This window comes from Drosophila tropicalis, unplaced genomic scaffold, assembly GCF_018151085.1.
Source record: "Drosophila tropicalis isolate 14030-0801.00 unplaced genomic scaffold, ASM1815108v1 contig_593, whole genome shotgun sequence".
NCBI classification, from domain to species: domain Eukaryota; kingdom Metazoa; phylum Arthropoda; class Insecta; order Diptera; family Drosophilidae; genus Drosophila; species Drosophila tropicalis.
Genome location: NW_027173070.1, coordinates 1,494,660 through 1,616,555, shown reverse-complemented (window position 1 = coordinate 1,616,555; position 121,896 = coordinate 1,494,660). Strand labels below are relative to the sequence as shown.

The 121,896-nt window shown below is 38.8% G+C and overlaps 19 protein-coding genes and 2 long non-coding RNA genes across 24 annotated transcripts; 11 read left to right on the top strand and 10 right to left on the bottom strand.

The window, feature by feature from the left end:
* The first annotated feature begins 6,504 nt into the window (after positions 1 to 6,504).
* LOC137577942 (uncharacterized) lies at positions 6,505 to 7,181 on the top strand. The gene is made up of 3 exons (XM_068291539.1): positions 6,505 to 6,548; positions 6,816 to 7,009; positions 7,072 to 7,181. Exons 2-3 carry the CDS (start codon positions 6,820 to 6,822, stop codon positions 7,179 to 7,181), a joined length of 300 nt encoding a protein of 99 aa, XP_068147640.1. The 5' UTR covers positions 6,505 to 6,548; positions 6,816 to 6,819.
* Positions 7,182 to 8,872: 1,691 nt separating this feature from the next.
* On the top strand, positions 8,873 to 9,485 carry LOC137577368 (uncharacterized). The gene has a single exon (XM_068290805.1). It carries the CDS (start codon positions 9,216 to 9,218, stop codon positions 9,375 to 9,377), a length of 162 nt encoding a protein of 53 aa, XP_068146906.1. The 5' UTR covers positions 8,873 to 9,215; the 3' UTR covers positions 9,378 to 9,485.
* A 1,890-nt stretch (positions 9,486 to 11,375) lies between these two features.
* LOC137577861 (RNA-binding protein with serine-rich domain 1-B-like) lies at positions 11,376 to 11,765 on the top strand. The gene has a single exon (XM_068291423.1). The coding sequence runs from the start codon at positions 11,376 to 11,378 to the stop codon at positions 11,763 to 11,765; it is 390 nt and encodes a 129-aa protein (XP_068147524.1).
* Positions 11,766 to 12,837: 1,072 nt separating this feature from the next.
* On the top strand, positions 12,838 to 15,019 carry LOC137577859 (protein new-glue 1-like). Its single transcript, XM_068291421.1, has 2 exons — positions 12,838 to 13,043; positions 14,815 to 15,019. The coding sequence occupies exons 1-2, from the start codon at positions 12,838 to 12,840 to the stop codon at positions 15,017 to 15,019; spliced, it is 411 nt and encodes a 136-aa protein (XP_068147522.1).
* Positions 15,020 to 16,014: 995 nt separating this feature from the next.
* On the bottom strand, positions 16,015 to 66,646 carry GEFmeso (Guanine nucleotide exchange factor in mesoderm). Of its 2 annotated transcripts, XR_011032607.1 has the most exons (9): positions 65,709 to 66,646; positions 22,186 to 23,833; positions 21,931 to 22,125; positions 20,859 to 21,024; positions 20,624 to 20,777; positions 20,418 to 20,563; positions 20,133 to 20,346; positions 18,831 to 19,135; positions 18,214 to 18,327 (listed from the first exon to the last, which is right to left on the bottom strand). XR_011032607.1 is itself a non-coding variant. In XM_068292158.1 (8 exons), exons 1-8 carry the CDS (start codon positions 65,758 to 65,760, stop codon positions 16,250 to 16,252), a joined length of 4,653 nt encoding a protein of 1,550 aa, XP_068148259.1. In that variant the 5' UTR covers positions 65,761 to 66,643; the 3' UTR covers positions 16,015 to 16,249. The 2 variants fall into 2 exon arrangements, 1 of the variants encoding a protein (XP_068148259.1); XM_068292158.1 differs by lacking the exon at positions 18,831 to 19,135 and having other exon boundaries at positions 16,015 to 18,327; positions 65,709 to 66,643.
* LOC137578386 (kelch-like protein 40b) lies at positions 55,396 to 56,942 on the top strand. The gene is made up of 3 exons (XM_068292161.1): positions 55,396 to 55,492; positions 55,553 to 56,306; positions 56,368 to 56,942. Exons 1-3 carry the CDS (start codon positions 55,416 to 55,418, stop codon positions 56,857 to 56,859), a joined length of 1,323 nt encoding a protein of 440 aa, XP_068148262.1. The 5' UTR covers positions 55,396 to 55,415; the 3' UTR covers positions 56,860 to 56,942.
* A 2,554-nt stretch (positions 66,647 to 69,200) lies between the features above and the next one.
* Positions 69,201 to 69,933, bottom strand: LOC137578393 (uncharacterized). The gene is made up of 3 exons (XR_011032610.1): positions 69,725 to 69,933; positions 69,540 to 69,675; positions 69,201 to 69,481 (listed from the first exon to the last, which is right to left on the bottom strand). It is a non-coding gene; the product is annotated as an uncharacterized lncRNA (long non-coding RNA).
* A 236-nt stretch (positions 69,934 to 70,169) lies between these two features.
* On the top strand, positions 70,170 to 71,048 carry geminin (geminin DNA replication inhibitor). Its single transcript, XM_068292167.1, has one exon. The coding sequence runs from the start codon at positions 70,328 to 70,330 to the stop codon at positions 70,904 to 70,906; it is 579 nt and encodes a 192-aa protein (XP_068148268.1). The 5' UTR covers positions 70,170 to 70,327; the 3' UTR covers positions 70,907 to 71,048.
* Opbp (Optix-binding protein) lies at positions 70,196 to 72,722 on the bottom strand. The gene is made up of 4 exons (XM_068292160.1): positions 72,202 to 72,722; positions 71,747 to 72,145; positions 71,187 to 71,685; positions 70,196 to 71,118 (listed from the first exon to the last, which is right to left on the bottom strand). The coding sequence occupies exons 1-4, from the start codon at positions 72,663 to 72,665 to the stop codon at positions 71,065 to 71,067; spliced, it is 1,416 nt and encodes a 471-aa protein (XP_068148261.1). The 5' UTR covers positions 72,666 to 72,722; the 3' UTR covers positions 70,196 to 71,064.
* A 93-nt stretch (positions 72,723 to 72,815) lies between these two features.
* On the bottom strand, positions 72,816 to 78,345 carry Debcl (Death executioner Bcl-2). The gene is made up of 3 exons (XM_068292166.1): positions 77,397 to 78,345; positions 73,583 to 73,723; positions 72,816 to 73,516 (listed from the first exon to the last, which is right to left on the bottom strand). Exons 1-3 carry the CDS (start codon positions 77,754 to 77,756, stop codon positions 73,058 to 73,060), a joined length of 960 nt encoding a protein of 319 aa, XP_068148267.1. The 5' UTR covers positions 77,757 to 78,345; the 3' UTR covers positions 72,816 to 73,057.
* Positions 78,346 to 78,411: 66 nt separating this feature from the next.
* Positions 78,412 to 83,021, bottom strand: LOC137578392 (uncharacterized). Of its 2 annotated transcripts, none has more exons than XR_011032609.1 (3): positions 82,758 to 83,021; positions 80,171 to 80,363; positions 78,412 to 80,054 (listed from the first exon to the last, which is right to left on the bottom strand). It is a non-coding gene; the product is annotated as an uncharacterized lncRNA (long non-coding RNA). The 2 variants fall into 2 exon arrangements; XR_011032608.1 differs by having other exon boundaries at positions 80,118 to 80,363; positions 82,758 to 83,020.
* Fmo-2 (Flavin-containing monooxygenase 2) lies at positions 80,337 to 82,764 on the top strand. Its single transcript, XM_068292162.1, has 6 exons — positions 80,337 to 80,447; positions 80,513 to 80,675; positions 80,743 to 80,932; positions 81,094 to 81,265; positions 81,883 to 82,421; positions 82,479 to 82,764. The coding sequence occupies exons 1-6, from the start codon at positions 80,399 to 80,401 to the stop codon at positions 82,647 to 82,649; spliced, it is 1,284 nt and encodes a 427-aa protein (XP_068148263.1). The 5' UTR covers positions 80,337 to 80,398; the 3' UTR covers positions 82,650 to 82,764.
* Positions 83,022 to 83,239: 218 nt separating the features above from the next.
* Positions 83,240 to 88,957, top strand: Bap170 (Brahma associated protein 170kD). 2 transcript variants are annotated; one of them, XM_068292157.1, is made up of 4 exons: positions 83,240 to 83,594; positions 83,661 to 84,691; positions 84,753 to 87,565; positions 87,661 to 88,957. In XM_068292157.1, exons 1-4 carry the CDS (start codon positions 83,341 to 83,343, stop codon positions 88,573 to 88,575), a joined length of 5,013 nt encoding a protein of 1,670 aa, XP_068148258.1. In that variant the 5' UTR covers positions 83,240 to 83,340; the 3' UTR covers positions 88,576 to 88,957. The 2 variants fall into 2 exon arrangements, with proteins under 2 accessions (XP_068148258.1, XP_068148257.1); XM_068292156.1 differs by having other exon boundaries at positions 87,622 to 88,957.
* Positions 88,903 to 90,455, bottom strand: LOC137578388 (sister chromatid cohesion protein DCC1). Its single transcript, XM_068292163.1, has 3 exons — positions 90,327 to 90,455; positions 89,132 to 90,271; positions 88,903 to 89,070 (listed from the first exon to the last, which is right to left on the bottom strand). The coding sequence occupies exons 1-3, from the start codon at positions 90,362 to 90,364 to the stop codon at positions 88,971 to 88,973; spliced, it is 1,278 nt and encodes a 425-aa protein (XP_068148264.1). The 5' UTR covers positions 90,365 to 90,455; the 3' UTR covers positions 88,903 to 88,970.
* Positions 90,456 to 90,715: 260 nt separating this feature from the next.
* Positions 90,716 to 92,380, top strand: Dpit47 (DNA polymerase interacting tpr containing protein of 47kD). Its single transcript, XM_068292165.1, has 2 exons — positions 90,716 to 91,390; positions 91,447 to 92,380. Exons 1-2 carry the CDS (start codon positions 90,761 to 90,763, stop codon positions 92,008 to 92,010), a joined length of 1,194 nt encoding a protein of 397 aa, XP_068148266.1. The 5' UTR covers positions 90,716 to 90,760; the 3' UTR covers positions 92,011 to 92,380.
* LOC137578383 (ATP-dependent RNA helicase DDX24) lies at positions 92,050 to 94,872 on the bottom strand. Its single transcript, XM_068292159.1, has 5 exons — positions 93,336 to 94,872; positions 93,161 to 93,280; positions 92,650 to 93,102; positions 92,400 to 92,583; positions 92,050 to 92,340 (listed from the first exon to the last, which is right to left on the bottom strand). Exons 1-5 carry the CDS (start codon positions 94,777 to 94,779, stop codon positions 92,079 to 92,081), a joined length of 2,463 nt encoding a protein of 820 aa, XP_068148260.1. The 5' UTR covers positions 94,780 to 94,872; the 3' UTR covers positions 92,050 to 92,078.
* A 147-nt stretch (positions 94,873 to 95,019) lies between these two features.
* Positions 95,020 to 96,910, bottom strand: Mpcp1 (Mitochondrial phosphate carrier protein 1). The gene is made up of 4 exons (XM_068288911.1): positions 96,770 to 96,910; positions 96,189 to 96,402; positions 95,364 to 96,128; positions 95,020 to 95,308 (listed from the first exon to the last, which is right to left on the bottom strand). Exons 2-4 carry the CDS (start codon positions 96,382 to 96,384, stop codon positions 95,139 to 95,141), a joined length of 1,131 nt encoding a protein of 376 aa, XP_068145012.1. The 5' UTR covers positions 96,385 to 96,402; positions 96,770 to 96,910; the 3' UTR covers positions 95,020 to 95,138.
* A 1,070-nt stretch (positions 96,911 to 97,980) lies between these two features.
* On the bottom strand, positions 97,981 to 102,881 carry LOC137576339 (VWFA and cache domain-containing protein CG16868). The gene is made up of 5 exons (XM_068289387.1): positions 102,706 to 102,881; positions 102,273 to 102,626; positions 100,773 to 102,210; positions 100,132 to 100,710; positions 97,981 to 100,080 (listed from the first exon to the last, which is right to left on the bottom strand). Exons 2-5 carry the CDS (start codon positions 102,561 to 102,563, stop codon positions 98,012 to 98,014), a joined length of 4,377 nt encoding a protein of 1,458 aa, XP_068145488.1. The 5' UTR covers positions 102,564 to 102,626; positions 102,706 to 102,881; the 3' UTR covers positions 97,981 to 98,011.
* Positions 102,882 to 103,467: 586 nt separating this feature from the next.
* LOC137577857 (uncharacterized) lies at positions 103,468 to 103,908 on the top strand. The gene has a single exon (XM_068291416.1). It carries the CDS (start codon positions 103,468 to 103,470, stop codon positions 103,906 to 103,908), a length of 441 nt encoding a protein of 146 aa, XP_068147517.1.
* Positions 103,909 to 103,957: 49 nt separating this feature from the next.
* On the bottom strand, positions 103,958 to 107,925 carry Cpr56F (Cuticular protein 56F). Its single transcript, XM_068289451.1, has 2 exons — positions 107,821 to 107,925; positions 103,958 to 105,112 (listed from the first exon to the last, which is right to left on the bottom strand). Exons 1-2 carry the CDS (start codon positions 107,824 to 107,826, stop codon positions 104,483 to 104,485), a joined length of 636 nt encoding a protein of 211 aa, XP_068145552.1. The 5' UTR covers positions 107,827 to 107,925; the 3' UTR covers positions 103,958 to 104,482.
* CkIIbeta2 (Casein kinase II beta2 subunit) lies at positions 105,149 to 106,098 on the top strand. The gene is made up of 2 exons (XM_068289450.1): positions 105,149 to 105,828; positions 105,895 to 106,098. Exons 1-2 carry the CDS (start codon positions 105,278 to 105,280, stop codon positions 105,980 to 105,982), a joined length of 639 nt encoding a protein of 212 aa, XP_068145551.1. The 5' UTR covers positions 105,149 to 105,277; the 3' UTR covers positions 105,983 to 106,098.
* Positions 107,926 to 121,896: the final 13,971 nt, after the last annotated feature.

Below are 121,896 nucleotides of genomic sequence, written 5' to 3'. Positions count from 1 at the left end.
GTATGTATATAATTCTTCTGCGTCTCCTACTACTTTTTCTTAGCCTGCCATTTTGAGTTTGCCTCGTCTGCTTTTGGTTGCCACTTTTAATTTTCTTCAAGTTTATTTGCCGCTTGCCTGTGATTGCTTCCATCCCTTCTTCTACAATTTTTGCCCTCTTTCTTTCTCTCTCACACGCTGGTTCTTTCTCTTTTTAATTTTTTATTGAATTGGCTCTTGTGACTTGTGCTTAGACTTTGAATTGAAATTAAACGAGCGTGGTTTATGGCTCTGAACTCTTTGGTCCTGGCCAAGATGAGGAGTGAAATTTAATCAAGTTATGCAGAGAGTGAGAGAGAGAGAGAGAGAGAGAGAGAGTGGGGAGAGAGCGAGAGGTGGTATAGGGTAGAGGCAACAAAGAAAACAAGTCTCAAGTGGCTTGGCCATTGTTTAAGCCCGAACAGGCAAAACTTTTGCCCACTCTCACCCTCTCCCCAGACACATAGAACCCCATCACACAACTTAATTAAGACTTTGCTTCAAGAGTTAGAGAGAAAGAGAGAGAGAGAGAGGAAAGAGGGGTTCGGTGATATTCAAGGTGGTAAGGGGGAGGGTGAGGTTAGGTGGTTATTGGTAAAACAATGGTCAATGGCTAATGAAAATCGCCAACCACGAAATTGCGCGTAACTTGGCATAATATTTGACCAATATTGCAAATTGCGTATACGCCGTGTTGCACAACAATACATACTCCATGCAGGCACACACACACAGTTACACTCTGGAGTGTAGTAGTTGCACACATTCGCCACACTGACTTTGGCCGCCGCATTCCAAACCGCAAACATGCAACTGGAGTAGTCAAACAACACACACACACACACACACATACGCGCATGCAACACACAAAGTGAACCTAGGCACATCAACGTAATAATTGTAATAATACAAATGCCGACACTTGCCGGCAACAACAACAACAACAACTGTATGTATATATTCATGGCTTTGTGCCAAAATGTTGGCTGCACCACTCACATTACTCTGAGCAACACCATCATCATCATTATCATCATCATCATCATCATGGTCATCACCAACTCTACCTACTCATTATGGCCCAGAGCCTTAGGTAGTAATTCCAAGTTAAAGGGAAGTTGAAAGAAGTTTTCAATGTAGGTAAGTACATAGCTTATTGGAATCGTTTTTCGTTTAAAAGGGATTTTCACTGATATAATGACCTTTGTATGTTCCATAAATCGAAGAAAGTTTAAGACATTACAAGCTGTATGGAATTGCTAGGAATGATTCTGTTTAAATCAAGGCAAATGCAGCTCTTTAAATAAACTAATACAAAAAAACTTATCAAGGTCTTGGAAACCCCTTTAAATGGAACCCCAATAAACTGTCGCTGGTTATGGGAAACAGCATCGCCATCATCATCATCGTCGTCATCATCATTGGCATCAAGAGCAACAACATCAACTCAACCTAACCGAGCAAGACACATCCTACATCCTAGTCCTCTCTCTCTCTCTCTCTCTTCTTAACCCGATAATGTTGTTGATGTCGTCGACGTCGACGTCGAGTCGAGGTCTTGGCGAAACTTGAAATGAATTTGCATAAACTTTTGAGGCACGGACCAGGGCGAATGCCTTCTACTTAGCTTGGGCTACCAAATTGAAATATGCCATGACTGCCAAAACAAAAACAAAAGACAGCAGCATGGTAGGAGTAGGAGCAGCAGTGTAGTCAGGTAAGGGCCAGGTTTCTCTTTTTTTGGGGTTTTTCTTTGCTTTTTTTGACAAGGGTTAAGGAATAGATTTCTCCTCTATTTTTTTTTTTGGGGGAGGAAAGAGTAGAGAGTATGAGCTGTCTGTCTTGATAGCAAAATGACTTTATTTGCAATATGGAAATATTTTTCATTACCTTGGCTCCGTGTCTTCAGGCCCTGTTCATGCTCCTGTTCCTGTTCCTGCGCTTACTGCTCGTCGGTGGGCGGCGGATGACAGGGTGGTAACTGGGGGACTGCCTCATGTCTGTGTCTTGTCAATCGGTGTCACTCAGCACATGCCAAGCCACAGCCACATCTCCGTTTCCATCTCGAAAGCCTTCGTTCTGGGCTCTGTTTCTCGTTTTCCTGCATTGCTTGCGGTATATTTTATGGCAATATTTTTTGATATTTTCTTGTTAGTCACACAAGGAGCCAAGCAATTTCATATGGCAATATGAAATGCTGCTGCTTTTGCTCCAGCGCTTTAACTTGAGCTAGACAAACGGTATTTTTAATGGCCATATAAGCGTTTTAAAGTTCACTCTCTGCCTTCTCTCTAGAAGAAACATGAAAATTAAATGAAATTTCAAATTTCCCTACACAGCAAAAAAAAATCAGCTGATTGTGGTTTTACTTGTTGGACTAAGGAATGAAAACTTGTAGATAAATTGTAAGAAATATTAAATTATATTAATTATATCAGCTCTTTCAAAATTTCAGCTCACTTTCTTGAAGCACATTCTACTAATATACAATGAATATGAAGAGTTATCAAATTGCATTCCCACTTATTATGCATCTGTGATGAATGAAAATCAACTTCAATATCAAGTGGAACTCTAAACAGATGCTGCTCACATATGTATAGATTTCCCTATCGCACCTCCCGTACCCATACCCATATCTATATCATATCATTCTCTCGTTCATATAATGCGCACTCGACTCTCGACTCTGTGCAATGTTTGCACTTGCCTTTTGGTGCTCGTCCTGCCACTCAATATGATGACGATGACTTTATCAACGGGAGGGTTGTAGAGTGGAATCATCGCCCATCCATCGCCCTCCTGTTGGCCAACTAGTTATAGCCAGAATGTGTGTCGAGTGAGAGAGCGAAAGTTAACTAAAGGAGGGCAAACAATTTGCCAGCTGTTGCGGAGTGGCTGATTGTGCATTTGTCGCAATGAAAATTGATTTAATGCCAAGTTGAAATTACTAAAATAAAACTTGCATTACCCGACGGTTTACTACCTATAAACGTACATATATGTACGTACATCCAGTCTGTATATATGTATATTTATATGAAGCAAGATTATGGCATTTCTTACTAATCTGACTAAACGAGATTGAATTTCACAGTCGCTGAGCAAGTAACTTTTTAATGCGTTTCATGCAAATAGCAAAAACGAAAAGCAAAAAACTGTCGGATCAGTAAGCGTTTCTTATGCCAATTGCTGCTCCTTCTCCAGAGGGACACTGAAAGGACAGAGAGACGGCCAAACAGGCAGGGACAACAATTACGCGCATTATCCTTTCGACTGGACCTGAACACGGAGCCGGGCGATAACACGGCATTTGCTTAAACAAGCATAAATGCGAGAGAGGCTAACAAAAGGAAAGTAAGAAAAAGAAAATAAGGAAAAAAGTTTTCCCAGATTAACGTCAACAAAGTAGCCAAAGTTTTTATACTCTAACGAAATCAAAGTTGTTACATTCTATATCTAAACTCTATCTTTTGCATGGAGTCACTTCCCTGGGACAGTCAGTTCAAATGTTCAGTGTTAGACAGGGTATTAAAGAACAAAACGCCTTTCTAATTCATTTACCAACACTAAATACGATTAAACGGAGGTCGATAACATGGTATTTAATAATCAACAACTTAATGTTTCTTTGTAAGGAACACTCTTTGTTTTTCTTCGGAGAAGCATCACTTCTCAAATTGATAAACTTCCATTAAGAAGCCGAAAAACCCGTTGGAAAGGGTATTAAAAAGAAAGTGCTGGTGCTGTGCAATTTTAATTTGGCTAAGTAGGAGAAACGTGACAGACAGACAGAGACCTGAGGATGCGTGTAGTGTAACTTCAGCTAATGATGTATAATTTGATACCCTTTATAAAATATTCCAACTAACAAATGATTCTAAAACGTTGAAACATAATGAATCAAATGTAGAAGATAATAATTGAAGTGACGTAGAAGGACATACACTTGGCATATCCCTTGTACACTCATATAAAGAACCAAGTTTTGCGTCTCCTCAACAATTTACTTGTTTAATCCGCTCTATATACCCTTACTTACCCTACACTTTGTAGGTTGACTTGCATAAAAAACGCTAATTTAATTTTAACTTTGTGAAGTCCGGCTTCTCTGCATCTCTATTCCAAAACCATAGCCCTCTACCCTCTTTACCTCCTTATGTGTATCCTTTTTTTTTGGGATGGTTCTTCTTCCTTGCATCACCATTATAATCCTCTGTTGCCTGCTTTGCTTTTGTGTTTGATTTCGTTGTCAGCAGCATCATCTTTGGCACACTTTCGCAACGCATTAGTTGCGATGGTGGAGGGGGAATGGGTTGGAAAAGGGGTTAAAGCAAAAGTAAAAATATTTGCCAAGCGATTGCAAGTGAACAACGCTGATTGCGGCACTAAAACGAAACGAGTTCTCCTTTTGGCCCGGCGATAAGATTTCGGTCTGGCTGGCCAACAGTCTCAGCTCTCAATTTAATCGCCCCTGAAGTTTGGCCATTTGGCCAACCGTACCCCATCCCCCACTTCTATCCACCATCTAATGTTGTTTTGGGGAGAAACTTTTTTCGACTGGCTTTAAGGCAGTTGGCACCTCAGCTCTCAGTCCTCAGCTCTGGCGTTATTTACGCCGCCACGCCTGGGCCTGACAATCAACAGCAATTTGCCTCACCTCCACCTCCATGCCAGAGTCTGCCAAACATTGACCGAATCCGCATCCGAAAATTCGGTATTCACCAAGCATCCGATAAGCATAACAGTTGTCGTCAAGTGAGGAGTCTTGTCGTGCCGCCGGCACACACACCTCCGCAGGGTGTGAGAGAGTCTCCCTCCCCTCCCCCCACCCCAGCCCCTCGAAATACACAAGTTCAAATCGTGGTAAGCACTGGGTGAAGGTGTCTGGGTGGAGAGATGGAAGGATACAACAAATCGTCGCCAGCTGCCAGCGACAATAAAACGTTTTACAATGTAACTAAGGCGATGACGAGAAAGACGACAACAGCAGCAACTAGAACCCAAAGCTGAAGCCGAAGCTAAAGACTGGAGGAGCAACACAACGGAACAAAGTGGAGCATCCTTGTCACACAGAGTGAGTGGGAGAGAGAGACTCTGAAGGCCTTGTGGAAGGGACCCTTCCACATATGGCAATAATGTGCAAATCGGCTGCAACAAAGTTAATAATTGTTTATAGCAAACGCCTGAAGGATATCGAAAAAGCTTCTCTGGCCATACGCTTGACTGATTTTTATGACTACAACTGCCAGATAAATTGAGAAATGTATCACAAAAATGTTCCTTCTGGTCCTTGTTGCCCTGTGGGTGTATGTGTGTTTGTTTCTGTATGTGTGTGTGTATGTTTGCCATTTAATGTTTGACTATTTCATGTTGCTTTCAATATAAATTATATTCATCATCCTGACGAGCGAGGTGAGTTTTGAGACGGACAGTGGGAAAAAACCAAAAACTTCTTAACAGAAAACAAAAGTTTCGTTTTAGTTTGTTTCCCAAAAGAAGCCTTCATCTTAAGAACTGATCCTTGAAGACGTTTACAGAAATCTTACAACTCTTCTTTTCCTAAACTAAAAATATTAAATTTGAACTAAAAGCTTCAAAATGAAGTTTCAATTTAGGGTTCGCTAGCGAAATGCGATCGCCCACTGTGGAATTGTGGGTAGGACATCATCTGATACCAGCCAGCCAGCCAGCATCCTTGATGCTCAGCTTCATTATATTGAAACTTTGACATCGTTATTTTGCATAATTTACGTTTCGCTTGAATGCAGTCAAGTTGACATTATTTCAGTATTGCTCTAGCTAGAGCAGCCTTCCCTCGACGAGTTGTGAGTTATGTTTGTGTGTGTGCGGGGGAGGGGCGGTTGGGGGCGTTGGCGTTGAGAATTGGAGCTTCCGTGTAGAAGATTGCCAGGGTTGTGCGTGTTGAGCCGCTGTCGTTGACGGTTTTTGCCACCTTGGCACATGCGAAACGTGAACTTTGAGACATCAAGTTAATGATTCGCGCTCGCAACACTAATGAAGTTGATTTATTTGAATTACCATATTCCCGGAGTTACACCTCCTCCAGAAGGCACGCCCACCTTTCAAGTGAAACTGAGTGAGGCTGAGAAAAAAAAGTATGAGATAGTTAGAAGATCATTGAACTATTTTCTGCCTCATTCTAAAAATAGGCATTTACTTTGGGTTGTTGTTAGCGCGAAGTCAGTCCAGCATCTCGAGCATCTGTTTAGTTCCGTTTGTGGCACTTCCTTTGCGGCTATAAATAGACTGTTATCCCCCAATGCTCCCAATGCCGCTGCTGCTGCTTTCACTGCTGCTGCATCTAGCTGCTCCATCCCCCAATTAGACACGCGTCTCGTGTCGCGTCTGGTCTAAATTTGGATAAGTAGTGCCATCCCAGCTGGCCTCCAAAATGCCAAAGACAACTTCAGTCTATAAAGCAACATCATGGAAAGCAGAAGTCTTCATCCACACAACGTTTCGGCTACTGTTCCTGTTCCCATTTTACCTACCTACGCTCAATCTTGGTATGTTAAAGAAATCCTAAGAGACCGAAATGAAACAAGATATAGAAAGCAGTTAGAAAACGGTTAAAAACTAAGATATATTATTTAAAATTTATATGTTTATGTGTATATAATTAAAGAGGTGCGAAAAGTGATAGTGAAAGAGCCCAGATCGACTTCACTTCATCAAGACCCAATGAAGTTTCCCATGTCTGTCTTTCTATAAATCCTCTACGTTTCAGCCATTATGTTTATACTTGCCAATTCTCTTTTATGCTCTACTTTTAGCCACATGACTGCCTCACACAAACGTTCGTGGTGTCAAATATTGTTCGCCTATCGAACGTTAAACGATCCTGTTATCATTTTAATCACCTTGGCCGTGTTAATTGGTTCATTTTGTTTGCTCAGTGGCTTCATATTGCTCTGTATGGTCTCGAAGGCCTGGCAAGACGAAATATCCGAAGCCATTCTACTGATAGGTGAGTCGAATATAAACATAACTTCATATTTAAGTCCTTCATGATAATATGTGTTTCCCAAGGGATTGGCTTCTTCATCACTTCGTTGTCTTGTGTCACTTGGAAATTGACCAATGCCCAGCGGCTCAATCATTTGCTGGAGGCCATCAGTACGGAGTCGGAGAATATTTAACCTAAAGTGACTGTGTTTTAGATAAATAAATAGTTAAAGTAAAATTAAATAGAAACGTCTGTGAGAGAGAGGGAGATGCAATTCTTAATCCCGTCTCTCCAACTCTCTCACTCTGCCTCTTAAGTCTTAGTTTGTTAATGAATTTTCTCTCCATGATCTATGATCCTTTTGCTGAGGTAGGCAGCTGCCCTTGAAACCAAGACAAAAGAGTCCTTAGGCAGCTGTTCATCTTTTGCATCTACCTGGGTTGATTTTCCCTAGACTCCTAATTTTCTCTTCAGTTGCGATTTTGAGTTTCTGGAGAAAACATGCCACCAAAATTATATGTACCTATAAATTTAGTTTGGCAGAATGTTTGCGAAATATTTGCAACCTGTTCTAATCTCTGCAATAGACCTAAGTTTCAACGTTATATGAGGTAAGTTTGCCGCCAAACCAATTAATGCAAATTTGCTATTAACTGATTTACTTGTTACCTTTTTAGATTTCTGCAAAGCAATTTCTGTCCCGTTTAGTTACCAATTTGTTCAACAACTAATTGCCGTATGACAACATCACCAAAGTACACAATCAGAGACAGAATGAGAATCAGAATCAGAATCAGAGACAGAGAGTGTATAATAATAATTCCAAGTTCTATTTGTACGGGAGACACCGAAAATGCGCATCGTCGAGACTCTTTTTTTATATTTTTGCCCAATTTGAGAGTCACTTCACGTAGGCAAGATGCCAAAAATTAGCACACAATGCGCATTATTTATCCAAACGCTCGTTATTTGGACTTACTTTTGTAGGTACACACACACACACATACTTGGATATACACGTATACATATAACCCAACCATGAGTTGGGGTACTTGTAATTTCATAATTTAGTTTGAAAACGAAATTGAATTTCCCCAAAACAAAATAAATGCATAAAATACACAAGAAACTAAGGAAAGTTGAATTATTTTTTAGCTGATAAGAGAGAAGTATTTATTGTTTTTATACTTGTACAAGGAAAAGTCTGGTAAGCCACGAGATTCTCTAATCTATAGCAAGTCAATCCGAATGTGGGACAAGTTTTCATTATTCCCTTATGCTCAGATCCAGTAAAATGTCAAATATTTAAACTTTTGATGCTTGTTGAGTAAAAATTATAGGAATATCGTTCTCGATATCTGGGAAATATAGAGAGAAATAGAATAGAAGGAAAAACTGCTTGATTTCCTGTTTCTTAATATAAATGTTGAGTTTTAAGTAAGTTTTTTTTCTGCAATTAAAACTACTAAATAACTGTTTATTATATGCAGAACAAATTTTTGAAATTGTTTGTAATAAGAAGGCAAACACTTTTCTACTTCAAAGAAATTACTTAATACAAAAGTTTCATGAAAATTGCGTCAAAAGTTCTACAAAGGAATGGAAAACTAGAATAAATGTTTTAAAAATTTTAAATTAACTCATAAACAAAACATTTCTATATACATTCAGAAAAATCACAGAAAACAATATATATATAATCCAATTTGATGTTCTCTATTCCAAACACGAAAATCAAACGGGGGGAAAAATAAGTGAACTTGAAGTAATCTAATAGCTAGAGGAGAGTATTTTGAGAACTCACTCGAACAGACAGAGACGATTTTGTATATTAGCATAAGTTCTGATGCGAATGCAGTTGGGACGTCATTGAGAGTGAGATTCGAGATCTTTGTTCATGCATTATCGACTTCTTGATGACGACAGCGGATCGGTTAAATGAACTGGGATTCGCACAGCATTTTGGAATTTTCTGGCTACTCAGAATGTTCTGAGCTGCAAACACGCAGAGACAGAGGCAGAGGCCTGTCTTTATCTCTTTAGTTGACGGGTGACTGGTTACTCGTGGGGAAAACACACAGACACACAGACGGAGCAACCTTCTCGAGAAATTGCAATAAAAACATTGGAGCTCGCTTGATACTCAATCAGTATCATTCGATCCCTGAGCGAGAGCAAATCGTGAGCAATTGGAATAACGCTAAGAACGAAAAATACGAAACACATAATGTCCGATCAAAGTAATCAACGTGCTTCTGGAGCTTTTGTCTTTAGCAACATTGTGAGATTTCTGTTTGCGGCAAGTCTACTGATCGTCATGTCGGCCATCTATCGAGATGATAGCGACGGGGGATCTCATTATATACATCCCAGAAGGGCCATGCAGTGAGGCTAAGAATGGAGACTTGGTTATTAATTTGTATTATTTATTGAGAGTTAAGAAAAACTAGCACTTAAGCCCAACTACTGTAATAAACATCAACAACAACTAAACAAATCGCATTTGATTGTCAGCGGGAAAAACCGGTCCAGTCTATCAATAGAACTTATGTTTTCCTCCTAACGGTCAAATAGGTTGTTACTAATCGCAATCAATCGAATGATAGACATGTAATTGTGGGGGCAATTTCTTTGTTTATAAACATTTTACCTAATTTGGGGGGAATCTCAAGGTCTGAACGAAGCGAAATTTCAAGTCAGTAAAAATAATCTGCAAACTCAAACGAATGGCATTATTTGTGTTAATAATAAATTATTTATCAACACATGTGCGGGGCTATTGTTGTTATTGTTTCTCTTCTTGTTGTTATTGTTTTGTCATTGAGACGAATTAGCATTGTTTCTTTTGACCCACTGCACGAACTAATTTCTTTTCGTGTGTCTGTCAAGTAAAAACAAGATGAACAATTATTATGTATTATGGATTTTTTAAATGTCAATCAAGAGCTTTTCTCTTAAGAAACTAACAAGATTTTATAACTATTTTCAATATTTTTAAAGAATTTTTTAGAATAATTAAACAAACAAACAAAATTTGAATCTATTCAAATTAACTCAGATATACTGTCGCGTTGGAACCAGTTCTTTAGCTAATACAAAGCTTTATGTAAAGCTTTCCTAAGCAGTGCTCTTAAGCTCTATCAAGCCGTGTTAGCAAGCTTTCACAAGCAGTGCTCTGAACTGCTTGCTAAAGCCAAGACACCGCTTGGCATTTTTTCTTCAATATTTTATAGGGTAAGTTTCTGTTTGCCGACTGTGGTAATCACTGGTCTTGGCTAGATTTTTCATACGTTGTTAATTTCTTTGTTATGTCTTAGAAACATCTTATTTTTGGACTTGAAGGGAATTGGTAGAAAACTATTTGTGGACTTTTAACTTTTACACCAGTTTTTAAATAATATTATGCAATTTTGAATCCTTTAGTAACCCAATAACTACCAAAGTCCCAAAATAATATTCCCAGTGTATAAATTTGCAGTAATCGCATCACATTCTGATGTTATCCTTTAATTCAGAAGTTAAATTCGAGAGTCTTCTTAATATGTCCACATTTTGTTTTCTACAACCTAGATTCCAATTGAGTCTATTCCTTTCAGGATAAAGAAGTTTCTGCCTGGTATCACTAAGAATAATGAAATTTAAACAGGATTCCAGGATTTGTCTTTTTGTTCTATACACTTTTGTTTCTCTTTACTTTAGTACATCTATTAATCGTAGTCCATGGAACTTAGAAATATATTTTGCACAAGTTGTTAAATGGAAAAACCTGTAGAAGCAAATAACTTAGCAAAAACTGTTTTATTTTTAGCAAAACAAAGTTTATTGACTGTTAAGAAGTATGTTAAATAAGTCTATTTAAAAACCTTAAAGGTCGTTCGAAAAAAAAACTAACTCCAAAACTTAACATATCATCGATAAGATTATATGGAGTCTTATTAGAAATATGGTATTTGGTCCGCAAGGACTTCAGGACTTAACATTGGGCGAGATATTCGCAGTGATTCTTGAATAAAATCGTCTTGTTTTAAATATCTTCCTACGATTCCATGTATAATGTTGACAATTGTCTAACGCGTGTCGAATAAAATACACAACAGAACCATTCATCAAAGTTACGTTACAATAGTTAAGACAACAATCATAAACTGATTAAATAAAAGAATTAAATTCATGAAGTTCGCAAATTTTATCTCTTGACGTCACAAAATTAAAAAAGACAACAAAATTTTCCATAGCCACTAACCGAGAGAACGGCTCAACAACTAAATCCAGATCTTTGAAACCAAAACACTTGCCTAATGTAAATACGTATTTAGATTACATTTTGCCAGTATAAAAACTGTGGCTTTCATTCCAAATAGTCACAGAATCCATTTGTCTCTCCAAAATGCGTTTCACTTCAATCCTAGCCTTTGCCATCGTTGGCCTTGTCCTGCTCACATGGCAGGATAACAGCAACACTGCCATGGCTACCTCTTCGAACTCGACGACATCCAGCTCTGATAACACCACCACTACCACCACAACAACAACAACCACCACGACTACCACCACCACTGAAGCTTCAGATGACACAACCACAACCGAATCCAGTTCTTCATCTTCATCCTCATCATCATCATCTTCCTCATCGTCCAAGAAGAGGCGCGAGAGACGTCGTCGTCGTCGTATTGCCAGGGAACGCCGCGAGAGGCGCAGGGAAAGGCGGGCAGAACGCAGGGCTGAAAGGAAGGCAGAACGCAAGGCTGAGAAGAAGTCAAAACGCCGCAGCGGTTAAAATCTTTCTAATTAAGTACATAATAAATGTACGAAATTCCTAAAAAAAAATGCAACCAAATAAACAATATGAAAAATTAATTACTTTTGAGTCCAAAAATTAATTCCACATTTTTATCCAGATTGAAATAAGCAAACTATAAGTGAACTTCAAAAAAGTCCAGATCACTTAACCACCCTTTAAATTATGGTCATAAGGCTAATATTGCCTCTAGTAGTTTGAGGTAGACATTGACTATACAATAGACTATCCAGGAGTTCAAAATAGACTTTGGTAAGAGTGAATATATCTTGCTAAGCCGTAGAGACTCAAAAACGCCAGCTATCTCCTTAACTTTCTTAAACTTGTTGGAAAAGTTGCCATTTCTACTTGGTAATTAATCGTGGTTTGGATGATTATAACGATCAACATAAAACAAATTGAAATAAATTGAAATTTGCGTAGTTTTACAGATATATTTTTAGAAGACTGTACTTAGATACATTGTGTCGGCATCATCAATTTTCCCAATAATCTTTCCTAATCAAGAAAATGCTATTTCCCAAATCAATGCTTATCAATGAAGTAGTGAAGGGTAAAGTCATAAAGGTAACAAAGTTATGTATGTGGAAACTGGAAAGGATAATTAAGATGGGTCCTTAACAAACTCGCCTTCATTTAATGTCGTTAGCCCTTCTCTAGTGATCTTCATGCTTATTGGATTGACAGCCGTCTAGCTCGTGTCTCGAAACCTAAGCAATTAAACCATTTATTAAAATAATTATACAAAAACAAATGAAAATAGAAGTTAAAAACATTGTTTTCATAACAATGTCAATAGCTTAAAATAGACTAAATATAAGGCTTCAGTTCAAGAAACGAAAAAATGTTTGCAAATTTGACTGCCTGACGTCACAATAGCTAGTCGAAAAAATTTCCATAGCCAAGTGGGAGAACGGCTCGCCAAATAAATCCAGATCTTTGAGACTGAAACACTTGTTCAATGTAAATACCGACAATGGACCAAATCTTTTGAATATAAAAGCTTGTTCTTTTGTTTCAAACAGACACAGAACTCATTTGTCTTTGCAAGATGCGATTCACTTCTGTTGTGGCATTTGCCATTGTGGGCCTTGTCCTGCTCACTTGGCAGGATAATAGCAATACTGCCTTGGCTACTACCACCAACTCGACGACGACATCCAGCAGCAATTCCACTTCAAGTTCCGATAATTCGACAACCACCACCACCACCACAACAACAACAACCACTACGACAACCACCACCGAATCTTCGGATGACACCACTGAATCAAGCTCTTCATCTTCATCCTCATCGTCCTCCAAGAAGAAGCGTGAGAGGCGTCGTCGGCGTCGTTTGGCCAGGAGGAGGCGTCAAAGACGCCGCGAAAGACGTGCAGAACGTCGGGCAGAGAGGAGAGCAGAAAAACGTCGTCGCGGTTAATTAATTGATCAAATTTATTGACATCATATAAAAAATCCTTTTTTTAAATAAAACGCTTACACTTTTGAAAAAAAAAACTGATTGGAATCATGAAACAGAGGACGAATTCACTTTCAAGAGTAATTATAATTATAATTAAAAGCATGTATCATAATTTACCTTAAAAAAATAGATTTTTGGCTCAAAAGTCTTGGGATGTTTCAATTTTTATTCAATTAAACGCATACATCATGAATACAAACTAAAATAGCGTTGATTATGTAAATAGATTTGAGTCGTATTATGGTTTCTCAAATTAATCAAACTATGATAAAACTAAAACAACCATACCATGTTATTTGGATGAGGTGAGTGCCATATTTCTAGAGCCTAATTAGATTGTTCTAATGAAGCAAATTCTTCCAATAAAAATCCAGTTAAAAATTGAATTAATAATCGAGTTTTGTAATTTTTCAATGCTAAAGGTGGGTGTAAAAAGGCTTGTTAGTAGAACTAAAGGAAGATTTCTCAATTTTTTGTTCACCACGATCCGAATGAAATTCTAAACTTACATGGCTTGCATACTTTTAGGCTGTATTTCTAACTTCATGGTTGGGAAAGTGTTAAGTTATTGATAGTTTGTTTAAAATATAGTAGCGTATAAAATTTTCTGCAATTGAATTTGTTTTTTAGTCAAAAAAGAAGCTCAAAATCAATATGACTAAAGTCAACTTTAATTTGCCTAAAGCAAAAGAGTTCAGTTTAAAGTTTCTACAATTCGTAGGAGATTCTTTTATTAATTTTACATGCAAACAAACGTTACATTTTGAATAAAAGCATGGGGAAAGAATGCGGAGTATTTGTTGACAAATTTCCTATTTAAAGCTAATATTATTATTATTATCAGTATTATATATAGTTCTGAACTCTCAACCTAACTATATTTTGCAAGCACTGGCAGCTAAGGCCTTTGGCTTACACTAGCCTGGGACTCGAACCCGGATTCTCGTTGTTGTTCAGTTGCCTAATTGAGTTGGTCACTTAGACAACTCATCTCCCGAGGACTGCAAAAGCTAATAAAAATAATAGACGATATTGAGTAACTGTAATAAATACGATGCCACTGATATTGAAAGGGTTAAATAAGTAGTTTTATATGAATAGGTTAAAACGTAATAGACAACACACCTAATAAAGACAGTTGGACAGATGGATATTTACCTTTTGCAAGGGTATAAAACGGCAAATAGTTATTTGCAAATTTTACGGCCTTACGTCACAATAGCGAGATTAAAAAATTTCCATTGCCAACTAAGAGCACGGGCTTGGCAAATAAATCCAGATCATTGAGACACAAAACACTTGCGAAATGTACATAACTATACAAAGGCAAGAGGCCACATCTTTTTGGGTATAAAAGCTTGATCTTTTATTCCAAAAAGACACAGAATCCATTTGTCTTCCCAAAATGCGCTTCACCTCTATTGTCGCCTTTGCCATCGTGGGCCTTGTCCTGCTCAACTGGCAGGATAACAGCAACACTGCCATGGCTACCTCCTCGAACTCGACGACATCCAGCTCTGATAACACCACTACTACCACCACAACAACAACAACCACAACGACTACCACCACCACCACCACCGAATCTTCGGACGATACTACCACAACCGAATCTAGTTCAGATTCTTCGTCGTCGTCCAAGAAAAAACATGTGACACATTTCAAACGACGTCACTTGAAAGGAAACAAAAAGTCAAAAAAATCCAAGAAAAGCAAAAAGAATAAGAAAAATAAGAAGGTTAAAAAGACTCGTCGTCATCGCGGTTAAATATTGTCCACCAATGAGTAAAATTGAATGAATCCCTATACGTATATGAAATGAAAAACCATTACTAAAATATATAACAGAATAAAACATCAAATCTAACTCTAAATTGAATTTTTAGTCATGAAGATGATTTTGGCCAAGTTTAGTTAAGTTTTTCAGGCTGATCACCCATAAGGAATGGTTTCCCGAAGACATACCAAAATTATATTTTAATTTTGGATTGAAAATGAGTTCTTAATTTCATTATAGATGAAAATTTTGAAGTTTTTCAAGCAGACTCTTTTACCTACATATGTATATCCTTAAGTACATAATTTGTTGCAAGTTAATTTAGTTTAGAAGTTTTTGATACACGACTAGGAGAAAGGTAAATGGAATTGTTGAAATTTGTAGCCAACTCTATTAACATCAGAAAACCATCTAGCCATCGTTTTAGACCTTTTTCAAAATCCAGGTCATATCTGAAATTTATTTTGTTTGTCATTTAATAAACTGTCTTCGTGGTTTTGCCAAGCATCCATATTTTTTCGCAGAGCGTATGTAAAATTTCTTCGCTTTAAAAACTTTACCATATATTTAGGTCACACCTCTGCCTAATAAATAAACAAAACAAAATTGTCTTCGACCAACTCAGCCTATTGGCCTAGATAACTCAATCTGTTTTCAATCCAATTTGAACGTGTGGCATTTTTTAACAACCAAAATAGAATTCTCAGCAGGTCTTGCAAAGAACCTGCATTGTAGGGATCCAAATGCGTCATACCCAAACAATCATCTAATACATAACCTTATAGATAGTAGATAACGCTTCATTTCAGGTTATCTCTTAACTGAAAAGAAGCGCTTACTTTAATTGATCTTAACTGCTTTAAAAATTATAGCATATAGCAGACAGGGTACTGTACTTAGGAAAGGGAAACTAATGTTTATTTGGAAAGTGGCATCCAATCATGAACAACATTTTAACAAATCCAGCACATACTTTTAGGCGCCACTTTGTAATGAAATTTTCGTTTTATTTGGAACATTTATTTAAATGACTTTACTATAGACTAAAACTAGGACATCTACATGGATATAAAACAGTCGATTAATGTAACTAAAACTAACTTAATATTGCCGCTTTTTGTATGTATGTATATGTATGTGTGTAAATAGTTAAGAAAGTAGTTTAGTTATTATTATGTACAATGTGTATAAAGGAATTGTTTGTATGGCAAATCGGTTCGTTCACTTGTTGAAATTCTCAATCTGCTGGAGAACCCAACTGCGTGACGCCGCCTGACAGACAATAACGTTGCCACGTCCGGGTAACTCATCCGGGGACTTTCTTAACTGAGGTTTTGGAGCAATTTGCGGTGGACGGTGTGGCGGCGGCGGTGGTGGACTACTTGGACGTTTCAGATCATTGTTGTCATCACTATATATAGCCGAATCACGAAAATCATTCTCCAAACTGTCCTCAACTTGTTGCTCGTACTCGAAATTTGTGGGCAATTCAGCCACAGAGCGTTTGCGTGGATGATGCTCACACATGCTGTCGCTGGAGGACGATGTCAACGAGAAGACCGAGTCCCGCTCCGAGCTGGCCATGGCCATGATAGTGAACAGGGTTTTGGGATCGGCATAGTCCACATGGGCCATGCGCTCACCTACCGCCTGACTGCCTTGGCGATGTAATATCGATTGACGACACATCTCACTGACATCGGAGACACGTCTCTCGGGCGGTCGATTGGTCGATCTACCAAATGCCATGGTCAGATTGTCAATAGAACGCAGAGCTCTTGGCAGCAAAGAGCTCTCCGAGTTGGATACCTCACGCTCAGCTTCCGGATTGCTATTGTTAAGCAGACGTTTCATTAGGTTCTTTGGTATGGTAGTACGGGACGATGACGATGTTGTTGTTGACGATGAATCCACACCATCCAAGGCCAAATTGATGACTGTACTTTGACTATCGCGTTTGAGGGTTGAACTGGAACTAGTGGAATCAGAGCTGCAGCTTTCACGCTGAACCATATCTTCGCCCACACGCTGAAGTACTCCCTCAGGTGAGTAGACCAAGGTGACATAGTCCGATTCAGGTCTGGTAGTGGGCAGTACCGATGACTTGGCTCTTTTTTTTAGAAGCTGAGCCGTCTTGGAACGTCCGAGCACTGGTGAGAATTTATATGGCACATGGACATTACGCAGCAAAGTCTCATAGATGGGTTCCTCTTCCACAACTTGATCCTTCTGAGCCTGCTTAGGTTCGGGTAGCTCCAGCGGAGGTGGTGATCGTGAGGGTGGACGTGGTGGTGGCAATGGTGGCTTCTCCTGACTGGGACTAGTGGGACTTGTGGCACTCTCACGTCGCTTCTGTTGTTTATTATAGATACGTTCGAATTCCTTTTGATTCTTAAGCAAATCCAATACAATTTGAGCATCCCGTTTGGACTTCTCAGCCGTGGTAAGGGACCGTGACTCTTCGCCTGTGCAATAGTAATCGCCTCTTTCGTCATTGTTTAACTCTTTGGCTTCTTCAGCCACTTCTACATCCTGTTCGACACGCAATTCCTCACTCGATTCGGTTATCTTTAGCACTGTGCTATCAAATTCACTGAGATCCATATAGAATTTAGATGAACTCTCCTTGGGTTTAGTGCTATGACGTTGTTTCTTCAGTGTGGCTATTCGCTTGGGCATGGTCTTGTGATTGTATTGCTTGACCTCAAAGAAGCCTTTACCTTTGGTCTTGCGTTCACTGAGATCGGGCTTGCTGCCACGCAGAGAGGCAGCATCACCATCATCGCCCTGCTCGGGTTCCTCATCCAAGCCGAATCCACCTATGCGAGGAACTGATTTACTACGCTCCTTCAATGCCTTGTAACTGAATACAGGTGATTGAGTTTTAGAGCGACCATTGCGCTGATCTCTCAAGATGCAAGAACACTCCTCCTGCTCTTGTTGTGGATTGCATTTGCAGGGCTCTTTCTCCGGCTCCTGCTTAATGATTGCTTCCTCAGGTCTCTTGCTAGTTCTATAACGCATGGCAGCGGCCAATTTCTGCAGGGCCGTGTCATCCAAACTATTGTTACGGGACAAAGGTTTCGTTGGTTTCGGTGGCGTTTGAGCGTCCTGTGACTCGAGCGATTCATTAAAACTGTCAAAGGATGTGGAATTTGTGACAGTTTTGCGTTTAAATTTGGAATTCCGTTGACGTATCTCACTGCGACGACAGGCATTGCGTCGCTCCAAATAAGTTGGAGTCGAATTGCTGCTAGAATGAAGACTCCATTTCCAAGTGCTGCGATCTGGTGTACGATCTGTGAGAATTTTTAACAACAATTAAAAACGGATTAATTTTCAAATACAAAGCGAATGAAAGTGCAGCGAAGCCTGTGGCGTGTACACAGAGGTGAAATCTGATTAATTTACCCCCTAAGGTATGCAACAGTCATTACCAAGTATACTTTTCGATTATCTAATGCATAGTTTAGGGAGCAAATTACGCTCAATTTACACCCCAGAGCAGCCTTTTGAGCGAAGCGTGTCTTTTTTGCGAAAGTGTGTGAGGGGGGAGTGTGAGTGTTGGAAAACATTCTAAGCTTTAGCAACCAGGAGCTGGTCCTTTAGCTTGGCGCTGGCATGCAAATCGTTCAATTTAACCAATAATGACTGGTATTAGTAGTTCGAATTCTTGCAATGAGTGTTAGTATTTATATTTTTCGAATTTGTATTATGCTTAAGATCAACAAATGCCAACACATGCAACACATGGAACCCAACAAATAGGAAAAAGTTATAAGCCAATTAAAGAAATACTTACTAGGCTCTCGTATACCCAGAAATAATTGGTTCAACTACATAATACATAATACGTCTACATATTACAATTAGAAAGTATTATTTCGGTTTTTGTTTTTTTTTTTGGTTAACAATTTTGGAAATAAATGAAAGTAGCATATTTTGTTTATTTTTGTTTTTGGGGGGTTCTTGGTTTTATTTTGTTTTTTGTAGCGCTTAGATCAGTCTCTGGTGGTTATTAGCCTTAGAACGCCTTACAAAACTAATCAAAGTTTTTTCTTTTCTTTGTTTTGGGGTATTTAGTTTTAGAATGCGTCACTGGTAGTACTACAACGGTAAACATATGGTAGTTAGATATCATTTAGATAGATAATATAATAGCAAATTCAATTAGTTAGTAATTCATTTAAATAAAACACACACCAAACACCAACAAAAAAAAAAGGTAAGAGGGAGAAAAAAGGAAAAATACACAAATTATTGTTGTTGTTGAAGGAAGGCAGCGGGAAGCAACCCATGACGGGGTACAGTTGTGCACAAAATCTACAATATTTGCAATTAAAATTTTCGCCATCATCATCATGTACACTGACTATATAAATCATTTTGCCGCAGAGGCGTCGACACATTTGGCACGATTTTTTCGGGTAAAAGTTGAGTTTTGTTTTTTTTTTTAGTTTTTATTCATTTTCCTTGACTAACAACTCACAAATCTTAGCTTTTGCTAACGACTACCACTTGGTTATGTCACTTGAGACTTCAGGTTGCTTCAGCGGCGTCTGAACTAAGTAAATACACTTGAAGAAACTAAACTGGCATAAAAGTGTTTAGGATTCTAAATAAAAGGTAGGCGATTGGTGGGAAGCGATTAAAAAAATCAAGTTAAGTAAAAAGCTTCAAGAAGAACTTCACTACAAACTGCAACACGTTTTCTCATTTTTCCAATAATTTCATAAAACAGTCTAAGCGCTAAGTAAGTTCAAGTTAAAACCAGTTGAGAATCACACGGGAATTTGATATTAAAATCAAGCTAAGCATACACAAGCTGATCAAAGTCATGTTTACAATTTGTTGTTTTTTGTTAAGTCAAGTCAAATAAAACTTCATATTGGCTTGTTGATTTCTTTCAGTGTACCCGCATGTGCATAACTGTAACTACTTCATCATATGGCGCGCCAAGTGCTTTTGGCCCAACAAACAACTCAACAAAACACAACAGCAAAAAAAGTACAACATACAACACATAGAGACAAACAGAGAGACAGAGATAGACGGAGAGACACAGAGAGTTTTGTGTTCCATAATAACTAAAGATCTCTCTCACCTTCCTCGTTGCCCAGCTGATAGACAAGCTCCTTGGCTCGCATGGGTATGTCAAGCTTCTCCAGCATGACACTTTTAATGTGCTGCGTCCAGACACGCTTCACCTCACGATTTCTGGCTGTCAGCTTGATTTGATTGCGCGGCTCATCGAAGGGTATAACATAGAAGCTGGTTGGCTCCCCAGGCAAATGTTCGCTCAGCATCAAATTGTTTTGCTGCATGGACAGAGCGAAAACCACTTAGCGGCACTTTCAAATGGAAAGTCATATAGTCAGGTAAAACTTACATGGATGTATGTCTTGAACTGCAAACGACCGTCTTCCTTTTGCTTGGTTATGATCAACATGGTGGCGAAAAGCAGGACCAAACGTGGTTTATTATGCGTCTCCATCAGTAGACCCTCTTGACGTAGTTCGCCCAAAACGGTCAACTCTAGGAAAATCAAAAAGTGGGATTAAATGGGATTGATTGATACTTTAAATTAAGACTAACCTGGTCCAAGCCAACCATCCAAGATGCCCGACAGTTCCTTAACACGACTTTGTTCCTCTTGTTTACGTTTCACCTGGTCAATATTGTGGGCCACCTGACGCATTATGGCATACGCCTCGGCCACCTCCTTGACATCGCAATGCTTACGTAGGCTCTGTCGATAGAGAAAAAAGAAAAAGGGCAATATAGAGTGGCAGCCCGCTGTCAGGCTTGAAGGTTCGACTCTGGTACTTACATCGAGCAGCAGATGATACTTCAAGATACGCTGCACTGGCTTCAGCAGATACGAGCCAAGGGGCAGACGATGTTGCAACAGCTTCTGCGTGGAGGCCAATAACGCATTCGTGTGCGTTGCCTGCAGCAGTTTGGTCAACAGTGAAATGGCTTCCGGGTAGCTTGTACTGCAATAAGCCCAAAAAATATACATTCCCATTTATGTATGACATACACACATAATAAACATGAAGATTTATGACTAAAGTTGAGGTCTTCATCACGGCGGACAAGCGGAAAATTTGAATTTAAAATCAGCCTCAATGCAGTGGGAGTGGGTTTGGGTTGGAGTTGCAGTTGGGGCTTAAGGTTTGGGAGTGGAAATGGGCTGCTGAAGATGAGGATGCGGACGATGATGATGATGTATGTCGCTATGTCAGGCAGGGCGACAAATCAAACTACAGCCATCAACTTCAGCGCGCGCACACACAGAGCACAGTTTGGCTTTAAATTGGCAATGACAGCAGCGTTTAAATGGAACATAGCGTGCCTGGACTGGTAAAGAGTCAGAGAAAAAAAACCCACAACGTTCAATCGTTGGCTTGTTCGTGTGACGCTGCTGGCCAACTGACAATCGAGATCATTTTGGTGGCTGTTACCGTTCGTTCTTGGCCATACTCTTGTTGTTGCAATATCAGAGATGAAGCTTTCCGTACACGCCATGGCAAAGCCACTTAGAGATGGCCACAAAAAACAGTGATTTCACTTGAAAATAACACTCAAATGTGTTTTACATAGTGCTTGAAATTTGTGTGAAGCTATTGAAACTTAAGATGATACACTTTAGTAGAAAATCCTTCTCTTAACGAGCATATAATGCGTACAAATTTTCTATCCGCCAGTAGAAGTCTTAAGACTTTTTAGGCCCGAACTTATCAAGCGAAAAGACCTTCAGTATCTATTGAAAAAACTAGTAGATAAAATTGTGGAGACCCTATTAAAACGAACGTTTAGATAAGATAGAATGGAATTGCAAACCACAATATAGTCCCTTAGGATTAATGATTCGCAGAATCATTAAATTCACTACTCACCAGTAGGTTGTGTACACATCAAAGCGTTCGCGCAGATCGATAAAACATTTGGCTATCTTTCCCGGTTCCATTCCCGAGTTCATGAGCTGTTGCAGTAGTATTGAATTGAATTCGTAAATCTCTTCTATGTTGGCAAAGAGTATTTGCAATTCGTCTGTACGCAAACAGGCGCGTTCTTTCCAATCGAGTAGGTAACTATAAAGAGAAGAAACACGTTCGGAAAATGTTCCTTCGGTTCAGTGTTTTATGACTCACCCTCTGATGACTTGACCCAGGTCCTCGACATAACTACGCTCTGAATCAAGAATTTCTAGAGAGGCTCTCTCTAGGACACTCATGGTGACTATGTGCGGATGATGTGGATCCCCAAGACCATTCTCACTCTCAGCCAGACTCTCCATGCTGGCCAGATATGAGGTAGTCGCCAGTTTGCCATTGAGCAACTGATCCGAGCCAGAGCTCGATGACGAGGAGGTGGAACAGATTGAGGAGGAGGACAATGGACGGTTGTAAGGGCGTGCCAACTCACAGAGTCGGGCAGACGACTTTGGTTTGATATCAGTCAAGCGATCTAGACTCTCGGCTGACAATTTGTTGGCCTCTTCCAACTCGGCCAATTGTTCAGCTGTTGGTAGTTTAAGTGGGACACCGCCACCCAAAGTGTTGGCCTTGACAATAAGGCTCTTGGTTCGGGCATAGGTTCGGAGCGGAGACGAGGCACAAGCAGCCGAAGAACTTCTTACCAGCGGCTTGCTAATCAGAGGCTTGTTAATAGCCTCGATTAGTTCCAAATTGTGCGGTTCATCTGCACCCAGATCGGCCAGAGTCAATTGCTCTATATGCTGGGCCACCAAATCAAAATTAATGGTATCGGTAATATCCACAGGACTTAGAGGTTCACTGGCCACCACAAATTCCTTAGACCTGATCGTTGGGGTGGCCGGTGTGGCAGGTTGAGCGTGTTGCAGCTGTGATGCCGTTGCCGCCAGTTGCTCCATTTCAATTAGTTTGATACTTTGCTGCCTCGGCAGGGTTAATTTCCGTTGACCAAACGGATGACCTTCAAAGAGAAAAGGTGTTCCAGGAGCAGCCTTATTTGTGGGCGTCTTATCGTCGTCGTTCACTGGCGACGATCCCGTTGACGATGAAGTTGATTTCCTGCCCTTTTCCGAAACCATGTAGTTCAAGGTGTTCACATACTCGTTATGTGATTCGAAAGTCGAGACCAATTCACTGCCCGATTGTGTGGATATTTTCCCAGTTATTTTCGATAGAGGTATATGGGATAGTTTCAATTTGGTTGCTCCTCCACTGGTGGACTGATTAACCGGTGAGCTTTTGATGTAACGCCCTGGCGTGGGACTTCTTTGTTGCTGCTGGGGTTGCTGCAATGCCTCAAGATCAACAGCATCCACTGGCACAGCATCGGCATGCGTGATTATCCTTTGGACATTGGGCGAGAGGACACGTATGTTATTGCCACGACGGCTTCCGCTCGAGGCTAGACTAGAGCTACTGCCGCCCAGCTCCTGATGCCGATGAACCACACTAAAGCGACTCAGTTGGGCGCCATCTGGCTCGTCGCGTAGCCCGGCTACCACCAGAGGCAGCGGCACATTCGATTGTGTGTTCGTTGGCTGACCACCACCGCCGATGCCACTTACCAGCGTATAACTGGCCGATTTTTCATCACTGGTTACACTGCAGCTGGATGAAGTGCAGCTAGTGTGGGAGCTGCTGGAGCTGGCGGTGCTGGTGTTGCTATTACTCCGTTTGGGCGTCGACTGGCCACTCGTTGATGTCGATGCTGACACAGTTGGAGCCGCTACGATGCTGCCGGCCAAGCTGTTCGTCAATGTGTCATAGATGCCCAGCAGCGAAGGTGCCAACTCTGTGGTGCTGCCTGCAAAGACCCAAAAAAAAAAAAAAACAACACGTAAGCAACCATGTTAAGAGCATACAGAACAAAAAAATTGTGGTTAAAAGGCTTTACAACAGTGGAGCTAAAGTTTCTATAGAAATGAAAGTAAACTTTGCCTTTATTGCCAAATTGTTAAATATATTGCTCCCATCTAAGGAAAATCATCTAATTGATTAATCAAATATACCGGGATTTGCTTCTTCTTTAACATAACTAATTTTCGTCAATAAAAGTCATAAAATGAGATTAGAAGAAGTCTCAGACTCAGAAACATCAACCAGCAACACAAGGAAAATATTAAAAATGAAATTCTAAATGAAGTATAAGCTTATCCTTGATTTCAGTAAGGATACAACTGGAAACTGAGTTAATTTAAAATTTAAAAACATTTCTGTGGCAACTCTTGGTATTTGAAAAATTTGTTATCCCATTTTACAAGCGACTTTTGGCCATATTTTATGGTTTTACCACTGTCATTAGTGGCATACGAGGTGACTTGAGGGTGGGGGATGGGGGTGTATGTATGTTTGGAGTGTGTGGGCTGGCGGCGTCTAACGATCATGGCGCGAATGATGTTGATAGGCTGCAGCACAATAATTTCGTGATATTTGCCATAATTTTTTTGCGTAAAATGAATTATGCCCGAGCCGGCACGGCCAAGCGACTCTACACCGACCAACAGACCGACAGAGTGCCAGAAAGACAGACAGAGTTGGCTTTGGCTGATGTATTGAGTTGTTTAGCCGCAGGATGCAACTAAAGTTGGAGTCAGAGTCCACCAGCATATAGAATGTGGCCATCAGTCAGGTAAGAAGTGGAGTCAAGTCAAGTCATGTTCTGGCTGCTGCCTGCCTGGCCTGTTGCATAAATAAGTAGGTTGCAGCAACTTCGACTTCTACTACTTCGACTTGCTGCCCCGCCGGCGGCCTGACATGTGAATTGATATGCCAACGCAACAAGGCAAAACCGCAAGGCGACGACGACGCCGACAACGATGACGATGACGATGAGCAAGCAAACTACCAACTATCATATACATACATATATAAAGTCAGATATACATATGTATGTATGTATGTATCTCAATATATGTATATAGGCAACGTCAACGGCAATTGGCATAGGCATTCCAAAAGCTTGCTCATCATTTCTCACAAATGGTTCAATTAATCAAAACCGCTCACAAACTGTGGATTTAATAATATTATCGAACGAATGTTTGAGTGTGTTCGTGTGTCTATGTGTGTGTGTGCCTACAGTTGATATATAAATTATAGATCGTGTCAGTCAATAGTCAATACAGTGCATATGCACGAGGGCAGCTTTAATGATGGCTCTTTAACAAGACCAACAACAACAAAAGAAAAAATCCATTGCAAATTGCAGAAATCACAACTTGTACAAGCAGAAACCATTCTATAAATACTCTCTTCCATGGAAGATCAATCAATTATATAGATAATTTCTTCAATTTGAAGCATTGAAAGAGGCAATCACATAGTTGCGAATAATGACGAGGCATTGCCACATTATCAATTATAAAGAAAACCCTTCTTGCAATAGTAATTTGCGATAAAAAAAGTTCCATACCTTTTAATTACATAAATAATGTCTTTATTTTCTGACAGCTAACATATTTTTTAATGCTAACGAAAAGCCTTTGCAGTGCCAGTCCTTTGCTTTGATCGAAGAACATAGACAAATTTGTAATCCTTGTAAGTTAATATACTAGAAACGCGGCGCTTGGAACTATTATCTTATTTTCAGATAGATAATACAATCGTTCATTGGTGAAGAAACTGAATATAAGTATGTGTATGTCATTATTTAAATGAAGCTTTTCCCGAGCCTCCAAAGCTTAAGTTTCCTCCAACAATAATAAGATGTAAAATTGTTCTATTACTTTGGGCCCTTTACACTTGCTGTTGTTACTTTTTCTAATTTTCAACTTGTAAAAAAGGTTTAAAGTGTTCAGAGATTGTTGAATTCTTAGCAAGAAACAAGTTTGTCTCTCATAGTTTAGTCAATTTTTTCGAAATGTTCTTCCATTTAAAGGTGAACAAATAAGGCAATTAACTTTTTGCCTTTCGGTGAGCCCGAAAAGCGAAAAGAAAACTAAAAGGAATGAGAGTAAGAAAAATCGTTTGGTTCGCCAGTTCGTTGCCTCTGCCCACATTAGGCAAACAGCTACTGGTTAATGGCAAATGGAAAAGTGGTCAGTTTTGTCGATGGAATCAGGTTTTCAGCTATTTAGAATTTAGCATCCTCATTCAGTCACAGTCTCCTAGTAGTAGAGTGTGTGGTTGCATACAGTAGCCAACGGGGCACTTTTTCTTCTAATTGCAAATGGTGTCAATGTGGCTTAGGCAATGCCACACCACACTAAGACCAAGACGATGACGACGAACAACAATTAGCTAGGACTGGGAGTAAAATGAGCCGCGCCCACTGTCCAACTGATGGACTTGATAGACTGCCAGACTCTCAATCTTTCTCTGACTCTGACACTGTCTTAGTTTTTAGTTTTTGGGCGTCTGACAACAAGTCATAAACATGATTTGTACATTTAATTTTCCCATCATGTTTTTGCCAGGCGTGGGTTCTTCTTCAAACCAATTCTCATCCTCATCGTCATCATCTTCGTCTTCATCCTCATCCTCAAGCTCTTGTCTTGTCGGTTAGTTCTGACCCAGTTAAATGGCAAAACGTTTGCTTAATTGCCAAACGTGGGCTGGGAGACAGGTTCTCGCTTTTTGGTTCTATAGAGAAAAAAAGAAATGATGTTTGGCTTAATCATTGCCACTTGCCACGGCTACTTGCCCCATTCTCCCCAGTCTATATCTCTCTCTCATTGGTCTCCATCCCGCAGAGCATTTAATTAAATGTCCAACAGCTGCTGCAGCTGGCCAAGATTTGTATTTCGTTTTTCTTAGCGATTTATGGCATAATTTGAAGCGACAGTTTTATGTGCGTCTCCGGCAATCAGGCCAGGCGATCTCTGTCAGAAATATGCAACTAAACATAGGCCTTGTCACTTTGCTGTCTTGTAGAAAACAATGCAAGAAATTGGAGTAGCTTGAGGAGGACAAAACCAGAAAATAAAAGGGAATTGCCTGGCTAGCTGGCTGGTTGGAACCTGGCCCGAACTGGAGACTCTTAAAGCTGGCAATTTATGGCTTAGCTGACACAATTTCATAATGCCAAAAGATTACGCGATTGTGGCTAAAAATAGCCAGACGGTAAAGGTCAAAAGATGCAGCTGCTTTTCAATTGGAGTGGTATCGCATACCCTACAGAAAGAAAGGGAATTCTTATAACGACAAATTGGATGTCATAGGCAGAAATGGTACACCAAAAGTTGATTGCCAACGAAAGAGAGGACTCTCTATGAAGGATATGAAGAAGGAATATTGAACCAAGTCCAAAAAAGGTCTATAGACCAGGAAAAGTCTTTACCTCATTCAATTTAGGATGGGTTTTACCTGCAGACAGCGAAAGGATGACAAAATTGGAGATAAAGATACTTCTGTTATAAAAATTAAAAGTGTCAATTTACCTACTTTTAAAAGACAGACAAAAACCAAAATCAACTTCATTTCTACTATTTTTGTAGAGTTTTCACCAATTATTTAAGGGTAATCACAAAGTCGCATTAAATGATTTAAGGTATTCCCAGTTTTGGTTTCTTTAGACGGTAATTTTTTGGGTGCTGACAGCAAAGTGCACGTTGGTTCAATTGTGACATTGAATTATGTGAGGACGGCAAGGGAAAGTGCTTGTGCCTGGTCGATTGGCAATCGGTTGACAACTTCACCACCTACCAAACTGCAAGCTCCGACTTCGATTAACTCCTTTCAGCCAACTCTTCACCTCCCATCAACATCGTCATCATCATCATCATGATCATCATGTTGACCAACTAGCGATGGCTGTAAAATTAATGCGCTTAGTCGCCGTTGTCATCGTCGGTTGTCTCTGTGTGTTTGTTGTTGCTGCTGCCGTCTGGCAATTGATATTTTAATCGGGCATTTCATTTGGTTTGTGGCGCCACGTGAATGTTTAGGGAAACACAACAACATTGCCTCGCTATCGCTACACGTTGTAAAATGGTCAGTGTTGGTGTTGCGTTTTATGGCGATTTACGTGTTTTTAACATCACTTGGCTGGCGGCACGCATTTTGCAATTGACCATATTAAAATATCAACAGCAGCAATAACAACAACACCAAGAAAATTAAAATACGCTTAAAGACACATTCACACTGATAACGCACCGTCGCAACAAAAAGCATTATGTTTTATACAATATGCGATAATGCGTGGTGAGGTAACTTGCGGCAAGAGCAAAACAGAAAAAACGCAAAACTTGAAACGGAAGCCAAAAACTAGCCTCAGCCTTTTTTGAAAACTTCATTGGGTTCCACATGTATGCATATTACTTTGAGTGTGTGTCTGTAGAATTTACAACATTTTTTTATAGCGGAAGCAGCAAAACACCTCACACAGAAAACAGAACAAGATCGTACAACTTTATTGTCCATGTGCCATAATAGACAGAATGTGCTAAAGACGAATACTGATCTACCCTAAGTTGGGAGAATAATCACGAGAAGATTGAAAACATATGAATGGGGAGGTTTGTGGCAACCAAAGAAGTCTCAAATTCTTCAAATGTAAAGAGTTCAAGAGCAGAGTAACTTGGATCGCGACAAGTCTGAAAGTTTCCAAGGCTTAAATATCATATTTATCATTATCCTATGTTTAAATGATGACGACAACACACTGGAAAGCACTTTAAAATGTTAAAATCAAAAGTCCCCAAACTCTATACTATGCTCCAAATGTGTTAAGATGCCAAAGAACCATTATGTAAGAGCAACATTTCATGTAGACCCATTTCAATTCTTTGAAATACAAAAAGAGTGCTACTAAAAATTAACCCCAATAAATTTCTTGGAACATTTTCTCTTTGAAAGTGAAAGACCAAAATGTTAAGCAATTTTAACAAAATCTCTGAAATTAACGGAGTTTGTTTAATGATTTCAAAATGCTTTCGAGGGAAACTAATTATGAATGAAAGTGCTTTATACTACGCAGGGGAAGAGAAAAAGACTGTAACAATATTGTGTTCAATTCCCAGGCAATTGTCTCATGCGATTCGCTGTAGACCAGTTGAATGACTAGAAATTCTTTTGAAATTAAGCGAATCTACCAGACTTGAGCATAAGAAATAAAAATTCTTGTGATCGCCCTCACGGATTGTTGCAGTGGGGATTTATTTTTAGCTCGGGCCAACAGATCGCATGGATCACCAGGCACTTAAACAGCTTGCTTCCCGGTCTCGGTCTTCTCCACCCCCAACCCATTGGAATGGGTAGTGGGGAGATGGGAAGATGGGGGATTGGTTGACTGAAGAAGTCAGCGTTGAGGCCAACGCCAACTTTGCAACTTTTGCTTTTAGCGCTCGATGCTTGCTCCTCTTCCCTCTGACTCTCTTACAGCGAAAAGTGAAATCCTTTTAAAACAGCAAACAAAAATCTAGGAAAATGTCGCCGCCAAAAAGTTATAAATCTTGTTCATATTTGCACGTGAACAGGCGGCGGCGGCAACTGAGAGTCCAGTGACCACAGTCTGGTAGTATGACCGACCAGGCCTGGCAGTCTGGTTCCAGACCAGGCCAGGCGAAGCCATAAATGTCATCTAGACGTTTGGCATATTAGTTTTCCTCTATGCGTAGCTACGTGCTAAATTCCATGAGCCTAAACAAAAAACAAAAAAAACAGCACAACCATTAAAACTTAAGCTCCACCATGCGGACGGACTCCCTTGCCCAGGCTAAGCAATATGCCAAGGCTAAAAAGTGCTAAAATCTCATAAAACGTTGCCTGACTGCTGCTTCTAAATTAACCCTATCCGTGGAAAGTGAAGAACGCAACAAGAAATGGGGTCTCGATACGGAAGTTCTAGCGATGGCACTAGATAAATATCGCAAATATCGACCACGATGGAAACTTCTGTTGGGTAAGCCAATCAAAGGGTCAAGAGATTAGGACTTTACACCAAAAATTAAAAAAAATTGTTCTAAAGCAAATTTAAAGGCGATAAATGGGAAATATTTTCAGCAATTTTTCACAAACAAAGTTTTCCAGCTGGTTTATTTTCTTCTTCGATTCGAAATAAATTTGTCGAAATCGAAATTAATATCTACTCTCGTATCCGTTTTCACTTCGTTATTATGTCGTTAACCATCAGTTGACAAATATTTTAAATGGAATTTCCAATCTAAATCGATTTGTATATAAAACAGGTGGAATTTGTTTGGCAATAAGACCTTTTATTTACTTTCTAATAACTCCAATTCATAATAATTGCATTGATACAATATTTGCAACTTGAATGGGTGCTAAAATATCTCATTTCACATCTTATAATGGCTAAAATATGAATTATATTAGGAAATTTAAGTCCAACTATTTGAAGAAATTTTTATTTTTAAAGCTTGGACACATTAAACGAAGTATTTTTCCACCTGGTGGATACCCATTTGTTCTAATGCTCAGTTTGCCTCATGTTTTGAAACCACTGTGCGCTGTTGCGTTGCCCTCTGCTGACATGCGACACTTTGCCGCTGAAGTAAAGTTGATGTTGCACTTTGCACTTGAGCCTCTTTCAAACACTTCTCGGGACAACACAGAACAGAACAGAAGAACTGAAGAGGAACTTTCCTTGCTCTCAGTCGGCACCATGCTTCATGCATTTCAATGCAGTGACTTTTTGACGTACTGCGTGACTTTGGCATTTTTAGAGGAACGGCTAAAAGGGAATGGTACACACTGCAGTTGGTCATAAAAATACGTATCTTCCTCCCGTTTCCTTCATCTCGGGTTTGGTCCCCTTCCACGGTTTCTGTAATACGTTGATGAATGGCAAACAGGCATAAAAGTGTGAAACATTTTTTGTGACTAAAAATAGAGGTAAAAACTCAAAAAAGAAAAAACAACACACTAAAATTTGCAAAACTAATTTGGCCGAGACCGCGACCAAGACCGAGACCCAGACCTAGGCCAATGGCCTTTTTGCATTCGCTTTTTTTTGGTTTTGTTTTTGGCGGTGCCAAATATGGTTGATGCAAACCGTTGATGCAGGCCAGGCAAAAATGGCCATGACCAGTTCAAGGGCTGTGAGAGAAATTCCATTTCCAAAATCCATTGTTTCGAGCTTTGGGGCCATACGATAAAGTTGTCCAAAAGTCGAATTTAATTACAAAATGGAAATGGAATGGAAATGCATGGAAAGTAAATGACCTCCGCCCACTAAATAGACAGACAGACAGCAAAGAGGAAGGGGGCAGCTTACAATTAATGCAAATGGACGCCAACTCGAACTACAGCTTCAACTCCCAATGTCGTACATTAATCTGTGCGGACAGGCAACAACATTTTCATGCGGTTTTTGAGGTTTTCGCTTTCGAAATCAATTTTCTCATATCAAATACGCATCAGCCGTGAGTTAGCGATTGAAAGCGACAGGAAATGTCTGTCAAAACGTAGCTTGTTGCTGGGGTTTCTTTTTACCCTTCCCCATCCGCTTCTCCTCATCCTCTTCTCAGTGCTCACAATTTGATTGATTAATGTGGAGCAGAAGGAGAAGAGAAGATTGCATAAGGCTTATAATAAATAATATAGAAAAATGTACTCGTATTTTTTTGTTTTGGTGTTTTGGATATGTGGGCGACACTGCTAACCCAGTCACAAAACCGTCAGTCAGTCACTCACCCATGGCCCATTTGAAGGCCAACCATAAATGTAGATAGAGGAGTCCAAAGGTGTCTTTACTTTACCATTTAGCCGTGTTTATTTAAGATACGGGCCAACTGCACTCTCAGTGGACTAGTATTGACTTCTTGTTAACGGTAAACGGATTGCACGCAGCCAACAGCCGCCGCCGCTGCTAATGAGCTATATAAATATTGCCAAGTTAAATTTGCATTGGCAAAGAGTCTGTAAATCAGTTTGTTAACGAGCATCCCAGACAATTGCAATCCAATCATATTCTGTTGACAGAGTTGAAGGTCTCAGGTCTCAGAGCAGGATCAGTGATTATCATCGGCATCATCATCATCATCATCATCGTCATCATAATAAACGCCTGTCAGTCACAATCAGAGCATTGTGGTTAGGAAATCTAAGAGCTCTGGCCATATATAGAACAGAAATCAGAGATTCCACCTCTCCCCCGTATATAGCAAGGCCGCATCTCTATGTAAGTCTCTGGAATGCGGTGCCTGTACTTGCCTTAACTGGCGCTACAATCGCTGACCATGTCAGTGTGTGTGCCATATGCCCAAGTCAATCAACGAGAGTAACTTGAATAGTTTTGCAGAAACTATTACCTTGGTACATTGTATTTATTTCCCGAGAATCTAAGAGAACAATCGCTTTATATCTAACTGAATCGTCAACGTGTAAGATTTCCTTAGGATGCTCAACATACAAAGTGAAACGGCTAGCTAATTAACCTCTCGTCAGTAAATATTGTTATTGGCAAAGTCACAAACACTTAAACAATTTATTTGAATGATTGTTACCAAATAAGATTTTAGTTAAAGTATTAACAAACAACTTCACACATAAAATGTCTCGAAGAAAAGTCCAAAAATGTGGTTAAAAATTTACCATGACGAACTTTTGCTTGATTTTAAAGAGTTTTCTCTCCGCTAGGCAATAACTTTAAGGAAACAAATTAAATGTGATCGTAAAGAAATATACTTTTAATTATGCTATTAAGTAAATAGTAAAATGAAATTTCATCTATTTACGATACATATTAAAAATAAGGGAAAGCCGCCTGTCTGAAAACTTTCTAGGTAACCCTCGTGTCAGCCACATGCCACAGAGGCCGAGTCGAGAGTCAGATGCAATGTCAATGCTATTGAAAGCCTTCAATTAACGGTCAATGCACTGACTTTGATGCTGAGAGACTTCAAAGTGGTTCAAAGACTCTTTTCTTTCCACAGAAGAATGCCAAAGTAGTCCTCGTCTAAGTGTCTGGCTGGACCACCAGCGAAGATGACGATGACGATGATGCTGCTTGCATTTGCTGTTGCTGTTGCTGTAATTGGCAAGTGGAAAAGCCATAAAAAGCAGGTCATCCACAGTGGGCAAAGACAATCAAATAATGGCCAGTTGTTTTAATTGATGGCAAGAGTTGCGCAAAACTATGTGGGCATAGACATACATAAAATTTCACTGCCATGGGCAGACCAACAACAGCAACAACATCCAGGCTAGCTGGCAGGCAGGCGAGCAATCCAGGCAGTCCAGGCAGCTGTCCATCAGTAATTTACAGCCAACCAAACCCCCAAACGTTAAACCATTTCCATTCCTCTCATGTTAATGAAGCAGACGAACCAGCAGCAGCAGCAGCAGCCGCAGCTTTGAGGATCGCTCCGCGATGGCGTGATGAAAGACAGGAAAAGGCGAGCAACAATTTAGCGCTTTAATTTGATGGCGACACAGAAGGCCAACACCGCGAGAGAGCGGCAACAGCAGACGAGTGCAAATTCTATCAACAGCTTTCAGTCTAGACTCTAGACCAGATTCAATGTTAGAGCACTGGTCATTCAGTGGGCACATTGGGTAAGCAATTTATTTTAATTACTACACAAAACAAATAAAACGAAACATTGCGAAACATGGGAAATCAATTTTACGTATGCATCAACATCAACCTTTGGCAACATGTACCTAAAGTAAAAGTGCATTCAACCTTTCTGTGAACCTCTTTTTGTCAGAGGCCTACGGCACTCTTAATTTGAATTGACTTCCGTCAACAATAAAGGCCCAAGACTGGAGTCTCGAGAAAGACCGAGACCGCAACCAAGGCTTTGGCCTCAGCTCAAGATTCTAATTGCAACATGTTGCAAAGTAAGTGCGGACACTTGCAATTAATAAGAATGCTGCTGCAAAAACACAAGGTCCAGGCTTCAGCTCGTATGGTGAGTCCATAAAAGTGACTGGGCCTTCTCTCCGTCTAAGTCTTAGTCTTAGTCTTTGGTTTCCCGGTTGCTTGGTCTCCTATATAGCCAAAGGGCTCAACTTGGAATGCGGCGTAACGCCAGCAACATTTCACGCTTAATTATAGACGCCAAACGCTAGGAATTTTTCATAAAACATTGAAGTACCCAAAGGAGGAGGAAAGTATAAGAAGAAGTAGAGAGGTACTAGCCATTTCCTATAACCATCTAACTAAGTCTAATGCCTGCGTTAAGGAAAAAGAGAGTTTATTTATGTGTGGGCCGATGTTTTGTAATTTAATAAGCAATGCAAAAAAAAGCAAGAAAAAAACACACTCACAAGCACACTAAAAAAGGGGCGCGACAATGTTGCTATAGAGAAGCCCAAGAATCATGATTGAAACTTTCCTGGAATACCCTACAAAAGGAATTCACATTAATTAGGGCATCAACTTATCACTTTAACGTATCTTTTAAACAGTTTAAATCCTTTATGAATACCTTTCTTATCCTTTCCTTTGGTTCTTTTCTGCTTTTTGCCTATTCTTTAATCAATTTTTTTCAAATTCCTTTCATTCTTTACTTTATTGAAATTATGATGTACCCTTGATTGTAGAGAGTATGCAAAACGTTCTTTCACGTCTCTTTTTTTATCCATGTTGCTGGCTAATAGTCAAAGGCAAATTCCACCCACACATGAAGGATAAAATATGAAGGAGGAGGGGCGTCTCATGGAGCGAAGAAAGGGGAATATCGAAAGACAGGCACACGCCGTTAACGCCTCTGAAGACGTCGATGGCGACGGCGCCAGGTTTTACGAAATTGCTGACTCAGATCGCGGGGCTCAACAGGAATGTGACCACAGCAATAGCAACAGCAACAACAACAACAACAATAACCGCAACAACAAGCACAATTCATATGCAATTAATAATTGGTTGCACATGCGCAGAAATGTTGCCTGCAGCACGGATGATGCAGATGATGAGGACGATGATGCGCAACATTTTCCTTGGCAACATTCCACCTTTGACATGGTGAATGTGTCTATTGAAGACTCTCCTTATGACTAATTAGATGATTAATTCAGAACTTGCAGAATGCACAATGTGAATGGAAATGATGGCAATTGTTGCAATTGCCATTGACATTGCCACACATTCTCCCCGTGCCGGGCCTGGCCGACTGGCCATGATCAGCATATAAATTAATATCAGCGACACATTCATCATATTCAATTGAGTAGACAGTGAATAAAAAGAAGAAGGGGGTCTGGTGGGCCCACCCGATGAAAAGAGGAAGGAACTACACAATGAATCTCTCAATACACACACACAAATCTTTATACGAAAAGTGGGGACAATTTTCCTATCAACAAAAAGAATGAAACTCCACTTATTTTGGGTCAAGTTTAGTGTGACATCTCTCAAGCTTTTTCTTTTGTCTGGCTTTCTAATTAAATGCCTGAACAGACAATATTAATTTATGGTAATTTAATACTTTATTTTCGTTTCTCAAAAACAAATTGCTGACAGTTTCATAATCATTATAAGGGGAGAGACAATCTTTCAAGATCTTTCAATAATTTGCGCTAATTAGAAATGAATTCAAATGAAAAATGAAAACGCACTTTTCTTTCTTCTTCCTCCCTCCTTTTCCTTCTCCTTCGTTTTTTTACGATTCTTTTGTATATAAAAAGTTTTCTTTTCGTGGAGGTTCTGATCATCTGCAGAATGCAGACTATAAATAGTTCCGTGGGCGCATGCTGGCATTCTTCTAGAGAGTCTTCTCCTCCCCCCTCGGCCGATGTTGAAATTTTGATTGCGACATTCTTTCGCCCATTCTTCGGGCTCTCTCTATATACATTCATAGGCTCTCCTTCTCCAACCACTCCAATACAAATTGAGGCATTGGCATGGTCTGGCTAGATTCTTTTTTCCGCATTTGATTTATGGTTAATGCTCATGTTGACATGCCGCACAGCAAAAGCTTTCTTTAGGCCCATTCGATTGCGATTGCATTAGGTTCAGTTTTTGTTGTGCCTTCTTCTATGAATTTTTTCCATTGACCTGAAAAGGCAACCAGCAACAAAAAAGAACTAAGACTCTAGTACATGAAAATGGTTCTTGTGGCCTTTTAATTAAATTGGCTTTCGTGTGACACGGCAAGTTTAAGTTGGCACAACAAAATAAACATCTGTTAGATCTTTTTTTCTTTCAGGGGCCCAACCTTCTTCTTAACATTTATGCAAATTTTATGCAATTAGTTTAGTTAGTTTAGTCCTAATCGCTAAAGGAAAATCGTGTTAAGGCGAAAGAATTTTCTTAAACTCAAGAAAAACTAAACTAAGTGGTGAAAATTTTTTAGATCTTTTATATAATTAAAAGAATGAAAAGGTCACACAACAAAACATTCTTTCACTAAAATTTTAAACCATTTTATAAGTGATTAAATTTCAGAATTTAGAAAATTTAAACTTTTATTATAATTTTAAGAATTCAATTAATTTTATAGTTTGTTGTGTTAGAAACTAGAGACAAACACCTAACACAAATTGAAAAGACCACAAATCCCATTTTAGTAATGTTTATTCCTAGAAATAAATAACAATTAAATTAACAATTTTCCTTTTGCATTATTTAGTCCGATATTATTTTAGCTTCTGTATTCACTTTGGATAAAGAATGTTTGTCACTTTCACATTTTAACTGAAGAAAAGCCCCTAAAAACCAGACAAGTCTTTATTTAAATTTTTCTTCTCTGACATGTTTTGATATGCTAAAAACAAGTTAATTAATTGGAAGCGAAAACGGCTAAAAATAAACTTTGTTAATGATCTCATTTGAATACTTGTGTTCTAAATTTAAGTTTGGCTCCCTTTTTATTAGTTTTAAGTAGGCAATTTTCAACGTTTAAGTTAACTCTCAATGCCAAAAGAAGAAAAGTTGTTTGGCACCTGCAATACGCCAAAAATAACAACAAACAAAACAAAAGCAACAAAAGTCGTGCTCTTGAGTGGGCGTGGCTGTCAAAGCAACAACAATAAACAACAACACCTAATGGCTAAATTTCACATGCCGCAACAACAAACCAAACCGAAAAAACACAACAAAAACATAGTTTTAGGAAGCAAATGTTAATTTAATTTAATCACGTTTTACGTTTTGCTGCACCACTTGATGAGATAGCGCTGCTATTGGTGTTGGTGGTGGTGGTGGTGGTGGCGATGGCGGTGGTGTTGCTGGTGGTTTAGTTGGCCTAACGGCGACAACATTTGCCAGTTCAAAGGTTAAGTGAGTGCGCCAAAAGTGGCCGCAATTTGGCTGGAGGGGACACACCCCAAAAAGGCCAAACGAAAAAAAGGGCGAAATAAAAAACGGAAAATAAAACAACATTTCACAACGGAACGGAATGGGGCGTATCAACAACGCATCAGCAACATTAGTTGTTGTTTCTGTTGTTGCTGTTGCTGTTGCTGTTGCAGGTTGCATTTCGTCGCTTGTGGCATAAACGCCAATTATGTGCAACATGCATGTGTCTGGAGCTAGTGGAGCTCAGAGTCGGAGTCGAAGCTGAAGCCAGAGCGTGGCATGTTTGGCAATTTTTCATTTCCTGCTAAGGAGAGACAAAACCAAAATGCAACCGCGACTGCTGTTGCTCATGGAGTGGGAGCATGGAGGAGATGCAATGGAAACTGTAGCCTGGGCAGATGCAACAGCAGCGATAAGGCGCCAAATGTGCAACCAAACAGCCTTGCCGTCCAGCCTTGGTCACATTTAGAATGACAGCAGCCACCAAACCTCCTCCTGGCTCCAACTTCATTGTCATTTTTCATGCAGCCTGCTTGCAACGAATTCCCGGCGAGGGGGTCTGCGGTGGTGCCTCATGCAAATTGCCGTAAATTGAATTTGTCTGATTACGTTTGCACCGCCTCCCCTCTATCTCACCGCCTCAGTCCTCACCAAGTCGTCTGGTAATCGATTGTCTTGAGACGCAGCCTCCTTCCTAGCTATAATATTTACTTTAAACTGCAGGATGCCCAGGCAAAAAAAAAAAAATATGAAAAATTGTAGGTCCGCACAGACAAAAAAAGAGAAAAAGGGAGAGACAGAAGTTGAAGGAGGGAAACGGGAACATAAGAGATGCATAAATGATTGCATTCGAATTGCATTTCGATGATTGCATTGCAGATGCGAAAATTATGAACTTCTCGTCCATTACAAACATTGCCAAAGAAGAAAAGGGAAATCAAGCAGACTTTAAGTAGAAGTGAAATTATTGACTCCATTTCATGGCACTTAATGGAGTCCTTACAATAAGCTATAATTTATGAGAAAGTGTTTCAATTCGGATGTATGTAAGTAAAGTATGTTTCGAAAAGATCCAAACCTAATATCAAAGGCTATCCGAAATGCCCTTAGAAAACTTTCATTCAACATTTTTGGACTCAACTTTCAAAGCATATCAAAGCAAATGAAAGATTCTTGTTGTGATTGTTGTCTTCCAACTTCTCAAATGTCAGAATGAACATTATTTTTCTAATTTTGGCAACTTCCTGTTATTGTTTATTTTTCAATATATACATTTCTTAGCCGCTTAAACAAAATTTTTGCATACTCAATGGGAATCTTTGATTTTTGTCACTTATCCTTGTGTCTTTTTTTGCGCCGGATGTTTATCTCACTGCAAGAACATATCAATTTACTCATCTTTTTTGTGGTTCACACGCTGCCCATTTGCTGCCAGCCAGAGGTATGATGATTATAATGTCATGCATGTTTATCAAACGAGAGAGAGAGAGAGTCAGAGATTGCTCCCCTCCTTCAAATCAAGTCGATGAGTCATTGAACAGACCACTGCAGACCAATAAATTCCTGCTGCTTGAGCCTGGTTCAGTGTACCCCCAACCACCATACCAATCCCCAATCCCCAACACCCCAAGCCCATTTCCCCCAATCAAATTTAAACAAAGCACAGCTGTTTCATCGTTGTTTCTCTGTTGTTCTTATGCCCATCCAGACGCGGACGCGGACCCAAAGCCTGAGCCAGAGCCAGTCAGCAGGCAGAAATGTGCAAACAGGAAACATGTGCCCAACCGACGCACAACTGTAAATGAAAACCTTTTTTTCCTTCTTTTCTTTCTTTTTTTTTGGTTTTTGTTGGTTTTTGCATCTGTAAGCGCTTTTCCTTTCACAAAATGCGTTTTCGAAGACATAAAAATAAATTTCGCTATCGCCGATCGCTACCCCCGAAATGAAGTTGTAAGCTCACAGAAAGTTACGTGGCCAAGAAAAAGAAAAATGAAAAAAACAGAAATAAAAATAAATCGAAACGCAATAAATTTCACAAACGCGCACAACAATTAGAAAACCAAGCGAAAAAAACGACAACTTTGGCTATGGACCAGTCTATGGCCTAGTCGATCGTTCGCTCGCTGGTTCGATCGTTCAGTCTCTGCGTTTGCGTCTGGGCCGATAATTTCTTGTTATCGACGCGCCATGATCACGTAAATTATGTCCAAAACAGAAAATAAAATCACTAGCCAACAACTGCAGCAGCAGCAGTTAAATTTTTCGTATTGGAATTCCAAGCGATATGCATTTTGGAGCCTAAAAGAAACGACACCAAAAAAAAAAAAATACAAAACAAACGTTGCTAGTCTTTCGTTCGATCGTTGCTTGGTTTTCGCTTTTTTTTGGGAGGGGGGAGGGGAACGCTTGATTAATTTTGGTGCGTTTGGCAACAGCGAAAAACTTTTAAAGCCTCATTTGATTGGTGTGTGTGTGTGTGTGTATATTGATTAAGCAAAATCAATTTTCATGGCTTCAAGTTTTCTAATTAATTGCCTTTTGCTCTATTAGTTTCTTTACCCAACACAAAAAAATATAAAAATTATGTTGCTAATGGCGGGGAAATTCAAAGTTTTTGTTCGCTTTACACCTCATCGAAAAAGTCAAAAAAAAAAAAAAAACAGTTAATATGGGGAAAAGTTGTAGCAAATTAATCACTTAAGATTGATCTCAGTTGGTATTACAACTAAATTACTTTTAGAAAGATATCACAAACCAATTATATTTGCATTCGATTATTTACAAACAAAAACAATTTCATCATCAAATTTTACAACAATTTTAATTGAAGTTTCATAGAAATCTAAGCCATTTGATTTACACTGTCTTATTGTAGGAATTTGAAATTGAAAACAAAATGCAATTTAAGTAGTTGGAGAAATTGTTGAATTAAATTTTTAGTTGGAAGTTAAAAATATAAATTAAACTTTCCAACTCTTCAGTAAAGAAAAAAAAAACTGACGAGATATAATAGTTAAAATCTAAAATTAAAGCTTATTGTTTTAATAAGGTTCCCAATCTACTAATCGTTAGTAAGCTGCTATTATTTAAATCGAATAGCTAAATATTTAAGTTGCTTATCATAAAATTGTATAACTTATTTCATAAAATGCCCATTTCCTCACTAATAGAAGCAGATCCATACTAAAAAGTGATTATACTAAAGCATTCCTCATTTATTTTTAGACCCTTTGGTAAAGAGTTCTTCCCTTTTTTTGCACTTCCCTTTGGACTGCAGTCGTTTAGGTCCAGGCACAAGTGATTCATACGTTTTTCACCTGCCTAATTAAGATAAATACATACAGAGGCTCATAGAGAGAAGATGCTGCTGCTGCTGTTGGAGTTGTTGTTGCTGCTGCTGGTTGGTGTTGCAACTGTCATGTCATTGCAACATTGCAGTTGAAGTTAACACCATTCGTGGCCAGCTGAAACCGTAGCAACGGTTGTTAACACTCACCTGCAGTTGGCAGTTTGCACTTTGCCAAACCAACAACAGCAACAACAACAACAACAACAACAATGACAACAGCAACAACAAATTGCAGACGACACAGAAAGAGGCAACACTAGCAACATTTTTCTTAACGAAGAACAACAGCCAACGCCTTCATCCTCGTTCTTTTCTCCTAGCGCCACCTACGTGTGCCTCTCTGTAGGTGTATGGGTGTCCAGAGATGTTTATCGCCCTTTCCAGCCTGCCTGCCTGCCTGCCTAGCCCGGGCCTAAGCTGGCTGGACTGGGACTAAGAAAAAGTTGGTAGCTGTTTGGCATTCTCTTTTGGTAGGCAAAAAAAAAAAAAGGTGCTGGCTGGCTGCAGTTCTTTTTGCCGGTTTTTGCAACGGAAGTCAGTAAACTTTCAGGGTTATTATTATGCCAGGCTTGTGGGTTGCCAGTGTCTTTGAGACTGAGACTGAGACTAAGACGAGAACTCTGTCTGAAATTGGAGCCTACACTCTAGCCTCATTTGCCTGTTCATTTCAATAACTGTTTGCGCTCAAATCAATTTCGAAATCATTCAACATCTGTTTATATGTTTGTCGGCCATTCCCCAGGTAGAGAGATCATAAAATTAGTTTTTTGGAAATTTCCTGTTCGCATGGAAATTCCCCTTGAAAAGAGGCAAAAACAGAGAAACAGAAGTTTCAGCAAATAGCGAAATTTGCTATGCTCATGTGAAAAATCAATGTAGGAGGTCTACAATTAGACAGATAGCATAGCCTAATGAGTTAAATATGTTTGTTTCGATTTATGAAAGCATCAGAAATGTCGATTTTTACATTAATCCATTGATTTGTAATGTAAATAATCGGTAGATAATATCGATTAATGTCAGAATTTGGCAGTCGAAATGTTGCATAGTTTTTGATTTATGTATGTAAGCTTATTCAACTAATGGTAAAGCTTCTCAACATTTTTCGAAGCAACAAACAAGTTTATTGATAACAATTAACATTTAATTCTAAAAACCAAAACAAATTCGTTCTAATTTTTATATAAAAGCCAGAAACCAGATTGCCTTTTTCTTTGATTTGTAATTGCCGCCCATTAAATTCGCTTTCCTAATTTTAAAGTGCTTTAAGTACTTTTCCATATAAATCTCTTTGCATGATATTTATCTCTTCAGATGACACTTGTGAAAGAGGTAATTAAATTTGAGTAAACTTCCAAGTTTTTAGCTAAACATCGAAATGATGTCACAGACATCTCTAGCATATTTACTCAGTCCATTGAACTTGCCGTTTCATTTAACGTTTCTCTCATGGCTTATCTATTCTGATGTGCTTCTCTTTGTGTTTGCTTTTTCTATGACATAAATTTGATTTGCAAAATAGTTGACCCAAATTATAATTATGCACAATTGACACCAATCGGCAATCGTCCGTTGTAGTAATAGATCAATTAACAGTTATAGATATCTGATCAAATTGAAAGGACAAACCAATCAAGTACACCACATACTTAGATATATGTATGTATGTACATATATAACTCAATCTGATTTATCAAACCATTCTGAAATTATAGCTGATATCATGCGGTTTACCCTCTCCCTGTCAGAGTCTCGTTTTATTGTGGTTGCTGCAGCAGACGCACCCTGTACTTGGTCTCAATATCACATTACTAACCCCCCTGTCATTGTCTCTGTCTCTCTTTCTCTCTCTCTCTGAAGCGAGAAAAGTTGACTGACTTTTTGTTTATTAATTTAAAATGATTTCTTTGTTGTTGTTGCTGTTGTTATGCTAATCCATTTTATCTGCCGCATTTATGGCTTGATTTTAATGTTTAAAGAGTTGCTTTATGAATTGATTTTCATTTTATCTCTTTGCCTTATGCAGGCGTCAAAAGTGTCTATTAATCGAGGCCAGACTGTAGTATTTACTAGTGACACAATTTACAATTTCCCCCAGAGTTCATTGAACTCACCAAATAGTTTAGTTCGAACTCGCCCCCCTCGAACCAGCCCTTTTGGAAGGAACAATGTTGCCAACTCACCCACCTTAGCAACACTTTTCGATGATGCTGCTGCTGTCCCTGCTCCTCGTTCGTTTAATCCGGGATAATAATGTTAAATAGTTCATATAGAAGTCGGTTTTATGTGGCTTGTCTGATAAGCGGCTGCTCTGTCTGTCTTTATGGCCTGCAATTATAGTTGAAAGATACAGATACAAGCGATTTGACTCGACTTGACTTTTACTTGACTCGACTTGACTTGAGTTTTAAATGCATTTTGTTCATTCAAGTGGAAAATTTCAGTTGCAGTTGAAATTTATTCATTAATGGGAGGGTAAGAGGGGGTGGTTCACTTAACTTTGAACTTAACATTTTATTTTCAATGAACATTCAATGAGTTTGTTTTTTTACTGCACTTTTTTTTTTTTTTGTTTCGTTATCAGATATATACAATTGGAAAATGCATTGACCTCATTTCACTTTACAACAACAACAACAACAGAAATGTTGCCAAACATTTCGAAACATTTCTTTCTATGCGACTGTGTGTGTGTGTGTGTGGGGTGATAAGAGGGCGCGGCTTGAGTAGCAATTGGTGCACAACGGAAGCGAAAACGAAAAACTAACACAAAAAACTAAGAAACTGAAAAAAAAAATTGAAATGCATCGTTGCACACACACAAACACAGAGAGAGAGACACACGCACATATACACACGGCACAACACCAGAAATGGGCAGAGAAAATAAATATATTTAAAAAAATCAAGAAATTTGAAATTTACTTTGTTGTTTATGGTCGGTGATGTTTACCGGTCAACGTGAGGCACAAAACTGTGGACAAAACCCAAAACACACGCTCAAAATGTAACAGTTCACAACGCCACAGAAAGAGAGTGTGTGCGAGAGTGAGAGGTAGGAGAGAGAGTGTTTTGGACATTGAGAGCATGCGCGTGGGCGAGCGCAACATTTGTTTTTGTTTTCATCGCCGGCGAGGGAGGAGGATGAGTCGTGTGACGATGAGAGGGGATGGGAACACGGACTCGGCTTCCACTTGTATTTCTCGAGAGCGCCGCTCAAAATTCATCTCCATCTGGCAAAGTGCATTGATGCCAACAGGCGTCGCATTGTTCGAAAAATCTCAAGGGTTGCTCCCTTCAAACTGGGGTAATCAGTGTCATTCAGAGAGAGTTTAACTCCCCCTCTGCCTCTCCCAGTCTCTTCATATGGAGCAACTGGTGAAAGTGTTTTTTTTTCGGGCATATTGTCATCACGCAAGTTCATTAAATATGGAACATTTAGAGTTTATTCAACTTTTGCAGAGAGGGAGATTGTAGGAGGGGGATGAGTTTTGCATCATTTGTTTTCTTCTCTTGTTTTTTTGGGGATGCTGTGTGAAGGAAAACTGTTGCTTGCTTTTGGGCGCTGCATTGAAAATAACACGGCACGGCACGGCCCACTTTAAGGTGTGCTCGACATATTTTTTCCTCTTTTGGGGTTGGTTTTTCTATATCAATTACCCTCCATAAGCGACTCCATATCACTTTGACACGCACATGAATGGATGGTTGGATGGATGTATGTATGGTTTGATGGCTGACTGCCTTGCAATCTGTTTAATTGAGGTGTTTAGCATGCTAAATAATTCAAAATGTAGAGAAGAAAAAGTGCCTGGGCCTATGCATGCAAAGGTCATAATCATAAATTAGACACGCGGCTGAGTGGTGCTTCAAAGAATACACGACAAAGTCTCATTGTCTCCCATATGAATGCAAAGCAAAGCCAAAGACCTAAAAACAAGGAGGTGGTACAATTGCTTTTGAGAAATGCATAAAAGAGGAAACATTGTTGAGTTAATCTTTAGAATTGTCAACTGGGGTCTAGCGTTAAGTGAATGTCGCAGAGAATTCGGTGAACATGTGGAAAAAAGAGTTTTTCAGTGGCAAATTCCATGGAATCATGTAATTTTGACCCATTTCCATTGAGGTCCGAGTCCGAGTTTTCATAGAACGGCTAATTTTCTAAATAGTGTAACTAGGCCATAATTTTGCCCGTTCCCAATTTCTAGGTAACTAGGAGATAACTTTGCCAATTTTAGCAAAACAAGTTTCATTAGCTAAAACCTATAAATTGACTTGAAATTTTCAGACATATCCAACTTCACACTAGTCTATATTTTCATTTTAGTAGCTAGTCCATAAAATGCACCCATAAAGATGACATTTCGTGACCAAACACATGTCCATTAGTCGAGAGACCAGAACGAAATGACAATTAATATATGAGATTATGTAGCTGCCCCACGAATGCATTCAAGCACCCACGTACGCAGACATATGGCCAGAACTGTGCCAAAAGTAGAAGAGAAATAACGATCATAAACTAAAAGTATAATTATGTCTGGGCCAGACCACAATGAATGCGCTACTGAAACTGAATGATTGACTGAATGGCTGACTGACTGACTGATGCGGGCCACGCATGCGCCGCAAATGGAGCTGAGAAACGAACTCAAACTTGCATAACTCCTTGGGTCCTCTAAGTAATGTGACAAGCGTTAAATGCGCTTTGGAATCGATTTGATTTGCAATCTCGATGTGAATTTAATTGAAAAAATGGCGTTTGCCAATTAACTATAGCGCCATTTCTATATATGTACATGTGCAGTGGGCCTGGCATACCGCATGCCAGCTGTAAGGAAGTCAGTCGGTCGCCAAATGCAAATGCCAGACTCTCTCTTTCTTTGCTATCTGCCCACGCAAATTATGAAAAATTATTAAGTTGAAGTTGGAAACTGGCAAACGGCTTCCTCCTTCCTTCAACCGACTTGCGACTGACCATACACAAAAGGCGATTTCATGTTGCCTAATGAAACAAATTATAAAGTGGCCACGGCACTGGCCATTTGTGCGGAAAACCATGTGTTTGAGTGTCGGATTTGACGGAGTCTTTGAGTGTAGTCTGCCAGGGCCATTTTTATGGTTTTTTGCTGTCTTTTATTTGGTTGTATAATGAGCCAAAGGTAATCTAAGACGAAAGTAATGCGATACTTTCTGTTTCGCCCTTTCTCTTTCTCTCTTTCGGTCTCTCTCTCTCTCTCTCTCTTTTTGTCTGTATGTCTGTCTGTATGTCTCTTTGAATTTCATTTGAATTTATGCTTATTACCAAATATTTCTACATAAAAAAAAGGCGCAATATGCGTTAACGAAAATATAAAGAAATGTAAAATGATATGGCTCACAGATCGGTCGACAAGTGTGTACATATTTTCTGTCTCTTGCCAATTCACCTAATAAACTTGGCATTAATTCCAAAGCTGTTACAGGTAAAGTATTTCCCCTTTGATATTATTGTTTTCAAACGTATTTTAACCACAGCCCTAGACTAGTTATCTTATTGGAAACCGAGGAACAAAAAACGCTGACTTGAAGGTCTTTGACATTTTTTGATAAGCAACATCGATAAGAATTAAATGTTACTCATTATTAAGTTGTTAAAATTAAGTGAAAATGATGTTAGAAGAGAGAGCCAAATAGTATACATACATATATCCACATATTGTTCGCCTCTTAGTTACTACTGATTCAGTCGTTTAATGCATATTGATATATAGTCAGATAATTTATAGTCTGGTTACTTCTTAGCCTATTATCTAGGCTAATCTCTCTAGAAACCAAATGATTCCAATTTTTAATAGAAAGCGAAAGTAAAAGAAACTCTTAGGTTAATTGAGCACATTTAAAATTTGTTTGCTGACTTCATGAGGGTTTCTGTGTCAACTTAGCCAACAAAATAAGTCGAGGGCATAATGTGCACTCAATCTAATGTCTATAGACTGAAACTAAGCAAAGCTAATCCTAGGAATTCCCATTTAACAATTCAATAAATGAAATTCTGTTGACATTTGCATATTTTAAAAGAGAACTTATTTGTATTTTACAAGACTGAACTAAGAGTCTAGACTGGGTTGAGATAGAATGGCTCAAGTGTCGCCCTTAAATACATAAAGAATCTCATCGAATGGGTTACTCAACTCAGCAAAGTTGATGAACAAATTAAATGTAACCTTTGTTTGTGAAAGGTATGAAAGAATTTTATGTCGATCTTACTCAGCGATTCTTGATTTAGTTCTACGTCACAAAAGAAGGAGAACTTATCATGATGTACATAAATATTGATATGAAACATAAGTGAATATGTGGAATAATCTAAAAACGATTCTCAAGTGGCATTTACTTTTAACCTATAAAGTCAAGTGTTTTTAAAGCCAGAAATATGTATTTTTAAAATTGTCTGTGGAACTTATTCGCTTGGTCGGAATAGTTTTTACGAGATTTTCAATGGTTTTCTGTCTGAGCCATTTATAGGATGTTATTTGATTTTATCAGAGTTATTAATAAATTCTCTTTTCACCTAAAAGAGGATTATAATGAATAATCTAGAAGCTGTCTTTCAACACCCTGATCATTTAGTCGAGCTGTCTTTCTGTTTGTTTCAAAAGGGGGCCCCCCCATATAACTTTAAGTAGATTAACTTGACATGTTTCCCATGGCTTTTACTTTTGTCTTTAAGTATCTACCACTTCTTTGACTCACTCACTTTAATGGACTTTCGGTTTGATGGTTTTGTTGTTGTTGTTAAACCCTTTTAACACATTGTGGATTTAAGCTACTTTCGTTTGGATTCTTTTCGCTTTTCTCTGTCTGTTTTAAAAACCAAACTTGACTTAAGTTGACCCTGATTTTTGTTGTTCTGTTAAGTGTTTATCGAAGGAGATGTTCTTTATGCTTACTCCTACTACAAGCTACGACTTGCTCCTGCTCCTGCTCCTACTCCGACTCCTGACTGGTTGTTCAGCTGTCACATTAATCACTGTCAGCAGTTGCCGCCTGGCCACCTCATCGTCATATATATATACCTCATTGCTTCTTTCCCCTCACTTGTTTTAAAAATTGTTTTTTTTTTTTTTTGATGTAGTTTTTTTCTTGTTTCATTAATTTCGCATTCCAATGCACAACGGCGCAAAATTCCATGAAGCTCTGCAACGCATCGCATCGCATCGCTTGGAGACTTGAGAGACCATGAGGAAGTGCCAAGTGTTGCACATGTGCATTGGCACTTGCATTTTTATTTCTGTTTTTAAATTATCATTTTATCTCCCTGTGAACCTCCCTTCCTCGTTACGTCGATCCGTTACAGTCTCCCTGCTCTTTGATCAATCAATTTATGGTGGCGTCGCTGTCATCGTCGTCGTCGTCGTCGTGGTTGTCAGTCTTCAAGGTTTTTGAGTTGGCTATAAAATATTTTAATTGAATGATCAAAATCAGACACTCTTACATATACCATATTTCTATTTGCCCAGTTTCAATTTCGATTTCGTTTTTCTTTCTTTCTTTTCCCCCTCGACCAAATGACCCACAAAATAATAAAGTTTGTCTTGCCGCCGTCGCATCACCAAATTGGGAAAGGCAAATAAAAATTTTGTATATATACTTATATGAGATTTATTTGCACATCTCCCAAAAAACCAAATGCATTGACTACGACTTGGGGTTCGAGTTGGTTTCCAGCTGCATGTCAGCAAATGTTGTCGCCTTGGCTAAGTCGGTCGCACATGTCGCTGCTGTTGCCTTGCCATTTTAGGACTTGCAACATGGCTTTTTTATTTTTGGACAGGCGGTAGAAAGTGCCGCCAGCCAGCAAACGAAGCTAGCAACAACAAATCACTGCCGCGGCTCATTATTTTTACTGTTTTGTTCCTCTCTCTCTCTCTCTTTTGCATATCGCCATTAGCGTTGACAAGGCAGAACGACAAAAGAAGTCCAGTGCCAGCTGGTTTTGTCGGCAATTTCCGCATTGAATTCAAGAACAGGCCCCAACAGTTGACGCAGACGATGATCCTCCATTTAAGAAATTAAACAACATCAGCAACAGTCTCGCTTTCATTCAGCAATGCGTATTCTTGTGGCATTATAATTTTTCGTTTTTTTTTTTGGCAACATGTTGCGAAAGTCGGCTCATGTTGCCGGCGCTTTTAATTGACAAACAAATTATATAGTTGGCCAATCCCACTCTGCTGGCTCCGTCATAGATGACATGGCAAAAGCGTATACCGAATGACTAATTGGTCAGCATAATGGTCACAACAGTGAACACTCTCGCAGAGTGGCAGTTCCATTCCATTCAAGTCCTCCCATGGCCTGCTGCTGCTGCTGAAGTTCGTCAAGCCATACACACAAAAATAAAGACAATTTTGTCATGCATAGTGGGGCAAGAATAGTCAAACAGTGGTAATGCAACGAAGGCATGTCCAATCCCCATCAGGATTGCGCTTGTGGGAAATTTCTCTTTAAATAATTCTTGGTAACCAATTTTTAATTCATTATTCATACTTCTCCTTTTGTTGCTAAAATTCCCAACCACTTCGTTTCTTTCCCTTTGCGGTCATGAGTTTCGATTAATGCATTTCCTTAGTTTCCCTTTTCGTTCTTCTTTGCTTGATAACCCACTTAACTCTACTGAGTCACATATCAAAATACACATTATGATGGTCCAGAAAGGAATCTTCTCATCATATGAGGAACTGACTAAGACTCTTGTCATCAGATTTTTTCCAATTTTATGTTATCTGTATTAGTCATATGTCTTAAACCACTGTGCACGCCATACGGCTGACTTGGCGTTACACCCATATATGATGAATTTGCCGCCAAGGCGCCGCCGCTGCCGCCGACGCCGCCTGGGTGGTCATAATACTTGGCTGAGACTGGGCTCAACTCCTGCGGCTTAAATGTTTCATTGCAGTTGCATGAAATGACTAAATTATTCATTGGCAGGATTTGCAAGCCGCTAGGCAAAAATCACTTTCGCTCATATCATCTACAGACATACATACATACATATGTCGAGATTAAAGTTTATTTGCTGGGGACCTCCTCTCGTTTGGAGTTTCAACTTTCAACTTGACAACAATCACTCCACTTTTGTTGGCTCATTACTTTAGATGTGGACCTGCACATTTGTTATCTCGGCGTAGTCTAGTAGATGCCATTGTTTGAGTGGATTGAAGAGATGATGTGGCGGAGGAGCAACGCCTACCTGAACTGCTGTTTAATGGCACACACAAGCACAGGCAAATAATGGCTAGGCCCCTGTCAACATCTGCACGGGCCAGACGGTCGAGACTTCCATTGTTTGCACAAATGGACTGACAGAATCAGACAGACAGATAGACTGACTGCCTGAGTGAGTGAAGAGTTATGCGCAGGCGTAGAGGCAATTGTCTAATGGAAGCCACAAAGGTCGAGGACGTTTAAAAAATAATGTGACATAACTCGTAATGGAATGTCACACAAAAACTTGGATTCAAAAGTTCATTTTGCATTTCCTCAACACAGAAACACAGAAAAATGTGGCCAACAAATTGTGGGCGAAAGTTATTTGTGGGGGGATTATGATCTTTTCGCTTTGCCATATTTGGGCTATCGCAGGCAACTATCAAAATGTTGCCGGGAGCTAGCAACATTTAACATCCCTATAATCAGGCGCGGGCATTTGCCACAGTCACCCACAAAAACGAAATGAGAAAAAATAATCTTTGGCTGCAAAAATTGTGAAAATTGTGAAAATGGACTTCCTCATTGCCACAAAACGCAACCAAATCAAAGCAAAAGGCAAATTGCATAAGCAACAACAACAACAAAACGAACTGTTTAAACAGAGTTCAGTATTAATTTAAACACAACATTCCTCTGCCCCCTATATCACTCTCTCACTCTTTCTCAATGTAGATGAGCCAAAGTTATGAATGAAAATGCAAACACAAATAGAAATTGCAACCAAATGAAAGAGCGGCATATTTTTTTTTGAAGAGGGCAAAACGATCGAATCGACTTCGAGTCGACGCGACTGGCAATTGTCTGCGGCGAAAATGAAAGGCATATCGAAATGTAAGGCAAAATGATAGACAGCCAGGCTATATAGAGCTAGCCGACTGACTGACTGACTAACTCCCCGAGTCCCGAGTCTCGAGTCCCTAGTCCCGGGACCCGACTGAAGCAACGGAAGCGCATAAATAGAAATAATAAACCAGCGAGGGCCAGACCCAACTTTATCTATAGAGGAACATCAATACTCTTTAAGACATTATAATGGTCATATATCATATTCCTTTTTTAGAACCTCTATCAATTTCCGTAACTGTCTCATTTCAAATTTCCAGCTTATTTCCTTAAAACTTTTATAAAAATCGGACTACCTGGACTATAATCACTCTGAGGTTGAAAACGATGACAAACTTTGATTGTAATGTCCTTCATATGTACATTCTTTGATGTTGTGTTTAAACAGAAAACTAACATACCCCAAAAGGTTTTGAAAGGGTATATAAAAACGCCAAGTGAAGTGAACTTTGGTTAGTCGGCAACGTTTGACTTATTGCCTACTGATTTGCAGACAAATCGGTTTTAGCCCTCACCATTCGTCCCCTCCTTCGCTCTTTAATAAAGTTATGTGTGTGTGTGTGTGTTAGTGTGTGGGTGTTTGCATATAAATAAATTGTAATTTGCCTTGGCACAGGATGCACATCACATGGTTTGGGCTTAGGCATTGGCGCCAGCTGCTGTTGCTGCCAAGAGAAAGAGAAAGTGACTTTTTGTTCAACTTTTGACAGGTTGCTCATACATATACACATGTATGATAACTTTAGTTGGAAGCGAAAAACAGAAATTTTGATCTAATTTGCGGACATTCTAAAGAGAAAAGGATAAAAAAAGAAAATAATTTAACTCTTGGGGTTGATTAATGCTTTGATCTTCTGGAAAAAGTTAACTTTGATCTTCTATACTAACTTTGATAACTTAGACCAATTAAATCAATTTATGAGATCTATAGCACTTGAAATAAGACAATACAAAATTCTAGGAGATTTTATTAATTCATCGTTTTATAAAAGAAAAACCTTTCTCAAATATTAAGCACTTCATTAAGTAATGAACATTTTCTTAATGTCAAGTCTCTAAAGAGGGATATATCATCATTAAAATAATACTTATTTAAACTTTAACTATGAAGAATCTATTACCATAAAAATCATGTTACTAAAGAACTTCAGTGACGAAAACACAAATTGAAATACCTAACTTTGTTAACAATAAGTTTCTGTTAAGTCTGTAAATGTTTAAACATTTTTGTTAAAGCCATAAAACTGTGTATATATAGCCAAATGTTTTTTGAGTTTTGTAGCCATGTTACCAAAAGCCATTTAACCAGATGTAAAAATCATGTTTAGCCAATAACTAACAAGGAGATTGCATTTTAACCCAATTAGAAAACAGGTTGAAGCCAAAAGAATGCCCGCCATAGATGGTGAAGCTTATCAGTTATGGGTCCCCCACTCCCTGTACCCCCTCGATATTCAGATATGTATTTAATTTAATCAGATTTTCATCTTTTCACCGTGGGCAGCAAGCAGCAAAACTGAACACAACCAGCCAGCATGGGCATAACTCAACTGGGAGAGGAAAGTCTCTATACAATGTGTCATATATCAATAAATATTTCCCACTTTCAAATCAGGGCCCTCAGGGTCTCTCTTGGTGTGTCTCTGTGGCGCCAGCATCGGTTCTCCTCCATATTTACCCACTCCATACCCATCTATTGATCCATCCATCTACAACCCACTTAAAAGTTGGAAGCTTCTCGCGTCGAGTGTCTATATAATTGGCCAAGTGGGTCAGTGTGTAACTTACCTGGAAAGAAAAAAAAATAAGAGATGAAGTCAGACAAATAGGTAAGTGAAACGCATGAGAAAAGCAATTAAATGACCGGCCATAAAAATGGCTTAGAAAGATTAAACCAAAACATGAATTTGCCAAAAAAAAAGATAATGAACACGACAAAAGAGAGAAGAGTAAATTTCTATTTAAGGAAAGTGGAAAGGTTTTTAGTTAATAACTAAAATTTGCACATTTTATGATAATCTAATATTAGAATACATTAAAGTGAGGACTTTTGGTTACTTTTTTATGTACTTTCTTTTTACCTTTTCTTCTTAATGGTTTTCCACTTGACCACCTTGGGTTTCTCCCAAAAACGAAAATGTCTTTTTGGACACATCTTTAACTATTTAGTAGAGTGATAAATTCATTCACCTCATGGTTAGCTTATTATATTTATGACTTGAAAAGAATTTTTTTAATTAATTTTCACTAATCTTATCTATATCTTCCCTATCTCCCCCCTCTTAGTCTTCTTCATTTCATTTCAATAGTTAAATAATTTTTTAAACGTTTTATAACGCACAGACAACGAGAAAAAAATTAATAATCAAAAATTCAACCCAAAAATATAAAAACTGTAAATTTACATAATTTTTTTTCTTCATTTTCCCTCATACGAACAAAATGTTTATGGGATTTTTGTAGCTTTTGAATTTAATTGCTTCATTTGCGCCTGCAGTTTCTACACATTTCTGTTTTGGGATTCGAAAATTCCGAGATTTTTATAACTTTTGCCACACTTTGAGATGGCTTGAAGAAACGTATTTATAAATTATGCATTTCAATGCAAATAGCTATCAAAGCCGACTAATTGGTTTATATAATAAACAAAACAAAAATACCAGACAAATGGCGAGAAGTCAGTAATTGTAGCATAACAATTAAAAAGGGGAGAAAGAAATTGTATCAAAAGTTTCATGTTCATGCGCATACTTCTTTTCACGTTACGCATACGTCACGGTGACCAAGATACATGGGGTAAGCAAACAGTGGATTCGTTTTCAAGAGGGGGAAGTTTCGGATTGGTATTAGGTCTTTGCTCCCCCTTTTGAGTGATAATAGGTACGCCCATGTTCATGCTAGATGCAAGCGCATTTCAAGCTGATTGCGCAAATGTATAAACTTTTTTTTTTAGGGGGAAATGCTTTTCAATTTCTTATTTACTTTGCCTTAATTAAGCTCTCACTTATTGCCGCCGCTGACATACATACCTAGTAACAGAGAGAGAGAGAGAGAGATACCTTTGGATCCCCTCAATCTATGTGTAACTGAAAACTTAAGCTCAACAAAAATTCATGTTGGTCGGAAGTTGCAAGTTGGTTAAGCATGAAGCGTGAGGTTTTCAATTAGTTGGCGCTAATTAGCGTAGTGGCCAGTAGGTGGATCACTTCACTTCTTCACCCACTCAGCATGAGCCACACGTCTCGCGGAGAGAGATCTGTCAAAGACTGATAAGACACTTTGATGCTATTTATTTAGGTTTCCGAATGTTGTGTCTTGTGTGCTAATTTGTGTAGAGTCGATTGATTCCGCCTTTTTTTTTGGAAACAAAATTTAAATTTAAATTAAACACCAACTTTTGTTTTTGTTTTCTCGAGTTTAACATTCGGAGTTTTTGAGGCAACCGTCAGCAAGTTTATTCACATGTGTTTAACAAATACAAATGACTTTATGAGCATTACGTGTTCGGCTTTTTCTTGCTCTTTGCTTTTTTGTTATTTGTTGCTGCCGTGAACATTTTATGGCTCTCATTATGGTATTTAAAGTTGATTGTTTTGACTCATTTTCCTTCTCTTCTTCTCATTGCTCAAGTGCCGTAAAAAGCTAAATAATTTATTTAATTGCCTGTTTTGTTACTTTTTGTTATTGTTGTTGTTGTTGCTGCTGCTGCTGCTGCTGGAATTTCAAGTATGTCGAAAGCCCCCTAAATCAAGGATGTTATTTACAAGCAATGAAAATTCTAATTTGTAGTCAATTTTGGTTAAGATCAGAACAAATATTCTAACCAGAAAGTACTTTTATTCAATAAAGTAGATATCAATTTGAAACTTTACAACTTTTTATCTAAATCACTTCTCAACGTATGGACGTAAGGTTTAGTCAACAATCAACAAGGTAAAAAGGGGAAATTCCATTTAGAAATTTACTATAATTATAGAAATTGAGATTTTCGTAGATATTTAATACTGTGAAGCTTGAATGACTTGATGGTTGATCGAAAATTTATTGTCATATTAAATATTGCTAGGAAATACGATGCAATTGTAATTGAGCTAATTTATACACTGCTACAAAATATGTTTACTTTGCGTTATAGATTCAGAATATTCTTGATCTATGCAAATTACAGGACTAGTTGACATTCTGTTAATTATAATTACAAATCAGCTCATAGGTTTGTTGTGTTTAATATCTATTGTTCGTATGCAAATTTTAATGCAAAGTCTTTTGGTTCTATTTATTTTTTAACGACAAATGATTAATTGAAGTATGTTCTGACTAAACTCGGGCAAGTTTATTTTCAATTAGTTTATTTGATTTCATCTTGTTATTGTGAGGTTGAAAATGTCTGATTTATTACAACTCAGCAGTAATTTGACTCTCAAGGCAATTATATAGCTTTTTCTTAACCTTTTTTTTCAATAGTTGATCTGCATAAATCGTTTAGGCTCCAGAATGTTGTTCTAGGAACTACAATTTGTGATATCTATGAAATAGAAGAACTGATTCAACTATACCATTCATAAAATGCAAAGAACTAGACACGCAGTTAAGTTAAATACTATTATGCATAACAATTTAAGACAATTTATGTATATTCTAGCCCCTAACATCTAGCCTTATAACTTCTTTAAAGTAAAGGATACTTAATTCTAAAGTTATCTAACACATTTCAAAATATCATTGTGAATATAGTGTCAAATCAGAAACACTTTGAAATCCCAGAAAATACCCTCAAATTATCACAAAATGGATGAGCTAATGAAACGAAATTCCCTGAAGAATCCAACACAACGTGAACTCACTTGTAGTGTGTATTTTACCAAGTAAGTTGAAGAGGAAGTTTTGCCTTTTTATATATTTTCACAAATCATTTCCCATTGAAGCCCCAAGCATAAACCCGGTGCATCATCCTCTTCCGAAGAGGAAATCGGTTCAGTTACACGTTTGATCTCCAATCCAGAGGATTTGGAGCTTGAAAATATATTCAAAAAGCAACCCGAGCCGGAAGATCTTTTAGTCAAGTGTTCGAATCGTTCGCTTCTTGAATTTGGTCACAATTTTGAGAATGTTCCAAATTGGTTGGATGTGAAGCAACCTGGAAAGGATCCTTTGTCGGCGGTTCTTCGTTATATGATCGAAACGCATATGAAGACCACTGTACAGATTGAAATCAATAAAATGTACTTCAATTGCCATTTGTCTGTGCTGCAAGTATATTCGAAATTCTTTATGGATCTAAATGATTTGCCATTGGTTGTGAGTCTGCCCGAAGATCGTGTGTCACAGCGTGCCTTCATGTTGATCTACAAATGGATGTTGAGCGACGAACCCCACTTGGAGCGTGAGGACATTGTGGCCATCTATGTGGCAGCAACCTATTTAAGGATCGAATCGTTGTTGCAACATTGTTGGCAATACTTTGATGATTGCAATTGTTTCAATGAGGACACCGCTTGTGTTCTCTATGTGGAAACATTAGGTATGCCAGCTTTGGATGTGGTCAGGAATCTAATGTTGACTAGAGTTCAAAGATTTTTGCTCACATTTGTGGCCACGAGAAATTTTCTTGATTTGCCAGTGAAACATTTGCATTTTCTACTCGATTCGAATTCAATTTGTGTCAATACGGAAATCGAGGTGAGCTTGACTGGAACATAATCATATGTTCTATATCTATTAACCTCTCAATCTCTGATAGATTCTTTTTATTATTGTTCGTTGGCTGGGTCATGATTGGAATAAACGTTCTGTTCATTTAACGAAACTTATCAAATGCATTCGCTTCCAATGGATGCCCTTGTGGTATTTGCTTTGCGTTCGTCGCGAAGAATCCCATGAACTTGTTTTGCATCTATTGAAATTATCCGAAGTCGATCGGTTGATCAATGAGGCAATTGCCAATATAACAGCCACCATGTACGATGAGGGATCCAGTGCGGATCAGATACAAAAAGGTTTTGGTGGCCAACGTCAATGGATTAAAGATAAATCATGTGATTATCATCATCTAATCGGTTGTCCCAATACCAGAGATATTCGTTACAAGCACTTTGAGAGCTATTTACTAGCCCTGCAACAGCAATCGACAGACTATTGGTCCAAACTGCAATTACTCGACTTGAATGACACGCAAAAATGCTGTCAAACGGGTAAAGTCTCTTTAAGGGATATATATCAAAGGGAGGATTAAGAATTCAATTGGATTTTACATACCCAAATTTCTATTTTATATGTTCTAGAAATAAATTTAGATTATTTCTTTATCTCTAGAAATCTGGTAAGAATAGTTTAACTGCTAACAAAAATCTGTCCACTATCTTCGATCTTTGCTGTAATTACTCAATGAGTTGAAGAATAAATATAAAGGTATATATTAGCTTAGCGAGACAAGTGGCTAAAACAATGCCCATTTGGCTTCAAAACTTGTTTCAAATATGCGAATTTTATATATGTATGTAAATATGTTCCTCTCTCTCAAGTTGAAATTGGAAAATTGTGAATTGCCCAACTCCAACTTCAACAGGCCGTCAGCCCCAACCCCAGCCCCAACCCCAACTCCAACTCCCCATTAAAGCCTACTCAAAGCAAGACTTATTGAGACTTGTCCAACATAGTCTCCAAATAGGTTAAGCCACACACACTAACACCGCCGGCACTCAGATTTATAAGTTGGCCATAAAAAAAAATACCAACAACAAAAAAACCAAAACCAACAACAAGCATTGGTCAGGCTATTAAAAAAAAAAAAAAAAACTGTTGAAGATGAAAAAGAAGTCAGAGAAAAAAAAACTACAGAAATCTGAGCTTTTGTTAAGGCACCTGACTCTTAAGAGGCGTAACCGTGTACCGAAAAGTGTTTTTCCTCGGCGTATGGATGAAGCGGTGTAGCTGCTGCTCTTGCCGAGGAGGTCATAAAACTTGCGGCTTGTTGTTGTTGCTGTTGTTGTGGCTTCAGCCACCAAATAAAAGTGCCTAGACCTAGAAAATATTCCGAGAGTGGGTGGGTGGTTGGTCGGCTGGTTGGTTGTACGTGCCAGGAGTTTTGCTTGAAGACTTAGTCTCAGTCCCAGTCTCTATCGACCACGCATGCCTGAACCGACTTATTTGCTGGCCTACGTTTTATCACGAGAACAGCGATTCGTCTTTCACTTTTCTCTTCCCTTTTTTGGTCTGTCTTTCTTCTCAGTATCAATTTGCTAGCTAAAGCCAGACCCATAATCGTTCAATAAAATCGCCAAACGCGTTGAACTTGAGAAGCTGCTCAAATTACAAGTAAAAACCAAAAAGATTTATCTACAATTCAACCAAAACGAATTTGTCTATACTCTAAGAAAAAAAGTGAGGTACAATTTAGATTTAGTTTGTATTTTACTTCGCTTGGTTGGTATAACTATTCTAGGATTATAACTTAATGATTTGGCAAGAAGGAGAATAATTCCAGTTCTTCTTTTTATTATAGCTAATCAACTCTACTCTAAAGAGTGCAAAGTTTGTGTTGAAGTTCCTGGTTTTTCTTAAAAGTGTGGAGTACGGGGGTGAAGAGGGTTAACCTTAGACCATGGTTGGCTTAGCGGCAAATCACTCAGCCAGCTAGTTGAAATAATGTTATAAAAAACCAAAAAAATATATACAGAAAATTAATTTAAATTACAAAGAGTCAGCAACAATAACTGAAGGTGAAGGTTATAGGCTGATTGTAAAGCCCATGACCATGCCCATGCCCATGCTCATGTTTATGCCCTTTATACACTGAGAGAAATGAAAAGACAACTGCATATTATATTTGTTAATAACTTTTGGAGTTTTCCTGTTCATTCTCGGTCACGCTAAATTGCCATTTTTAATGATCTCTCGCCCAACTCACATGCTTGATAATTTTCTAAACAAATATTGAGGGGAAATAAATTGTGAAAATTTGACCATAGGTCAGGGGCCCTCAATTCATTGTGGCGCCAACTTGGAATTAATTAGAGCGGCGACTCAAATGGAGAGCGAACGAGAGAGATGAAGATGAAGATCTGACCCAGCCCAGTTCTGTTTATTCCTCAGTCCCCCCCAAAGCAAGTTGAACACAAGCGCAAGTCTTTGTAATTTTTTTTGTTTGACATGATATGCCGCACAGCACAAAACTTGTGTGTAGGAAATTAATAAGCAAACCAAAATGATCATCATAATGCTGATCATCATCATGATCGTCATCTATGGAGGCTGCAGAACAAGTCGACATCGACGACGACGACGACGCGACGTCGGGGCAACAAGTTTTTCCAATTTTCATGCACTAAACGCAATCAGTGCTCATGATCTGTACATTAGCGTCGTGTGTTGATCACGCAGATTGCTCGGAGAAGGAGCGGAACGATCGGTGTTGTGGGCAGGGTAGGGGGGAGAGGAAAGTCACAGAGTTGAGAAAACTTGACTGATATTTTCCATGGTATTGGGCGGCGTCTTCGTGGTGCAGGTTCAGGCGGACTCCATAGATCGGTCAAAGCAACCTAACTCAACCAACTATGCAAATGTAGTTTAAGTCTTGAGACTCCTTGGACTGCCGGCTGCTGTTTGGCTATGAAGTCATCACACACTTGAAAGACCGTTAGAAATGTCATTACATAAACACATTTTCTATTTTAATTTCAAAATTATGCAAATTTACGCCTGCCAGTCGATTTAGTATAGTTAACACATGTGGGCGTGAATGATGGGCGTGAAAGGCAAAGATAAACTACACACTTACATCAAAAGAGACTAAGAGAGATAGAGAGAGAGATAAGAGAAGTAAAGCATAGAGAAGAGACTCTCTATTACCGGAGACAACAAACAAAAAAAAAACAGGTAGAGCCAGTCGAAAGATAATCGATTAGATACTCAAATTGATTCTATAAAAGGAAAAACTTATTAGGATCATGTGGACTTGGTTATACCCTTTATCAATCAAACATCCAAATAGATGTGGTTAAGTTTAATTAAATCAATGTGGCCAGTTTATGAACTTCCCATCCCTCTTTTGTCCTTTGGCATTACAGGGTATCTCATAGAGGTCTCCAAAATTCTCGCTTCTCACGTTTTATGTTGTGCTCAATTTGTTGTTATTGTTGTTGTTGAACTTTTGTGCAAAAGAAAAACATGACAAGACAAAACCGAAGAAACAAAAAATATACACAGAACCCAAACCGAAACCCGTTTAACAAGATATTTGGTTTTATTTTATTATTTATTTATGTTTTTGGTTGTTGCTTTTTTTGGATTTGTTTAGTGTTTTTTTGCATATTACTAAACAGCTGTGTTTGCACATTTTTTTCGACTATATACATATATTTCTAGACATACATATATGTATATGGATTTGTATACAAAAATTTGACAGCTGACTGTCAAATCCCGTACTCAAAATATACGACCGACAGACAGACAGACTGACTGAAAAACAGTCAGACAATAATGTGCTATTGTAAGTAAAATTGCATTTTGAAAATGGAAGTTTATTTTATGTTTTCTACCCTGTATCCATACGCAAAAGAGTCAGTGAACTGTATAGGAAAATAATAAACGAACCTTTAAAGTTTAAGGCTCCACAACTTAAAATTGTTTTAAAATCTAAATTTAGACACTTTTAATGAGACCCTTAAAAAGGCAAGGAAGCAGTTGATAATCCTAGGCTTGCCTTTAGGTCGTTTAAATCACAAAATGGACTTAAACTTAACAGGAACTCAACATGAAGTATTAGTTTAATAAGCAATAACCAATTTATATCCTGTTCATACCAAATACTGATGAAAAACTAGTTTGTGGCTACAATAGACAAATATTTTACTAAATTTTCTAAACTTTCTTAAGATCATCAAAAATGTGGTTTGAGAAGTTAAGTCATAATTCAATTCAATTCAACTACCTCAAAATGTTACTAAAGAACAGCCCTAAAAAGGTATATGTTAAGCTGTTCACTTCAAAGTGAACATTCTTGTTAACTAAGAATAATGAGACTATCACTTACATCATATTGAACTTTCAAAACTTTCTTCAGATTCTTGTTGAATATTTCCCAAATTAGCACATTTTAACAAAACTAATTAGACATTAGATTTTTATACGGAACAGGGTATTGTCTTGGTCGTTCCTCTACAAATATATCTATTTCCATTGTATTACACTTCAATTGGTATTTTTTGTTCAATTTTTCTATGCATTTTTCACTTTACATGTATGGAAAAGATGGAAAAAATTAAACAAGTCGCTGACATTTGAAGGTTGCCAAGTCTAATAGAAGTAGAAGCACGAGTGCCCCGAGGTTTCCATCCGCTGATTTCTAGCAACAAGTGTAATTACCTTTACAGAGAGCTGATTAATCTTCGATATATATATGTATAGGTATATATTTCTGTTGTTCTAGTTCAGATATAAATATAATGGCGAAAGCTAAGATAATTACTGCGCAAAAATATTTCTTTACTTTTTTAAGCAATTATTTTTTTTTTTGTTTATTATGTTTTCGTTTGTTGTTGTTGTTGTTTTTTCTGCTTTAATTGAAGAGGGCAATTAATTTGTTGGTTTTCTCGGTTTCTCCTCGCCGAAAAGGTGTTGGCCAAAATAAGTTTCGTTTTTTTATTTATATGGAAAAAATTCATAGAAAAAGAAAAGCAATTGTGAGTCACTGAAATATAAACAATGTGTTAAAAGAATTGACTAATTATGAAATAATTTTTTAAAGGGAAACTGGAGACACATTAGGTACAACATTGAGACGATATCTGATCTTCATTTGATGTACATACATATATTACAGCAAATATTGAAAGAATCTAATGATTGGTCAACAAATTATTTAAACAAGCCAAGAATAAAACTTTCTTTTATAGAAACCTAGTTTCATTTAGCTAAAAACTTTCTTAAGTAATTTATCACTTAATATTATACAACATTTACAAAAACCGAAAATAAATGTTTACTTAAAACCTCTAAGAAAACTTTACTAAGTTTCCAATTTAACAGTTTTCAGTGACCTCTAAAAAGGCATTATAGGCCCTTTGATTAAATATCTTCTTTTTTTTGGCATTACTCAATATACATAAACAAATTTCATATATATTTATCTGCTGACCTTGAGTCTCTTGCCTCTTGTTGTTGCTTCCCGCTAACCCAATTAAATTTCGTTCCGGCATCATCAGCTCCCGCTGATTTTCAAACCATTTGCCATTTGACTTGGCCTAATTTCCACAAATTGACCCTAAAATGTTATGTTACGCTTTCGAAATGAGACAGAAATGAATTAATCAAAAGAGCTTTAAATTCTGAGGGACCACCTCTACCTATACCTCTCTCTCTTTCACTCTCTGTCTCTGTGGACTTCTGTAAATTCAAAGTCGATAAATAATCGTTTAGCATTAATTTAAGAAAAAAAAAGAGAGAAAAAAAAACTCTTATGTCACGATCGAGTGCAGTCAATGAAAAGCGAAAGTATGTCATGCCAAAGGGAGCGGAGAAGCGTAAAAGATTCTGCATTGTGTTAACGCATGCGTGCCGGCCACTAAGATGTGGAGCTTTAGTTGTTTTCCTCCACTCTCTGCCTCTTGTTTTCTTGTTTCCAACTCAGTGAAATGGAATGGAATGGAATGACGACAACTTTCACTAGAAATCATCGACACCCCGAATGATAACAAAAGCTCAAGTCACTGCACTCGTACAATGGAATGGAGTGAGTCAGGCTTGTCAGAGTCAGAGTTGCAGTCGGAGTCGGAGTCTCCAAGCCGTCTGCAGTTCTAAGCGGCTTAAGTGCATCCAAGTGCACCACCTCCACTCTTTTTTCTTCTTCTTTTTGTGGGGGTTGACGTAAATTGTCTAAGCCAAGGAAGTTATAAATTTCCTGCCAAAATAGAATTGCAAACGAAACGCAACGTAACTCAAGACACGTTCATTAAACGTCCTCTCTTTGGAAAAACCTTTTGGCTTGCAAGTTTTACGACCTTCCCGACAACGCCCACAATGCGAGTACATTTCAACGTCGCTCTACACTGAAAGAAAATTTGCAATTAGAGAAGACAGCATAACCTTAGACAGCAACAGCAGCAACAAAACGCCGACTTAACGCCCACACACACAGACGGAATCACACATACACACAAACACTAACAGATGTCAGATCTTTTTGACTTTCTGACTGGTGCTGGCTGCAATTAGAAAGAAGCTCTTAGGTGAGGTAACATTTAACAACACTGTCCAACACAAATTTGCGACCTTTGCAGGGTCTGCCCAGGGAATCCATTCCATCTTGGTCCATATTATCGTAACTCAATCTGTTCCATTTTATTCCATCCATCCTATTCTATTAAATCTTTTTCTAACCTGTCCTGTTTCATTTTATTCCATTCTGGCCCATAGCATTCTGATCCAAGCGAATTCAGCCTAGCCTCTTTTTAATATCTATCTACACAAAAAAGGAAACTCAAAAATTTGTAAGCAAGTGTAATTAGTTTGGCCATTGAACTTAAGGGTTATGAAATTGAACTCATTCAATTGGCTTCAATTAATAGCGGAAATGGGCGCAAAACTGCCAGAAGCAACCGAAAACAAACCAAATTCCGGCGATTGCTGGGTATTATCATAACGAAACAACATATAATACCTTATCAATATCAATTTTCTTCAAATAGATGTATTTGATAATATCATTTGCAACACATAAATGTCAATACGACAAGAAAACGATGAAAAAGAAAAAGGTTCCTGAGGATCGCACAAACAAAACAGAATAAATAAACAAACTGCGGGAGGGATGAAGGGAGTGAGTAAGAGCAACAATATCAAATGAACTCTGTCGATGAAGGCTCCCATGGTGCTCGGCGGTGGCTTAACTAGACTCAGCTTCTCTTTCTCTCTCTCTCTCTCTTTCTTTCTCTATCTATCTATCGCCTGTTCTTCTGTTTGGAAGTTCTTTGTGTTTGGTTAACTATGAGAATGAAAAGATAAGACTTGACCTGCCCCTCTGCCCATGCCCATGCCCATGCCCATGCCTTTGCCCAGTTGGTATCTATATGTACATATATATTTCTACTTGTATCTGTTTGTGTGTGGCTCTCGTTTGCCACTTGTGTCAATAGCCACAAAGAAACGAATTTCCATCTATTGGACTTTTTGAATTGAAAATAAAAAAAGGCAAAAGTCAAACGAGACGAGGAAAGATCATTACGATGACGACCTGTTGACATTTGATATTGTCTAGTCCACCGACCTCAACTTCATCGACGCGGTCATCTTTCCTGGAGCGGATGTTCTGAGATCTCGATCTATTTTTAAACTGGTAGAAGTTACTACTTGCCAGGTTAGGCAAACATTTTCTATTTCTAGTGAAAATTGGGTTACACTATTCGGTATTGATTACAGGCAAAAAGGAAGTTCAGATCCATATTTATCTTGGCATAAGTAACAATATTTAGTCATATGTATCGTTTGCTTAAGAATTCAAGGATTTTCCGTCTAATTGTAAACAAATAGTTAATTTTTTCTGATTAATCAGAAATGTATTGCAAAATATGTATGTGAACTTAAAATATCTGTTGACTTTTTTTTTTTCTCTCAGGTAAACCATGAAATAGTTTTCTTATCTATATCACAGGTGTGGGCATAGTATGTACTTTTTTTTATACACTCGCACAAGTGTTCAAACATGGAAGTCCCCCCGGTTTTTATACCTACGAGTACTATACATTTATTTATTAATGATTGTGTTTTAATAATAAACTCAAACATTTGTTGCTTCTTTGCTATCGAACGATGTTTAATCACTTCTGCAGTTCAGTTTTATCTTCCAAAAAATCGAAGGAAGGAATAGACTATATCTTCTTATTTTTCGTCTGATTCATGGCAACTTATTTTTTATCTTGCTTAGAATTAATGCACTTTTATCTGCAATATGATATGTAGTATATACCTATTTATATTCAGCTAAGTTAGTCAAATCGTAACTACTACTATTCTTACTAGTAATGTATCTAAAAGTTAAATAATCTAGGTACAGTATAGGTTCAAATTTCTAAAGTAAAAAGTATCTAAAAGATTCACAACTTGAAGAACAATTTCCCCTCAACTAAACGAAAAAGTTCTTGAAATCTAAGACAAGTTTGGAAAACAAAAATTGATTTACAGCAAAATGTCGTGAAAATTTCTTATTTTTCCATAAATTATATTTGTTTAGGAATTTAAATTTCAAAGACATCGCCACTTGGCCGACAAAAATATTTACGATACTTGTCGATTCAAGACACTTTTTGGCGACACTGGAAACCCCTTTTGCTTATATTTATTATAAACATTTGGCCCTGTGAATTTTCTTTTTTAGTTGACATAGCTTCGTCTTATCATCGTGTCTGGTCATAAAGCAAGTCAACACAAAAGCGCAAGAGGGAAAAAAATTGTGACTAATGCCCACTAATTGTTGACTTATCGCCTCGTTTCCAGCCCAGCCGCCAGCCCCATAGGGGGCGGAGTGCAAAATACAAAAAATGATTGCCACACCGAGTCAAATGCACATACAAAAAGTCCTTAAACAAAATAAAGAAAAAAAAAAACAAATCAATGCGTTAAGTAGGTCAAAAACCCAGAGAAGAGAGAGAAAGAAATAAAGAAACATAAATTGCAAATTTTTGGGGCAAAGCAAAGACAGACAACACCTTACCTTAGCCCATACCTTTTTCAGCAGACATTGTCTTGAGTTTTGTGCGATTTAAACAAGAAAAAATTTGGGTCAAAAAACCGAAATTATGTATTATCATTAAATTTCATTACAAACTGAGACTGAGACTGAGACGGAGACTTTTGTTTGGGCTTAAAATGCAAAACGAACCCGTTACCCCCCATTAAAGTGGAATGGGGAGGGGGAGTTTGCTTACAGTTATGCAGAGACCTGACCAAGAAGCCAAAGAGAGAGAGCAAATGCCATCCTCTTCTTTATATATGTACATACATACATATAAGCCAAATATGGTCATCAAAGCAACTTCTGGCTGCTATCAATCTCTTTCTGCAAAAGTTCAGTGATCTTTTTCTTACCAAAAAAGTCCTCCCAACGCTCCGAGGTGTCTGAATCGGATTCTATGTCCATTTTGAAGAAGAAGTTGGAGCTTGGAGCTGGAACTGTAGCTGGAGCTAAAGTTGTGTGTGATTTACGATTGCCTTGTTTGGTGAATAATTCTTTTGCCTCTCCTTAGATTCTGTCTAAATTTAGACAAACTGGATATAGGTATTGGTTATGTCTTGGGAACACACTTTGGGCATTAGATACACAACAAAAAATGGTAGTAATGACTTCACCGCAGCGGAAAACACCAATCAATGGCCAACTGGGGCGAGCGATAAGATAAACACTGTTAACTTTGCGAATTTTTAGTCGGTAGAGGTATATACATATATCTTATCGGCGGCGGTCGCCGATTTTAAGTACGCAGTTCAAGTTAAACGGCGGCAGCGACAGCGGCGTCAACGTCGGCGGCATTGCACCCAACAGCTGTTGCATCTGTATGTGTGTGTGTGTGTGTGTGTGTGCGAAGGAGAGCGAAAGATACAATTCTCAGAACTAAAGATTGATGACTAAACCGGCCTAACACACACAACGAAACGAGAACGTGTTTAGATTCAAATTTGTTCGTTTGTTTGTTTGATTGAATTTAATTGATTAAACACTTGTTGCGCAAAACAAATCTATCCATCTGTGTACAAGTGTGTGCATGTGTGTATATTATGGTTGCATCTTATTGCTCTGCTTGGCTGATTTTCCAGTTTCACCTTTACACCGTTATTTATCTAATTGGGAAAACAATTCACTTGATTCACGCACACCTGCACAGCAGACATGTTGGTTTTTTTTTTGCGAAAGATTACCGTTTTTTCATAATTTAACTTAATATTATCAATCTTATCATTTTCATTAACAAAACGCGCGCGTTCGCATTTTTTATTTATTAATTTTGACACAACCGCCCGCACAACCGCACAATTTGAATTCAAAAACAACACAGAAACAAGTTCAGTTGAGACTCCGAATATGGCCCGAGTCTGCTGGCCAGACCAGACCACGACGACACTCGATTTTAACCGCGGCGAGAGCGAATTGCTATTGGAACAGTGGGCACTCCCTATGTGGTTCAAATACCAAACGAGCTACTCGCAAACCATTGAAATTATTATTAATAGATAAGGCAAATACAATGATCAACCAGATAAGCAGATTGCATGGAATTTGTGGAGCTGCGCAAGGTCTTACTTGCCCATTAGAGCGAGGGTTTTGCCCAACATTTTGGGGTGAACACTCAGCTGGGACGGCAAGTGGACGATATGCTTAACAAGGAGCGCAAGGAAAAGGATCAAGAATATAATTTAAATGACAGTCTACCACCAGCTTTGCAACGACAACAGGATAACATTTGCTTAATCTTTGAGAGTCTACTCAGCAAGGTATGCAACGATTCGAGCACGGAAAGTGCAAGCAATCATCACATCGAATTTTAACCTACATATGTAGTCTAATGCCAGCCCACAGCTACTTCAAGCGATTGCTCCTGTATGCATCACGTGCAGAAGACGCAAACTGTGTGACCGAATACCCAATTATATGGAGGAGGATTATAGGAGCATTCCGAGCGACAGTTACCACCGTTTAAAAATCAAACAACAGAGCTCGCCCAGAGACTGGCAACGCAAGGATTTAACCTACGTGTAGAGGAGTTGGCCTGTCAGTAGGCATGCGAAAAAGTGGGCAAATTTCAAATCCTGCTTAAAAAACGACGCAAACAAAAAGAATGTCGATCCAATGTCTTGAAGAGTGAAGCAGAAAAGAAGCGACCAGCCTTTATGTTTCGTCAGCCCAGATTGCTCTTAGCCAGCACATATATAAAAGCAAATTCCAAGCCCCACGTCCAGCAGGCAGAGGTTAGAGCCGTAGAATGCTTAAATAGCAAATACATTTGGGAGGCATGATGGACAGGGTAAGAAATTCTGCCATATGCATATGATATTTTCTGTTTCTATTGACATTGATCCTACATTGTAGCCTGTGAACGTAAACGTCAAAAAGGGGTAAAGGCAGAAGCTTTCTAAAAACAAACATCTGCAAGATGAGAGCCCCGAAAATTCCTCAGCTGTTGAACGTGAAAAATTTCGTGTGGTTTTGGATGATATGCGAAAAGATTATGGCCAGCCATCGGCGGAGATATTAATCCGTGGCGCCGGCACGACCACGACGTAGACGACGATGAGCTAAACACCCACAATCTACGACGGAGAACGACGACGAGCAACACTTCCAAAAGAGTCGTTCAAAATATTCAGTGGACTCGTCCATTGTTATCTAAAATCAAAACATCCCAATAAATTTGACAATTTTCCAAAGTTTTCTTTTCAGTTTTTTCGGCCAATTTTTTTAGACCAACATACATACATATGTTCTAGATATGCGCGCATTATGACAGGTGACACGGCCGTTATGACATTTGAAATAAATTTTGGTTGAAAAATTAAATTAAAAAATTAAACAAAAAAAAAAAAAAGAATAGAAAAATTTATACGGAATTAAAGCACCTTTTTGAGATCTTTCCGTCAGTTGGGACTTATTTTAAGTTTTTTCTTTTTTTTTTGGATAAATTTACACATTTCAAAAATCTTTAAATACCATTGTTAGTAAAGTCTTTTAATTGAATTTAATGAAAATAATTTTTGATGATAAAAAACCATGCAACAAACTTCGAATTCTGAATTGTGGACAAAAATTCCATTAAAATTTTTAAATAAAAATAATAGATGTATTAGCAATAAGTGTGTAAAAAAGATATCAATAAAATCAACTCTCAATTTTGAGATTTATAAAGTCAGATTTTTTGAAAAATAAATAAGTAACTATTAACAACTACTAGAACTTGCATAGAACTGTAGAATTTCAAAATCTGGAAAATTTTTTGCGAGAAATGATATTAAATTGTTTAAAAAACGTCCAAAATTTTCATAAAATGAAATTATTTTAAAGTCGAAAAGGTTTTTAACTGGAATCTTCTTCTTTGACTATATGAAACACTTTAACAAAATGCATGAACAATTAATTTTATAACAAATTGTTAAAAAATATATAAAAAGTATATAAAATACTAATTTGAACTTTATTAATCTTTATAAAATTTACTTCGATCTTTGAACAATTTAGTTTAATTAATTTTGTCGAAATGTTACATACATATATAATATAAATATTAACAAATTTCAAAAAGTTAATTTATGGTTAAGGGGGATTAAGGGGGTTGTTTAAAAAATTATGTTTGACGGCGCCACTGCAAGGGGGGGGTTCACAGCTCGATCCAACATGCAACTCGATCCAACATCCAACAAAAGAGCACAGTTCATGCAAAAGAGAGTAAAAAGAGAGTAAAAATCGTGAGAAATGGTTGGAATCGAGCAAAGGAGTCAGACCCAACCACGCTGTCGAGCAAAGGAGTCAAACCCAACCACGCTGTCGAGCAAAGGAGTCAAACCCAACCACGCTGTCGAGCCTTCGCCGTAACTTTCCGATCTTTTCGCCGTAAAACCCTGATCGAACATCGATCAAAAATATCGATCACTTGATAAATAAATCATATTGGGATAGCGATAAATGGTATATCGTTTTTTTTTAAATGTGAGCGCGATTCGTTTTTTTTGCTAGGATTCACTGATCCCATTGAGCATATTTATTTGCCATTGCCGTACAATCATTTCTCTCAGCTATTTACACTCCGGACATTCATCACACATTTGACTTTTACGCCAATAGGAATAAATTACCCAGCAAAAATAGGTTTCCACTAGGATAATTGATAAATAATTTGAAAGAATTATAGATTATTATACCTTTCGGCTCACCTATGATGGCTATGAGTATAACAATTGCTTCCAAGGCAGTGATTTCAATTATTACCCATACTATAAGCGCTATAAGAGCTATAACTGTGAATATGACGCTTAGAATAAATGCCACAAAGATTACACGGGTAACGTCCTATTTAAAAATAAGGATTAAATAATGCCTACAAATGAAATGCACTCACCCAAATTACGCCCAAAAGTAGTATGATCTTGGCAATGGCGTACAAAGTGAAAAACACAAAACCAAATATTGCTGGCGCTTCATTGTCCCGCTCAGTCGCTTGATAGGATGCTCCGAAACCCACTATAGAAAGGACTAGACCAGATACTCCTATAATAATACATCCCTGAAATAAATCTAGGCAACAGCAAAATGTTTCTAAAATCCACATGTTTAACAATTTTTTCAAAACTAACTCTATCGAACGCAAAATATATGTCTCTCCGAACTGCTTGTGTGTTTATTAACTTCGCGCTGTCAATAAGTTGGTTATAATCTCAGTATCACTATGCAAAGGCAATTTGAAAAAACCGTTATATCAAGTGGCGCCACTGTGCAAAGTAGTATACACAAACCAGGGTCCAAGTCAAAGCTATCGATAGGTAGCTATCGATCGGACCAGTGTTGTGTAACATATCGAGACCATCAAGCATTTTTGGCGGCCATTATAAGAAAATTTTGTGTGTAAACTAAAAGGAAACGGAAAAGCGGAAAAGTCCATGCATAAATAAAGCGGACGTTTTCTAAATAACACAATAAACCGAAGCGGGGAACATATTTGAAAATGTCTACGGGCGCTGCCAGAGTCTACATCCAAGTCGAGAGCGAGGCCGAGCAGCAGGAGCATCTGAAGCAACAACGCAAGCAAGTGAAGCCTTTGCAGGGCATCAATATCAACGCGAACGCCAACGACAAGGAGAACCGTGTGTCCATCGTGGATCAATTGAGTCGATTGAAGGCCACTGCCACGCCCAAATACGGCAAACGCAAATGTGTGGACACAGCAGCTACAACAACCACAACAGAATCTAGAGATGCCGATACACAAACTGAGGACCCATCCTCACGTCCCATCACAGCCGAAGATCTGACCAGTGAGTGTGAGCCTGGCGAGAACTATTACAAACTGCTTGCCGAGCAGCGACGCTTGGCTCTGGAAGATTCACTCACAGAAAATCGCCATCTACATGAACGTATCGAGGGGCTGGAAGAGGAAATGGATATTATGCGTAAAGAGCTAGACGAGACCAAGAATCTGGTGGAGGTGCTTAAAGAAATTTGCGACGAGGACCACAGTGAAGCTGAAGAGGAGGAAGTGAAAGCGGAGGAGGAGGAAGAGGAGGAGCAAGTAGTCAATCCCTAGATCTGCTAACCCAAAGGATACATTTTAAGTTTCTTTAAAGTTTTTAGTTATAATTTTTTGCTCAACAAAAACAGCAAATGCTACATACATTTGATTTATTTCCAGTTTTATATATATTTCACAATAAAGTTTGTTCAGTAAATTTCTATATTTCATTCTCATGTTAGCCAATCAGTGATGATCTCTTCTGTGTGAAGATTTTCCACATCAAACTGAAAAAAAGAGTTGAGAGAAAAATTGAGACATTCTGAGGCACGATTCTAATTTATGGTCAACTCACCTCTTCCAAGGTGGGAATGCTGTCAACGACAGTCACATCATTTAGCATATAGGCAGCATCTGCATCGGCTGCAGCTTTGAGAGCAGCTGCTTCGGTATCATCAATTCTCTCCTCCTCCAACAATTGAAGAGGTTTCTCCTCTGTAATGTCGTCTTCACTTTGACCATGAGCCGTCTTCAAATGCTGGCGATAGGCAAATATACGCGAATATTCAGCTCCACAGATCGGGCACCAGGATTTTCCATTTGTTGATGGCCTTTTGCTGGCTCCCTGCCCTTCCTGAGTCTTGTCGTTATGATTAACCATGTGCGCCTTGACGGCATACAAAGAGGCAAAGGGACGATTACAGATGGTACATTCAAAGGGTTTGGTATGGGTATTCTTATGGCCACTCAATTGCACCGAAGTTCGAAATGTCTTGGGGCACTTATCACAGGCATACTCCTTCTCCGAGCTATGGATGCGCAAATGATGGGAATACACCTGATGCGATTTAAAGCTGCAATTAAAATTAATTAGCTGGGAAACCCTATAAGGATACGGATGCCGCTGCTACCCACCGTTTATTACAGACTGTGCAGACATAAGGTCGGATGTTTGTGTGCGTTCTCAAATGAAGAGTCAGGGAGTAGGCCACACGAAACGTTTTCCCGCACACTTCACAGGCATAAGGCTTTTCACCCGTATGTACGCGTTCATGTTTCACCTTCTCATAGGGTCGCAGGAAAACGCGCTCACAATATTGACATGGATATCCAGGTTTATCAGATCTAATCTCCTTGCCATTGGATGGCACTGGACGTGAGGTAGGTTTATCCGTCTGTTTCTCATGCATTTTCAAATGCATCTCGTATTCACTTACGTTATTAAACTTGCGATTACAAGTTCTGCACATAAGCTGATCCAACGAAGATTCCTGATGCATCTGTTTATGCACAGCCAACAAACTCTCATCAAAGCTGCAGAAATCAAAGAGTCAACAAAAATATGGAGAAAAAATGCTTCCATAAATTACCTTTTATTGCAGATCTCACAGTAAAACTGATCAAGCTGATTGTACTGCTGATGAGCGCCTACTGGCAGGGCATCCTGTATGCTCTTAGTCGACACCTTACCATGCATGCGCATATGGAACTTGAGTGCTTTGCTTGAACCAAATATCGTATTGCATATCTGGCAGGTGACTTGTATACTTCTGGCAACTACAGCTGGAGCTGGAGCGACTTCCTCTGGGGATTCAACAGTCTCCGTTTCCGTTTGACCCGCCTGCGGGCAGATGTGATCCTCGGCGGACACGCGATTCTCAAAAATTTTATGACAATCGTAGCAAAAATATCTCTCCGAATCAGAGATCTCCGGCTCGTCTACATCAAAAGTCGCTGCCACCTCTTCCTCCTCCACTAGCTCCCAGAGAGGTGCCTCGGAATCCTCGGGCAAATCCTCCATTATTTTTTTAGTTTCTATATAATCAGTTTCCATATATTTGTAAATTATTAACCTAAATCTAGAGACGACACTTCAACAGCTGCTGCTGCTGCGTACTTTATCGAATCTGTTAGGGCTGGCACTTATCGAGCTAACCAATAAATCGATATATTGCGCAAAAATTCAATTCGCAAATAAGTGGGATTATCTCTTTTATAAAAATGTATTTGCTTTATTGCCCTTGGCACTATATGTTAAAACGTACAAAATGGAAAACAAAAAATAACAATTATCAATATCAATCATTTCAATAAAAAAATACAAACAAAACTTTCTTCATCAACTTAACTGGTTTCTTTCTTTTCAATTTTTTTTGCCTTCAGGAATGATTCACGAGTATGCAAACTAAAAACTAGGTGTAGGCTTTCGTGAAAGAATAAGAAGAACTAAAACAACAACGAGTACAACTGACAGCCAATGCGTTTGCAGACGTTTGAGACCATGTAGGCTCCTGCCGAGATGGTAACGAATAATGTCAGCCAACCAAGAAATGTGAATTCACCGATCCGAGGTCGTATGTGCTGCTGTAAGCCCAGCCAGCCGCCATTATCTATTAGCCAATAGACCAAATCATCTTCAATTATCTCGGCCAGACCATCCACAAGGCACTGCAAATAATCGTAGTGACCCTGACGCACACAGTCGATGGCAAAGCCACCACAAACAGCGAATATGGAAATGATTTTGCCCCACGTTATGCTTGACCGGAATAGGTCTTTGGCCACCAGATTTAGCAGCATCGGGGCCATATCACTGTCCTCTAGTTCGCCAAAAGGAGCTCGTGACAATTGCCTGGAGATATTTGTGTAGACACGCGGATGCATGCGCTCCAGTTCCTCGCCCATCTGGAAAATACAGAGACATTTCAGTTTAGTTTAAAAAATGGTATATAATAGCTCCTATATACTCACACTATTGAGGGCCGGAAACACTTCGTAGACCACATGCGAGGAGGGCTCTAGGATATTTCTTAGTCTTTGTACCACTTTGCGATTGAGGACACCAGCCCGCCGTAATCTCGCCCGTATATATTGACCACAAAGGCATTTGCCCTGCAAAAGAAAATTTCAAAACACAAAATTCAATCAATTTTTCTCTGTTCTGCTTTGATCTTGGCCCCAACAATATTTTCGCCCGCACGTCAAAGGTATCCAGTTGAAAAGGAAGCAACATCATGTGAAAATACAAAGTTTGAGGTTCTACAAAATCGTCTGAGTGACACCTGTTTAATTTCATTTGGCACTAAAATAAAAACTCAACAATTACACACACACACATTTTGAAAATCGTTTAAAGTGCATAAACAAAAGAAAACAGTTTTTGCAAAACATTTTCAGCACGTGCTGTGTGTGAGGTGGAAGAGAAATATGCAAACAAAGTGCATATCACTCGGAGCCATTAAAATCTCACCAATTTCCCTTATGCACTTGCTCTGCAGCAAATTATCTAAACTGAACAACATTTCTCAAAAATTCAAACATTATGAGATGTTTTCAAGGTTGTGAACAAGAGATCTTTCCCATGAATTTTTAAAGAAACTTTTTGAAAACTTTTTAAAAAATTCGTTTGTTGATAAATATTTTATTTGTCATAAAGGTAAATTAACTTATAAGGAAATTGCTGTCATAGATTTTACTGCAATGTTGTATCCTTTTAAACATTTTTCTAAATGTGTTATTTCTGGACGTAGAGCCGGCAAATCAAAGGTTTCATAAAATTGGAAAAGGGTTTTTTTAAAATTTAGTTTTAATCATCTTTCAATCATATCTAATTGTAAAAAGCATAACAAATATCCTTATTTGCGTATGGAATAAGCAAAACTGTTTAAAAGTCTATTTAAGGATCGCTTTTCACTGGGAAAAGTAATGTATAAATGTTTGAAAGTTGGTTTAAGTATTTACAGACTCGCTAAGTTAAGGGCTTTAAGGAACTTTTTATATTGAAAGTAATGACTTCTAGGATATATGATATCGATTTAAAAAGAGCTAATAATTCAACCTGCTTCAGTTCTTCGACATTTCCAAAGTATTTTGTATGAACAACTCCTAAAGTTCCACTCAATTAATAAACTTTAAAACCAAATTACAAACAAACGTTCGTCAAATGAATGTAAAAACCTGTTTGAAGTACCCACAAATATGATTTAGAGCTTGCCAAAGTTGACAGCGTTTCATAACAATAATCATAGTTGTAAACAAACAATTGTTTTTTTCATAAATTATTATGGAAATTTGCCCTTTTTGCCAACTATTTAATGGCCAAATTACTGACTTGTTGTCTAGCCATATGTGAGGTTGTTTATTGTATCTTAAAGATGCATTTTTCCCTCCCCCGAAAATTGATTTTAGCCTACACACTCTACAATTACTTTCAATAGCTATAACTTAAGATTATGCAATTGTCTCTCTGTTTCTCCCTCTGTGTCTTGTTATAAACAAAAATATTTCCACTTTGGTTTAGTTTTTTTTTCGCACAATTGCCGTTTGTCACGCCAACGACTTATAATAAACAAATCAACAACAAATTGAACAATTGAACAACATTCGGTACATTTTGTTTTTTGTTGTCAATGGTCGAAGGGGCGCCAACTTGACTTATGACATTGTCGGATTGTCTTTTTTGGTTATTTTGGTTGACCTTGTGGCTTAAGAGCTCGTCTATTTGCCTATTGAAAGTTTTCAGACATACTAAACACCCAGAGCAATTGCTAATAAATCCATCAATTTGTTTATATGATCTTGTTATGGACTCCGCGGTGTTTGTGGCTCTTAATTATTACCACCTGATGTGGTAAATGCTCAAACAAAAGCATAACAAAATACCGAAACACCGATAGAGAAAAAAACGCGGCAAATTTCACCTTAAGTTCGTTGAATTCATCACTTGAAAAGACTTTTTATGTACTTTACTTTGTACCTCTCCGTCGTAATTATTTTTAGCATCGTATTTTAGCCAGCTGCTGGTGCCGCTGGAAGGGGCTGGAGGGGCTTTTGTTATGGGTAACCGAATTGTTTATGAGTACCTCGCCCCCCGCTTGGGGAAAGACCAGCTGCTTTTGTTTTGCTCCCAAAGGAAACGGTCAATCTGCATAAGTTAAATGATCAGATTGGCTATAGAAATTGGTTCACCAATTCCCTAGAACTTTATAGAAGTTTTTCGAAATAATAGAAACTTATTAGGGCGCGAAATATTGCTATTTCTATAACTTTTTAGCTGATATCAGATTGATTTCGCGTTCCTGTAGAAAAATTATTGGTCTAGAGTCTAGACAATGACAATTTCGAGATCATTGGGACTAATCTTCCTAACGACAAAAAAAAACAATAAAATTGAATCAAACGAATTAGGCTTAAAAGGCGATCAAATGTAGTCAAAGTTATTCAGTCAAACAGTGCTGGACTGAATCGAGTCGATAGAATGAATAAAAATCGTTTTTCTATTGCCTTGATTTGTCATGAATTGTTAATACGACGAATAAATTCTAATGATTCGAATGATTCAAACATTTATATTTTATGTCATGATATTTCATTTGGTTTAGTTTTTTTGTTAAGTTTCTCAAAATTCATCGAAAATAGTACATATTAGCTTGAAAAGACAATTTTATGTGTTTCAGGAAGAGTACTCAGAACTATCAATGGTTTGAATGTATTCGTACAAATTTTGAACTTCGAACTACAAAAATATGAAGATCATTTATATATTTCAACCATCCAAACATATATTTAATAGTTACTTTTTTGACATAATAATTAAATGAATTCCTGGTCTAATACTCCCTTTGAACATTTCGGGGCGGGTGTGCAACTCGTGATTTACTTTAAAATTAGCTTACACACTTAATCAGACATTTTATTTATGGCGGGTCCCAAGCTTCCGTCTCTCACTTGAGAAATTTATCAAGCTAAACAATTTTTGTTCTTTCTTTCTTTTTTTGTGTACTTTTCTAGCGAACTTAAATAAATATTTTAGAATAAAATACTGCACTTTTTTACAATCTTTTTTTTATCAGAACAGCAGAAAGACAAACAAAAGGCAAAAAAATGAATTTGTTAAAAATAAACAACAAATTCAGGGAGGGAATGTGCTCAAGGGTGGCAACTAATTTACTAATTATGCAAATCTCGAGAAATTAAAGTCTTAACTTGAGTTTAATTTATGCGAAGCGTTTTTGAACAATTTTTTTTTTTAAAATTCTGGTTTATTTTTATTGATAAAGTGAACTGTAAAAAAAAAAGAAAAAGTTTTACTCCTTCATGGAAAATTGTAGAATTAGCTAATTAATAGTTTAATACACTTTTTAGATCCTTGCCATAAGCTTTAATATCATTGAATTTACTTGGAACTTGGAATAAAGTGTTTTTAGATGTTTCTTCTATATAGACCAATATAATCTTCCTACAGCAACTTTGGTAACTCGTTAGGCCCTATCAATTTACCTCATAGTCCGCCCCTGTTGTAAGTGTACATGTATCGGTATTTATTTTATCAATTAAATGAAGACCGGGAGTAAAGAAAAATTGTTAAATAATTCCACCAAAAGAAAGAAAAAACAAATTTTTTGTCTTTCTATTGTCTTTCTCTCATTCGGGCCAACAACTGTTTCCCTCATTTTTTCAATATAAATGACAAATATGTTTGTATGTATGTATGTATGTATGTATCTATTTGTTTGAACAGCTTTTATCTATTTTGAAGGGGGTTGGGGGGATTTGGGGGACTTACCTGATTAATAATTTCCATTTTGTACTCCTGATAGTTTGTCATGGTGCGTGTACTGCTGGCCAGTGACGATGTGGAGGCAGCTCTGGTCATAGATGGACCCAACAAACCGCCGCCGCCGCCTCCGCCCATTCCCAAATTAAGTGAGGATCGTCCATTGGCTGAGATCATGGGATTACCACGCAATGACTTCCAGTCACTGGCCGCTGTGGCTATAGTCCCACGACGATTTGCCGTATAAATCTCATGATCCAGGGAGGAAGATTTGAATTTGGCCAGTTTGGGTGGCTTGGGGGAACTGGTACTGGGGCTGGGACTGGTGCTGGTTGTTGGAGCCATGTGTCGAGGTGTCGTTGTGATCATCTAAATGCATACATACATATATGTACATATATAAATATATATATCTGGCAATGTCAATGCTTGGCTGCGCCTTTTGACAATTGTTACTCCTCTCTTTCGTTCTCTCTGTCTCAGTCTCTCCGTCTCCTTGCTTCACATGGAAGTTGTGTAATTTGGCTTGTTTTGTTGTTGTTATTGTAATTCTAGAATGTAGCTTATTCTTGTTGTTGTTGTTGCTACTGTTGCCTTGCACTCTCTCAGCTGCTCAACCGCTGCCCCCACTTTTCCAGTTTTTGGAGCTGCGTTCAGTTTTGTTTTTGGATTTTTTTTTGTTTTTGTAATTTGCAAACACAAAAATATGAAAAACAAAATAAAAAATCGGCAATAAATTTTAAGCCTAAAACGCAGGGGCAGCAAACATACGAATCACAGACACAAAATAGAATCACACACACAAAAAACAGAATATGAATTCAACCACAAAAATTAAAACTTGATTCCCAGATTGAAGATTTTTCTTTCTTTCTTCTTTGCTTTCTCTTTCGCTTGCTTCTGTTTATTGTTTTTTATTTTCCTTCACTTTGAACTTTTAACCTACGAATCTCGATGCAAAACACAAAATCGAGATCGACTTACTACTAACAATCGATACTTAAAATACTAACTTCGATGCTCCACGAAACGAATCGAAATAAACTTGAAATGGGGGGCCAGAATAGAGGGCGGCACTGTGCGAAAGCTTTAGCAAATCCAAAAAACGGTGAAAAGTTTTCTGACCTCAGACAAATTTAATTAAGACTCAGTTCGAATATGCTCCTACCACTTAATTTCATTATACATTATCACATTGAAAACCCTGTTGCTGAAGGATAAATTTGTCTCTGGACTGTTGAGGACAGAATTCTTGAAGTCCGTAAGTTGTTAAGCCTGCAAGCCATTTATAGTAATCAAGTAAGCTTTTGATTGTTTCAGATTCTTTTAAAAAAATACTATAAATTAAATAAGATAAGCTGTCTGGGACTTCAATAAATCTTAAATTTCATAAACTATTTTAAGAAGTAGGCCATAAGAACTAAAATTATTAAGATTCCTTCAGACTTTTATAAAACTGAGTACATATATAATTTCGGATAAATTATAGTTTTCGCGAACTAGAAACTAAGTAAACTAAACGAAAGTATGTTTCAGTAAAATTAGTTAATAGGATCTACATTATTTGTTTGTATCATAGGTTAGAGAGTTTAGTTTAATAGGTATACATATATGTACATATATCTTGACAAGTATTGAATATTGAACCCAATCTCTGTAGTCAGAAGTGAGTCACATATGTATATATTCAAAATTTATAGGTTTAACAGAAAAGGTATGATCATAATCATAGCCATTGATTTTTATAAAATCCAAAAATCCTGATGAAGTTTTTAGATTTACGAACAAAAATGCCTATTCTGCGAATAAAGTAAATTTCAATTAAGACTAAAATTTTTTGAAAAGTTAACTTTGAGTACATTTTTCTATTGTTCCTAGTTCATTTAGATCTCATCTCTTGATAGAAAGTCGATTGACTAGAAACCTGCTACTCAGATTAAACCTTACTAATTAAAGTTTCAGGACAAACATTTAAGTATGTTTTCATTTTCAATTGGCAATATTGAGTGGCTTTTTAGCCACTGCTTGACAACATGTCCACAAAAAATCATTTCCCCCTAATGGTTTATCTACAAAATTGGAAACGCACCACGAGTGTTTTGTGTTTTGTTTTGTTTGTAAACACTTCAACATATTCGGTAATAAATATTGAACTCGCCCCCTGTAATCTGATGTTTCACTATCAGAGAAATTGATTGGCTTCCCCCGTCCGACACAACTTCATATTTGGCATGGGCTTCGCATACATTGTAACGCTTAATTCTAGTTTAATTGAATATAATTAATTTATTCCCCCAGCTGCTGCTGCTGCTGCTGATTAGTTGAGCTGATGAAACAGGCAGAGTTATTTGCGAATGAGAATAGAAACTTTCTACTGATAATACAGAAATGGAATAATAAACTGAGATGACACAATGACACTCGCCTAAGACGCAAGGGAATTGTCTGTCTATTGACCAAACTGTATGGGTTGCTGCCTGAATCTTTAGTTCCTTATCTTTCAAGCTTGCGTTAATGGGAAAGGCTATGGTTTGGATTGATCAACCAGATGTTCCATCTCACAAAGATGCCGATGACGACAAGTTAATAGTTATGTGACAACTAGTGTGAGGTGATAAGTAAATTTATAGGTGTTTCGTGGTCAGTTAGGGCGACTCTAGCAATACCCTGTAAGTGTAAAAGAAAGTTATTAAATGTTTATCTCAAATATTAATAAATCAAGTGGCATACTTTGCATTGGATTTATGAAAATACAACCAACATGATAAGGTCTTTACATTTACCCATTCATGTATGTATATCAGCCGCATCGGCTAAAATTTAGAGCACATACACACACGGCCTGGCTTCTCTCTTTCTCACTCTGCCTCTCTGGCTGTTTTGCTGATTGTGGAAAGGTCTATCTCTGTGAGGCGCCAGCCCCGCGTCCATTTAGTCAGTTGTAAGACGCGCAATCGAAGAGACGTCTTCTCTCTCCTTTAAAGAAAAGGGAAATAAAATCATATACTAAAATGTTTAAGACTCCATTGCACGAAAAACGACGTGTGTGCGTTATAGGAGGTAATATACAAATAGTTTCCTCCTCAATACTATATCAATTAGCTACAAATCTTGACAATTTCTAGCTGGCACTGCGGGTCTCTGTGCCTTGAAGAATTCTCTAGAAGCTGGTCTAGATGCAGTAGCCTACGAACGCGGCACAGAAATTGGAGGAACTTGGGTCTTCTCCGATAAAATGCCCAAAGATGAATACGAAGAGGTTCATAGCAGCATGTACGAGGGATTGCGGTAGGTTCAACTCAGTCAAAGAGGCATTGATCATAGTTTCTACATTTGTTTTTCTTCTTCCTTGTAGAACGAATCTGCCCAAAGAGGTAATGGGTTATCCAGATTTTCCTTATCCTAACGACATTGCGGAATCTTTTATCACATCACATGAGGTATTGGAATTCCTGCAATTATATGCTGATCATTTCAAGCTCAGGCCACATATTAAGCTTCAACACGAGGTCATTAGGGTGCGACCCCGTTTGGATGATTGGGAGGTGAGTGTTGACGTCAGGTTTGTCTTGATATGTCCTCCACCATGTTATTTTCCGCTGTTCCTCGTGCTGCTTTTTGCTGTAATCATTGAACAACTGTTTGTGTGCTCGAGATCTCTGTTTGATTAAACTCGTGACTTGAATTCATTTCATTTGTTTTCTAGGTTTACGTTTGGGATCATGTAACAAATACCTGTGATCCTGTTTACTATGATTTTATCTATGTATGCAATGGTCACTATACAGAACCAGATCTACCAGAAATTGAGGGCATGGATCTATATGAGGGAGAACAAATACACAGTCATCTATACCGTAAGGCAGATAAATTTAAAGGTAAGATAGTAGCTCTTCTCAAGGTCAGGGCTGATAAAAATATTTTTTTTTATCTAAGAAAGTGATATAATTCATAAATTATTCAAAGTAAGCCCCCTAACACCAGTAGATATCCGGCTAGGAATGTTAAACAAAATTAACATTAAATTATAGAAATTAACATGAATTAAGAAAGTCTACTGACTTGGGTAAAGGTATTGGATATTGGCGATTGAATTGGCGTTAGTAGTACAAACATTCCTACGTATAATTTGATTCTTTTGCATGTTATAGAAATACTTGGGTACTTTCTGTCTTTCAGTGCAAGGTATATACGTAAGAGATCCGGATAGCGTTCTAAGAATAAATTTGTTTAAGTAAATTAAGATTATTCACATACAATTTAACAAATTTTCGCAGACCAGACCAGTCTAGTGGGCGATTGCAATTATTGTTCTTTCATAAATTAGCGCCGGACCTTATCTCTGTCTGCGGGCACTCCGCCGTATTTTGCTATCAAGTGTTGGTCAGCTTAGAGTGTTTTATTTTGCTGATATAATAGCAAGGCGGAAAGCTTTGCACGTTTTTTTCTTTCCTAAAATGATAGCAATTTAAATTTGTTGCATTTACTTTTTAAGGTGAAAATGTTTTGGTCATTGGAGCCGGTCCCAGTGGCATGGATATTGCCAATCATATACGCAAAGCAGCGAAACATGTATATCTAAGCCATCATTTGGTTGCCACACCAAATACCGCCTTTATGGGCAATGTAACACAGAAACCGGACGTGGAACGTTTCACCCGAAATGGAGCAGTCTTTACGGATGGCTCCACTGAGACCTTCGATCATGTTATGTACTGCACTGGCTATCAGTATACATTTCCCTGCCTTAGTACCGATGTGGGAATACAAGTGATTGATAATTTCGTACAGCCATTGTGGAAGCACTGCATCAATATCAATAATCCGACAATGGCATTTATTGGTTTGCCATTCAACGTCATTCCCGCCACTGTATTTGATATGCAAGTAAGATTCTCATTAAAGTTCTATACGGGTAAGGTGGAATTCCCCTCTAAAGAGGAAATGTTAGCCAATCTAGAGAAGGAGACGGGCGAGCGTTGGGATTGCGGTTATTACAATCGCAAGAAGGCCCATCAAATGGGCGAAAGACAGGTGAGTAAATACTTTCTTGAAAAGGTTCTTATAGTTAACCTTGTTTAATCCGTCCAGTTTGAATATTACAATGATCTGACCCGCATTGCTGGCATTGATAACGTACGCCCCGTGGTTCACAAGGTCATGAAGGATTGCGGTAAAAAGTATATATTCGAATTGGACACATATCGCAATCATAGATACACGATCTTAGACGACGAGACATTTGTGAAAACAGCCACATAATGTTGCAAGCAGAAACCTCCCAAACTCCGTCAACTCACTTAAAAAACATTTAAACATTAGATATTAAGTTTGTTTACTTCTATTCGCAAATAAATACCCATATTGTACCAGTAAATTTAAAGTGCTCCACTTGTGCTTCTCGAAATGATCTTTGCATGCTATCCATGGAGTTTTATTCAACATAAATTTACAGCTATCCTGCATGATCCAATCCAAGAATTTTATCATTATATTGTGCCACCTCCATTATGCGTGTCCTTGGGTTTTATTAGTTTATTTAGTAATTAATTATATCTTACAAAATTTTTACAAAAATTAGCCGCGGTTTTTAGATGAAAATAAGAAAAAAATGTCAAATATACGATGGTCACACTAATGTCTATAAACCAGGGCTACGTTCATACACAGAAGGACTTTGAGACGTGCGAGAAAAACATAAAATAATTTATAAAAAAACAGTATAATTTGTTTAATAACCTAATAAAAAAAAAAGGTATTTATTATATATAATGCCGCGAATTCCATGGGCAGCCCTGGTCGATAACACTAGTCGATATCGATATCGATATTTTCACTATATTGCACATCTTTAAATGCTGGTGGCGTTGTTATAATTTTTTTCTTATTAATAACGTTTGAAAAACAATGTGTTAAGTGTTTTTATTAGCGCCGACTTGTGGAAAATATCAAAATGTCGTCCATAGATAGTGTGCGTGTGTTATTGCAATCTTTACCGGCAGCCAGTCAAGAGCAACTGCAGCCGGCGTCCAAGGGACTAGGAATTCTAGGAGCAACAACAACAACACCATTGCGCGCCAGAAATCAACTGCTGCAGCAGCAACAACAACAACAGCAGCAACAAATATCCCCTGAGAAAATAGAAGGAAAAGCATCCGGGCCAGATGAATTTTGGCGTGATCTTCATCAGTTTCACGAAAGACGCGGGTAAGTTGGTTCAAGTCGGTATCTAAATCTCATGTTGTAATACCCCAATCTCTCTTCAATCACTAGAACTCCCATTACCCAGACAGCAAAGATCAGTGGGCAGCATGTGGATTTATATAAACTTTACCAAGAGGTCACCGAACGAGGTGGCTTCAGCAAAGTCAATATGCGTGATGAATGGGATGAAGTGTACTCGGCCATGGAGACGCTCCGCGAACGCTGTGTCAATGGCACGGCCGGCATAAAGCACATCTATCGCCGTTATTTGGATAAATATGAGAAACTTAATTTCTTCGGCGAAGATCCAGACAAAATGGAAGCCTTAGAGGCGGCCATTGATAGAGATGTAGAGATGAGTGGCGGTGGTGGTGGAGGACGTGCCCGGTCTAGAGCCATGGCCAGTGGAGGAGGAGTCAGCAGTATTTTTGGCTCATCCTATGGCTCCAGTTTACCCGCCGTGCCCATGTCTTATAATCAGCGGCAACATATTGTAAATGCAGACAGACGACGGCAATATAAAATGTCCACACAATTGCATCGACATAGCAACCATGAGAAGCTTTTACTCTCGTTGCTTTCGCCCTTGCCCAATGAACAGGATTTTGCCATCAATGTTTGCACTCTGATGGCCAATGAAAGTCGTTATCGACTGGATTTGGTTGAATGTCCAAAGCTGCTGGATGTTTTGCTAGCCCATTTGGGTGTCTATGCGGATTATACTATACGAAAATTGTTCCAGCACAGCTATGAGCAAGTGCGTCATCATTCGCAAAAGCAATTCTGGAGAGATTTGTTAAATGATAAGCCCCAAATTCTTGATCTCTATACGGATGAGCAGGCTTGGGTGAATAATGGTCTAATTGAGAAGGAGGATGAAGAGGGAAAGAGCCAAATGCCCGATTTCGATGACTACTTTGATAATTTGGACTTCTTGAACTTGCGTCGGAGTCATGGCACTGATGAGCGCATGGGTCAGAGAGTTTTGCAGATTGTTCAATTGATGAGGAGCCTAAGTTTCCACCAAGAGAATCTGCCACTAATGGCTTCTAATCGTACACTTTGGCGGTATCTGGTGATGGGTTCCAATGTTCGATGGAGTAAGTTGTTTGAAATTTTTGTCATAACAGTTTAATTCTCATATTGTTTCTTCTGCTGCAGGCAATATTCATATCCAGGCTCTGGAGACGGCGGGTAATCTGGCCCAGCTTTTTGAACTGCAAGATCCCAATACAGACGAATTGTCACGCAATCTATTGGCGACCCTCTGCGAGGGCATCGAGTCTAATGATAGAGCTGTGATCATCTGCTGTTTGGAAATTCTTTACAAGCTCTGCTCACGCGAGGGCAATAGTCGTCATATCACTAGTCGCCTAGGCTTGGAGTTCTATCAACGTGTCATGTTATTGCTATCCCTCACCGATGTGATGCTCCTCATCTTTACTTTGGAGGCAATCTATGCCCTGAGTTCATTGGGAGCACGTCCTTGTTCTCTATTGATGCAAGTGCGCGGATTGGTTGATCAACTGGTCGCCCTGGTTACTGTGGAAGCGGGCACTTATGGTGTGGCTGGATGCATCTTGATGCGTGTTGTGGAGGTCGTGCCAGGCAATATGTTGCCGTCGGCGGCCCAAAATATGGTCACATCTGCAGCTGCTAATTTGAATCCTGGATCTGTAGTTAATTCTTTGAAGACTGCCACTGTGGCAGCTCTGCCGCCGCCTACTCCCGCCCAGACGCAAGTGCTGCACCCTCAGGGAGAACCTCTGCCGGCTCCACCCATGCCAAGCCTGCCGCAGGTTCAGCTGCCGGTGCCCAGCTTGCCGCAGGTCCAATTACCGCAGGGAGTTCTGGCGGCGGCGACAGTTGTGCCGGCTCCGGCACCCACTTTGCCAGCTCCTCCATCGGCTCCGCAGAGTTTCACCCATGATGATGAACAATATGCTTTGGCTTGGCTGGGTGCCACTTACGAGAGAGCTGCCATGGGTCACGAATGTCGTGTGGATCAACAAGAACTCTATAGGATTTACCTCTCTCATTGCCAGAAAGCGGGAAAACTCTCAGTGGTCAATCATGTGCAATTTCCCCGCTTGGTCAGATTAATATTCAATCAGACTGTGGGTCCGGTTATAGTGCGTCAATTGGATGGCACGGAATTGCCGGGAACACACTATGTAGGCATTAAAATGAGAGCTCAACCCTTGCTGCTGCATCAGAAACAGCAGCAGCAGCAACAGCAGATGACGCCGACGATATTGACGGTGGTGAAGAAAGATCTACCAGTGCCAGTGGTGGCCAAGCCGCCTGGACTGGAGGCTTCGCAACCAGTTGAGTCCTCACCAGCACAGCATGCGCCGCCAATGCCCCCTTTATCGCAGCAAAGCGAAGAGTTGCCCACACCAGCGCCGGCGCAGCAACCTACTTCATCTTTAATTAAAAGCCTCTTGGCCAACAAGGTCACAGAACGCCAACAAAAGCAAAAGAATCAAACTCAGCCGCCGGCTTTGGTGGCTACTACAACATCATCCTCGACGACACAACCCATTAAGGTTACATCGACGGCCATCAGTGCCTTTGTCAATAATCCTCTGATGCAGCATACCCCGGTCAAGGTGGGTCAGACCACCATTAAGCCACTCAATCCACAAATGGCTCTTGAAAAGAAAAGCCATACGGATTCGGCTCCTCCGCCATTGGCGCCATTAAGTGGTGCCAATGTCCTAACCAAAGATCCCAACAAGAGGACGCTAATTATTGCAAAACGCAAAATGACCATGGATGAGGAGCATGGCAAGCGTTTGGCCTTGGATGCGGCTTCTGTTGCAAAGCAAGAGCCCGAACCGCAAGTGACACCCTCAAAGAATGCCGCTAATCTCTATGCAGACTTGGCTGCCTCCATACTAGAAGATGAGGAATTGGATGATGTTCCTCCACTAGCTGCCGCCAGTCAGGATCAACAGCCGCAGCAACAACAACAACAGCAGCAGCAACAGATGCTTATACCAGCCAAAGTCCAGGCTAGCTCTGCCACTCCGAGGCAATTAGTTTTCCCCTCCAACCCAGGCGGAGGAGCAGCACCCCAGCTTAAATTGGCCACCACGGCCACCATTAAAACAGATCAGGGTTTCCAAACGGTTCCAGTCATTCTACAATCGAAAACATTGGAAACCACTCCCGCTCCGCAAACGCAATACGTTCTGGCCACCAATCAACAGGGTCAAACTTATTTGGTAGCTCATCCACAAGCACCGCAGCAGCAAACGAAAACCATAATCATTCTCCAGCAGCCGGGGGCACCAGCAGTAGTTGCCAGTGCAGCGACTCCGAATGTTACGGGAACCCAAAAGATGATTATGACCACTGCACAGGGACAACAGGTTTTGGTCACTACCACAGCGCCAGGTGGTGCTGGTGGTCAACCACGTCCACCGGGACCACAGCAACAGATCTTTGTCACACCCGCGCAGCGTCCGGTGGCCACTTTGGCGGGAGCTGGCCAAATTTCACCCTCGTTGTTGTCCCAGCTTAATCAAATTCCAGCTACCATTAAATTGCACCAACCGGGCACTAATCCCGGCCAGCAACAACAGCAGCAGCAACGTCTGATAGCGGCCAAGCCAACGACAGCTGCTCTGCCGATTCCTCAACTGCAGCAGCATCAATCGATTATACAACAACATATAATCTCAGGACCAGCTCAAACTGCCGGAGTTATGAATGCTCCCGGCGAGAAAAGGCAAATCATTTTGGGTGGCCTTAAGGAGACCACTTTGATTACCCAAACACCGGCACCGGCAGCTCCTCTCCAGCAGAGTCAGCTCAATTCTCAGACTATAATAACCACACAACCACCGCAGCAGCCGACCTCAACAGGTGCAGTCCTGCAGCAACAGCAACAACATATAAGGAGTGTCCTGGAGCAGCAGCAACAACATCATCCATCGATTATCCAACAAAAGATTACCATGCCAACGGTAAGTAAATTGAAAGCTCTATCCAAGCTTGGCCTTAATTCTGTCGCTCATTTTAGATATCGGAAACTATGAAACCGAAGACTATTCTTCCACAGATCGCACAGGTTAAGAAGCCACCAATACAATCTACTGTACCTGTGTTCAAACCCAGCCAAGAGACAGCTGCAACCGGCATTGAGCAAGCGACATTGGTGCCCTCGCCACAGGCCACACCGGCGCCTACACCAACAGCCACCCCACTGCCCACACCAACTCCCACGCCGGCCTCCACGCCGACTCCTCCTCCATCTGGGGCACCTATTGTGGTGGCCATCTCTTCCCATCCTCCTGCACCGAATCCCGTTCCCGACGATGTGAACTGGCTGTTCATTTGCGACTGGCGCAATTGCCCGAGACGCAAATTCAAGTCTCTCAATGATCTACAACATCATGTGTGCAATGTCCATTGCCCGGATCACTTGGATGCCGGAGCCGAGATCTATTGCCAATGGGGTAGTGGTCCAGGCTTCTGCGACAATATTGCCAGGAAGCGTTATTCGCTGATGACTCATCTGATCGATCGGCACTTGACTCAGGATGATTTGCGTGTCAGCATGCAACGTCGACTGGCCACAGGCATTCATAATATATCCCCGTCTCAGCATCCCGTGACTATTGTACGAAATGTTAATGCTCCGGCAGCATCAACAACTGCTTCACCAGCGACAGCAGGAGGAGCCACCGGACCATCTACAGGTCTGGGTACGACGGTGGGTACTTCTGCCCTACAGGCCATTAAGCGTTACACTGCTGACTTTGCCAATTCCAAAGAGCTAATGGACGAGAATGAGGGACCTGTGACCAAGAGCATTCGCCTTACAGCCGCCCTCATCCTAAGGAATTTGGTTAGCAATACTTCGACAGCCAAGAGAAGTTTGAAACGCTATGAACCGCATTTGGCCAATGTGGCTTTGAGCAATGTGGAAGCCAGTGGTGTCCTATCTCACATCTTGTACGAGCTTAGCCAGTAGCTGCTTCAGCTCCTTCCTTCCCCAAGTCTATGTGTCTTTTTACTCATTTTTCTCTTATTGCCTCTGACTGTCTACTTTATTTTTATATGCATACTTTATATTACACATACATGTATTTTTATAGTCCCTAAATCTAATTGACTCTTGTAACTAACTAACGACACTATTAAAATGTGAAAAGGATAAAGCCACTAGCCACTGGAGGTCTTTTAAACTTGCACAATAGATTTGCCACCTGAGGCAAAGGAGTTCTCAATAATGGAGTTGGCAACTTGGTATCTGGCGACCCTTTTCTAGCTTTACCTAATAATTCAAGTTCTATATTCATTTTGGCTCTTAGTTTTTAATTTTCTCTATAAACAATGCTTACAATCTAAACAAATTACCCTTATCTATCAATGCTTAGACACATAGTAGCGAACGCCTCCTTCGGTCAGAGAGCGAGCATATTTAGCCAGTAACATGGACACCGATAAAGTAGGAGTAGTAAAGCAGCTGAAAGAAAGGAGAGAGAAATTAATCGTTATGCAAAGAAGGAAATCATTTTCTTACGCACTCTATATATGGTTCCATCTCCTCCAAAGTCCATTTGCGTTTCGTTTTAAACAAAGTGCGCATGCGATCATTAATATTGTTGGGCAGCTGCTCCTCCGCCAGCGAGCGAATACATGGTTGAGCTCCCTCTTTATCATAAATTCCAATGCCACTGAGATATTCCAATTGACAGGACATGCCCTCGGGTAGAGCCTCTTGCCATGTGCGCATGAATTCCTCATTGCGAAAACGCAAACCGGGTTGTAGAATATTTTGAGCCACAATGCGAGCCACCAAAGATTCTTGATACGAATACTTATTCGGACAACGTTCACTCGGGACAGTGTAGATATCAAAGAGGCCAGAGACAATTGACTCCGGAGCAATGCCATCTAGAGCCTGTATGGTTTCAGCGCGATCTACTTCATCCAAAGCCCAGGAATTCTCGCTGATCAGACCAAGCATAAGGTTAACTATGCGATATTCATAATCATATTCCAAGACTCTCAAGTGGCCATCGAATTCGAGAGCTCGATATTGACGCAGTCCATCCATAAATTGCAAACGACTGCATTGAACCGTGTCCAGCAACTGCTGGAAATTGAAGAGCAACTTCTTCTCTATGCAATACTCATTCTCTGGCCCGGAATAGCGTGTCAACTGCAATAGTTCACCCAGCTTGCGATATCTTGGTCTAATTTCACGGCACTCATAGTACTCGTGAAACACTGTCAGCACTTGGCGTTGCTCTAGTGTCCGGGGCACTTCGAGTTCATCTTCGGTGCTATCATTTAGACTCCTTTCCAGCGAAGCATTCGCATTACCCGAACGTGGACTCTTTAGGGGTGAGGTGCTAGTGGCGGCGGCAAACTTTAAATCCGGCACCAGCAATAAACTATTCGAGATCTCAGCACCCTTCACATCATATGTCTTCTCATCCGTGCAGAGAACAACCTTCTCATGGAGTCCACCCTTAAAATGTAGAGTCTGACCCTCACGTATCTGTTCCGACATATGGGAATCTAACTCCAGAAGGCGTAGATTATCGGCAACGATATTAGCTGAAGGATAAACCAGCGCTTGGGTCACCTGGGTAAGTTGACGCTCATCCAATTTCGCATGTTTTACAATGATCCTCACATCCTCCGGCGTACGAACGTATCTAAAGAAACATGGTTTATGCCAATTGTTCAAATAGTGCTAAAGAAATCACTTACAACTCTGGGGCATTATTTTCATCTACTTCCACTTCCATCGTAAACAAAAAATTAGCAACAAATAATTATTAAAAATTGGCGGGAACCTGAAGTCAACTCTACAGAGATAAAAAAAAGCTAAGATGTCGCTTAGGATAAGCAACATAATTTCTGATTTTCTTAAAATAAAATAAAATTAAAACAAATTTTAGAACTTGTTGCCAATTTCCTTTCATCTTAATTCTTGAAATAGTGCAAATACCCTTGTCGTTGCAATAGCTTAATCAATTAGATAATTGTACTGATGAATTGCTTAAATTTCATTTTTTACCCACTGTACATAGCTGACTTCAACAGCACTTGCAAAATTCTAGAGTTGGCGAGAAAATAGCTAAACTGTTGAACTCTGATGAAGAGCAACATGTGCACTTTCTTTGTTGTTTTCTTTTTTGAGTATGGAGGAATTGGCAGCTTCAAAGAATTGGACAGAAGAGGAGCGTTTGGAGCTGGCTGCAAAGCTCGATGCCGAGCTGGATGCATTTATTGATGGCCTGGAAAAGAAACGCTATGAGGAAGGGTGGCCCGAGGATCGCTGGCAAGAGGAAATGGACAAGCATCCGTTCTTCATGAAACGTGCTCCTCAGCCTGGTGATGAAGTGCATCCAATGTTCGAGGGTCTGCAGAAACTAAAATATGATCCCGAGGAGAACACACGCGAAGAGTTGGCCTTGAATTACAAAGAAGATGGCAATTTCTACATGAAACACAAGAAATTTCGCATGGCTGTCTACAGTTTCACCGAGGGCATCAAATCCAAGTGCGAGAATCAGGATGTGCTGGCCGTTTTGTATAACAATCGTTCGGCTGCTCATTATTTCATCAAGAACTATCGTTCATCTTTAAGTGATGCCCAGAGGGCTTTGTTCTATAAACCAGATTACACCAAGGCACGCTGGAGGGCAGCTCAATGTGCCCATGAACTGGACAAGTTTGATGTATGCACGCAATTATGCGAGGAGCTGCTCGAAGTGGACATTGATCACAAGGAGGCTAAGGCTCTGCTGCATAAAAATAAAATGAAAAAGGTGAGTCAAAGCTGAAAATGCTAAGGAATCTCATTTAATCCTCATTCCTCTCTCAGCTGGAAGTGGAACGCAATCAGCGTAAGGAACTGGCGGAGGCCAGGCGCAGGGCTTCACGTCTACAAAAACTAAAGGATGCCGTGGAGCAGCGTAGCATTAAATTTGACGATCAGCGTCTAAACAAAAAGCTTGATATAACCGAAGAACTGCTACGACCCAAATTCCTGCCACTAGAAGACTATCCTGTCCATTTAGATGAGGCTGATGGTTCGACTCTTATTTGGCCAGCTGCTTTCTCCTATCCAGAATTCCTTTTCAGTGATTTTCAGCAACAATTGCCAGAGACCGCTACCATGTTGGATTGCCTTCAGACGCTATTTGCCGAACCTCTGCCATGTGATAAGAATCAAGAGTATCGAGTCGGCAATGTCAATGTGTACTATGAGAACCGTAAAGTGGGATGTGTCCACAAAGTGGATATGACAAAGACTCTGCGGGAGTTATTGGATGAGAAAAGTTTCTTTGTTTCGGGTGGCTCATTACTTTTCTATGTAGTGCCTAAAGATTCTCGTGTGGAACAGGAATTTATCCATCAACCAAGAAGGCCAATGGTTTACAGTTGAGGTGGGTTCAAAGGTTCATATAATAAATATTACAAAAAATTAGTTTCCAAAGGAAAAGAACATTTTATTCAGACATTTCTTTTGCGTTTATTGCGCTGCTGTTTAGCCAGCTTCTGATCCTCAATGGCTGCTTTCATGGTCTCCACAGCGCTTTGACTTTGCGTTTGACTCAACTCGGAGACTTGGCCATTCGTTGGGTATTTAAAGCTAAACCCTTTGGGGAAAATAGGTTGAGCCAGGAGAGCATGAAGCTGGGAACGCACCGATTCTACATGTTGCCGATTGCGACGTCGCTCAATGATAAAAGGATCCTCATCCTGATCGCTTCCTCTGCAAAAATAAAACAAATTTTTAGATTTAGCAGAAAGAATTTTCCCTCTAATACACACGATTCATCATTGTAGCCATCGATAATCATGTCCATTTCTTCAGCATGCTTTTTCATCCAGCCCAATTCACTTTGTGTGCGCTTTAGCTTAAGCTCTTCTTTGTCCAAATCACGTGCCAGATTCACTCGTTCCCGTACAGCGGATAGGTAACGCTCCGATATGGGAAACAGGGGAAGATCCTCGGCTGCAAAAAAAAGGGACAAAAACAATTAGTAAATCACAGTAGAATATGTTTTATGGGGGAACCTACTCCTCTGCAGTGTCTTGTAAAGTTTCACATAACTCTTGACCTCGCCGGGTTCCATAAACATCACTGTAATGCCATGTTTATTAGCTCGAGCAGTGCGTCCCGATCGATGGACATAGTTCTCACTGGTGCGTGGTACTTGATAATGTATAACATGCTCTACATTGGGTATATCTAAACCACGGGCAGCCACATCGGTGGCTATAAGCAGACCCGTGGGACTATCACGGAAACGTTCCAAGTTCTTGAGACGTTGTTTCTGGATCATATTTGCATGAAGAGGCAAAGGATTGCAGTCCAAGAGACCAAATAAAGTTGCTAAACGCTTTACACAATCAATGGAATTACAAAAGACAATCGTACGTCCTGGATGACGCTGTATAAAATAATAGAGATGATAATCCTTTTGATCCAGAGGACAAAGCAGACGACTTTCGGTCAAATTTTGAGCAGTTTCTGAAAAGAAAAATCTTTATTAATAAAACAGAGGATCGTTAAGGATTCTGTAACTCACGCTGGCTACTGGTTATGTCCACAATCTTTGGCTGCAAAATTCCCAACTCTTCAATCAAACTCTCGATCTTTTGGTCCACTGTTTGCTTAACAAATTTAGGTTTTTTGCCTACATTTCGCTCTAAAAGATTTGATTTTAATTATTTCAAATATTGAATTTTTATATTGAAACTTACTCTGCATATGATCAGGCAGATCATGCACCAAAGTCAGGGTGGCGGAGAATACAAAATTCTGACGCAATTGTTTCTTTTCTTCATCTCCATTTAGCACTTTGAGAAGGCTGCGCAGCTCCTCAAAATGTCCTTTTTCTACCATGCGATCGGTTTCATCGATTACCAGGAAACTGACATCGTTAATCTTACTTAGATGATGATTGCCCTGGCAGTAGAGCTCCCAGAGACGTCCTGGGGTGGCCACCACAATCTCTGGTCCCTGACGGAGTACCCGCTCTTGCTTGGCCACGGCCAAGCCACCAAAAATTGTTGCCACACGAATGCCCGTATATTTGGCTGCTGCTACCAGATGATTTTTTACCTGGACAGCCAACTCTCGAGTGGGGGTCAGAACCAAGGCATATAAGGGTCGTTCCCTGCTTGCCGAATGATTCTCCAAATCGCTGTCATCCTCATCGCTGGCTCCTGACACATGGTCCAGTTCTTCAGGCGGTGGAGTCAATTCGTGTTCATCATCCCTGGGAGGCTCTTCTGATTTTTGACTACCCTCTCCCTTCACTTTGGGTGCCTTGCGTATGCCATATTTGGCATTACGTTCCTTCAGATCCATAATTCCAGCGATCAGGGGTATGCCAAAGGCCAAAGTTTTGCCGCTGCCCGTTTCGGCGGCTCCCAGGATATCCTTCTTGCCATGAATGGCAGCGGGTAACGTCATTGCTTGAATTTGTGTTGGTTCTCGGAAGCCCTGTTCGGCTAGTGCACGTAGAATGGGTTGTGGCACACCCAGGCCTTGCCAAGATGACAAATCCTCTGTAGAAATGGTACTAGCTGGCACTAATTGGGGTGCCTCTTCTTCCTCATCTGACGATATCGGAGCCGGTGGCCGAATCAGGGCAAACCGATCGGAGGAATAGTCTTCGTTAGAAGAAGAATCCGTGTCCTCTTTCTCTGCTTCTATTTTCGACTCCTTTGGTGTGGTTTCCTTTCCTTTGCCTTTCTTTTGCTGTTTTCTCGCTTCCTTGCGTTGCTCGCGTTTCTCACGTTGCTTTTGCAATCTCTGAGCATGACGTTCAGCCAGACGTGCCTTTTTACTGCTGACCTCCACTTCATCTTCCTCGCTTTCCGATGAGGATTCATCTTCCTCACTAGAATCCTCATCTTTTCGCACTTGCTTCTTTCCTTTTTTGCCCTTTGTATTAGTTTCCCTTTCTCGTCTCTCTCGTTTTAGGGGTTTGTTTTTGGATTTGACCATAGACGAGTCGTATTCCTTTAGCACCTCCAGACCAATCAGTCCCTCGTATCCTCCAAAATCATCTGATATCACGTGGCCTTTGATTTTGACCTTTTGCCAGCTTTCCTTTTTGTTTTCCTTTGTTTCTTTATTGTCCTTTGCAGGAGCTTTCTTGGCAGTTTTCGCCACTGTTGCCGCTTTGGGAGCAACCATTTTTAAATAGATTTACTAACAAAAAAATTATAGCCCAATTTTAAATAGCAACAAAAATAACAAAAAAAATGGACCGCGTGCACCCACAATAGAGATGTGTGTTGCAATTATCGCTCCCATCTCTAAGAAACTATAATCAGCTGAGCAAAGGCTTACGTCAAGTAACGTTTTAACGTAAGAATTGTTTAAAGTTTAAAAATATTGTAAATAACGTATTTTTATTTTCTTAATAGAAAAATGTTTATTATTAAATAAATTTTGTTCCATTTTATTGTATTATTTCGTCAAACATTCTGATTCTGCAATCGGCTCTCTAGTTACAATTAACTTCTATACAAATCCCATTGTTTTTTTTTTCTTTACTGCTCATTGCCAGTCAGGCCCAACTTCTTCTTCAGAGATTCAGGCATTTCTGGTGGTGGTGGACGTGGCATACGCAGGGCTACCTTCACGGCATCATAGATAAACCACTGGGCAGCAGTCAAAGTACCAATCATCACAATTCTTGGAACCAGACCACCCCAGAGACCTAAAAGCATACGGACGTAATATTTTTATCACAATGGGAGTTAGAGATTACTTACCAGCCCATCCCAACTGCTTGGCAACATCCAGAGCTGAAGCTCCCTTGGCTTGGTTCAGTTTGGAGACCACTGTATCAGCAGGATGTGAGACAATGGCACAGAAGACACCAGCAATATAACCAGCGGCAAATGTTACCACCAACTGTTCGCCCTTGGTGCAATCGGCACGTGGCTTGGGCACCACATACTTGTACAACAGCTCCAGAGTACGCTCAAAGCAGGCGAACTTCATCATTGTGTAAGGAATCTGTCGCATCCACAACGGAACCAGACCCTTGTAGAAAGCAGAGATGCCTTCCTGGGCTGTCATCTTGGGCAGAGCCTCGCGCAATGTTTTGGCAAATCCTGGTGTAGTCTGTATCTTCACCTTGGCCGCCTCCATGGGAGCCAAAGCAATATCGGCAAAGAATTCGGCCGATGCAGAAGCAGCCAAATAGAGGCCAGTTCTATACAGGAAAGCATTCTCCTCACCAATGGCATCGCCGTAAACTTTTTTGAAGACCTCATAAAGACCAAATTTACACAGACCCTGCATGGAGTAGCCAATGAAAGTGGGTGCCCAGCCCTTGGCCAGACCCCTAACACCCTCCTCGGCCATACTGACGCGGAAGCCATTGAATACACTCTTGTATTTGGCCGGATCCACCTGCAGACGGCACTTGACCAAATCCAGAGGCACTACCATTGTATGTGTGGAGCCGCAGGAAATGATGCCGCCCAGACCGCACAGCAAGAAATAGTGATTGGAGCCAAATTCACATGAATCTATAGACAAGAGACATTAATCTATAATGGACTTGAATATGCTCCATCTGCGATACTTACCACCCTCAGCAGTTGCTGCGGCAGCAAAATTGTGATGGCTGCTATGTTGACGTGGCTGGACATCATTAAGGCGAGCTGGAACAGCTGATGGAGTGGATACTACCTCGGATGGGCTGGCAGCTGACTGGCAGTTAACACTGGTGAATGGCGATTTGAACGTTGAGTTCTGAGCGGCCTCGAACAGAGATTTGAACATCTTGACCTAGAAGTGGAGCTAGCCAAAAAATTGTTTAAGGTTAAGGTCATGATGTAATCAAGTTTTGAACCCAAACATAACAGTTATACTTTAGGGAATTCGAAAGCTGTGATATTAAAACTCTAAACTTTAAATTTTCTTAAACCATTTTTTAAATTTGTATATACTTTTTATAAGAGTTTATTAAATTTTGAAGACTATGTGCACCTTGAACTTTCCCTCTTGTATGCATTTATTTTATATAACTTTTATTTCACTTTCCCAACAATTGCGTAATCGGTCAACATTTTGCATATGTTCATATTATTTTCTTGTTGGCAAAATATTTTCGAAAACAAAGCGTATATGTGCGTTTTATGTGTAAATAAAGCAAACACTGACTCACTTTAGATACTGAAGGATAGAAGAAGAAGAAGTCCGAATAGAGATTCAGAGACCTTAGGTATTTAAAGTTGTTTTCAATGGATTTCAAGGAACCCAAAACAAACAACGAACGACGTCTGCCAAAACCAGAAAACCAAATGCAGTGCGGCTGCAATTTCGAAAACGCAGTCCGTTCGCAAATTCCCATCAGGGTTGCCAGATGATTTGCCGAATCTAACGGACAGTTTTTACCATATAACTATTAAGAGCACCTGTCAACTCTGCTCAATTGTTATTTTTAACACAATTAGTAGATACATTTGGATAGATAAAAAAAAAGAAACAAAATAAATATAAATACATTCATTAACATTTTATCAGCTGATCGAGGGAGGACAAATATCAATCGATTTGGGCAGAGGGAATCAAGGTTACGATTTCTTTCATTTCTTTTTTATGCAAATATTTTGTGTAGTGTTTTATTGGAAACATTAATTGCCTGTTTTTGCTTTTATATACTAAAATCGGTAGTAGTTTTAGTAACTTGTATGGACTTAGGTTCTAATAGACACACAAAAAAAAAAACATAAAAATTTAATTATACGCCGAAAAACGGCATACGGTATACATGCTGATATCGTATCGTAAGTACATATTTTTGTATCATTAAATTAAAAAAAAATGGCTAAAAATATCTGAAGTAGCTGCATAATAATACTTTTCACAATAAATTACCATAGGTATATATATATATGTATATAGAATAATACACATCGACTTACTAAAAACAACTAATTAAAAAATTGATAATGGCAAATTTTAAAAACGACTTAAAAACTAGATTGGCTGGCATTTAGTTAAGATTTAGTTGGTGTTTTGTTTTGTAAATGATTTAACAGTTATTGTATATATATATATATATAGTAATGTATATAGTTACAGTGTGGAATTATTTATATTGTTGTTAAAAACCAACTTTGTTACTTTTTATGCATTTTGGATTCGATTTTAGATTAATATATTGAGAGAATGTGGTCTGGAAAACTTTCGAAATGCATATTCTCTTATCAAAAATCCAAAAATTGTTGTTATCGTATAGTCCCTTAGGTAAGTAGGTGATGGTCAGTTGAACTGTATGTAATAATGGGAGGGGTGGGTGGAGCGAGAAGGAAAAGGGGCGGGTGGTTGGGTAGTAAACTTAATCCTTAATTAATTGGCAAACAAGCGCGGACGTTCTTAGTAATTAAGTATATATTTAATTAGACTACGATTCGGCAGTTTCCATATGCCGATGCACTGTGACTGGTGCTAGGATATATTGCGGTCTTGTGGACGACGAGTTTCCCCCCTCCTCTCCAACATCCACAGCTGTTAGAGATGGCAGAATGGTCTGACCACGACAAGGTGAAGGCGTTCCCGTGGCTTGATGATGTTTATAGCGTTCCGTCTTCGTTGTGGGTTGATTACTTAGATACGGATGTATATTCGGTTGTGTGGATGATTGTTGACGATTTGTCGGACTCGATATTGAAGTGGAAATGGACATGGTATCCGACTTACTATGCCTTTTATCATGCATTAGCAGAGGTTCAGCAAGCGTGAAGCATTGCTGATCGGAGCTATCCTCATGCGGTGTCATGGTGCTATAACCATGATCGGATTCCCCATTAGGCGGTCGTCTGTAACTACTACCACTGGACACATGATAAGGCGATATATCAGCGGCATGCATTAATTGCCGTTGACCTGCGGCATGATCATAGCCACCACTGGCTAAGGGAGGATCATCATGTCCTTGACAATCATCGAAATTAAAACGCGACAAGGGTAAACCGTAGTTCTCCTCCTGCACCGAGTCCACATAGAAATGCTCTTGTGTCTGATTGTCCAAATTATGACGATAGCAATATATGGCAAAACCAATTACCATAACAAGTACAATTATTGCTCCTCCTAGCGGACCAAAAGCCGAATATGCATGTTGTTCTCGCTGTGGATTGTGCGCAGCAAGCAATTCCATTTCATCAAGTTCTCCATAGGGTGTTAGAGAGGCTAGCACGCCATTGAAGCAACTGGCTTGGGGTGAACAAAAGGCCGAAGTGAATGTATTTCCATCCACATCCTGTTGACACCATTCACAACCCATTATGCCAAGGCATTCTCTTTGTGTGGCAAATGAATCACATCCTCCTCCACCGCCAAACGGACTTGGACAACTGGGCAGAGAGCTGATCAATTGCTGTGTCGGCGGCAGGGCTATGAAATGTTCTCCTCTCGGTGAACAATATGCAAATTGTTGGGTATAATTGGCATAGCTATCGGGTGAATCACTGTCCATGGGACATTCACATGGGCATTCGCAATCCGTTTGATCCATACGTTTGCAATTGAGGCACACTCGATCGATGGTACTGCACGGGCAAAAGGGGCCCACATCGCAGCTGGAATTCAGGACGGCGGCAAAGAGATTGCTTCCCCGGATCAGGGCCAGCGCGTATTTTGTTCTCTCGCCATGCAGCAGGTTGGTCATAATCGTCGACATGGACGTATTAAATGCATAATAACGCTGTAGCGTTCGGTTCTGATAGCTTGCACAGCCAAGCTTCCTAACCAATTGGACATGATTGAGGACATCATTGGCCAAATAGGATTCCTTGTGGGTCAAATGCTCGTGTGGCCTTCGCTGGTTCTTTAGAGGCGTGGCCGGTTGCAACATACTGGGATGGGCCATCAGATAGCCCTCATGCTCGAATATCAGGCACTTCATATGTGGCAATTGACACAGGGGAGTACTATCCAGAATTAAGCGATAATAGAATGCATAGGGCACATCCAAGGCCACCACGGCAACAGGCCTATCCTGCTGGGCCGAATGCAGGGCATGCGATTTACCCTCGAATATCGTATGGGCCAATGTGATGATATAACCAGCACCTCCTGCATCCAAATACGGAGCAGTGCTCACTATTTTGCCCGGTTGAGCCATAGCCTGACGGAACCACGGTCTCCGCGTGGGATCATAGGTGCTGCTCAACAGGCAGCCAGGATACAATTGAAGTACTCCACTCACGCTCGCTATATAGCGGCGAATGATATGTCCTCGTAATGAACCGCGTGCATCTTGATGACGACGCCGCAACTGAAGCATTGCCTGATATAAAACGCTCACCTCGTGTCGTATACGTGGACGCAGGCCAGGATTGGCTATAAGGCCCACCTTCAAATAGGCCAATATTGTATCCACTTTGGGAAGCTGCGTGCGTGGACGATTATTCTGCAGGAAGCCAAACGGTGACTTAAAAGCTGCGGCACTCAAAAATAGAGTGGGAGCATCTACAAGAAGAGATTTAAGTGAAGATAAAGAATATAAGTGTCTCCTCTTACCCATGGTGGCCATTTGACGAAAGTATCGACAAGTTCCGGCAGAATTCTGCATTAAGTCCAAGCGATGGTACAAAAGATCCATGCCGTCGCCATAATAAGCCTGCTCGTAGTTATTTACCCCATCCTTCAGATTAAATCTGTGATTCGAAGAGGTATTCCTCAGAGGATCATTTCCATTGCTAACCAGACAAAGGACATAGATGCCCCTCACCGATTGCCAGTGATAAGTACGCTGAATAAGCTGTTTGCCCACATAAACATGAGTTGTGGCATTGCCGGCATCCTCGTGAAGAAGACGCTGCCTAATCACACTGGCAAAATCGGTGGCGTTCTCTAGATAGGCTATGTTCACAGGATACGACGTCTCTCGTTGTATCAAGGGACGTGGAAAGGCAGGATGTGCCAGAGTATTGCCCGTGGATCGTTCCAATAGAAAGCCATAACTGCTAACCAATCTGCTGGAAGCGGGTGCCACAACACTAGCATAATTGAGTATGTCCTCAAGAAGATCAGCCAGATACAAATTTACTCCAACCACACCATAAGGGGCTACTGAATAGGTCAGGGATACCAGAACATCTAAAAGATACATAGGAAAATATAAAAAAAACTATTAAGAGGAGAGATTTTGGAGAACTTACCGCCACTATCCGAGTCCACGGTAGGAGGATGCACTTCCAGGCTGTTCGTTAGAAACCGTTCGCGAAAGACTTGTGCGAAGATCTTCGAGCTAATCTGTGGTATCATAGATTCCTCTTGAAGCTTGCTCAAGACAAAGAAACGTCCGGCCAACTCCTGACCACCGTTTGGCCACCATTGGCTAACATTTATGTCATATTTTGTGTAATTCTGTGAGGCTACATCACTTAGGAATTGCTTTTCGTACATAATCCTTTTCTCATCCAAAACCACGGCGCAGGTATTAATGATAATAGGAGCCTGTAGCATAGCCTGACCTGCAGCCAGGACTCGAAGTACAGCCAGGGCATCGGAGAGATTGGTTAGTAATCCTCGTGTTATATAAATAAACTCCACCGGCTGCTCGGCTGTGTTAATCATTTTCGATTTCTCCAAACGTTGTAGCATCTCGAAGGCATACTCAAATCCTAGAGTATGATTGGTAAGTAACCCAGAACGGGCGACATTCAAGTTATTGATATAATTAAGCACTTCCTCCTTGTGGCCACGTGTTGTTCTGTATATCCCATGAGCTGCCTCGGCGGGAAAAGCATCCAAGTACATGAAATCAGCTTCATTTGATATAGTTATCAAAGATATTTTATCGCTATCATCAAGTAATTGTAAGATTTCTTGAAGCAAACCCTTGGTTAGGTCAAATAACTCCCGATTCAGAGCGGAGCCAACGTCGAGCAAAAGTAAAACAAACTTTTGCTTAATGGCTGAAACATATAGATGACGAAAATGAAGGCCACCGGCAGCTCCATCGGAATTGGAGAGGAAATAGATATGTTTAAAGTGATGGCCACTGCTGGGCTTGTTAGAGGATTCATTGGTTTCATCATTGTCTACAAGTCGTCGCCTGACTTGAGTTAATTGTTCCGTAATATAATCATTAACAACCAAGGAACGGCCATTGTTTTCATTTAAAAACGATGCATGATCATTATTTCCCTTTTGATAGTTGAGAATTTCAATTTGTTGCTTATTGTAATGTGGGGCTGAGGAGGCAGATGACGACGAGGCAGGAGAGGAGGAGCCGTCTTCTGCATAATCTGGCTGACAGTTCTCAATGTGGGTATTTAAATACAAATGCTGCAGTTGCTCTGTGGCCGGTGACGGCATTTGAATATCTTCCATTTCAAAATCAAACTCACTTTCCACTTCCTCCCCCTCATCATCGTCGTCGTCGTCGTCTTGGTCGACGTAGCTATATTGCAGCACCTTGGTCAAATTGAAACGAAAGATATCTCTTAAATCCATTACCAAATGGCTGGCCTTTTGTAATTTATCGCCCAATCGCTGACTAAACAATTGCAAATCCTGGGAGCTAAACTGTTGGGCAGTAGGTGCTCCTCCACCGCCATTCACACTACTAAAGTGTATGGAATCAAAGATTTCCTGCGGAAAAATAAACCCAATAATTGAACAATGCAATTGGCATAGACTAATTGAATAATTACCTGAATTTTGGATACACGCATCTCCACATTGCGTATGGTACGCAATTTACTTTCCATTTGGTGTCGCAACTGGATAACATTCTGCTGGTTATGATTGACATAAAATACGCTTTGTTGCTGTTGCAGCGGCATGGAGACGCTGGGATCATCTTTAGGCACATTATTGGCGGCATTGCTAGTTGTGTTAAGAGGAACTTGTGTTTGACTTGATGTCAATGACGAGCTCGAAGAGGCCATCAACAGGAGGAGCAGCAGGAGCTGCTGCCACAAAATGTCCTTAAGCAGCCACATTTTTGTTGATTTCCATACAGATTCCTTAACCAAGGACACATAATCATTGGATTACCGACATGCCTGAAAGACGAGTTGATTAGTTGTAGGTTTCCTTTGCATTGTGGAGCCTTGCTTTGGGGTTGGGGCCCATTTAACTCACGCTGTTTTGTTTATGTGTTTTTCTTTGCGCAGCCCCAATTAAGCGCTGATATTTATTATCCTCAGTTTGCATAAAGTGGCAAAGGACTTTCTTTACATTTAATTAAGCTAAACACTTTAGTTTAATTCAAATTCTTAATTTTTATACAAATAAATAAAAGCAAATGCCAGTCCGAATTCGCTCCATAACAATAACAATAACAACAACAGCGAATTCGCCCATCGCCATCGATGCGCCATCGAGGGGTCTTCGATATTGATCGACCCACCGTTGTTATCGATTAAGAATTTGGGCACTCTGATTACTGGTTTCCCTTTTAAAACAAACAATTTAAATTTTTATTAAATTTGTTAAATGTAATTACAAGAAAAGTTTCTTAAACTAAAGTAATGAACGTAAATTAACATTTGATGCTAACACTTATTTATATGAGGCTAAAATTATATATTTTAATAGTTGTATCTCTGCCAATTATTTGCCCATCCGTATCAATGTCATATGCAGCATGGAGATACGTGACTGTGTGGCCACCAAGATGGAAGAGATGCCGTTCCAAATTGTGTGCGTTGGCGTGCCAGGAATAAACAAACATTATGCCATATTTTTGATATAAAAATGACTGAAAACAGCAAATCCGATTGCAGTTTTGATTGCAGAGTCACCCAAAATGCTAACTAAGGTAAAACTAGGAAATTTCAACGGAATATTCGATTCATTTTAAAAGTAATTGTTGTTATTTAGTTTATAGTGGTAGCTCTGGCTATGCTAGTGGAAAGTAGAGCTCCATATGCTCCATCCGGCTGGCAACCGAAAATCCCTTTCAATCTTCCCAATCAGTATTTACCGCCCAATTCAGGAGGAACTACTGTGGAAATTACTCGGGCACGTGTTGTACCTCTTGATCCATCTCTAAATAGCGATGTGACTACACAGAAACCAATTGATAATGATAAGGGATTTACCATTATATATCCTGATGAGGACGATACCTCGACTTATTCCCCCTCTAACATCAAAGAGGGAAGATATTTTATTATCTCTGAAGACAGGAAGCTTCAACGCGTGATCTATCGCACTCTGCAGAATCAGGATGATGGGAAAGAGGATTTTATAGCTCAGCTTAAGTATTCCACAGTTGGTGAAGTAAATGATCCCATCTATCGTTCCAACAATCAAGGACAATTGGAAAGGGTATTAAAGTAGATTCAAATGAATTCTCTGCTAAATGATTGAGATAAACACTTTTTGGAACTTATTTTTTGTGACTTTGTTTTATACAAAAATTGCTTCTTTATTCATTTATTAATATTAAATATACACAAAAAAGAATCTCATATGTTTTTGTTTTCCATTTTCTCATTTTTTGTTTAAAAACTAAATACAATCCTTATTTATATGGGGAATGGTAATGCAATGAAATGCGAATGTGTGTATGCATGTATGTATGTGTGTGTGTTTGTTTTTTGTGTGTATTTTCTTGTAGACTAACACAAAATGAAGTGAGACATGGAACATAGATTTGGGATTGGTTTCGGGGAGGAGGAAGGACAGAACGTTCACTTGTCTATGGCAAAATAACAAATACAATTTGGGCAAACGTTCTCCACTAAAAAGAAGGTAGATAATTAAAGAGGCAAAGGGTTGGGTAGGGGGGAAGTAGAGTGGAACTGGCTTTGCCCTTAGACCTGATGATTATATGATTAATACTCGCAATCCAAAGGGACAAAGCTGATAATGGAAACACTAGAAGGTATCTCTCATTCTGCTCTCCTCCTCCTTATTGGTAACCATTGAATTTGCCCTGTTGCGCATTGCTGTCATAGCCACCGCCGTTGCCGCCATTGCGTCCATTGCCGTTGCCATTGCCATTGCCCACTTGCTCATAACGAATAGTTGGACGATAACCATTCTGATCGGCCTCGTATTCCACAATCTGTTTGCGGCCATCGGGAAGGAGGACATAATAACGACCAATAGCCAAATCACCATCACGAGATTCCATATGACCGAAATCATTGCCCGATTCGTAGTCCTGGACATCGTATTTGAATTCATACTTGGCCGGACCGTATTGCTCTTCATCGTTTTGCTGTCCATAACCGCCGCCGCTGTTGCCTCCATTCTGTCCCTTGAAAATGGCACCGGTCAAAGCTGGAGCTCCATACTGACTCTGGGGGGCAATGGGGGCACCGTAGCTGTTGCTAGGCGCACCACCTCCATTTCCACCCGAACGCTGAGGAGGCAAATAGTTGTTCGAAGGCGATTGATAGCTCTGTGTGGGTGGCAAGTAATTATTCGATGGGGCCTGAGGAGACTGATTGGGTGGCAAATATTGGTTCTGTGGCACTGGTGGCTCCGCATGGGTCCAGGCAGCCAAACAAACTAGCAGAGCAATCGATGTAAAGCACTAGAAAAACGATTGAAAATGTTATAAGGTTAAGTAGTCTAGCTTCAGTTTTCACTTTCTTCAAGTGCTTCAAAGTCGTAACAACAAAATTTATTATCTAAATTTTCAACTATCTTTTCATTTTCAACTATCTTTTCGTTTGTGATCTAATCTTTGTTTTCGAACATGACCGATTCGGAGGAGGGCGCATGGATCCATTGGTTCTGTAAGCAGCGCGGCAATGAGTTCTTCTGCGAGGTGGACGAAGACTATATACATGATAAATTTAATTTAAACTTTCTCGACTCCAATGTAAATAACTATCGTTGCGCCCTGGAGGTGATTCTTGATCTAAATTCTGGTTCTGGTTCGGATGTCCCGCCTGAAACCGAATTGGAAGCCTCGGCCGAGAAATTGTATGGCCTCATACATGCTAGATTCATATTGACAAATCGTGGCATTGAGCTGATGTTGGATAAGTATAATAAGGGTATCTTTGGCACTTGTCCCCGTGTCTTTTGTCAGCGTCAACCTGTTTTGCCCATTGGTTTGAGTGACAACCCAGGCGAGGAAATGGTACGTTTATTTTGTCCCAAATGCAATGATGTCTATGTCCCGAAATCGGCAAGACATGCCAATTTGGATGGAGCATACTTTGGTACTGGTTTCCCACATATGATGTTCATGGTTAATCCCGATTCCAGACCCAAACGAGTCAAGCAAAAGTTTGTGCCCAGGTAAAAGAGACTCGGACTCGGACTCAGACTCGAGGATGATAATACTTTAAATTTCTCTCTCTTCAGATTGTATGGCTTTAAGATTCATCAATTGGCCTATCGTCCCAATGCCGATGGAAACCTTTTTAAAGAGCAGCAACAAGATAGTCACTAGACGCTGGAAGTCGGCCTTCTTTAAGAGTGTGTAACAAATTTTTTAAACGAAAATGTCAAATTGTGTTCCATGTAAAAAAGAAAAAAAAAGTATAGGTATCTCATAATTAAGCCAAAGATGTGACTTTTCCTTTTGCATTGTTTTGCTATGTTAATTTTAGTTAGTGGTAATTAGGTCAACTTTGGTCGAAGCTCATTGAAGTGAAGGGAAAACCTGTGGGAGAATTCTCTTCATTGGCCGACTTCCTTTTGCAACATTTCCGTATTGTTTGCTTCTTTAGTTGTTGTTTTTCTTAATTTATGCAATATTTTCAGTTGTCTCGTTCTTTAGGGCCGTCAATGACTTTCATGCCTCATTGGCCATAAAAAAGAAATACACAAAATTAGCCAAAATACTACGATGAATTTACGTGTTCGTTTTGTTTTGTCGCTTTTGTTTGCTTAGTTTTTAGTTGTTTTTTTTTATCATCTTCTATTCATCTTCATCCATACTTGGGCATGGATTCTCTTTTTTATGCCACTTAAAGATACAAAGCGAAAAAAGAGTTCCAAATGTGTGTACAAGACTTTTAATTTAATTGCAAAATGACCCAAGACCAGTTGGTATTATCTTTTTATGGGTGTGAGAATCCCAAAAGGAACTCGTGTTGCACACAGAATCATGTTCTAGTTCTTAAATATCTTTTACAGTAGCCGTTTTATGGGTTCGGCCAAGGAGTGAAATATGAGTTGAAGATTATAAAGTTTATTATGCAAATTAACTAATTTTATGCGGGAGATTTCGTTTGATTAATCACTCCACTGAACTTGACTTTGATTTTAACACATAATTTTGTTGTGTTTTTTCGCCAATTTTTCTTGTTTTTGCTTGCTAATATTAATAATGTGTAGTAAAGTAGCATCATTAAATTTGATGAGCTGTTTAAATAATTGATTGATTTAAAAAAAATTATGAGAAAAATATAATTTTTTTCTGCTTATCATTGTGGCCAACAGTTATTGATGAATACAATAGAGATCTTTGGCATTAATCATTCGATGATTTGGAACTATACTTTTCAACTAATTCTTAATAAATTATATATTTGTTCAATTTGTGTTGAATTAACGGAAATTTCACAGCTGCTCAGAAATATTTTAAAATCTTTGGCAAAATGCCATGACTCTTAACATCTCTTTTGGTCTTAAGGCTTTCTTAGCCATTATTCCTTGTTGCCGTTAACCAAAATAGTAGCAATTCCTTCACACATGATAAACGATCTACTAAACCTTTCAAATCTATCTAAAAACTAAACCTCAAAAGCGTTTACGATTTCGAAAATATACTCAAAACCCACATTGTTTTTTTTTTGAACTTTTTCCATAGATTAATATAAAATGATATTGTTTAGGAAGTCTTTAGATAAAAATGGAGTTCCTGTTAAATAATCTAGAGAACAACAAATATGGTGTCATTTAGTTTGGAAAGACTTAAATCTTACTATGTTTTTGTACTTTCAAATTTCAAATTTTTGTCTCGAGTTATGCCACTCATAACTTGGAGTAATTGGTGAAAATTGTAGTGGACAAAATTCTTCGACTTATAGATTGGTTGATAGTAGATAGTCTTATATCCTTTAAAGGTAAACTTTATGAAATCTCTAATTTTTTAATATCCTTCACAAGCTTGTACTTAATATTCCCATTCTTGCCAGCGTGTGTACATATAAATGTATCCTTTTGATCCTTACACACAACACTAGAAACACACTTAAGACACTGATACTGAAACTTTTACAGTTCATACATATATAATGGTTTATATATATGTATATTATATAGATCTAATTCTGTATATACCTTCATTTTGTGGAGTCACTTATTTGAAAAACACACACGAAAACGGATTTGAACGTTTGGATTCGAACTCGAGATGCGGTTCACTTCCTACGAAGATAGTTGAATGGATTGTGATACTGAAACAATTTCGTAGGCCAGTATTTATATTTGAAAATCAGCTGCAGTCGGCCCCAAACTGATGGCGCAGGCGTCGACGTTGACTTCAAACAAACATACAAGAAAATTGCGCGCCAAAAATTTGTTATTCAGTTAGAAGAGGCATAGCAGCAGCGCCAGCAGCAGCGAAGGCAACGACAGCGGCAGCGACAGCGGCGGTAGCAAAAAGCAACAGACAAAAAAACATTACAAAATAATGCAAAGCTCTCAGCTGAGAGAGAAGCGACCCACACAGAGACTGAGGGAGAGACAAGGTGCCTGAGGGGAGAGGGGAAACTCTTTAGTGTTATAGTAAACTAGTTAACTTTAAATTAAAGCGCCAAACATTTGACGAAATCTACGAATCGTCCCGTGGCTCCGTCTTCGTCAAGCGCCTGAAGATGAGCGAACGAACGAACGAACGAACAATAAAACCAAAAAAAAAAAAAAAAAAGAAATAGCTAAATGAGCAGCGGGAGTAAAAGCTCTCAGTCTCTCCTCTTTGCTCTTCTGGTCGTGGGGCTCCTTGGGATGCAATGCCATAAACAGTTGTACTTGCTGTTGTTGTTGTCATGTAATAGCAAAAACACTTATTTGTAATGGAATTAGTCATGCAGTTGGCAGCGATGCCAACGTCGACGTCGCTGCCAACGTCAACGACGACTGCAAAGTGAGCGGAACCAGCAACGGCAGCCGACAACTGAAGATGCGTGAAGATCTTCAATTTGTGCCTTCTTTTTCTCCAACCATTTGCTACCTCAGTCTTGTGGAAGAAACAAAAGACTTAAGACACAAACTTGCCCAGGCGATTAGACGAAAATAAAAAAAAAACAATTTTTGTTTTTGTTTTGGATTTTGATTTAAAAGTTCTTCAGCTCTTATTGCAATGTTTTGTAAGGTTTAGGCAAAACAAATTAGTTGATTTTTAGTGCGTGGGAGAATTTTCGTTTTTTTTTTGTTGTTGTTTTTGTTATAGTTTTACACTATATATTTTTTAATGAGCTGAGATTTGCAGTTAATATCCAAGATATGATAGAGCCCAGCGGTTGACATGGGTTTTTGTTTTGTTTTAGAGTTGTTGTTGTCTTGAGTTGAGTTGTGGTAATGTTTAATTGAATTGTGAACATTACCAAGAAAAATTCACTGAGAAAATCCGAAATCTAAAGTAATTTCGAAAATTTTGAATACTATGTCAGCAAGGCAGACAAAAAAATGTTGCACTAAAAGTTGTAACTTACATTTAGGAATTATTTTAAAGCATTTAAAAGTTTATGAACAATTTTAAAGACTTTCAATAAAAACTACAAAAACAGTTTTTTATTTTTTGCACTAAAAAACAGTTTGGCAATATTTATTTAGTTTGTAGCCAAACTCAAGAGTCCTTCAATCTATTTTTCATTATTATTCAATTCATTTCAAACAATAGAGGGGCAAAAAATAACAATTGCAATATACAAAACTGAAAGAAATGGAGCAAATGGGCTTTTGTAATATTTATTTAAACAAAAGGGGCGAAAAAAATACTTGACCAAAAAATATATGTGTATATACACACATACGTATACTTATTATTGCCATATTTATGCAAATGGTGGGCGTAGCATTTATCACGATCGGTAAACATTATGTTTGCCGTTTTTGCTTGTGGCCAAATTTCTGACATTTGAGCAAATATTTATTCATTATTTTGGCACGAGCTACCGTGCGACGACTTTCACAAAAAAATATTTGTTGGTTGAACATAAAGAGCGAGATAATTATAATTTAATTGGGTATCAAAATGGGGCAAGTCTAACTGGTCTAGTGTTTCTTCTTTGACCTTATCAAAAGGCCATACAATGTTGGATCAAAAGGTTGCCAAGCCTAGAAAGAAGTTTTTCCGCCGTTATGGAGTATGTATTTATATGCGACGAATCACTAATTGACCCTGATATGTTCCATTATACAGCCGTTATTGGGACCTGAACCTGCTGCATATGAATTCTCCCCCATGAAGATAGAAAATGTAAAAGACTGATAGAACAATGCAACATTTCAAATGTTTGAAGGAATTCGATTTTCTTAATATTAATTAATATCATGGAAGGATCCAAACGACGATTTTTGGAGGGAAGTTTAAATATAATGTAAAATATATTTCATTAAAGCAAAAGTGGGAAGAGAACTCTTGCCCAGTGGATCTTCCTTACCTATTTTATCTATTCTATCGAAAAGTCTTTAGTTAATAAAACTATGAATGGAGAACGATGCCAAATGGCTCTTCTTTGGTCTATTAAAAGACTCAGACAACTCTGCTTCGATTGATAAAAAAAACAGTTTCTATGTGTTTGGAAAAAGTCCAAAAGTGTAACTCTAAAATTTAATATTATTTATCCTAATTGGCCTTGATCAGTAATCATCATAAGAGTATTAAAATTTTGTTCTATTAGCTTACAAAACATTTCCTCGACTTTTATTTTACCTTCATTATTTGTTGTTTTCCTAATGATTTCCATTAAACATTTCCTTAAATAATTTAAACAATTTCAATTTTTGCAAGTAATTTTTTGACCTTGCCTAAAAAAGGCCATTTTGTAATTACACATTTGGAAAAAAACGAAACAGTCTTCAATTATGTATGTTTTTGTGTGCAAATATGCAAAAATTATAACATAATAAAACAACGAAAAGAAGAACTGAAAAACTGAAATGTAAGCAAAATAATTAAACGAAACTTTACCGCATTCTCTTGAACGAGAAAAAAACCCATAGGCTTAAGCCTAGTTCGACAAAGCCGAAGTTTGTATACTCTTGTAAGTTGTGGTGAAGCCATCAAAGTGATAAAAGGTTTACCTAAAATGTGAAATTTCCATCTAAGAACAGCAAACTTTTATCGCATTAATGTGGTTCATCTAAAAAAACTACTATATATACATAAATGCGTCGATCTTGTTGAAATCAGGGACAATCATTAAGATAAAGCTTCCTACTAATCATCTCTTTGGTTGCTAGTGTTAAGATATTGATGAAATTTGGCACAGATTTTTAAACATTTTGACGACATTGTAAGCTAAGATATTGCATCCAAGTTTGATCCTAATAGAATATTTCTCCGATCCGTCTAAAGAGTCTTCCTTTACATAATTAATATACCCTTTTTTTCGCAAAGGGTATAAAAACACATATTCATATTCAATTGAGGAACGGCACTCCAAACTCAATCTGAAAATCAACTTGAAATTCATTTAAATATTGTTGTTGTGGTTTATTGTTTGTTTGTTATTATTGTTGTTGTTGTTGTTGTTCCAATGTAATCATTTTTCCAGCACATTAAAAAATCATTTAATTTCCTGCATTCAGCTAATTTACATTGAGAGAGGCAAAAGAGTCATACCCCAGGTGATGATGCGCCACAGATACATAGATGGATAGATGGATAGATAGATAGTTAGATTTCGGTTGCTAGACCTTGAAACGAAGAGGAGGAGGCTGAGGAGTAGGAGGGTAGGAGGCATTCGTATCTGTATCTGTAACGTATTTTGAATATTTGTTTTGTAACCTAGAACTGAGCTCTTGATGAGTGGAACATAAACGTATAATTTAAATTAAGCTACAAATAATCATTTTTTTGTTTTTGTTTTGTGATGTGTTGCAACATTTATGGATAGACGTACGGACGGACAGACGGACATAGAATCAATTAAGGCACATATTTTGGTATTTTGTTGTTGTAAATTGCGGCGCACTTCAATCTAGAAGATGTTTATGATGATCGCCATGGCAAAATGTATATAGATACACACACACACATACATACACATATGGCAGATACATCTAAAGAGATTTGATGCTGCTGCTGCTGTGGGGAGTGAACATGTTGCATTTTTTGAAAGTATTTTTTGGCTTTTTGGCTTTTATTTTGTACGATGATCATGATGATGATTACGATGATGTGTAGAGTGACTGCTGCATTCTTCAGGTTTTTAGTTTTCAGTTATATGTATGTATGTATAATGAAGGTCGCATCGCCTTTTGGCAGAATCAGAGTAAAAGCCAAAAATGAATTGAACGAGATGAGACTGAGACTGAGATTACGAGGGCAACCTTTGACATTTCCAATTGATGAGTTCAGTTTGGTAAGACAGTAAAGGGGAGTTTTTTTTCAATCTGGATTACTTGGGTGTAATAATTATACAATTTTGAATATGTCAACTGATTTTCTTACATTATCTTAATGAGTTCCGAATGGTGTATACTTGTTAAGGTTTGACTAACTTTGTTTCTTCGAATGAATTTAATTTCGTTTCTATTTTCAATCAATTGTTTAGTTTAGTTTTAGTTAAATTGCATTGGTTATAACCAATATAAATAGAACTTTGACAATGAAATGTTATTCAAGACAACTAAATTGCAAGGCTTAAAACGTTTTGTCATTATCCTTAAAGATTGAAGAGTCGACAAGAGATGATAACAATCACAATTTTATATATAAATATATCAAATTTGATTAAGTTCCGTGAGAGCTTCTCAATAAAGTTCTTAAGTGAACGAATTTAGATAAATTATGATAATTTTGATCAAATATCCTTCCAATTCCCGCGGCCTTGAAGGCCTCTCCAAATTCGTCCTTGAGGGAGTGTAGATAAACAGTTTTATGGACAAATCAAAATCGAAAAATCGAATTGTAATATTGTGAAATGTTTATTTATTTTCATGTATTTATCAATTGATCTGCAAATTATTATTGAGTTTAACTTATTTTTTAGTGTCAAAATGCTATAAAATGTGATGCAATATCTATCAAAAAGTTTATTGCTATATGTTAATATATGTATGTACATGAATATGTCATTAAATTTTTTATTGAAATGCAAAAATATTAAAATTTGTATGCACGAGGTTGTAGATAGAAATCAGAGTACAAATTCTCAACCACTTCAATGTGCACCACCTATGACATTTTGAATGATGATGGAATGGATTCGATCACCTACCTATCTACCTATCTATCTATCTGTCTACCCATCTATGTGGTATATCTTTAGATGTAACTAACTATCTAAAAGAAAAATGCAGCAGTCATCGAGCAGCAGGCAGCAGGCAGCATCAGCCTCGAGTGCACTTCATAAAGTAATTACAAAAACCCAAAGACCCAGTCGTTGATTTTGCTAGGCATCTGCAAATTGCCAAATTAGTTGCTTTTTGAGTGCGCTTCAGCAGCATTAATAATTAAAATGTATGCAGCAATTAAACTTGAACAAAAAACCAAAAACAAAACAAAGAAACAAAAAACATACTTTTGTAGTGCATTCTTGGGAGCTTCTCTTCAAGGCAACAAAATAGAAATAGAAAAACAACCGAGCCAACCTATACCCATTGCTATATAGAAAAAATGATTGATGTGACTGAGACTCGACTCATTTTCTGACTGGAGTTTAGGTCTAAACATTGCATTTTTGTGTGGAGCTTCTGATTTATTTATAACCCAAGTTGCTGCTGTTGCCCATAAAAATAATTCCCACTACACAAAAGCTGCTGCCAACAAACAAAAAGACAACGACCAACAGAAAAAAGGAGCGCAGAAAAAAGAACAACAAAACATATTGGCCAAAAGCTAAGCCCAACACAAAAACCCAAGGTAAAATCACACAAAACACATGGCTTTAAATAGGGTTGCAGGCGTGCCTTAACTTCCCACTCACTCACGAGGCCCCATCAGATAAGTTACAAGGTCTAAGTTGTCCTTGTGTCCTGTAAATCCTAAACAAATGTCGCAAAGTCATCTGAAGAGAAGCTTACTGTTTGCTTAGACTGAAAGTATCAGCTTCTATAACTTCGCCATCTATTCCCGATGTCAACCAAATTAGTTCCTACACAAAAGTATCAAACCTAAAGGACTTCTCTTCAAAAATACAGAAATTAACGTATATTCAAGTTTGATGAGCTACTGAATTGACATTGATCAATATTCAATATGAGAATTTAAATCGTACAATCGTTCGATTCCAGTTCAAAAATTTATACCCCTTTACGTTATAGTTATCCAAAACACCCAAAAACGATTCTTCGTGATATAATGATTTGATAGATACATTTTGTTAACTTGTTGCTCTAGATACTCTACCGATTTCAATTGCATCTCCCACACGATATTGTCCCTTGATGGGCACGCTGTCATCTCTAGTTAGTTTGAGCCCAAATTGAAATGATTTCGTCTGAGCTATTGAAATTTGCCTTTGTTCGGCATATGGGTGTTGCATAATCTGTGACCACATTAGAAGGTGTGCGGCTACAAGAAAAATCAATTGGACTTGGACTTTAGATGCTGCAGCAAAGATGACGTCGATGATGATGCGTGGCATGTTCTGTAGAAGTCGGGAAGCCTAATTGAATTTCGCCAGCCAAATGAAAACTGCAGTTCAATGAATGGTTATGGGTCCATTGTCTTGGCCATGGATATACATTCATTTAGATGGGGGGTTATGTTGTATAGCGAAGCTAATCCGCCAATTGCCAAACATGGAGCAAAACTCCATCTCTATGTGTGTGTGTGTGTGTGTGTGTGTGTACGTGGAGCAACTCGACTTTGTCTCGACGCCACTTGTAAGAACAACTTGAACAACTCTTCTCTGGCTACATCCTCATCGCAGCGTGTGTTTTGATGCGTGGGGGTCATCCGATCCGGATCGATCGTTGATGCGGGGCCTACCCACATCAAAATCATCATGCTAAACTCATGCTCTCCAAATCAAAAATTCCATAAAAATAAATCAGCACACATGTTAATGGACCACCAAAAATAATTATTACGATACTTTGCGTACTTTGTGTCAGTCATTGATATATTGATAAACACTTTGATCTAACTTCCGCCTTAACGCCGGCTGAATAAAATCAAGATTTTTCTTCAGATCGAGATCAGGCCACAAAGAGCCATTGGTACATCAATAAAACAACAAAAACTGAGATAAAAAACAATATCAAAAAATATGTAGAAAAAAGGTTATGGCACGGCCTCATCCTTAGCTCAGAGCATTGACATTGAAATCAAGCAAAGATGAGGCTGAGGCTGAGTCTGAGGCTTTGCCTATGGGCCGTTTTAATTTCAATTGAATTGAACTTTGCTACAGGCACAGTGAGGCAAAATATTCACTGAAAGATTGGCATTAACTCGATCAAACTAACGCCCTTCATCGAACTTCGTTTAGAAAGAAGTAATGCTAAGAATAAGACAAGAGATCATAGAGGATTTTTGACCTTAGGGAAAGTCATTTCCATTTCATCGGACAAAAAACTTTGGACTCCAGTGGTTAGTAGATTTCCACATTTCCTTAATATTTGCTCCACTGTAGACAGCTCGATTACTTTTGCTGGTGTTTAAAAGACAATTAAAAAAAAATACTAAAGAAGACACAAACAAACAGCCAAAGAAAACCATCAAAGAGAAGAGCATTAAATAAAGGTAACAACAAACAAACAAAATATGATATAATTTTTGGAATTTAATGAGAAAATGAAACCAAGTCAGAGTTTATCGTCAGCTTCAAGTCCAAATCTGAAAGAGTATAAAAAACACTTTCGATTTTTCCAGCCAAAATGCTGTGATGATTGTGCAAGAATTTGCAAGAGCCTCAGCCACCGATCCACCGAGCCACTGAACCACCGAACCACCAAGATTGTGTCAGTGGGTCGGTCGCTTGGAGCAGGTGAAGCTGCAAAAACTGAAATTGAAACGGAAACTTTTACCTAATAGAACACGTCTCGTTATGCGCATTAATAGTGGAAAATGGTGGGAGCCAAGAGTCCCAAGGGGCAGAGCCAGAGTCAGAGCCATGTTATAATTCATGTCATTTGCATGTGGATGGGATTACTGTCTAGCTGATTGCTAGTGGAGCAACTTCATCAACCTATTTCGACTCCCTGTCGAGGCTATCATTATCACGAATGCAATATCAATTTAGTGTCTCAATGTTCAGAGTCGATCAATTCAGTATCAATCATTTTTATCACCTGCATTTCGATGTGGTAGCAAATGTCAAGGAGGATTCTTTCCTCTTTGCCGTGTCAAACAATTTATAACAAATAATAAGACTTTGAAATGTGTTTTTGTTGCCAACAAATTTGTTTGTTTGCCAACCTCAGATCGGTCTATGCGCTTATTATAATGGCGATAAATCTTTTTTTTTTATTGATTCATTAAACATTTTCTCATATAAATGTATATTTATATTGTCTTTAAGTTGTCTATTAAGAGTTTGCATAATGCATTGAGAGTAATGATCTTTGAAATTTCCAGTTAAGTTAGGAAATTCCACATTAAACGAAGAGAGTCTTAGGAGAAAGATAAGATCCTTATCTAGAGACTGCCAATTCGTATACACTATTATATAGAATGAAAAATTTTGTCGAGTTACTCCAACAACACAAAAATTCTGACATTTTTTTCAGAACTATTATTTATATTTAGTGATATTTAGTAGTCTGATATTTAGTAGTGTGATCTTTATATAACTTTGTGAAAAGGTACAAGGTATACCCATACACATAGAATTCACATACAAAAGTTAAGTTAAATGTTATAGTAATCGGATCGTTAAATCGCTAGAATTTGACTTATAATCAGTTTAAAGAAAAAGGTTAATCACTGAAGAAAAACTTTGCTTTTTAGCAGACTGAAACTGATGAAGAATATTTAAGCTTTACGTATCCTTTTTTGAGTAAAATGCCATCTTTTCTTCTCTAAGGATATAAAAAACACTTAAGGAGGGAAACAAATTCTTTTTAGAGTCATTCAACTTCCATTAGACACATTTTGAACGATATTCAGTTATCGAACTAAAAATATGTCCATTTTCCTTATTAAGTCATTGAGAACATAAAAATTGCTCTATAATTAGAAATGTAAACCCATAATAGGAGAAACTGAAGTTGATTTCCATCTCTGTTTGCCCTTAAACTTTAAAATATTATCTGTCAAAGATCATTATTATTTTGCTTGCCCGCATTGGCACTTGAAACATAATTTGCACTTGCTTCTCTTTTTCTTTCTTGTTTTTATAGATCAAAGTGGAATTTCCTATCTTGATGTTGGATTTCTTCTTTGTTTTTTGCAAATCAATTTTGAATGTATTGAACATGGGCACCCCCTCCCCTGCCCCCGTCTAGTGCCCTGCGATCGTTGGAAGCAATTGTTTCACAAAATTAATTGCTTGGCCTCAAAAGTCAAACGACGGCATCAGTTTTGAATCGGTCAGAGATAGAGACAGCGAGAGAGAGAGAGGCAAGTAAATATCATACAAATGCTCTTGGCAGCAATTTGTTGTGGTCCTAATTTCATTTTTCAAATTACCAAATTATTGGACCAGAAAAATCGCCAATAATAACCTTGAGAAATCATCATCGGAGTGACAATAGAAAATAGCAAAACCCAAAACTTTTGCACTGTAATTAGATTTTAATGCGAATTCCTTTTGGCCTCTTCGGACATCGTATAGCATTTATATATTTAATTTAATTTTTACATTTAACAAAGTTTTGTAATCGCAAAAAATTGATGATACCCTCGTTTATGTTGTCTTTGTTTTCCTATCCATATATATTTTTATTTGTTGCCCATAAATCAAATCGAAACGCATTGCTGAACGTTTCTTCCTTGATTTTGGTGGCTCTTTTGTGGTGGGTGCTCCGTGCTCTGTAGTTACTATGTTGTAACGCATCTCCAGGTAGAGCTGAGCGCTCTCCTCACGATTCCAAAGACTGGCAAATTTATGATTTTTCTACTGATGTAATAATAATCATGTGCAAAGGCCCAGACGACAGGTGAAAAATTGTTACAATTTGATGGCTTTTCGGCTTTAAGTCACAATAACGTGATGCTGCAGTTGGCTTCATGTGGGTTGTGCATACATATTTCTTTTTTACGGCTCTAAATTGTTTTCCTATTGTGTGGCTGCTCTTTTTTCATTTTTAGAATGTGGCAATTTGATACCCATATATATGTACATGCATACTAACAATTAGTTAGCTGATATGATTAGTAGAGATTTTATGAAATGAACAGGAGACATAGGAGGCGGCAAAGGAAGACATAATCCTTGCAGCCTTACTAGGATTAACTTGATCTTTTTACAGAGCCTTCAAATCTATCTAAATCTAACCTTATGATTCATTCAAATTTTCAATTTATAACTTAGAAAGTATGAAGAAGAGCTCCAGGATATCACGTTCTATCCTATATCATCTACAAATTATCCTTTCTGCCAACTTTTCTTTTTATTCTTTTCTTTTAGATTGATTCTTTCATATTGAACAAGTTCCATGGCAAGGTTGAGATACATTTCTGAAGGCCTTGTCTTTGCACACTCAATCAAGCAACTAACAATGAGTGATATTCAATTGGATTCTGTTTTGTTTGGCCTGCCGTCGACCTTGTGGCCTCAACTTGAAGTCAGAACCCCAGACTTGTTAGCTACTGTGTGAGAAAACGTCAGTTCAACAAATACTTACTAGAACATGCCAAAAACAAAAAGCCACAGTGTTGAGCCATTGTCTCTGTCTGGTCTGTCAGAGCCGAGAATGCTTAGTTGAGATAAATTACAAAAAGTTCTCGATTCTCGGCCCCAGGGCCCTCCTCCTACATCCCTGCAAAGACAAGGCATCTTACCAAAAACCAAAGCTCAAATACAAACAAATAAATAATAATAATAAGAAGAAAAAAGAGAAGTCTGGCCACAAGTGCAGCAGCCGGAGCAGCTCCAAGATGCCAAATGTAACCCAAATTATATGCTGCCTCGTGGTTGAGGCGCCTCTAACGCTTGTGCTCGAGTGGTATGCAACCACCAGCACCAACAACAACAACAACTACAACAATAATCTCGAAATTACTCTGAGATTTTGAGATTTGAGATCTCAGAGTCATTTGAAAGTATCTATCAAAGCTTCATCTTCGACTAGTAATCAGAAAGATTTGCTTGAATGCAGAGTGGGTGGTTGGGTGGTTGGGAGGCGAGGAGACTCCACTTTAAATTGCTGCAACACGCAAAGAAGCCAAAGAAAACAACAACAACAACAACCAAAAATAACGCCAAAGCAGATTAATTATGAGTTGTGGAGTTGTGTCAAGAATTGCCTACACTTGAAGAAAATCAATGAAGTCTCAAATGAACAAAAAAGGAAATTCTGAAATTCGATTTAATGAAGCTTATTAAAGGCTTTTGGGATATATTTTCTTCACATTTCTCAAATAATTTTCTTCTTGATCAGCCACCAAAAGTGGGCCCCATTTGACCATAGGCTTATCTATACAAATCTGGGTCAAAAGGTTGAACTCTAACTAACGTTTCTCGAAACTCTTTGACCAATAAGTACTGGATAAGAAGATTCTTATTACAACAAAAGTTTTTCTTTACTTTCAATCAGTTATCTTTCTAAGTATTTTAAGAAGAAATTATCCTGTGAGATTCGTTTTATGGAGTTAGCTAAATAGGATCAGATGTGTTCAGCCAATGCTTAAATCTTTTGAACAAGGAGATCTGGATTCGTATTCAATTGGAAATATGCTTTGAAAAGTTTTAGTTAATATAATTGGATTTGATTCAGAATTGTTATCCATAAGGTTTTCAAACTTTTCAAGTATAAAGAACGTATACTTATTCTTTGTTGATGGTTCCATTAATGGTTTTATAATTGAACTTGAACTTTATCTTGATTGGAATTGTAGTTCTGACATAGTTCCTATTGGATAAATAAGAAGATATCAAGTTTACGAGTTTCTTTTCTATATAGATATGTACATATATGTATGTAGTTTAATGAAAAATCGTTAAAAATCAGTAGCTTCGATTTCATTTAGAAATTTCACTTAAGAACAATTTTAGCTTGTTCATTTCTCCGAGTGTAAAAGGAAGCTTAGGAAGCAGTCAAAGTCGAATGTGATGACGGGCTCTGCGCTGCCGCTGCTTCTGCCGCTGCCTCTGTTGTTGCTTTTTGAAGTTTGTTGTGGGGGAAACAGAGATTTATTTTTAGAGTTTTTTTTTTTTTTTTGTCAAATTTTTTTTTCCATATTTTTTGAAGTGTTTGACATATGATTTTTGCGACTTTTCGACTTTGAGTTTGCAGAATTTTCGTAATGATGAGCGCCTTAAAAATATCTTTAATTTTTTTCTCTTGGCTATTGCGAAAAAAAGACACATGTCTGCGGTTTTTCGTTCGTTCTTTCACAACCCGAGTTTGTCGGATTTTCCACCTGCCACATTGAGAATTGTAAGACGGTGGAAAATCAATGAACATAAATTAGATTAGAGCGAATTGCCAGTTAATACCTTGGGCACTAAATAGCAGTTTAATTGGTAGGTACCCATCCCGGCTTCCCTCCCCGCCGCATCAATAGCAAAGATGGAGCTAACAATGGCAATGATTTGGTGGCAATTGAATTTGGGATTTCATTGGATTGGATTAGATACGTTTCGATAGGATTGCTTGGTAATATTGTGAAATTATTTCGTGGGGGTAAGAGGGGAAGTCTTGAAGCTGACGGAATGATGTGGCAGAAAGAACTAAGCAAAGTTTTTAAATATTTTATGACTGGAGAATTTCATCAGAGCAGATTGTTAGATAGAGAAATAGAAGGAGACTGTCATCTGAAAGGAGTTGATGCAATTGGCATAAATATTAGATCAGAAATTCTACACATTGTTTGTCTTTATTTTCAGTTAAGCCTTGGATCAAGTTTCTTGATGTAAGACTAAAAAATAAAATTGAAATATGTCATGAAAGTGAAATTCTAGAGATCTATAGTATTCTTGATGAGAAGTTTTCTGGTACTATCGAGGCATCTTAGAACATTCGCTATTATAACACCCTTTCTCAAGAAAACATTCCCTTTAAGCTAAGATGGATCTTATATGGAAGATTCATTATGATCTTAGCATGAATGCATTCAAATTCCATTTAAATGAAGCTAAAAATAGTAAACAATATTCATAAACTTTTCGTCGAAAAAACTGCTTTTCTAGACTAGAAATTCTCTTTAGACTAAAAACTAAATGTATTAAAATCCCATTCCTGGAGCAACGACAACCCAAAGAGAGAGTAAACGACACAAATTTGCAAATTTGCTGATTTGACCTACTAAGCAAAAATCGAAACTAATCTGAAACGCAAAAACAAAAGGAAAAAATTAACAATTAGTTGGTCATAAATTGTTGGTTAATTACATCATCAGCCATTGGAGATTACCTAATTACATACAATTGGTTAGAGGTGCTTGTTGTTTTTGGGGTAAATTACTTTTTGCAGGTGGGAGGTGGCCCTACCCCAATTCATTCTCTCTGAAAGTCGATCTTTATGACATCCGTCATCGATGTGGACGATGTGGATTGACTTTCTAGCTCCACAATTGGTTTTTCTGTCTTCTTCTCATCCATATTCGCTCTCTTTTCAAGTAGCTTTTATGCTGCGTAATCGCGTTGTCTGTGGTGGTGAGGAGGGTGGGAAAGGGGGAAGGGGGAAACATCTGAAGTATCATAAACATTCACTTTTATCTAAGGCAAACTGCAGTCACCCGAAATTTCCTATTGCTACTTGATACACTTTTGGTTTCTCACTCTTTATTTACCCAACTTTTTTTCGTTGTTGACAAGGTCACCTTTTTATTTTGGTTTGATTTGACAATTTGTTTACTTTTCGGTTTATGCAATAAACAAAATATATATCAAACAAATTGGTAAGGGTAATTGAAGTTAAAGCCACTGCACAGAATGCAGTCCCCTCTCTGTCAACCTTCGATCCACAGAGACTCTCTTGGAGTCATCTCTCTCGATGGTTTATCAAATTGAAACGGAGGCGCCGCCAGCTTCAATCCATCTTTGAGTGGCAACAAAAGAAGAGAGACAAAAAACTATATATAGATAGATAGATAGATGGATACTTCAAATTGTGTAAATACTTACGATTAATTACATT

What these genes read in the sequence shown, in the direction of transcription:
- LOC137578388 (XM_068292163.1), bottom strand. Translation starts at nt 90,364, where the DNA reads ATGGAAGTGGAAGTAGATGAAAATAATGCCCCAGAGTT. An exon ending in GAAAATAATGCCCCAGAGTT is followed by an intron (nt 90,272 to 90,326) that starts GTAAGTGATTTC and finishes ATGTTTCTTTAG; the next exon opens with ATACGTTCGTACGCCGGAGG. An exon ending in GAGATGGAACCATATATAGA is followed by an intron (nt 89,071 to 89,131) that starts GTGCGTAAGAAA and finishes CCTTTCTTTCAG; the next exon opens with CTGCTTTACTACTCCTACTT.
- LOC137577942 (XM_068291539.1), top strand. Translation starts at nt 6,820, where the DNA reads ATGACTGCCTCACACAAACGTTCGTGGTGTCAAATATTGTTCGCCTAT. An exon ending in CGAAGCCATTCTACTGATAG is followed by an intron (nt 7,010 to 7,071) that starts GTGAGTCGAATA and finishes GTGTTTCCCAAG; the next exon opens with GGATTGGCTTCTTCATCACT.
- Debcl (XM_068292166.1), bottom strand. Translation starts at nt 77,756, where the DNA reads ATGATCACAACGACACCTCGACACATGGCTCCAACAACCAGCACCAGT. An exon ending in AAATGGAAATTATTAATCAG is followed by an intron (nt 73,724 to 77,396) that starts GTAAGTCCCCCA and finishes TTTCTTTTGCAG; the next exon opens with GGCAAATGCCTTTGTGGTCA. An exon ending in TGTTTCCGGCCCTCAATAGT is followed by an intron (nt 73,517 to 73,582) that starts GTGAGTATATAG and finishes TGTATTTTCCAG; the next exon opens with ATGGGCGAGGAACTGGAGCG.
- Bap170 (XM_068292156.1), top strand. Translation starts at nt 83,341, where the DNA reads ATGTCGTCCATAGATAGTGTGCGTGTGTTATTGCAATCTTTACCGGCA. An exon ending in CAGTTTCACGAAAGACGCGG is followed by an intron (nt 83,595 to 83,660) that starts GTAAGTTGGTTC and finishes TTCAATCACTAG; the next exon opens with AACTCCCATTACCCAGACAG. An exon ending in AAAAGATTACCATGCCAACG is followed by an intron (nt 87,566 to 87,621) that starts GTAAGTAAATTG and finishes CGCTCATTTTAG; the next exon opens with ATATCGGAAACTATGAAACC.
- LOC137577368 (XM_068290805.1), top strand. Translation starts at nt 9,216, where the DNA reads ATGTCCGATCAAAGTAATCAACGTGCTTCTGGAGCTTTTGTCTTTAGC.
- geminin (XM_068292167.1), top strand. Translation starts at nt 70,328, where the DNA reads ATGTCTACGGGCGCTGCCAGAGTCTACATCCAAGTCGAGAGCGAGGCC.
- Opbp (XM_068292160.1), bottom strand. Translation starts at nt 72,665, where the DNA reads ATGGAAACTGATTATATAGAAACTAAAAAAATAATGGAGGATTTGCCC. An exon ending in TGCACAGTCTGTAATAAACG is followed by an intron (nt 71,686 to 71,746) that starts GTGGGTAGCAGC and finishes TTTTAATTGCAG; the next exon opens with CTTTAAATCGCATCAGGTGT. An exon ending in GCATTCCCACCTTGGAAGAG is followed by an intron (nt 71,119 to 71,186) that starts GTGAGTTGACCA and finishes TCTTTTTTTCAG; the next exon opens with TTTGATGTGGAAAATCTTCA.
- LOC137577857 (XM_068291416.1), top strand. Translation starts at nt 103,468, where the DNA reads ATGCTAGTGGAAAGTAGAGCTCCATATGCTCCATCCGGCTGGCAACCG.
- GEFmeso (XM_068292158.1), bottom strand. Translation starts at nt 65,760, where the DNA reads ATGGACATAGAATCCGATTCAGACACCTCGGAGCGTTGGGAGGACTTT. An exon ending in GCGTTGGGAGGACTTTTTTG is followed by an intron (nt 23,834 to 65,708) that starts GTAAGAAAAAGA and finishes GGGTCTTTGCAG; the next exon opens with GCAGCACCACAGAGTTGGCA. An exon ending in AGTTCAAGACATACATCCAT is followed by an intron (nt 20,347 to 20,417) that starts GTAAGTTTTACC and finishes CTGTCCATGCAG; the next exon opens with CAAAACAATTTGATGCTGAG.
- CkIIbeta2 (XM_068289450.1), top strand. Translation starts at nt 105,278, where the DNA reads ATGACCGATTCGGAGGAGGGCGCATGGATCCATTGGTTCTGTAAGCAG. An exon ending in AAGCAAAAGTTTGTGCCCAG is followed by an intron (nt 105,829 to 105,894) that starts GTAAAAGAGACT and finishes CTCTCTCTTCAG; the next exon opens with ATTGTATGGCTTTAAGATTC.
- LOC137577859 (XM_068291421.1), top strand. Translation starts at nt 12,838, where the DNA reads ATGCGATTCACTTCTGTTGTGGCATTTGCCATTGTGGGCCTTGTCCTG. An exon ending in ACCACCACCGAATCTTCGGA is followed by an intron (nt 13,044 to 14,814) that starts TGACACCACTGA and finishes AACCACAACGAC; the next exon opens with TACCACCACCACCACCACCG.
- LOC137576339 (XM_068289387.1), bottom strand. Translation starts at nt 102,563, where the DNA reads ATGTGGCTGCTTAAGGACATTTTGTGGCAGCAGCTCCTGCTGCTCCTC. An exon ending in TGCGTGTATCCAAAATTCAG is followed by an intron (nt 102,211 to 102,272) that starts GTAATTATTCAA and finishes ATTTTTCCGCAG; the next exon opens with GAAATCTTTGATTCCATACA. An exon ending in CGTGGACTCGGATAGTGGCG is followed by an intron (nt 100,711 to 100,772) that starts GTAAGTTCTCCA and finishes TGTATCTTTTAG; the next exon opens with ATGTTCTGGTATCCCTGACC.
- LOC137577861 (XM_068291423.1), top strand. Translation starts at nt 11,376, where the DNA reads ATGCGTTTCACTTCAATCCTAGCCTTTGCCATCGTTGGCCTTGTCCTG.
- Dpit47 (XM_068292165.1), top strand. Translation starts at nt 90,761, where the DNA reads ATGGAGGAATTGGCAGCTTCAAAGAATTGGACAGAAGAGGAGCGTTTG. An exon ending in ATAAAAATAAAATGAAAAAG is followed by an intron (nt 91,391 to 91,446) that starts GTGAGTCAAAGC and finishes TTCCTCTCTCAG; the next exon opens with CTGGAAGTGGAACGCAATCA.
- Fmo-2 (XM_068292162.1), top strand. Translation starts at nt 80,399, where the DNA reads ATGTTTAAGACTCCATTGCACGAAAAACGACGTGTGTGCGTTATAGGA. An exon ending in ACGTGTGTGCGTTATAGGAG is followed by an intron (nt 80,448 to 80,512) that starts GTAATATACAAA and finishes GACAATTTCTAG; the next exon opens with CTGGCACTGCGGGTCTCTGT. An exon ending in AGCATGTACGAGGGATTGCG is followed by an intron (nt 80,676 to 80,742) that starts GTAGGTTCAACT and finishes TCTTCCTTGTAG; the next exon opens with AACGAATCTGCCCAAAGAGG.
- Mpcp1 (XM_068288911.1), bottom strand. Translation starts at nt 96,384, where the DNA reads ATGTTCAAATCTCTGTTCGAGGCCGCTCAGAACTCAACGTTCAAATCG. An exon ending in CGCAGCAACTGCTGAGGGTG is followed by an intron (nt 96,129 to 96,188) that starts GTAAGTATCGCA and finishes TCTTGTCTATAG; the next exon opens with ATTCATGTGAATTTGGCTCC. An exon ending in CAAGCAGTTGGGATGGGCTG is followed by an intron (nt 95,309 to 95,363) that starts GTAAGTAATCTC and finishes GTATGCTTTTAG; the next exon opens with GTCTCTGGGGTGGTCTGGTT.
- LOC137578383 (XM_068292159.1), bottom strand. Translation starts at nt 94,779, where the DNA reads ATGGTTGCTCCCAAAGCGGCAACAGTGGCGAAAACTGCCAAGAAAGCT. An exon ending in GGACATAACCAGTAGCCAGC is followed by an intron (nt 93,103 to 93,160) that starts GTGAGTTACAGA and finishes TTTTCTTTTCAG; the next exon opens with AAACTGCTCAAAATTTGACC. An exon ending in GATGGCTACAATGATGAATC is followed by an intron (nt 92,341 to 92,399) that starts GTGTGTATTAGA and finishes TTATTTTTGCAG; the next exon opens with AGGAAGCGATCAGGATGAGG.
- LOC137578386 (XM_068292161.1), top strand. Translation starts at nt 55,416, where the DNA reads ATGGATGAGCTAATGAAACGAAATTCCCTGAAGAATCCAACACAACGT. An exon ending in TGTAGTGTGTATTTTACCAA is followed by an intron (nt 55,493 to 55,552) that starts GTAAGTTGAAGA and finishes TTCCCATTGAAG; the next exon opens with CCCCAAGCATAAACCCGGTG. An exon ending in GTGTCAATACGGAAATCGAG is followed by an intron (nt 56,307 to 56,367) that starts GTGAGCTTGACT and finishes AATCTCTGATAG; the next exon opens with ATTCTTTTTATTATTGTTCG.